Genomic DNA, 144,179 nt, shown 5'->3' with positions numbered 1-144,179 from the left:
CTTATCAAAAAAATAACTAAGAATGAGTTAGAAAATCAGTTACAAAAAATGCTGAATATCACAAAAAGCAAAATTGACTAAATGGAAAAAAGAGGGAAAAAATGGTTGTAAAAACTAGAATTGTTCAGATGGAAAAAGGGGTACAAAGTTTGGTAAAGAAAATAATTCCTTAAAAATTAGAATTAGGCAAGTGGAAGGTAATGACTCCATAGTAAATAAAAAAAATAAATAAATAAAGTGAAAAGAATGAAAAAGTAGAAAAAATATGAAAGACCTTATGGGAGAAAAACTGAATTGGAAAATAAATCAAGGAGAAATAATTTCTGAAAACCTTGATCAAAGAAAGAATCTAGACATCATATTTCAAGAAATTATGAAGAAAAAATCATTTTTATATTCTAGAATCAGAAGGTAAAATAAAAATAGAATCACTTTTTGAAAAATGTTAAGTCCAAACTTGCTCCCTGAAGGACTCAGGATCAGCCAGAGTCGGGATAAATTAAAGTCCTTGGTTTTTAGGAGGAGGAGTGAAAGAAGCAGGCAAACTGCCAGTTTTGCCAAAGATCTCTCCTCATTTCTGGAGTCCAGAATCTCTATCTTTCTCCTCCTTGTTCTGCTGCCAAATGAGGTCTGGCCAGTCTCACCCCATCCTCTAATCCTTGCCGAAGATTATCTGTATATACCAAACATTGAGTAAGCACAAAATAGAAGAGCCATTTATCCAGACTTAAGCTAATAGAGTCATCGTCTCTCAGCGAAAAGATAATTAGCTTTAAGTGCTTGGTTGTCTGATTCAAGCACACCTTTTCATAGTTTCAGCCCTTTACAGAAAAATATCCCAATGTGAAAATTCCCACATATTATAGCCAAAATTCAGAGTTCCTAGGTCAAAGGTAGCAAGAAAAAAAAAAAAAAAAACTCTTCAAATCCTGTAGAGCCATAATCAGGGTTCACAGAAGATTTATCAGCTATTATCTTAAGGTAATTGACAGCTTGCATTATGACAATCAGGAAGTCAAATTAAGGTTACAACCAAGAAAACATTCCTAGCAAAACTGAGCATAATTCTTCAAGGGGGAAATATCCAGTCAATAAAGGAAAGGTTTCTTTAAGAAAGAAAAGACCAGAGATAAATTGAAATTTTGATTTTTTTCAAATGCTCAAGAGAAGCATAAAAAGATAAACATGAAAAAGAAATAAGACTCATTAAGCCTAAACTGCTACATTACTATATAGGAAGATGATATAGGAAAATCCTAAGAGCTTTATCATTATTGGGGTAGTTATAAGGATTCTATATAAATAAAGGGCCCAGGTGTGAGCCAATTGTGTTGGAATGATGTAAACAGTTGGATGAGAAAGAAAGAAGACTACACTGGGAGGAGGAGGAAGAGGGAGGAAGTATGGGGAAAAGTCTTTCACATAAAAGAGGCACACAAGGAAGAAATTTAGAGTGGAGGGGAAAGGGGCTAATACTAAACTGGTTCGAAGACCAAAATAACATTGCTATGTTAGAGTCAAGTTAATGTGTCTGACTGACTGATCAGACCAATACAGGCTCAGAATGCTCTGCTGCAAGTCAGACATAAATAGTCCCTTTGGGGACTGTTTGGGGACAGTCCATGGAAAACATGGATCCTCTAACTTCGCACATCTCGTGTTTCTTCTGAGCTAATTCAGTTGTTTTGCTCATAGAGCACAACACCTTCTCTGATGAGAACGCACCATGCTGGGCAGTCCTTACCAGTGTCTCCCATGTCACATAATTAATTCTAAAGTTCTGAAGAGGGATCTTGAGAGTGTCCATATATTACTTTTTCTGACCACCTTGTGAGCATTGCTCTGTGTGAGTTTTTCATAAAACAGTCTTTCTGGCAAGTGTACATTTGTCACTCAGAAAATGTAGCCAGCCCAACAGAGCTGTGATCTCTGCAGTAGAATTTGAATGTTTGGCAGTTTAGTTCCAGAAAGGACTTCAGGGTCTGGTGTTTTTTCTTGTCAGATGATCTTCAGAAGCTTCCTGAGACAATTCAAATGGAAGTGATTCAGTTTCCTGGCATGGGCTGCACACTGTCCAGGTTTCACAATGGGTAATAGGATGTGGTCAGGGAAGACTAGCACTTCTGGGTGAGGGCTGCCAAGCCCCTAGAGAGCTACTTTTCACCTTTGGTGTCCACCTGATTAACCTAACTCTCACCTGTAGCTACAAGAAGCTATAGCATGCACAGCATATACAATTTGGTAAACTTTTGGCAGATAGGCTAAACCAAGCTGAAGGTAACCAAAGGGTCTCAAATTCTATGGTGAGTTAAGAAGTGTCTGTCCCAAGCAGGTGAAAATTTCTTCTGGTGGAATGGGTGGATGCAATTTGTTCTAATGCCCATGAAAACAGGTGAAGTGGGTGCTATGGAACTCTTAGAGTTTTATTAGACATCAAAAATGCCATGGTCATCCACTGAAACTTGATTCAGGTACTGAAACCTGCCACTGGACAGTGATGACTTTGGAAAATAGAATGAAGCCAACAACCTCTGGCAACTTTGCCTTACTTAAATCCAATTTATGCACAAATCAAGAGACATCACCATATACATAACACCTTGACAAAAACTGACTATGTATTAGGGCATAGCCTCTCAACCAAATGTAGAAGAGCAGAAATTTTAAATGCATCTCTTCCAGACTATTAATGCAATAGAAATTATATTTAATAAAGAGCCATGGAAGTATAGTTTAAAGGTTAATTAAAGGTTGGAACCAAGATGGCTAAGTAAAAGCAGGGATTCAGCTAGGTTTTCTCTCATATTCTCCTCCAAACCAGATTATACCACTTTGGAAGAACTGAAAACTTGCATCTGTAGAAATACCTCTTAAAAAACCCCAGCTGCACCAAACCCCTGAAACTTGGCAAAATGTCCACTCCATCCCTTCCGACTGTAATTATTTGTAAAAAACCCAAGTCCCAGGATTTGGTTCCAAGGCAAAGCTCAGGGGCAGAGAGGAGTATCTGATTTAAGTCAGAAAACAAAAGCACAGAAGACCTGAAGCCTGAGACATTATACCCTGGATCTCAGGACTAGAGCCTGTCTCTAATATAAGGTTAACAGCTAAGAAATAAGCAGCTGGGGGAAAAAAGTAAGCAAAAGAAAAAGAGCCCGACCATAGAGACTTACTATGTGATAGGGAAAATCTGGGTTCAAACTTAGAGTAACACAGTGAAGCTAAATCTTTTCTTTTACTTTCAAAAAAATGTAAAATAGTCAGATAAGCCTTCATAAAGAGATTGTGGAAGAACTTAAAAAGCGCTTTAAAAATAAAATGAGAGGTCAAGGAAAGAGTGGGAAAAAATGAGTAATAAAAAAAAAAAAAGAAAATTAAGAAAAATCAACTAAATGGAAAGAAAGATCCAAACACCACTTGTGGAAAAAAATAAGATTTTTTTTTCTGAAGCAATTGGAGTTATGACTTGCCCAGGATCACACAGCTAGGAAGTGTTAAATGCCTGAGATTAGTTGAACTCAGGTCCTCCTGACTTCAGGCCTGATGCTCTATCCACTAGTGCCACCTAGCTGCCCCAAGAAAATAAGATCTTTAAAATTATAATTGGATAAGGGGAAGTTAATGACTTTATAAGACACCAAGAATTTATGAAACAAAACCAAAAGAATGAAAGAATTGAAGAGAATGTGAAGCATTTCATTAAAAATAAACAAACAAACAAACCTGAGCTGGAAAACAGGTCAAGGAGAGACAATATAAGAATTGTGTAGGAGTACCTGAAAATTATGATATAAAAAACTCTAGAGACAAAAATTATTAAGGGAAATTGTCTTGAAATTTTAGATATAGAATGTAAAATATTAACTGAAAAAAATCCACTGATAACTGATTGAAAGTTATAACAAGATGAAAATTTTTTAAAAAAATAGCTCTAAGTTTGAGAGCTTCAAATTTAAGGAGAAAATACAATAACTAGAAAGAGACAATTTAACTGTTTTATAGTCAAGTACAGTAATTAATGAAAAGTATTTTTTATTTTTATATTTAATTTTTTATAGTAATAAAGAAACACACAAAGTTTGCCAGCTTCTACAGTAAAAGATCAAAGAGTAAGGAACATAATATCCCAAACAACAAAGTAGCTGTACTTGCCACTTACTCAGAAAAATTGAGTGTAATATTTCATAGGAAAAAAAAATTAATGATTTAAATTAGGAATTTCAGGTATTTTTAAGGAAAAGATCAGAACTGAACAGATAATTTGACCTATAAGATTCAGGAAAAACATAAGAAGCTACACATGAAACCCAATTATAAATGATTTAATAAGGTCAAACTGTATTTCTTTTATTAGAAAATATCTGTAACTCTTAAGTATGTTGTTATTACTAGGGCAGTTTGTAATATACACATAAAAGGCTTGGGGTGGAGTTGATTTTGATGGAATTAGCCTAAAAAATAAAGTTTTTTAGGGAGAGATAAAAAGGAGTAATTATCTCATACAAAGCATGAATGGAAGAATTTCTGTATTGGAGGGCAGACAGAGGTGGAAGTCTGATAATATTATTATCATCAGAACTGGATTAAAGAGGGAATACCAAATCGAGATGAATATAAAACAAGAGAAATAGGAGGGCAGGAGAAGAGAAGAATGGTGAGACTCTTAGAAGCATATACAGATAAAGAAATAGGAGAATAAGGGGAGAGAATAAGAATAGAACAAAATGAAAGGTGAGTAGATTAAGGAATAGGAAGGAAAGGAAGAGGATGTGAATTAGGGAGGCAGTGGTGAGAAATAAATTCGTCTTTTTGAGGAGGGATAGGGAAAAAAGAGAGGGAGAGAAGAATAAACTGGGAGGAAAAACACAAGCAGGGATGGTGGGAAACACAAGTAGTAAATTATAATTTTGAATGTGAATGGGATGAACTCAATAATAAAACAAAAATAGAGGAATAGATTCAAAATTAGATTCTAGCAATATGTTGATTATAAGAAATGCATTAAAATGCATATATACATAAAATAAAAATAAAGAGCTGGCACAGAATTTATGATGCTTCAGGTAAAACAAAAAAAGAGTAGCAATCATGATCTCAGACAAAGTTAAATGGATATTATGAAAGGTATCATAGAAAATGAAAGTGATATCAATACTAAACCTTATATTCACGAAATGCTATAGCATCCAGATTTTTAAAGGAAAAGCTAAATGAATTACAAGTGGAAATAGCAAAACTATAATAGATGTAATGTTCTCTTCTCTAAAGATAAAATGTTCTCCGGGAGCAGATTTCTTGGGAGGCTTCTGGAGGCAGCCTTAGTTTCAGTTCAGTTCAATAACCACCTCAAATGCAACCAGCTGTTAAAGTCCAGATCCTTTATTTTCTCTTTCTTTCACTTGGAGCTTGGCTAGCTTTCTGGAGGCCTTCGGGATCTTGGTTTCAGTGTTCTCCACGGGACAGCCTGCTACCTCTTGTCTATCTTTCTTCGTTCTGCCCAACTGAATCCTGGCTTCTCAATCTCCCTTAGTGCTCCAGTGGGCTTGTCCTTTTATATGCTCTTTTAGAGATGTGAACTCAAAGGCTGACTCCTCCTCCAAGAGTGGGATTGTGGGCTTCTGACTTGTGAATCTTGTAGAACTCCAATGAGTACTAAATACATTAGTGAATTAGAGAACTCTTAAGTGCCATGCTAAATTAAATAACTGACTTAGCACCTTGTAAGAATTCTAACAAATAGTGGGGGACTTCAAACTTCCCTTCTCAGGGGAAGTATCTAATTCTAACCAAAAATAAATAAATCAAAAAGATGAATAGATTCCCATAAGTTTTTGTTCAAATAGTGACTTTATATCCTAGAAGCTAAAGTCTTTGGGTTTATTAAATACTAGATTACTTTGATTATTTCTTGTTTACCTAATCTATTTCACATGTGCACATATTTTTTAGTGAGTACCAGATAGTTTTGATATGATAATAGGTACTTTATAATAAAGTCTGAGAAGTGAAATGACTAGGCCATCTTCCTTTGCAAGCTTTCTTTTTCACTGATTCCCTAGATATACTTGACCAGTTCTTCTTCAAGAAGGATTTTTTTATCTAGTTCTATAAAATAGTTTTTTGGTAGTTTGATATATCACTACATAAGTAAATTAATTTGCATAAAATTGTCATTTTATTTTATTAGATCAGTCTACTAATGAGCAATTGTTATTTTTCTAATTGTTTAGATGGTTATTCATATGAAAAGTGTTTTGTAAATGTGGTCATCTAGTTCCTAGATTTGTCTTGACAGGTACACTTTCAAATATTTTATATTGTTTACAATTATTTTGAATGGGATTTCTCTTTCCATCTTTTTGCTTCTAGGCTTTCTTAGCATGCTTAGGAATGCTGATGATTTATGGGAATTTATTTTATATTGTGAAACATTGCTAAAGTTGTTAGCAAATTTTATAGTTGATTCTCTAGGATTTTCTAAGTATATCATCATATCATCTGCAAAGAATGATATTTTTATTTTCTCATTGCCTATTTTTATTCCTTCATTTCCTTTTTCTTCTCTTATTGCTATAGCTTATATTTTTAAGCACAATATTAAATACTAGTGGTATAAAAAATATTCCCCTTATTCCTGTGCTTGCTAGTGTTAACAGAAATGGGTGTTGCATTTTGTCAAAAGCTTTTTCAACATCTACTGAGATAATTATATGATTTCTGTTTGCTTTGTTATCAATAGGACCAATTGTGCTGATAATTTTCCTGATACTAAACCAACCTTGCATTCCTAGTATAAATCCCATCTGGCCAAAGTATTTGGTCCCTGTAACACATTGCAGGAATATCCTTGCAAGTATTTTATTTAAAATATTTCCATTAATATTTATTAGGGAAATTAGTCTATAGTTTTTATTCTCTGTTTTGCTCTTCCTGGTTTATCAGCACCATATTTGTGTCATAAAGGGAATTTGGTAAGATTCTGTCTTAATTAAAAAAATACTTTATATATTATTGGAATAAATTGTTCATTAAAGGTTTGGTAGAATTCACTTGTGAACTCATCTGGCCTGGAGATATTTTCTTAAGGAATTCATTGATAGCATGTTCAGTTTCTATGATGTTATTTAGGTACCTTATTTCTCAAATCTGGGCAATTAGTATTTTTATAAATATCAATTTTGCTCATATTTTCAGATTTACTAGCATATAATTCCACAAAATATTTCCTAATGATTAATTTCTTCTTCACTGGTAGTTAATTTACCCTTTTCATTTTTGATACTGGATATTTAGTTTTCTTCTTCTTCTTCTTTTTTTAGTCACATTAACCAATGGTTTATCTATCTTATTGGTTGAGCCCTATTGAAGACTTTATATTTTCTCTTTTCATTTTACCTATTCATGCTTCTTTTGAGTCTCAAGATTGAAAATTTTAAAAAAATGACTCCTAATCTTCTCAATGAAAACTTGAAAACTTTCTGTTCCATTTCCATTTTCTGTTCCACTGAATCATTTTTTCCCTTGAAGACTATGCTCAGATTCACTAAGTAGGTGACTCTTGCTTATATTTCTAGCTCTGTTGCTTTCTGGAATATTGTGTTTGCAGCTGCTAAATTCAGTGCAATCCTGATAGTAGCTTTCTGACATTCAAGTTGTTTGTTTCTGGCTGTTTTGTATTATTTTTTCCTTGACCTGGTAGTTTTGGAATTTGGCTATAATAGTTCTTGAAGTTATTTTGTGATCTCTTTCTGGAAGTGATTGGTAGGTTCTTTCAATGTTTATTTTACCCTTTGGTTCTAATATTTCAAGATAGTTTTCTTAGATAATTTTTTGAAGTATAACCTCCAGGTCCTTGTTTTGATTGTGGCTTTCAGCTCTCCTGGATCTATTTTCTAATGAGTTAATTTTAGATTTTCTTTTATTTCTTAGATTTATAATTGATTTTTGATGTCTCTCATACTCATTTGCTTCTACTTGCTCAATTTTATTTTTAAATAGCATTTTATTTGTTTTCAATTACATGTAAAGAGAGTTTTAACATTCATCTTAATAAGATTTTTCTCCCTTCTTCCCTCTCCTCCCCCTTCCTAAAATAGCAAGCAATCTTATATAGATTATCCATGAACAATCATGTTAAACATATTTCCATAATAATCATGTTCTGAAAAAAAAGAAATAGACCAAAAGGTAAAATTATGAAAAAAATGACAACAATAAGCTTTAATCTGCATTTAGATTCCATAGTGGTTTTTTGTTGTTGTTGTTGTTTTCTAAGAATGTAACTAGCATTTTCTATTTCATAAGTTTTTTGAAATTGTCTTGGATTAGTGTATTGCTGAAAACAGGTAAGTCTTTCTTAGTTGATCGTCATGCATCAATTCTATTTTTTTTTAAATTGTTTTCTTCAGTGAGCTTTTGAGCCTCCTTTTCATTTGACTAATTCTACATTTTAAGAAGTTATTTTCTTTTATCAAAACTAAATTGACTCTTTTTTAATGATTATCTTGCATCACTCATTTCCCTTTGACATTTTCTTTCTATCTCTTTGATTTTTAAACTATTTAAAAAAATCTTCCAATAATGTTCTTTCTGGCCTTGAGACCAATTCCCTTTTTTTTTTTTTTTAGGGTAGGTGGGGCTTTGTCCTTTGGTGGTTTGACATTATTGTCCTCTTCTGAGTTTGTATCTTGATCTTTCTTTCCTGTTACCAAACAGGATCGGATCATTTTTATTGTATTTTTGCTCATTTTCCCCAGCCTTTTCCCAACTTTTCAATTTAAGCTTACTCCTGGGGGAAGAAAGGCCACTGTTCTAGCCTTCTTCTCTCTAGTGCTGCAGGTCCTTTCTGTTTCCCTAATTCTGCACTGATGGTACTGAGGTCCACAAAGGATCCTCTTCCTGGTGCCACACGGAGGTCTGGTGTTCTTAGCCCAGGTATGGCAGCTTTACATAGTACTATCCTGAGGCACATAATGTTTGCAGTGTTGCTCTGTCTCTTCACCTAAGGTTGTGATAAGGCATGTAGTGGGTCCTTGATCTGGTGTTGGCCCATGTGCTGAAACATGTGGAAGGGGCAGGCCATGGCTTAGGCACATGTGTCCAGCACTTACATCTGCCTGTTTTCCCAAAGCTATGCTAAGTATCCCACTATTGGCATCAGTCTGCTTTTACAGGACTGTAGCTCAGGATTTCTTGCTGACTTGGTGAGACAGGGTGTAGAGTATGGACTAGCTAGTGAGCCAGGGTCAGTGCAAGTCAGGATAAATTAAAGTCCTTGGTCCTTAGGGGGAGAAGTGAAGGAGGAAGACAAACTGTCACGAGGCTTGCCAAAGATCTCTCCTGGATCCTAGAGTTCTGAATCCAGCCTATCTCCTCCTTGTCCTGCTGCCAAGTGACTCTGACCCCTCTCTCAGCCCTCCAATCCTTGCCTATGATTATCTTAACACCAAATATTCAGCAAACATCCAAACATATGCTAATAGAATCATTGTCTTACATTGAATAATTAGCCTTAAGTGCTTAAGTGATTCAAGCATACCTTTTTGGAATTTCAGCCCTCTACATCTCCCACTTTCTTTTGTTTTAGAACACGGGTGATCATGTCCTCCCTGATTTCTCAGGAAGGGAGGTGAAAGTACTAAAAAGGAAATGATCACGTACTCCCTGACTTCTCAGGAAGGAAAATGAAAAACACCAAAGGGAAGTGTTAGCAGGTTTCTGGCCTGAAGGGTCTTACTAGAAAGAGGTATACACAAACCCATCAGCATGGAAGATATTACACAAGCACATAGCAATAAAGCATGGGCTAGCAGTGATGACTCTCCCCACAGCCAGTGCACAGTCAATGTGGCATAACAAACATGAATTGTATATGCAAGTAGTAATATAACAAACAATATGAATCAACATGGAATAGTAAAAGATTTCCAGAAATTTTAGAAGAAGGGTATATAAAAAATAATCACATATATGCCTCCTTCCACAACCAATTGATAGTCCAAAACCAATCTATTGCCCATTACTTCATGTATCAGGGAATCCAATGATCCCTGCAAGTTTTTGAAGTCTTGCAACAGTCTTATCATGTCTCAGAGAATCCAATGATTCCTTAGGGTTTCCAAGTCCTACAACAATCTTATCACGTCTCAGAGAATCAAATGATTCCTGAGTGTTTTAAAGTCCTAGAACAATCTTTTCATGTCTCAGGGATTCCAGTGATTCCTGAGAGGTTTTGAAGTCCTGCATCAGTCTCATTAACAATTTTTGCTATCCATGAATCAGTTGCCATAACTGCCATGTTCTTTGAGTGGTGGGCACAATCAGCAATGGAACCACCCAGTGTTTATTAGGTCTTCTCCTTTGTTTCAAGGGTCTGCTCCAGCTCTCTCCAATGGACAAGGCAAATGTGGCTCATTGGCACCCATCTGATTCCTTCTCCATCTGTAGAGATACAAGAAAACCCTCTTCCCCAAGGAGTTAGCTTATCTGGTCTCTTCCATTCACCACTTTCTGGATCTCCATACATCACCTGGCAATTATCTAAAGATAGTGGAGCTGCTCGCACTGGACACTGCTCTTCTGGTGGGTTATAAAACCTGTCTGCTGGAGCCAGTGCATCTTTGTCAAAAATTAAGAAGTTAATTGTATAAAGAGCTAAATTTAGAAGAGCTAAATTTAGAAATTCTCTAGGGTTACCTGTGGCTCCCCCTTTCTTTTGTTTTTGGAGGAGTGTCTTAATGTCTCTGTTTCTCCTCTCTACTATTGCCTGTCTTTGAGGATTAAAGGGTATGCCAGTGCTGCGTAAAATCTGATACTGTGCACAAAAATGTGCACAATGTGTAGAAGTATGTGCAAGTCCATTATCTGTTTTTATTGCTTGTGGCACACCTATAATTGCAAAAGCTTGTATAAGGAATTCAGTGACCACCCAGGCTGTCTCTTTTGCTGCTGGTATTGCAAACATAAATCCTGAAAAGGTGTTTACTACAACGTGGATAAAAGACAGACAATCAAAAGATTTATAATGTGTCACATCCATTTGTCATATTTCAGTGGGCCTCAAATCATGAGGGTTCTTCCCTGGAGGGAGTGTAGGAGCGTGGAAAAGAAAGCAAGCTGTACAGGCTTTTACTATGCTGTTAGCTTCCCATTTTGTTTTCCCAAATTGCAAACAGAAAGCTTGAGCAGCCTGGTGATATTTAGAATGAGATTCTTGGGCTGCCTGAAATAAAAGAGTATTGGGCAATATGGTTAGAAAGCTATTTGCCTTTGAATTACCACCAAAAATAGGACCTGGAAGTTCATTATGGACATGCAAGATATAAATCTTACCTGGATGCTTTCTCACTTGCGTTTGAAGTTCCTTAAAGAACTGATATGTATTGGAAGCTACAAATTTTATTTGGGCTGTGGCTTTGTACCACATCTACTGAATAGGCTGAATCAGATATTATATTTATATCTCCTGAATAATAAGAGTTAGAATGATTGTATACAATTCATTCTGCTGAGTGGATTGAAAAGGAGTTCTGACTACTCTTTATAGTTCAGTCATGAGAGTATACAGTACAAATGTTAGGTTTGCATGCATCTGTAAAGATAGTTGGTCCTTTAAGAGGATCTTTAGAAACCTTTTCTTCAAGAATCCATTGCCAATTATGTAATAGATTACCTTTAATAGAGACCCTTGTATAAAATTTGGAGCCACAGTGGAATGTTTTCACAGCATACATTAATTTGTGCATTGGTATAAAAGGTATGTATCCTGTCAGGACTTATCCCAGATAATTGTACTGTCCGCTTAACAGCCTTTAATAAAATTCTAGCCACAAACCCGGGGAAAGGAGTAAGGTTTTGTTCTGGTTGTGCTGGGAGGTTCACCCACTCTATCACACTATCTCTTTGATGAAGGACTGCTGTGGGTGCCTCTTTTGTAGCAAAAACTGATATTTCCAAGGGTTTTTGAGTGACTCTTCAACCACATTGGATAAAGTCAGTTCACTTGTCTCAAAGCCTCTTGAACTTCTTTTGTAAGCTGGCGTTGTGAGTTTAAAGCACTGTCTTCCCTTAAAATGTCATATAATGGTTGCAATAGGTAGTCAAGCCTAACACTGGACTCATCCACTGGATATCTCCTACCAATTTCTGAAAGTCATTTAAGTTGTTCAACTTCTCTGTTCTTAATGAAAGTTTTTGTACTGTAAGCACCTTAGGGTATACTTCATATCTTAAATATTGAAAAGGAGCATGTCTTTGAATTTTTTCTGGAACTATGTGCAATTTGTAGTTCCTTTGTGTTTCTATGTTCTTTTGTAGACATGCTTCTAACATTTGTTCCTCAGGTGCACATCCCAAAATATCATCCATGTAATATAATAACATTACTTTTGGAAATGCTTTTCTTACTGGAGTAAGAGCAGCAGCAACATACATTTGACACTTAGTAGGGCTATTTTTCATTCCCTGTGGCAAAATTATCCATTCATATCTTTTATAAGGCTCAGCTAAGTTAACTCTGGACACTGAAAAGGCAAATCTTTTCATATCTTCCTTATCTAGAGGGATAGAATAGAAACAATCCTTAATGTCTATAACCCAAAGAGGCCATTCTCTAGGCAATTAAGTAGGAGATGGAAATCCAGGCTGAAGTGTTCCTATAGTTTCCATATGTTCATTTACTTTTCTTAAATCAGTCAACATGCTCCATTTTCCAGATTTCTTTTTTACAACAAATACAGGGGAATTCCAAGGACTTAGAGAAGGTTGTAAGTGTCCTTGGACAAGTTGATCCAGTACTATATCTAATAAGGCCTGAATTTTATTGCTACCTAAGGGCCACTGTTCTATCCACAATGGTGTATCAGTTTTCATTGAATAGGAGCAGGTGAGAGTGTTGGCAGGCCTTCAACAGCAGCCCTGCCTAAAAATCCAAGTAATCATTTGTAATCCTAACTGTTGTAAGATGTCTCATCCTCACAGATTGATGGGGAATTTTTCAATATAAAAGGAATAAAAACTACTATTTTGCCTTTAAATGTCCATCTCAAGGGGGAAGCACTAACTTCAGCTGCTATTGATCCTCCTATGCCAGACCTGTAGGTGTCTGCCTTAATCTTTGGCCAGTGACTGGGCCAGTTGGCACCTCTAATGACTGTATGATCTGAACCTGTGTCTACCAATCCTTCTAATAGTATGCCATTTATATAGATAGTGAGCATAGGTCAGTAAGATGTAACTCTGCAGTCCAGTATATTCCTGGATTTTGTTGCTTGGAGTCAGAATCTGGGCAACTATCACCAGATTGCTTATTAGGATTCTGTATGAGTAAACCTGATGCTACTACTTCTCCTGGGTGATAAGTCACACATTGTCTCCCTATATTAGTGACTGGGATATTATCTACACATTCCTCAGTTTCCCACATCAGTGTATGGATGAACACTGTTTTATAGGTACTCTCAGGAGGTGAAATGGTCAAGCCTACTGTTCCTGCAGGCAAGGAATCCATAGGCGGGAGAGGAACATATTTCACCTCTCCAGGGGATATCTCAGTAGTCCCAGCTGCATACAACTCTATTCTCCCCAATTGTAACCCCTTTCTCCCAACAGTTTGCTTCTTGGCTGATTGGTCATCTCTGAGTACTGAACTTCTAAAGCCTCTCTAGGTGTAGCATCAGCTGGCATCATGCCTGAAGTATTTTTTGTCTTGGGCCCTGGGGCTGGGCCTCCCATCCTGTTCCCTGAAACAATCTACATTCTGATGCCCAATGAAAACCTCTGTTGCTTTTTAGACATGGGGTTTTAGGTCTTGTTCTCCCACCCTGTTTGCTCACTCTGTTTCTTGAGCTTTCATATGCCCTACTTTACCACATTGAAAGTATTGACGAATATCTCTGGAAGTCCCTTGACAAAAGGGACCCTGTCTTCCCTTGTTGGGATCTTGGGAAGTCTGCATTATAGTGTGGATATAAAAGGTATTTGTGCCCACTGTGGCACAGTGTCTTATGATCTCCTCTAAAGGAGCATCTTTGTGTAGTCCTAGTATAATTCTTTTACAAATTTCATTAGCATTTTCTTTCGCAAGCTGTCTTATCATAATTTCTGTTGCTGCATATTCACCAATAGTTTTTGTGACAGCTGTCTGCAGACATCCCACAAAATCAGCAAAGGGTTCATTTGGACCTTGTGCTATTTTCATGAAGGATTCTCCTCTGTCCTGTTCACCTGGAATAAAACCCCATGCTTTGATAGCAGCAGAAGCAGTTTGCTCATATGTTGCTATGGGGTAATTAATCTTTACTAAAGAGTCTGCATAAGGACCTAAACCTGTTAGTTGGTCACAGATGATTGGTGTATTAACTCCAGTTTGCCTATTTCATTGGGCTTGTATCCTACAGAGTTCACTATATTCAGAAAGCCACAAGAAGTTTTGTTCAGGTTCTAAGCATGTCCTTGCTATAGATTTCCAGTCACAAGGGGTTAAAACTTTATAAGCCAAATTCTGTAATAACATCTTAACACAAGATGATGTAGACCCATAAAGAGTATAAGCCTTTTTCAGATCTTTGATAATTTTTAAATTAAAAGGAGTGTATTTTCTTTCTTGACCGAAGAGTTAAGCTTCACAGGATACATTTCTATTCTCAAATTAGCTGTATTCTGCCCTTCCTCTTTGGCTTCAAGTAGTGCTTTTTGCAAATAAGTGATAGGAGGGGGTCATTGCTGGTGCTGGTGATATCACTTCCCTTCCCACTTCTCCTTCTCCCTCCCATGTATATATAGAATGTTTCCTTAGAAATTGAATCAGAACCTTTATCATTATAATATTCACATAGGTGATCTCCTACTAGTTTTCAATTATCTGCCTCTATGTCTTCTTCCTTGTAGAACCAAGGGGACGTGCATTCTAATGTATCCAAGAGTCCATCAATCTGCTCCCGAGTTACAAGCAAACCTTGTCTCTTTATTACTCTGAGCATGCTTTCTGTAAAGCTCCTTTGGGGTAAGGGTGGGGATGGGGTAGAATTTTTTCCTAATATCTGCCCCATTTCAGCTAGAAAACAAAGGTTAGCAGTTTAGTTCTTAACAAAGTAAGTTCCCTGTTTGTCTATTAAAATACTTACCCTATTTTCTGGTCACAGAGACTTCTTCAGTGAAATTAGGGTCCTTGGTCCGAGTTGGATGCCAATTGTAAAGTACGGCCTAGTTTCCTGGAAACCTCAGGGTCAGCTAGAGTCAGGATAAATTAAAGTCATTGGTCCTTAGGGGAAGAAGTGAAGGAGGTAGACAAAATGGCACCGAGGCTTGCCAAAGATCTTGCTTGGAGTCCTGAATCCAGCCTCTCTCCTCTTTGTCCTGCTGTCAAGTGACTCTTTGTCCCCTCTCTCTCAGCCCTCCAATCCTTGCCTATGATTATCTTAACACCAAACATTCAGGAAACACCCAACTGTGAGAAAAGCCATTTATCCAAACATATACTTATAGAGTCATTGTCTCACATTGAATAGGTAATTAGCCTTAAGTGCTTAGTTGTCTGATTCAAGCATACCTTTTTGCAGTTTCAGCCCTTTACAACAGGGCGTGGTCTGGTTTGCCTGGATGCTTTTTGCTTTGGATGATGTTCCCATTTTACCCAAGAAATAGATCTTTTAAAACAATTCTCCAAGTTCCTTGAGCTAAAATATTATTTTACCCCATCTTTTTCTGATTTTGACATTCTGGGTTTCATTTTAGGGTGTTATTTTTTTAAAGTGAATATGAGAGAGTTCACATGATTTCCTACTTAGTCTGCCATTTTGGCTCCCAGAGGTAACATATCATTTTAAAATAAATATCTCATTGCTTTTGTACAATGGGCAGCCCAATCCAGGTCATTCACTTTGTTCAAATGTCCAGAGAACTCACAAATAAATGCTGATTTTGTAGGCTTGATCTCCCACCTCCCAGACTCCCAAAAACACAGAGCAGGAGTAACTAAATAAAAATTTCTTTATGATGTCATGTCTGAGCAATGCAATGCCAAAGGTCCCCAGAGGAACGAGAGTGCCTCTCCATTACTTGGCTCAGAAGGGTCTCTTTCCCCTTCAAATTTCATCCTCAGAAATTAGAGCCCACAGAGTTACAGCATAAAGAAAATCTTTCTTAGCTGGGACCTAAGTAAGCATCTCTGCAGGCTGAACTTCAAGGGTTTTTTTTTTTTTTTTTTTTTGATCAGGTGATTTTTTTTTTTCCATGTTAAGAATCAATCTCAGAGACCTATTTCCTGGTACTTTTTCCTCTTCCAGGGTTATAAACTCTGCAGGCACCTAGGAATTAGGGTGTCAAAAATGAGTCATTTCAAATGGCCTTTATGGCAGATGGGGGAATCACGGTAGGTAAGCTCTTTCCTCAAGCTCCCTTCCCCCTGTCAGGGGACAGCTTCACAGGCCTGGCAGAAAAGCAGAGGACAGACAATGACTGGAGATGTAAGAGTGTGAAACAGGACAGCTGTTAGGAAGATATAGTTCCCTGAGCTGGACATCAAAGTCTACATGCACATTGAACCTCATAGGCAGTTCATATGTTGTCCAATGTGAGAGCCCTGGCATCTTGCCTAAATTGGAGGAATACACATGGCAAATCCCACCCCAGCTTTGGGAACAGAGGGACTTGTACATTTTCTTGCAATAAATCAATAGGTTCAAGCATACCTTTTTGCAGTTTCAGCCCTTTTTCAACAGGGCTTGGTCTGGTTTGCCTGGATGCTTTTTGCTTTAGATGATGTTCCCATTTTACCCAAGAAATAGATCTTTTTAAACAATTCTCCAAGTTCCTTGGGCTAAAAGATTATTTTATCCCATCTTTTTCTGATTTTGACATTCTGGGCTTAACATTTGTTAAGCACCTACTATGTGCAAGCAGCATTATTGCTTCTTATCATTCACCTTTTATAAAATATTAAAATACATTTGGAAGGACATGAGTGATAAAATTAAGATGTGGAGGTTTGGGGTATTCTAAGGAAGAACAGGTCTGAGTAGGGGCTGATGTTGGGGAGGAAAGTGGGCTTCTCAGGTCAGGCAGAAATTTACTTGAGGTTGATGAGCTTAATTAATTTTTCTTAGCTGGATATAGTCCCATCTAAAATGAAGTATCAAGAGTGAGTACCACAAATTCAGAGGACTGGGCCAATCATCTCATCAGCTTTGTTCTTCAGGGACTGGTCCCTGAATGAGGAAATAGAACAAACATCAATCTTAATTTAGTAATTAATTATTATTATAATAGAAAAATAATCACTACTTTTATCCTGACCCCTTTGATTCTTTTGAGAGACAAAATCTTCTCAATGAATTCCTGACATAGTAAGTGCTTCAGTGTTTCATGAAGGATTTTTAACTATGGAACATAAGGTGGAAAACAGTGGGAGAAGAGGGAGAGAGACTGATCTAAATTAATGCTGACATAAATCACTGTGGCAACATCCTTTCCAAAGCAGACCTTACAAGATAAAAGGCATATAGGAAAAAAGTAAATAATAAAAAAACAAAATTATCCATTTCATCTGTCTATCATATCTTAAAACTCAGATATCTTATCTCATTCAGTTCTTATTCCTCAGGCTCCCTAGAGAGTTTCTCCTCTTTGGCATGCTGGAATGGGAATAAGATCTATTGCAAAATAGACTTTTAATATAATTTTTAGTTGGTTTTGTCAATAATTAGGTCAAAGAATGAGAGCTCAAATTTTATGTTTCTACTATCAGAACATCAAATTAGGAACTTTCCAAACCAGAGAATTTGCTTTGTAGGTATGCAAATTTTCATGTTGATATATTTAAGAAATTCAAATAGAAACTGAAAAATCTGAAAATTCTGAGTCCAATTTTTATATTTGACATATATAATATTCTAATCTTAAAATTGTCTTTTAAAAATTTTTCATCAAAATTCATATATTTACTCTAGCTATTTCTTTATTTTCTTTTAGTTATTCATATGCTGCTAAGGAACAAATAATGGAACTTTAATTATATGAAGATGACTTCTCATGTACAATTGAATTTTCTTAAAAGTTGCCATATTAAGTATAATTGTAGCAAAAGGTATTGAAAAGGAATATATACATTTATTGAGTAAATTATTTCAAAATACTGCATATCAAATAATGTGTTTACAATAAAACATTTTCAATTACTCTCCATGTTCAAATAAAAAACTGGGTAAAGTAGGGTAAGGTAGGGTAAAGTAGGCAAGGAAGAAAAGTTACAATATTGACTTTATTAAACAACAATAATATCCTGGTTTTATGACTTTTTACATCATTGTATGATTATTCCCATAATATTGTGAGATATAAAGAGGCAGATGAGAAGGCCTAAAATCCTTATCTACTTAGTGGGAGTCATCATTCTGGGAAGATGGCAGAGTAGCTCAGAAAAGTCCAATTTTTTCAGATTTCTCCCACAAATAAAACAAAATTGCAAATCACAGTTAACTTAAATTGATGGAAAACAAGAGTTGGGACAGAAAAGTAATCTTTCTGGGACAACTGGATAAAATCCGAAGACCTGAACTCAGGATGAAGGTTTGGCAGTTTTGTGTAAATACCTCCAGGCTAGCTCCCCTGAAACAAACGGGTCACACTGGGGCTAGCTACATTCAGCAATAACTTCAGCCCCAACCACAGGAACTTCTACCTCCTAAACAATGGGGAGTTGGAGAAGACTGATGGACGCTCTGCTGAGAAAGAATGCCAGACCCAGCTGTGTTACTGTGTTACTCCCTTGACCAGGAGGAATCAGAACATGCCTATCAAGTGCAAAAGCAGTGGAGCGGGGTATCTACTGGTTGCTGGTTGCAGGCACTTTTACAGAAGAAAGGAGTTCTTGGTTTTGGGATCCAGATGCGAGGGGAGAACTGATGTGAAGCCAGAGGCACCATTCCCTTTTTACCCCAGGACTACAGGTTATTCTACTAACCAGCTCTTATTTAAAAAAAAAAAAAAAGCGTGCAGAGGGAAAAAAAAAAAACAGTTATAGAAAATTATTCTGGGAGTAGGGAGATGACTTTTTTCATTAATTTACCTACCAAAATTATAACCTGTTGTGTGACTAGCAGAAATTTTGGTATTATCTACAAGATCAATTTCATATTCTCCCCAAAGGGAGACAGAATCTGTACTGTCTACTTTTAGGTCCAGAAGAAGTTTGTGTACTGGTCCTTGAATGAGGAAATATAAAGGAAAACTTTACTCCTAATTTAATAATTGGTTATTAACACATTATAAAAATCATGACTTCTCTCAGCTCCCATCTAAATTTCCCTACTACAGTTAGTCCAGGGGGCCACCATGCTCCTGGTCTCCCTGCCTCACACTCTAGATGTCATCCTCAAATTCTCATTCTCTCTCACCTCCACAACCAATCTGTTGTTTACCTGGAGATTCCATCTTTGCAACATTTCTGGAATATGTCCCCTTCTCTCCTTTGATCCTGCCCATCACCATGGTGTAAGCTGTCAAGTTTTGCCTGAACTATTGCAGTATGGCTGAACAAGATATTCCTGCTCTGTGCTTGGGATCTTTTTATGTACCCATTCCTACAGTGCTCTCCCCTACTACCTCTGACTCTCCTGGCTGCTGTGGCTTCTTTGTACTCTAAGCACTGAGCACAGTGCATAGCACATAGGTGGGGTTTAATAAATGGTTGCTGACTGATTAAAATAAGAAAATAAACATGCTTAAGTTTTTATGCTAAATTCATGATGATATATGACCTTGCATTCTTGTTCATTTATTTTTACTTTTTCTGGAACTTTGAAAAATACACAATACCAAAACACCCTGTTAATGTTTTGTTTGCTCCAACATTTTCTCTGGATTCATTCCAGGTTCAGAGAAGAAAATAAGGGGAAAAAAGAACAAAAGATTTTCAATTGTGATTCTGAATGATGCTTTTATCAAAATAATTCAAAACTTTAAAATTTGCAATAACACAACCTAGAATAAAGTTGTGGTGAGAATGCAAAGTGTTTCTCAGTGAATGTTTTTGTGGGAGGACAAATAGAAATAGGATAGTTTTTCCAGTACCCTATGTGTGTCTATGTGTGTCTGTATATGTGTATATACTGTGTTTTTCAATATGTAGAGCTATCCTTTTCTAAATGTTGACAACAACTTAAAGAATTTAAAGCACTTCTGAGAACATTATCATACACAAATTTGAGGAAAATTCATGTCTGGATTTCATAAGGGAAAATGGATTATTTTCCAATCAAATTCATGTGATAGCTGATTGGTAGCAAAGTCAATGAATACCAATAAATGCTAAAATTTATATCAACATGCCATAAATAAAGGTGAATATATTTTATATACCTGCTGTTATAAACTTCTCCTTTTGTTCTTTTTTTCCCTGTTTTTATAATATGTTTCTGGAAAAATCTGAAATTTAAAGTGACTAAACAATTTATTTTAGTGCACCTTTTCAGGTCTATGTAAAATATAATCAAGCCATATAATAGACCTTAGATCTAAGAGTCTGACAAGACTCAAGAAAAACAAGCTAAAACAGGAAAGCTGATAGGGTAAAGCTGTTTTTGCATTATAGGATCAGGGGATTGGGATTGGGATTTGATGGATAGGAGAAAGAATGAACAGGATGGGAGATAGAGGCAAAGAGGGGGAAGAAAAAGAGAGAGCCAGACAGAGGGAGGGCATCATTAAGGGAAAGGAAGGGAAGGAAGGAGGCAAAAAGAGGCAGAGAGAAAGAGAGAAAATAGGAATATCTAAGAAACACTTTAAGACTGTATGACTGTAATAAAAAAAAGGAAAAGTGGTTAAGGTTGCACAAGTGCCCAAACCATCAAAAACAAATAGGGAGAAAATAGTTTTATTCAGTAAGAATTGTGTTATTAATAGATAACTTACTGCAAGAATGAAAATATTGTGCTGCCTTTATCTTTTTGTTCTTGTATAGCATTATGTATTGTGGCTTCTTTTATTGAGCTTAGGAGTAAGAATAATTTCATGAGTAAAACAGTAAAATCATCCTAATAGTATTTGCAAGAAACAATAAGCCACTTAGAGCTGGAGTCTACCATGGAAAAACACAGAGCAGGAAAAGCCATATCCCTTCAGTGGGAGAGAGGAGAACTGAAGTCTCAGAACTAACTAGCTGAATATTCTTCTCTGAGACTTTTCTTCAATACACAATAAGGTGGGGATGGAAGCTAAACAACATGGCCTACAATGATCTCACAAATATTATTTGTTTATGATCAGTCTTTCAGGCAATATTTGCCCTGGTCAGGAGCAGTTTAACATCAAGAAAGCAAGATTTGGATAATCAAAACAGTGAAATTTAAACACTTTAATCTGTTTGTTAGTGTCGTTAAAATGAAGCAAAGCAAAAAGTAGCCTCAAAAAGCTAGCCAAGAAGGTGCATCATTTATATTTGTACTGTTGCTTATCCATCCATATCTGCTATAGTGTCCTTCTGGAGGTCCCTGTTCAGGCACTAAAATGTAGTGTCTAGACTAACTCTCTGAAAAATCTCAGGACCAGCCTTGGTCTTAGTGGAGGAGTGAAAGAGGCAGGAGAGCCACCAGGATGGTCAAAGATGAATTGTGTCATTTCTAGTTCTCTCAGTCCTTAAATACCACAGTATAATTACATCATTACAACACACTAATTATGTGCAAATTAGAGAACCATTACATCTCCACAGCACACTGAGCAAATGCTAACTATAAGCACCCTGCTATGTAAATGCCTCTTACTGTAAGAATCCCTTGCTTCAAGTAGGACACAGGTAGTCATCCCCTTCTTGATTTCTCAGGAAAGGTGAGAACACCAAAGGGAGGTGGGGAGTCAAACCAGACATTGTCATCAGGTTTCTTCTGGCCTGAAGGGTTCCCCCACTATTTGTGGTCCTCTACATTTGCTCTTTTAGGTACTAGGCTTCTAAACCCAGGCTCGGTTGCCCAGATGATTAATCTCTCAGAGAAAACTGAGTGGTTCTCCAAGAATGTGTTGGAAATGACAATACCAAGCAAGAGGGTAGCTTTAAGTAACATCACTTGGAATAGAATCTCTTTCATAAAATGCCTTCTATCCAGGTTGTCTATCCAAATAATGGATATTATTTTTTTTATACAAATACATGTGTGTCCCAAGTGACAGTCATCTAAAAAAGGCATCCTTTTTGGGGACCAAGCTTTACATATATCCAGATGGCCTAATGGATAGAGTACCACTGATGTTGGACTCAATGTTCTCTAAATTCAAATTCAGCCTCAGACACTTCACTGACTGTTATGCCGAGTGACTCTTGTTCCTTCTTTCAGGCTGTTTCCATTTTTATAAAATTGGAATAAGAATAGTGCCAATCATATTAGAATTATTTTGGGAATCTAGGGAAGACAACTCATACAATGCATTTAGTTAACCTTATGGCTCTATATAAAATATTATCTGTTATTATTTTGTGAAAGTTTTATGTTACTCTCTCTCTAAAAGGACTGATTTTCAATTATTAATTATCAAAAAATCTTGGGGGGGTTTTCTACCTCAGGTTATCATTAGTTTCTAACTTAGGTTGTGTTTCCCCCATTGAATTAAAATCAGTTTAGCATACAATTAAAACAACTGCTCTGCCTGGTGTGCCAGGCAAGGAAAGATAACTGAGGAGAAAGCCATTGCCCCCAAATACCTTATCTTGACTTGAGTATGAATAACATTTTATTGTATTTATGACAATATCTGCTTGATTTATCCTGTGAAGACATGAGTACTCAGTTGTAGCAGAGTACCCTTGTTGCCACAAGAACATGGAATTTAAAGGTGACAATCTCTAGAGAAAAATTTGTGGGTATTTTTTTGAAGGAGGGAGAGCAGTTAGGCTTAGAAAGGGATAGAAAGAATCGTATTATACTAATTCTATTATTAGTTGCAGTGAAGAGCTCTCTTGGTGTGGGACTAGAGTAGCATTAGAAGTTCCAATTCATAGATTGTGCTTGCTGAATATTCCCAAACCAAAGATTATGATTAGTTAGTTATAGACAAGCTCCTCAAAATGTGTCATTTTAAAAACATTCTCTAGAGAATGTTTTTGTTGGTAAAAAACTATTTCTTTAAAATTGGATTGAATCTCACAGTTCTCTAATATGAAAACAGCAAGAACAAAAATTAACTCCCTATTCTCATCAGACAACCTGATTTCAATAATTTCATTAATTTCTTAAAATATCTTGCCTAGAATAGCTAATAAAACATTAATAATGAAATTCAGGCTTTAAAAGAAAATGCAAATATGACATTTTTGAAAATGACTTCTCCTACTCATTTTCACATCAGGCAAATCTTTGAAGGAGAATCCAGTTGATGATGGAAGAGACAGATTGAGTATCTCTAAAAATAATTTTCACTTTCTGAACATATCTCATGTCATAAGCGATGTCTTTCCATTTGAAATGTTAAAAAAAATTTTGAGAGTAGTGATATCAAACTGGAGGTTTTAAAAATTCCAAGAAGTTATGAATGTGAAGTAGGCTAATAAGATCTACTAATCCTAAATAAGGATAGAAATAATGAAAAAGAATGTGATGTCAGATTTGAAAGTGCTAAGAACTTTGGTTTGTATGGGACAGTGAACCTTATCCAAATTAAAATCACAGACTCTCAAAGTAAAAAGCAATAAAGGATTTATTACAATTTCACAAGAAAGGGCAATTAAAAACCAACAAGGGGTTGGTAGAGGAGTGCAAAGTGCAAACTGCAAAATCCAGGATTTTTATGGACCCTAATGCAAAAGTCTCCACCGCCTCTCTCTGACCTTTTCTCCCATTGGGTGGGCAGTTCTAATTTACCCCAAGCACAGAAACAGAGAATGCAAGTCAATAGCACACTCTTTACCATATTAGGTACTTATATGCTAATGAAAAAGTGTGAGGAGGAGAAAACAGAAGGGAAATGTATATTTATCTAGGATAATTGAACACCTGCAGCTTTTAGTTATATAGCTCAACTTAATATTGCAAAATCACAAATCACAATTAGGGCATAGGTCAAAGTTACATTTTTTATGAGGGATCTTCACTACGTTTATTCCATTCAATTCCTCCTCTTATTAATAATCTTTGAATACTGGAACTGCAAATTCCAAAAGTGTTGTCTGGGTCAGCAATCCTTGCTTCCTAAGGTCTAAAAGGGATGAGGACACTGCCAATATATAATTCCTTAAAAACTTATACTTTGTTTCAAAAAAGGCTCTTGTCTTTCTCCTCCTAAATAAAATAAAACAATCTCACATGGGGAAAATCCCAGATCAATTCTGGGAACAGTTTTAATTCTTTAACAAAGCAATAGACAAACATTTGATCCAAGGCTATTTAGTCTCTAACATCAATTTAGTAATACATTTCTTAAGAAGCTGATTCATATGAGCAGGACCAGGAGATCATTATATACTTTAACAACGATACTATATGATGATCAATTCTTATGGACGTGGCCATCTCCAGCAATGAGATGAACCAAATCAGCTCCAATGGAGCAGTAATGAACTGAACCAGCTACACCCAGTGAAAGAACTCTCGGAGATGACTAAGAACCATTACATAGAATTTCCAATCCCTCTATTTTTCTCTGCTTGCATTTTTGATTTCCTTCTCAGGCTAATTGTACACTATTTCAAAGTCCAATTCTTTTTGTACAGCAAAATAACTGTTAGGACATGTATGCTTAGATTGTATTTAATTTATACTTTAACATACTTAACATGTATTGGTCAACCTGCCATCAGAGGGAGGGATTGAGGGGAAGGAGGAACAAAAGGTTTGGCAATTGTCAATGCTGAAAAATTACCCATTCATATAACTTGTAAATAAAAAGCTATAGTAAAAAAAAAAAAAAGAAGCTGATTCATTCTTTTCACTTTTCTTGATGAGAGAAGATGCTCAGGTGTATGAAATTACTACTTAATTTGTAATCCCTCTCCATTATTTCTTATAAAAATTAAAAGTAAAGTATGCTCCATTATCAGAATCTTTAGTCTCTACCAACACATATTTAGGTACAATTTGTCCCTATTCCATTAACGCCTCTTAGGGCAGCAGAGCTCAGGGGAAAGCATTCACTCATTCTATCAAATGGTCCACTATAATCAGTAAATACCCCAGTTTTTCCAGTTTTCACTACTGTCATTTCAGTAAAACCTAACTTGAATATTCTTGATCCAGGATCCCTCCCTCCAGAAGGACACCTCCTCAGTGCCTTCTTATTTATCTTTAGACATTTGCAATTACACATATTCCTAAATGCCAAATTTTCTTACTTTTACTTCCTTTTTAAAGGGAAAAAGCACGATAAACCTTAAGATTCAGAATATCTCAATAACTTTGGACCAAATTTCACAAAATTTATGCCACATATCTAGTAGGGTTGACAAAATGTTAAAGCACAGCTCATACAATTTTTACAGATTACCCAATATGCAATTTAGAAAACAACATGGTCTAATTAGGAGATACAAACATGTGACCTCTTTAAGTAAGTTATCAGAGAATTTTGTTTTTAATACTCAGATGTATATATGTATGCATGTATTTATCTATTTATTTACTTATTCATTCATTTATTTATTTGCTGAGGCAATTGTGGTTGTGACTTGCCCAGGGTCACATAGCTAGGAAGTGTTAAGTGTCTGAAGATGGATTTGAACTCGGGTCCTCTTGACTTTAGGGCCAGTACTCTATCCACTGAGCCATCTAGCTGCCCCTAGTCCCCCATTTTTTTTCCTTCAAATCAAATAAAGATTTAAACTTCTAGTGGCAATACTTCAATGTTAATATATATACATTTCTAAAATCTTATACCAGAATAAACAAGTTTACAATTTTAACATGCACTAGTTAAAAGTAATTATCTTATATAATTTCAGAATCAGAATTCCAATTTAAGTACACACAGCTCCAAAATTTAAGGTGGAAGAAAACCGGTCTTTCAAGTTCATCCATCTATAAAGGAAGGGAACACACAAGAAAGGCTTTAAGAGAGTGGCAGACTTTAATACTTTGGAGAAGAGGGCTGAATGGAAGAGGGATCATAAAGGGGTGTGTTTTAAATGCAGAAAACCAGGCTATTTCAAATGGGACTGTCGAGCTGCAGCTCAGGAGATATAGAAAGGATATTGTCCTTGGACCCCTTATCCAAAATGTAGATGCATTAGATGCATGGGACACTGGGCATCTGAATGTCAAAGTTCAGGAAACAGGGTCAGGGACCCAAACAGGGTTCCACAAACCAATTGACCCTGGGGAATGATTGCTCAGGTCTCCAACATCAATATGGAATGTAGGAACAAATACATCACTTGGGTGGCAAAGGAACCCTCACTATAATTTTCCTTCGCAGTGATGGATTTTATACACTGCCCCACCCCCACCATAGGCAATGTGAGGTTCTGATTCAAAAAATATCCCAATGGTGATAGCCTAAGGATTTTAACTTTTTCACCCCCTACTCAACTGTTCCTTGGCTATTCCAGCAATTCAGCTTTGTGATCATACCTCATCGATCCTCACTCTATAACACTGATGATGATGCATATATAGAAAGGGGACAGACAATGATGATGCATATATAGAAAGGGGACAATTTGTTGCTCAAGGTATAATTTTTCCTATTAAGTTACAAGCTCAATTAGAGGATAAAAGCTTGCCAATGCTCCTGCCAACTTACTCTAACACTGAGGCTATTGCTGACACTTATTTCACAGAGGCCATACAAGAAAGTAGGCCCATTACCACAATACAACTTGGGAATATAGTTTAGGAGGGACTCATTGATACAGGTGCTGACAGGGCTGTCATATCTGCTGATCAATGGCCTCCGTTGCAGCCTATCACAGATGCAAAGGTCAAGATACCAAGGATAGGTGACACACAGGACACCAAAATATCATTGAATTGGAAAAAAAGAAGGGAAAACAGGACATATTAAGCCATTTAGTTCAATGGCTGCATGTGAATTTATGGGGTCATGGTATATTGCAGGATTTGGGTATTATCACAATGGATTTCTAGAAGGGGTCATTGCACAAGTTGCAGCTCTTACCACCCCAAAATATTATGGAAATCCAACAGCCCTGTATGGGTGGAACAATGACCCCTCTGTATTAAAAAGATAACCACCTTAAAAGAAATAGCAGAAGAGCAAATGAAATTAGGTCATATAGAAGAGACCCAGATCCAATTGAATTCTCCAATTTTTGTTCTTAAAAAGTAATCAGGAAAATGGAGAATATTAACTGATCTGAGACAAGTTAACAATGTGTTGGAAGATATGGACCTCTTACAGTCAGGCCTGCCTTCCCTCAATATGATTTCCAGACATTGGCCTTTATGGATACTAGATATTAAAGACTGTTTTTACTCATCTTTGCACCCTGAGGATCAGAAGTATTTTGCTTTTGCTGTTCCCACTTTCAGGAGCCTGATCATAGATATCAGTGGATAATGCTGTCCCAAGGAATGCATAACAGCACCATTTGTCAGTGGTATGTTGCTAAGACCATAAAGGAAGTGAGACAAAAATGATCCTTATGTGTTGTATTATATGGATGATATTCTTTGCAGCAATCCTGCCTCTGATATATTATAACAAAAACTGAAGATTATGACAGAAACCTTATATGCTTTGGTGTTTAGAATAGCCCAAGATAAGGTTCACAAAGTTGCCCCATATTAATATCTAGGATTTGAAGTGAGTCAAGACACTATAAAAGTGTGTAAAAGATACAAGAGATGAAACTAAATCAGATAAATACATTAAATGCTTTTCAAAAAATGATAGGGGGCAGCAAGGTGGCACAGTGATTTGAGCCCCAGTTCTGAAGTCAGGGGGACCTGAGTTCAAATCTGGCCTCAGACACTTAACACTTCTTAGCTTTGTGATCCTGGACAAGTCACTTAACCCCAATTGCCTCAGAAAAAGAAAAAAAAAGATAAGGGATATACAGTGGTTGAGGCCATGAACTTCTATTCCTAATACTCTCATGCAGCCCTTATATGAAATATTGAAAAGTGATCCTTGCCTGACCTCATCTAGACAATGGTCTCCAGAGGCCATAGCTAGCATTCAGGACATTACAAGAAGGTTACATGATGTTCAGACTGGAAGGCTATATTACTTGTCCTGGGACAACCACTACACCAAGGAGATAGTATTATTGAGTGGAAAAAAAAAAAAATATATATATATATATATAGTGGTGTGTGTGTGTGTGTGTGTGTGTGTGTGAAAAATTAACAAGACGATAGAACCCTACTTGGATGGTGTAAATGAGATTATTAGAAAAGTGCTGGTCTGCATTTTACAAATTTCTTAATCTATATGAAGTTCTTTGAAAACTGGCTTTGAATTAATCCAAAGCTTACCAAAATTGCCCCTGTAGCCAGTCCCAGTGTTTTCACAGATGCTACAGAAGATCATAAGGCAGCCATTTTATGCTCTGCCATGCAAATTAAGACTGTATATTCCACTTCTTATGCTTCCACTCAAAAAAAAAAAAACAAGTTGTATGCTATTATCCAGGCCCTTATGTTAGAACCTGCTATAAATATTATATTTGATAGCCAATATGCATGGGGATTGTACAAAGAATAAAATAAAAAGTCAGCATAAAAGAAGGACCATCAGAAACCACTAGACTAGTTTTTAAACTGGTTCAAAATATGATCTGACAACATGTTAATCCCTTTTTTATTACACATGAGAGATCTCATACTAATGGACAAAGATCCATATTCGAGGGTAATGGGGAAGTTGGTGCATCCCTAGAAGCATATACAGTCATTTCCCCATTAGAAAGAGCAAAAAAGACCCATGCTGATTATCATATTTTCATGAAGTCTCTTAGAAATATATAACATATAAAAAAGGAAGAAACAAGACAAATAGTGAAAAGATGCACTGCCTGTGTCCCTTATCAACCCTCACACCTTCAGAAAGGTATTAACCCATGAGGGGATAAACCTAATAATATTTGACAGATGGATGTTACACATTACAAGAAGTCCAGAATACATGTTACAGTGGATACTTATTTAGGATACTTATTTAATAAGTAGATACTTATTAGTGCCATGGCCACTTTATAGAGAGGAAAGGCCACCTCTCATGTTATCCGTCATCTGCATCAGTTTTTCAATAGCAGGTTTGCAAATAAACATAAAAAATTGACAGCGAACCATCCTATATATCCAAGACTGTTTAGCAGTTTCTTCTCAATCATGGCATACATCACATATTGGCATACCATATAACCCAGGTCAAGCCAAGCCATTGTGGAACATAAAAATCAGACTAAAAAAAGGTTCCTTCAAAAAAAAAAGGAAATCAGGGTGCCCCAAGTGACACAAGGGGATATAGACAAAATCATATATACTATAAATTATTTAAAATTTGACTCCCAAGAACTGAATCTGGCTATAAAATTTAGTATTTCAAAAAGCACAGCAGGACTTAATCAAGTCACTATACACAAATGCCCTCCATCAAAGACACAAAAGCCATGTGGAAAGGCCCAAATGGATGGGAAGGTCCCTATAGGGTATTAATGTGGGGACGAGGGTATGTTTGTATCTCAACAGGAGCAGCAGAACAGTGGGTTCCTTCAAGACATCTCGAGGTTGTCGCTAATACCTTGAAGACACAGCTATTTAAGAAATAGCAATCCTGATGAAAGAACAGCAAAAGAATTGCATCATGTTTGGTTTTTCTAAGTATTTTGAGTGTTAGCTTTGGAAATTGGAATTATGGGGAACTTTTCTTCTAGAAAACATTCTCTAATTTTTTTAGGTGATGATTTTTGAATTTACTATTTATCTGACAGATATCTAATATTCAATACTGCAAAAACTGAAATACCAAACTGTCCCCACAAGTACACTTCTTGTGGTTTCTTTGTTCCCTTGTACTGTATAGTCACCAAGGCTCACAATCCATTTGTCATGCACACTTTCTCATGATCTCTTGTCCTCCATCCCCTCCAGTAGATTTTGAAGATGTTTTGATTTTACTTTTGTAATATTCTTCCTATATGAACCCTCTTTTTTCTTTTAACATCTCCATAACCAAAATACAGGCCTTCATCACCTCAAATCTGGAATATTTCAATAGCTTTGTAGGAAGTCCCTCACCACTTCAGTGTATTTTCCACTTAGTATCAAAATGACCTCCTTAAAGGGCACAACTAATCAAGTTTACTTTGTTGACTCAATAAAGACCAGTGGAGATCTCTAACATCAAGAATTAATTATATAGCCTTGCATGACATTCAGAGTCATTGAAAATCTGAAAATTCTCTTTTTACCAAACACTTTTCAAGAAGACAAACATTTTCTATACCAGAAGATAGACACTATACCAAGTATAGACCTTGGTACCAAAGCTCTGGACCTAAATTTTCTTTAAGCTATTGATCCTGAGTTCATCTGACTAGATGGTCTATCATCCAAATACAGACATTTTTCCTGACTGTACACAATACCGGAAATTTTGATTCTTCATATCTAAGCAAAGTTTTCCTGTCTTCCTCCAATTTCAAGCTACAAAGACAGAGAGGAAGGCTTTCTTAAATTGGCTTTACATTTGCCTTTCCTTTTGTTATCTCCCATAATAGACTATGAATTCCTTGAGAACAGAGATATCTTGGGGCTTCCTGGACCAAGCACAGAGCATTGTTATTTGGTTAGTGGGGACACTTCATCAATGTTTATTGACTCACTGACTAACCTAGCTTTTCCATAGTTACTCAAACTCATTGTGAATCCACTTATACTCATTGAGGTCACAGATGACAAAATTGAAGTGATTCTCCATGTTTGCTTCTCAGTGTTTTGAGCAAACAAATGAAAAACTGATGGCTAAATTATTTTATTTCTGGAAGGAATTTTCTAATTTTATCTTCTCAGTTTCTACTTATAGACTTTTTTGATTTGATCTATTACTAAACTTTTATGTAAAGTAGAATTTATTGATGAGAAAGAAAAACAGGTTTCTAATTTATATAAAATTTCCTTTTTATTAATAATCTATTTATTATAATTAAATACCTGAGCTTTTTTCTTAGGCCATGTCAAAATCAAAGAACAGGATCTTCTCTGGCATTATTAGCCTTCAAATAAGACATCGTTTCCTCACAGTCAATCTTCTTTCAAGCAACAATTTACAGGTTATATTTCTATGGAATATTTCTTCCCATGGAAAGCCTCAATTTGTTTCTATGGAATATTTCTTTTCATGGAAAACCTCACTTTGTAAGAACCAGAGAGAACTTATGTTTTCAGGGACATTTGGATAACTTAGATCATGATATATCACGCATCAAGGAAAAAATAATTTCAATTTTTACTGGAAAGGGAATCAACGTTTTCAGACAAAGAAAACCATAAGAATTTAAAAAAAATTGTAGAGGGCCACAGATATTGGGGGAACTCTGCATGAGGTATAAGACCCTTCAGCCCAGAGGGAACCCGCTGACATGTCTCAGTTGGTCCCCCGTCTCCCATAAAGGCTCTCAGACTTCCTGAGAAGTCAGGGGGCAATGACAACCTATGTTGTAATTGAAACAGAATGATACCAAGTGGCAAAGGGTCATCTATATACAAGAGCAAATTGTTTATGTGGTCCCACATGGTAGTATATAGTTAGTGCATGTGCAGTGTGCTTTGATTATATAAGGGTATTAGGGTATATAAGGCTGAGAGAATTTGGAATAAATGGACTCCATCTTTGACTATACACCTGGGTCCTGCCTCTTCACTCCTCTTCTAAGACCAAGGACTTGGGCTGGTACTGGAATCCTCTAAAGAGCTAGTCTGGATGATACATGGTATTCAACATGGGGCCTTGGAAAGCAGGGCACAAAGCAGCTCGACTGACAAGATCAGTGGGAGTTCAGCTGAGGAGTCCCTGTGACCTATACTAGGTAAATATAAAGAGAGGCAAGTGGGAAAATTCAGTAAGGGCTAATCTAATTACTTTTCTTTTTCAGTCTATATGGGGCAAGTCCAAACAAAAGAACCTCCTTCTGGAGGGAAGTATGACTCATGCTTAGGTTAGTAGAGAAGCAAGGTTTGTTCGTAACTCAGAAGCAAATCATTGAGTTCTTAGATTCTCTGGAATGCAAGTCTCTGTGGTTCTTTAAGAAGAGAATTTGGAGCCAGATGTGTGGAAGGTAGTGGGAGAACAACTAACTGAATACAATGGGATAAAGATGGCCTTAGGAAATCCTACATATAAGAAAAAGAAAAGAAAGCTTTTAGTGTGGGGTATCAAACAAGGATGCATGAAGAGAAAAACAAGCAGAAGGTTGGTGCTGGTAGTCCTGGAGGGTACAGCAAGTAGGATAGAGCTAAGGAAGTCTTTTTTAGTATTTTGTTGATTTATATTGTTTGTTACTGTGCTGGGAAATTTGAGGGGCATGGTGCTTCTGGTGTCCCAGCCCATCTTCCCTTCTGCCTAAGCCCTCGCAGGGGTCTCCTCTGCTTCCAGATCCTCCTCCCTCAACTCTGCCTTCATGGGCAGGAAGAGAAGGAATGGGAGGGGCAGTGACACCGTCAGCCCCTCCAACACAGTTTTGTCTTCCTATGTCCCAAGGCAAGGCAAAAGAGATGAGACATTTTATAAGTTAGGATTATTATTAAGCCCTTTAGCTTTTTAGGCAGGATGCTGTGGAAAGCCTGCCAGCATTCTCACCTGTTCGCATTCAGTAGAAAACTAATACACTGGTGTGGGTGGAAGAATGGCCCTTAACCAGTGAAAAAATCCAGGTCTTATTAGATATAGTACAGGAACAACTTTATTAAGGGTACTTACAACTTTCTCTAAGTCCTTGGAATTCCCCTGTATTTGCTATAAAAAAGAAATCTGGAAAATGGAGCATGTTGACTGAGCTGAGAAAAGTAAATGAAAAATGGAATCTATGGAAAATCTTCAGCCTGGATTTCCATCTCTTATTCAATTGCCTAGAGAATGGCCTCTTTGTGCTATAGATATTAAGGATTGTTTCTATTCTATCAGTCTAGATAAGGAGGATATGAAAAGATTTGCCTTTTCAGTGCCCAGTGTTAATTTAGTTGAGTCTTATAAAAGATTTGAATAGACACTTTTGCCATAGGGATTTAAAAATAGCCCTACCGTATGTCAAATGTGGCTGCTGCTCTTACTCCAGTAATAAAAGCATTTCCAAAAGTTATGTTAGTATATTACATGGATGATATCTTGGGATGTGCACCTGAGGAGTATAGAAGCATGTCTACCAAAAAAATCAGAGAAACACTAAGGAACTATCAATTTTATATAGCCCCAGAAAAAATTTAAAGGCATGGTCATTTTCAGTATTTAGGATATGAAGTATATTACAAGGTATTTACAATACCAAAACTTTCTTTAAGAACAGAGAAGTTGAACACCTTAAATGACTTTCACAAGTTGACAGGAGATAGCCAATGGATACATCCAGTGTTAGGCTTAACCACTTAATTATTACAACCATTGTATGACATTTTAAGGGGAGACACTGCTTTAGATTCACCATGCTAGCTTACGAAAGAAACCCAAGAGGCTTTGAGAGAAGTTGAATTGGCTGTATCCAATGTGGTTGAAAGAGTCACTCAAAAACTCTTGGAAATATCAGTTTTTACTACAAAAGAGGCACCTACAGCAGTCCTTGATCAAGGAGACAGTGTGATCAAGTGGGCGAACCTCCCAGCACAACCAGACCAAAGCTTTGTTCCTTACCCAGTGCTTGTGGCTAAAATCTTATTAAAGGACATTAAACAGATAATACAATTATCTGGGATGGGATCTAAAAATATATGTGCATTTTATACCAATGCAAAAATTAATGTATGCTGTGAAACCGTCCCAGTGTGACAAATTTTATTGGCCATGGCTCCAAATTTTAAACACAGGTTCCTCTTAAAGATAACCTGGATATTTTATAATTGACCATGGATTTTTGAAGAAAACATTTTTTGGGTTCCTCTTCAAGGACTAACCATCTTTACAGATGCATCCAAACATAAAATTTCTGCTGTATACTCTTGTGACTTAACTATAAAGAGAGTAGTCAGAACCCCTTTTCAGTCCATTCAGAAGAATGAATTGTATGCAATCATTTTAGCTCTTACTTATTATGCAGGAGATGTAAGTATAATATCTGATTCAGCCTGTTCAGTAGGTATGGTATCAAGAATTGCCACAGCCCAAATAAAATTTGTTAAATTTGTAGCCTTTAATACATATCAATTTTTTAAGGAACTTCAGAGCAAGTGAGAAAACTTCCAGATAAGTATTACCTCTTGCATGTCTACTCTCATATGGGACTTCCAGGTCCTGTTTTTTATGGAAACTGAAAGGCAGATTGCCTTCTCACCATGCTAGCTGATACTCCTCTATTTCAGGCAGCCCAGGAATCTCATTCTAAAGAATCGGGCTGTTTGAGCTTTATGTCTGCAGTTTGAGATAACAAAAGAGGAAGCTAGGAGCAAGTAAAAGCCTGTACAGTTTGCTTTCCTCTCCATGCTCATATATCCCCCTAGGGAAGAACCCTTGTGGTTTGAGACCCGATTGGCAAATGGATGTGATCCATTATAAACCTTTTAGTTGTTTGTTTTTTTATCCATATCGTAGTGGACACCTTTTCAGGATTTACTTTTGCAGTTCTAGTGGCAAAAGAGATGGCCCAGGTGGTCATTAAATTCTTTATACAGATCTTTGCAGTTATTGGCATGTCACAAGCAATAAAAACAGATAATGGACCTACATATACTTCTAAACATTTCACACACTTTTGTGCATAGTATCAGATTTTACACACCACTGGCATACCCTTCAATCCTCAAGGACAGGCAATAGTAGAGAGGAGAAACAGAGACATCAAGATACTCCTCCAAAAACAAAAGGAGAAGCCACAGGTAACCCTAGAGAACTTCTAAATTTATGCTCTTTATACAATTAACTTCTTGATTTTTGACAAAGATACACTAGTGGGCTCTGGCAGACAGGTTTTATAACCCACCAGAAGGGCAGTGTCCAGTGTGAGCAGCTCCACTATCTTTAAATAATCACCACATGATGTGGAGAGATCCAGAAAGTGTTCACCAGATAGATTAACTGCTTGGGGGAGAGGGTTTGCTTGTATCTCTACAGATGGGGAAGGAATCAGATGGGTGTCTGTGAGCCATATTCATCTTGTCCATCAGAGAGAGATGGAGAAGACCCTTGAAACAAAGGAGAAGAACCAAGAAATACCAGGTGATTCTATCTCTGACTGCACCTATCACTGAAAGAGTCTGGCACTTAACTCTGTGTGTGTGGCAATTGACTAATAAACATCACCATGACCATAAAAATAATTTCTGATGAGACTGATACAGGACTTCAAAACCTGCGGAAATCATTGGATTTTTTGAGACATGAAGTGATGGACAATAGATTATTTTTGGACTATCTCTTGACAGCTGAAGGAGATGTATGTGTGGTTGTGAATTGATAGTTATTTTCTATATCTTCTTTCCAGGACTGATGGAAGTCTCTTACGGTATCTTGTTTATTCATATTGTGTGTTATATTACTATTTGCTTGTGTGATTCCTCCCATACTGATGACTTTAATCACTGATGTATGCCTGCTTCAATTAAAACAAAAGAAAGGGAGAGATGTAGAGGGCCACAAATAATGGGGGAACTCTGGGTGAGATGTAAGACCCTTCAGCCCAGAGGGAACCTCTTGAGAATATCTGATTCAGCTCCCCATCTCCCTTAAGGGATCTTGGTCTTACTGAGAAGTCAGATGGTCACAACCTGTGTTGTAATTAAAGCAATAAAATCATGGCAGAATCAAGGTGATGTTCTATTTTGAATTCTCAGTATTTGGGGCATATGACTAAGACATTTTGTTATCAGATTTAATTTTATATTTTTTCTTTTATGATCTTTTGATCTTTGGTGTACTTTAAAAAAATCTCATAAGTTTTTTTCCCTTTTTTCTCATTTTGTAATTAAAGCAGTGATACCGGGTGGCAAAGAATGATACCAGGTGGCAATCTACATACAATAGTAAGTTATTTATGTGGTCCTGCATAGCAGTATATAATAGTTAGCACATGTGCAGTGTGCTTTGGTTATATAAGGGTATTAAAGTATATAAGACTGAAACAATTTGGAATAAAAGGGACTTCATATTTGACAATCCATGTGAGTCCCACCTCTTCACTCCTCTTCTAAAACCAAGGACTCGGGCTGTACTGAGATCCACCAGAGAGGTAGTCAGGACACAACAAAAAACATTTTAAAATCTTATGTATATGTGCTAAGCATATAGCAAAATTATTAAAAGTTTTAAATCTGGACAAATATGATAAGTCCCAATACCCCCACAGTGGTCTCAATGAGCCCACTCCCAACAGATAATATGAGGCATTGCTGAAATCATAAAGCACCTTTTTTTGGGAGGGGGTAAAACAGTCAAGGAGTGTCAGTCCTGATTAGAAGACAGCAAAGATGGAGGTATGATATTTTTAGTATCACAAGGATTTTGACTTTTACCTTTTGAAAGGTGATATTGTGAATTTTTCTTGAAGACACCATTCTGGAATTTTTGATAGGGCTGCTTTTCTAATTTACCATCCATTGTCCTTCAAATAGTATATCTTCAATATTTTGAAAATTGAAATCTCACCACCATAAACTTTTTTCAGTTTTCTTTTACTGTTTAGTCATTCAATCTCACAAAATTCCACTTCCTTAAATACTCAGAACTTTCCCCTCTCCCTCTTCATCCAGTAAATACCAATGCCTATTTGTTTTCATTATGTTTGTAAAAGCTCCTTTCTTCACATTGGCAAGAACTTAAGGGAGGTCTCCTCTTCTGAAGCTTGGATTTTTTTCTGAAAAAAAAAAAAAAAACTGCTGGTTTTTCTACCTGCCACAAGTCTCCTTCCACTCCAATTCTTTTTCTGCTTTTTAATGATTCCCTGTTCAACTCCAAGACTTAATGCTCAAATATTTTTAGCATTGGAAACTTTTCAAAATATCTCTGTTTACCCCTTACACACACACACACACACACACACACACACACACACACACACCTTTCTAGGGTATCTGATCTTCCATAAGCCCAAGGATTTTTTGGCTATATTTTCTGGATCCAGGGGCATTGGAAACTTTGCTGTTCTTCAAACAAAACATTTATCTTTCAACAATAGGTATTTTCCCTGATTTTCTCCTCATTCCTGGTCTTCTCATCCTTCTCATTTCTATCTTCTCTGAAATCTTTCAAGTACAAGCTGAAAGCATATATTTTAGAAGCACTTCTAGAATCATTATTATTACTAATGTTTTTATCTATAAATTTCCTCAATTTTTGTTCTGTATGTAAATTGTTTATACATAATTGTTAGCATGTTGGCATGCCTACCAGACCATGAACTTCTTGAGAGCAGAGACTACCTTGGACCATCCTTCCAATTCTTGGCATATAGCATGTCGTTTTGCACAGAGAAGACGTTTCATCATTGTTTATTGACTCACTGACTAAACTGTGTTTTTCAAGTTACTCAAAGACATCTTGAATCCATTTACACATGATTAGGATAAAATCTTGGCAAAATCGAAATTATGTTCTATTTTGCATTCTCAGTATTTGGAGCATATGACTAAGACATTTTGTTATCAGATTTAATTTTATCTTTTTTCTGTTGTGATTTTTTGATCTTTGGTGTACTTAAAAAATAATCTTACCAGTTTTCCCCCTTTTTTTTCTCATTTTACCTAATATATTACCAAATTTAGATTTCAGATAGAATCTATTTCAGAGAAACAGCATCTGCTTCCTAATGCATTTGCAATGACACCTGATTCTTCTTCCTAGTCCCCATGATCATGATTATATTAATCTGTCTTTTAGAAATACACAGATTCTTTTTTTTATTTAATAGCCTTTTATTTACAGGTTATATGTATGGGTAACTTTACAGCATTAACAATTGCCAAACCTCTTGTTCCAATTTTTCACCTCTTACCCCCCCCCCTCCCCCAGATGGCAGGATGACCAGTAGATGTTAAATATATTAAAATATAAATTAGATACACAATAAGTATACATGACCAAACCGTTATTTTGCTGTACAAAAAGAATCAGACTCTGAAATATTGTACAATTAGCTTGTGAAGGAAATCAAAAATGCAGTTGGGCATAAATATAGGGATTGGGAATTCAATGTAATGGTTTTTAGTCATCACCCAGAGTTCTTTCTCTGGGCATAGCTGGTTCAGTTCATTACTGCTCCATTGGAAATGATTTGGTTGATCTCGTTGCTGAGGATGGCCTGATCCATCAGAACTGGTCATCATCTAGTATTGTTGTTGAAGTATATAATGATCTCCTGGTCCTGCTCATTTCACTCAGCATCAGTTCGTGTAAGTCTCTCCAGGCCTTTCTGAAATCATCCTGTTGGTCATTTCTTACAGAACAGTAATATTCCATAATTTTCATATACCACAATTTATTCAGCCATTCTCCAACTGATGGACATCCATTCAGTTTCCAGTTTCTAGCCACTACAAAAAGGGCTGCCACAAACATTCGTGCACATACAGGTCCCTTTCCCTTCTTTATAATCTCTTTGGGATATAATCCCAGTAGTAACACTGCTGGATCAAAGGGTATGCACAGTTTGATAACTTTTTGAGCATAGTTCCAAACTACTCTCCAAAATGGTTGGATTCGTTCACAACTCCACCAACAATGCATCAATGTCCCAGTTTTCCCACATCCCCTCCAACAATCATCATTATTTTTTCCTGTCATCTTAGCCAATCTGACAGGTGTGTAGTGGTATCTTAGAGTTGTCTTAATTTGCATTTCTCTGATTAATAATGACTTGGAGCATCTTTTCACATGACTAGAAATAGTTTCAATTTCTTCATCTGAGAATTGTCTGTTCATATCCTTTGACCATTTTTCAATTGGAGAATGGCTTGATTTTTTATAAATTAGAGTTAATTCTCTATATATTTTGGAAATGAGGCCTTTATCAGAACCTTTGACTGTAAAAATATTTTCCCAGTTTATTGCTTCCCTTCTAATCTTGTCTGCATTAGTTTTGTTTGTACAAAAACTTTTCAGTTTGGTATAGTCGAAATTTTCTATTTTGTGATCAGTAATGATCTCTAGTTCTTCTTTGATCATAAAGTCCTTCTCCTTCCACAGGTCTGAGAGGTAAACTATCCTGTATTCCTCTTATTTATTAATAATTTCATTCTTTATGCCTAGGTCATGAACCCATTTTGACCTTATCTTGGTGTACGGTGTTAAGTGTGGATCAATGCCTAGTTTCTGCCATATTAGTTTCCAATTTTCCCAGCAATTTTTATCAAACAGTAAGTTCTTATCCCAAAAGCTGGGGTCTTTGGGTTTGTCAAAGACTAGGTTGCTATAGTTGTTGACTGTTTTGTCCCTTGAACCTAACCTATTCCACTGATCAACTAATCTATTCCTTAGCCAATACCAAATGGTTTGGGTAACTGCTGCTCTATAATACAATTTTAGATCTGGTACAGCTAAGTCATCTTCATTTGATTTTTTTTTCATTAATTCCCTTGAAATTCTTGACCTTTTGTTTTTCCATATGAATTTTGTTGTTATTTTTTCTAGGTCATTAAAATAGTTTTTTGGGAGTCTGATTGGTATAGCGCTAAATAAATAGGTTAGTTTAGGTAATATTTTCATCTTTATTATATTTGCTCGCCCTATTCAAGAGCATTTAATATTTTTCCAATTGGTTAGATCAGACTTAATTTGTGTGAAAAGTGGTCTGTAATTTTGCTCATAAAGTTTCTGATTTTCCCTTGGCAGATAGATTCCTAAATATTTTATATTATCAGTAGTTATTTTAAATGGAATTTCTCTTTGTAACTCTGACTGTTGGATTTTGTTAGTGATATATAAGAATGCTGATGACTTATGTGAGTTTATTTTGTATCTTGCAACTTCACTAAAGGTGTGGATTATTTATCATAGCTTTTTAGTAGAATCGCTTTATTGGAGAGTTCATCCCATTCACATTTATGGTTAAAATTACTAATTCTGTATTTCCTGCCATCTTATTAGCCCCAGATTATGCTTTTCTTTTACTTGCCCCTCTAACCCTCTTTCCCAGTTTTAAACTTATGTGCCCCACTTGTATCATGCTGCTTATCCTTTTTAGGATCCCTCCCTCCCCCCTTTGAATTTCCTCCTCTTTCTTGTACCCTTCCCCATTTTACTCTTTTCCTTTACTCTTTTCCTCTCCCCCTTTTTAATGAGGTGAGAGATTTTCTGTAAAACAAGTATGCCAATTATTTTCTCTTTGAGCCAACTCTGATGAGAGTAAGATTCACACAATGTTCCTCCCCCTCTCTAAATTCTCTGAGATATGTTTCCTTTGCCTCTTTATGTGATGTAGTTTCCCTCTTTTTATCCTCCTTTTCCCCCTTTTCTGACTTTATCCCTTTTCCATTTCTACTTCCCTGTTTCATGTTACATCAGTAAAATCAAATTATACATGTGGTCTTTATGTATATCCACAACAGAAATACTGTGCCCAAGAGTTCCTTTTACCTTTTTCTGCTTCTTTTGAGTCCTATGGTTGGAGATAAATTTTTTTGTTTAGATCTGGTTTTTTCCTTAGAAACAAATAGAATTCATCTGTTTCATTGAATGTCCATCTTCTTCCATGGAAGAAAATGCTCAGCTTAGCTAGGTAGTTTATTCTTGGCTGAATTCCAAGTTCTTTTGCTCAGAATATCAGATTCCAGGCCCCTCGATCCTTTAATATGGAAGCAGCCAGATCTTGAGTGATCCTTATTGTGGCACCTCAGTACTTGAATTGTTTTTTTCCTGAATGCACAGGCATATAGTTTTTCCTTAGTCTGATAGTCTGAAATTTGGCCACAATATTCCTTGGAATTTTTATTTTAGGGTCTTTTTCAGAAGGTGTACAATGAATTCTTTCAATGCCTATTTTACTTTCTGATTCTATTATATGTGGGAAGTTCTCTTTGATGATTTCCTGTAAAATAATATCTAGGCTCTTTTTTTCATCATAATTTTTGGGAAGTCCAATAATCCCCAGATTATCTCTCCTAAATCCATTTTCCAGGTCTGTTGTTTTTCCAAGTAGATATTTAACGTTTTTTTCCTAATTTTTTCATTTCTTTGGTTTTGCTTGACTGATTCTTGATGTCTCAGTGAATCATTCATTTTTATTTGTTCAGTTTTGATTTTTAATGAGTTATTTTCTTCATTAGCTTTTTTTTAAAACTTATTTTTGTATATGTCCAATTGAGTTTTTAAATGAGTTGTTTTGCTCTATGGAACTTTTTTCCATTTCACTAATTTTTTTTTTCAGTGAGTTATTTTCTTTTTCCAATTCATAATTCCTACTTTCTTAGGAATTCTTTATCTTTTCCAATTCACAAATCCTACTTTCCTGGGACTTCTTTACCTTTTCCAATTCACAAATTCTGTTTCCCTGAACTTCCTGGGAATTCTTTACCTTTTCCAATTCACATTTTAGGAAGTTGTTACTCTCTTGCATAGCTTGTCTTTCCTTTCCACATTTTTCTTCTAGCTCTCTTTTAAGATTATTAATATACGCTTCTAGGAAAGTGTTATGTGATGGGGGTCAGATAACATTCCCCTTTGGGATATTGTCTGGAGACTATTTGCCATTAGTCTCCTTGGGGTTGAAACTGCTCTCTTTCTGTATAGAAGCTATCGATCATCTTTTTGATTTTTTTTACTCGTTTTTTAAAGCCTGTAGGATCTGCCTTCAGGGCAAGAAAATTACCAGCTTCCTCTGAAGAGCAGGGAGAGGTGTATGGACAGTAGCTGTCCTGCAAATGGGCTGCAACGAGCATCTGGGAAAATGTTCCCCACAAGTGATTCACACCTGGTTAGCACAAGCTGAGCTGTGGAAGTGCCCAGTGAAGAACCTTGCTGTGCGGGTTAGCAACTGCCCTGGGGCTAGAGGCTGAACAGTGAAAGTGGCACTACCCTAGGCCAAAGCCTGCTGTGGGGCTGTGGGTATTAGCAGCTGACCAGCAAATAGCCCTGCATGAATCAGAAGTATCTCTGCCCAGGGAAGCGCAGTCACACTCCAGAAGTTCTATTGCCCCAGGCTGAACCCCCCACTGTGCAGATTAGAGGCTGCCCCGGGCTGTGCCTCCCTGCCATGCATATTTGTGACTGCTCTGAGTAAGCCCATGATGCAGAATGCAGCTGCACAACTGTGCTGTGATCTGTGCTGAGTCACTCACTTCCAGTTTTGAGTGGGTATAGCCAGATCTTGTTAGGTTCTGGAATTTTTTAAGAGTACCCTCTACCTTTGCCTTTAATTTCTCTGCTGGTCTGCTGTTTTGCAAGCAGAGCAGAGCAATCAGCCTATGGCAGAGTTGTCTCTGTTGTTTTTCTAACCATAGAGGCTACCCCTGCCAGATCTGCACAATATGCTAGCCTCTAATTCTATCCCAACCTGTGCTGATCTGTTTCCGGCCCCTCAGGATAAACCTTTTCTGGAGAACTTCCAGATTATCTTCAGCTGGTAAGTTGTTGTATTTCCAATCTTCATGAATTTTATCAGTCAAATGCTATTTTTGAGGCTGAAATTAATAATTTGTTGTGAGGGTATGAGAGGAGGTTAGAAAATTGCATGTTCCTTCTCTGCCCTCTTGGCTCCGCCCTTTGGTATATAATTCTAATGGAATACTATTGTACCATAAGAAATGATGAGCAATTATTTTCCAAAATATCTGGAAAGACTTATTATCAATTAATGCAGTCTAAAGTGAGAAAACATGGAATAGTCTATAACTGTGTTGCATGATTTAGGTATTCTAAATAATACAGTGATCAAAACAGTTTTGAAGGACTTATGATGAAAAATGCTCTCTATCTTCAGAGAAAGAATTGATGGAGTCTGAATGTGGATCAAAGAATACTTTTACAATTTTCCTGATTTTTCTTGTTTTTTTTTTTTGGCTGTTTTCTTTTACAACATGGCTAATATGAAAATGTTTTTTCCATGACTGTGGATTTATAACATCAAATTGTTTGTCTTCTCAATTAAGGAGAGGGCAGAAGAAAATTTCAAACTCAAAAATTTAAAATATATGTATTAAAAAGTTTTAATATATAATTAAAAAAATACTAGGTAGAGAAACAGTGTCATAAATATGAGCCTTGCCCATGTAAACAAACACACACACACATACACATTTATATACATATTTAAGGGCCCCAGAGACCACCTAAGGGCCCCTAACTCAAAGTTCCTTTGTGAACTAACTTGGGCCTTCTGACATACTGTTGCAACACCCCAGGGAAAAAGGAAATCTACAGCAATCTCTTTTTGTGCACCCTGGCTCCATGTCTGCTGACTATTCCTTTAAACTTACTACATACTTCATTCTGAAGCAAACATTGAATCATACCCTGATTTCCTATATAGACTACCTGTCAGCTAGCTTGGCTGCCCTCCAAAAATACCCATTTAAAGGTTTTCCATCTTGCAGCTATTTGCCATAACTCACTTGGACCATCCTCTAAGTCTAGGTCTCTTTATTTTTATGCTCATAAAATCTTATAAGAGAATTTCCTTGGATTTTTTCAGATTCTCTCTGAATCATTTCTAGGACACATTAATACATATACCATATTACACAAATGCATGTTTAGCAATGTATGTGTGTGTGTGTGTGTGTGTGTTTGCGTGATACTGTGTTTGTGTGTTTTGTGTATTTTATTCTGCTCCCAGGGCAATTCACTTAAAGTCCCTAGGCAAGAACAATAAAAACTTTTATTACTCAATCCATCATTTAACTTTTCTGTATTTCAACTTACTTATCAGTAAAATGAAATTATTGGACTAAAAGAGAATGGTTAATTTGAAGACAATTATCCTCTTTGTTTTGTTTGTTTTTTATTTCTATAGTTGTATTTCGGTATAACACATTTCCCTTGTAATTCTTTGTATTTTACTTTGTACATGTAAGAATATTATTCTTGGGAGGGTGTATAACTCCACCAACTCCACCAAATTCCCAGAGAGGTTGATGGCATCAAAAAGTAAACAATCTCCAGACTTATGTACCTCTCAGATTTCTCTAAGCTCTAAATTTCATGATCAAAGATGCTATCATTATTCTGATGTGATATGAATATTAACTGTGCATCATTTTTGCATACTACTTTTTCTCTACTTAGATACATCTATGATAAATGAGTCTACCTGACAAAGTGATCAACCCCAGCTTCTACTTCTTCTATAATGAAATAGAGAGTAAGGAACATAAATTGAAAGATTGTTTATAATTCCACTGGAAATAGACTGAATATCCATCAAAAGAGAAATCATAGCTTCTGCAAAGTTGTAAGAAGCATCTTCAAAGAAGTGCAAGATTACATAGGAAACAAACAATATGAAATAAAGTGAGAAATAAAAAAGAAATTTATAATATTGCCTATTTCTTCCCTTTCAGTAGAGTCCCTGACTTCAGTAGAGTTCCTCTGAGAGGCTGTCCTGAGGACATGGGCATTGCTACAGCAAGCTCTTCTGGCTCCCATGATCCTCCCCATGTATAAGAGCAATTGAGGAAAGCTGAAAAAGTCAAGGTTTTTTATATAGGAGAATAGCCAAGTGAAGGAAATGAGTTGGACCTGTCTGACTGCTTTTAGCTCTTGTATAATAAGCAGAGAGAGATAAATGGATATTAATGACATTTTGTGACACTTAGGACTTTTACCTGGCAGAGTTTGGAAGGGTTAGGAACATGTTAAAAATTGTGAATAGTGTAACCTAGTTTTTGGTAAACTCAAAAACATTTGTTGTAAAAGTAAAGATTATTTTAAACTTAAACTTAAAAAGTTCTGCAGCAGCTAGGCATAGGTTGATATCATCTTTTTAATAGGAGAACATAGACCTGCAAATATCAATGGAGATATATTAAGGGATCTGAGTCCCATGAATAAAAAAAGCAATGGAACTCTAGTTGAAAGAAAGCATTATGAATTTTTAAAAAATTTTGACAAGGGGTTTGCAGAATAAGAGATTCATGATACAAAAAATGTTTAAAAACCCCTAGTGTAGGAGAAAAAGGGATCAGAACAACAATGAATTGGAGCCATGGATAGTAGGGACGATATGTTTTAAAATTCAGCAAAGGACATTGAGATGTAGCATTCAGACAGATAAGAGAACCTGAAAAGTACAAGGTCAAAAAAAAAGTTAGAGAAAAGAAGATAACCCAGAGGAGATGGTGACCTTCAATGTCAGCCAGGATTGCTGGCTGATATAGTAACCAGCTCAACTGAAAGCTCTCAGAATCCAGGGGATGGGTGGGGGGATCCACAAAAATGAAAACTAATAAGGTTTTGGACTCAGAGCTTTGTGGAACTAGGTTATACAGGAACTGAACTAAGCAGTGAAAATGATCTCATTTCTCTCTCATCCCCAGAGACTGAGGTGCTAAGATAATGTCCAAAAGGAGTTGGAGGGATTTTTGGTGTGTTTGGCATTGGAAATATTACTCTGCACAAACACATCTAAGTAACGGAAGAAAACAGGGGTCTAAGGGGAACCTGAAATTGATGAAGGAAATATTGATGGGCTTGAGCCAAAGGCAGATACGTGACATCCCCAAATTCAACCACTTTAAGAGGTTCAGTAAAACCACAGGGGAAAATGTAATCCATTGACTAAAGGTAGAAGGAGTCAGAAAATCATTGTTATAATTAGATTGCATCTTCACTGAAAGCTAGAAAGGTCCTCTGAGGACATTTAGTTAATAGCTTAAGTTTACAAATGAGCAAACACTCTAACAGGGGAACTTATTTGTTTCCAAGATTAAAAAGTTAATAGGCTTTGATACTCTATCTTTCTTACATTTAAGTACTAGGACTGTACTGCACTCAGAAGGATTTGGGTACAGTGTTGTTATCTTCCTCCATCTTGGAGAAAATGCTGTATAATGTTGCCATTAGTTTTTTGAGTTTGCTTCCTCAAATCTATCCGGGTGATAGGAGATTTAGGGTTTTGGTTTTGGTTTGGTTTTCTAGCTTGAGGAAACCCAACTGGCAGAAGCTTAAGCAAAAGACAGATATGAGACAATCCTTCTGCCATAAGGACCCAGGAGACTGACCTGAGAAAATAGGATTAAAATGTTCTCTATTTGAGGGAAAGGGACCCACATGTGCAAAAATATTTGTGGCAGCCCTTTTTGTAGTGGCAAGAAACTGGAAACTGAGTGGGTGCCCACCAATTGGAGAATGGCTGAATAAATTGTGGCATATGAATGTTATAGAATATTATTGTTCTGTAAGAAATGACTAGCAAAATTATTTCAGAGAGGCCTGGAGAGACTTATATGAATCGATGGTAAGTGAAATGAGCAGAACCAGGAGATCATTGTACATGGCAACCACAAGACTATATGACAATCAATTCTGATAGATGTGGCTCTCTTCCACAATGAAAGGATTCAAACCAGTTCCACTTGTGCAGTGATGAAGAGAGCCATCAACAACCAGAGAGAACCATGAGAACTGAGTATGGAACACAACATAGCATTCTAACTCTCTGTTATTTGCTTTCATTTTGTTTTCTTTCTCAATTTTTATTTTCCTTCCTTCTTGATCTGATTTTTCCTGTGCAGCAAGATAACTGTATAAATATGTGTACATATATTGGATTTAACATGTATTTCAACATATTTAACATGTATTGGACTACCTGGCAGCTAGGGGAGGAGGTAAGGGGAAGGAGGGGAAAATTTGGGACCAGAGGTTTTGCAAAATTCAGTGTTGGAATTACCCATGCATATGCTTTTTAAACAAAAAAAAAATTGGGGATCAAAGGTTTTGTAAGAGTCAGTGTTGGAAAAATTACCCATGCATATGCTTTGTAAACAAAAAAATATATAAAGAAAAAAAATGTTTCCTCTTTGACCAATAGGAATGGGGACTGGAGAATCATTATTACTACAATTAGTTGATACATTAAACTAGAAGAGTCCTAAGAGAACATTTAGTGAATCTCTCTGCATTTTACTTATACAAGCATTTTGAATTAGAGTCCTCTTTTCTTGCTCTATTTTTTAAAAAAATTTCAATTTTGTGCAATGGAAGGTTGGCCTAGACCAGAACTAAAACTCTGTTATAAAGCAGTAGTCATCAATACCATTTGGTACTGACTAAAAAATGGAGTAGAGAATCCAACTCTGGGATAAAAACTCACTCTTTGACCAAAGTTGCTAGGAAAAGGGGAAAATAGTATGGTTGAAATTAGGCATTGACTAAGGCCTAATAACCTAAACTAAGGTCAAAATGGGTTCATGATTTAAACATAAAGGCCTAAATTGGAGCTAATTAGGAGAACAAGGAATAGTCTACCTCTCAGATCTAAAGTCATACAAAATATTTTCACATATACTTCAATTTGCCCTCAGAATGCATCAGCTCCCTCTGTGGATACCATTTTTCAGCATGAATTCTTTGAAGCTGTGATGGATCAATATATTAGTCAGGGTTACTATGTTTTTTCATAGTCTTTACTAATATTGCTGTTACCGTATAAATTGTTCCTTGGTTCTTCTCACTTCACTTGGTATAAGTTAAAATAAATCTTAAGTAATTCTTAAAATATTTACTGCATCATTTCTTATACTATGATAGTTTTATGTTATGATATTTAACAATATATATGCTCTAATTTGTTTGACATTTCCCAGTTGTTGGGTTTCTTCTCATATTCCAATTTTTTTGAGAGAGAGGGAAAGAGAGAAAGAGAGAGAGAGACAGAGACAGAGACAGAGACAGAGACAGAGACAGACAGAGAGATAGAGAAAGAAAGGGAGGGAGGGAGAGAAGGAAGGAGGGAGAAGGAGAGGGAGAGAGACAGGGACAGGGGAGATAAGGAGAGGGAGAGGGAGGGAAAGGGAAAAGGAGAGGGAGAGAAGGAGAAAGGAGAGGAAGGGAGAGGAGGAGAGGAGACAGGAGAAGAGGGGAGAAGAGAGGGGAAAGAAAAGGGGAGAGGAAAGGGGATAGGACACAGAGTGGAGGAAGCATAAATGGAGGGAGGGAGAGGGAGAGAAAGAGAGGGAGAAGAGCTGCTATAAATATCTTTTGAAATCTATGTTTTGTTTTGTTTTGTTTATTTCTGATCTTCACACTCTATAAACCAAGGAGAAGTATTTATGAGGAAGACACAGTTTTAAAGCCCATTGACTATAATTGCAAATTCTTGTCCAGAATGCTTAAGACTAGTTTAAAGCACCAAGAATGCATTAGTATTTCAATATTCTTACATCATCTATGAAATGTCATTTATTTTGTCTGTCATTTTAGCATCTTAGTATTTCTTAGTTCTTTTAATTTGATTTTCTCTTAATTATTAGTAAATAGAACATGTCTTCTTATGATTCCTGGTAACTGATTTTTTCCAGAAAACTAGTCATTCATGTTTTCAAATAAAAAAATTCATTTATGTTAAAAGTATAGAATAGCAAATTTAAAAATTCTAAAGTTTGACAACTCAAGAGTTGTCCTGAACCAATCAAGTCTTTATTGAGGAGCACTCCTAAAATCTAATGCTTTACATTATTTGCATCCTAATGATAGGGGAGTGAAACTGTGTTTAATCTGTAAAATTAAATCTCTAAAATTCTGTCCTTTTCGATCTGAAAAAAAAGAGATCCAAGTTGTCTAGAGAGGGGACCCATCCTCCCAGGACGAGAAAAGCAACATCATTCAAGGGCAAATCAAGCTCCTATTGATCTTTTGGAAAGTCACAGTCTCAGGCAATTGAGAAATCTTGATCTGATTATCGAACCTCCCCCATAAAATAGGTCTTCTGGAAACTATTCTTTGTAGATTTTCTCCATTGAGAAAATTTTCCCTGCTAAGGGAAAGCAACCTCCGATGTTTGCAACAGCCTTTGGGGTTACCAAATTCTTTTGTTTCCCCAACCTGTCTCTCAGCAGAAGGAATCTCACTCATTCACCCACCTCATCACTAAAACATCTACTTTTATTTATCTTTATGGGAGCAGGAGTGGACAGAGTTATTAAGAAGTATCATTCCTGATGGAAGCAGAGAGAAAACAATTATATAGTGTTTGGTTTTTCCAAATATTTTGAGAGTTACCTTTGGAAGATGGAAATTAACAGAAGCCTTTATTCCAGAAACTATTCTTTAATTTTTTATAGATGATACTTGTTAGTGTTTGTAACACTACTCTACATAATAGTAGTATGTAAAATATACATACTTTTAAAATATTCAATATCATCCAAACTGAAATATCGACCTGTTCCCCCAAGTACACTCCACAGGGTTCCTTACATCCTTTGCACTATTTAGTCATTGAGGCTCCCCACTTGCTTGGCAGGCAGACCTTCTCATCACCACTTACCCTCCAGCCCCATCCAGTAACTTGCAAAGGTGTCCTGACATTCTTCCTCTATGAACTCTTTTTCTCTTCTGACATCTCCCCAACCATAATGCAGGTCTTCATCAGTTTAAGTTGGCAATATTTCTTCTTCTTATTATTATTATTCCAACTATTTATTTACAAGATATATGCATGGATAATTTTTCAGTATTGACAATTGCAAAACCTTTTGTTCCAATTTTTTCCCTCCTTTCCCCTACCCTCTCCCCCATTTGAGGGATAGAACTTCTATCAAAAATGACTACTCAGAGACTTCTCAAAGTAAAAAGCAGAAAAGTTGTTGTTTATTAATAGATTCTAATGAGAATGAGCAGTTCCATCATGAAGAGGGGAAGAGAAAAAGCTCACGGTAGAAGGGCTAAAGAATTAGGAAAGATATATAGTTTTTATAGGTTTGGTTACAAAGGATTACATCATAGGTTGGGGAGCATTAAGAAAATAGGTGCCCTCTCCCCTTAATTGAATGTTAGACATGGGTGCCAAACAGACCTTCAAAATTTAGATTACTAAGCTAACAGGATTCAACTAATAGTCTAAATATTGGTAACATTGAATAGTGATAAATGTCATCATTTCAGGTTAAGTAAATATATCTAAAATTTAAGTAAATATTGGCTAACACACAACATACTTATGCAGGTCACAGAGACATAGAAATAATGAAAAATAAAATACAGAAAAAGAATTTAAACATTCCTGGAAATTCTTCACCTTATCTCTCCATTCCATATACCCATATGGCAGGTAGACCAATACATATTAAATATGTTAAAGTATATATTAGATACAATATATGCATACATGTCCATACAGTTATTTTGCTCTGCAAGAAGAATTGAACTTTGAAATAATGTACAATTAACATGGAAAGGAAATCAAAAATGCAGAGGGACAAAAATAGAGCGATTGGTAATTCTATGGGTGGTTCACACTCGTTTCCCAGAGTTCTTTCGATGGGTGTAGCTGATTCTATTCATTACTGCACTATTGGAACTGATTTGGTTCATTCATTGTTGAAGAGGGCCATGCCCATCAGAATTGATCATCTTATAATATTGTTGTTGAAGTATATGATGATCTCTTGGTCCTGCTCATTTCATCATTTCACTCAGCATCAGTTCATGTAAGTCTTTCCAGGCCTTTCTGAAATCATTCTGATAAGGTTTAGACTTAGAGAACCAAAATGCAATTAGGGTTTCTGATTGTCAGGGAGTTAAATGATAAGGTCTAGTGGCAGGTTTGGGGTTCAGGGAACCAAATGGAGAGCTGTGGCTCCCCTAAAACCCTTTGGGATTTGGTGCAAGGGTAGGGAGTTTTGGGGATTCCCTTTTGGCGTCACAGAGGTTCTCTGTAAAAGAATTTAAGACCCGAAAACCTAGATTGATAAAAGAGGTTTATTATGAGGATTGGAAGTAAGGTTAGAAATCCTGACAGAGAGGCATAGTCTGGTTAGGGAAATAGGTAAGGGTAAAGAGAGGATGGCACTGGAAAGAATATTCCAGTGGACAGAGGCCCTTGGCATCCCAAGCATGGCATAGCATGGCATGTTTGGAACCTCTGCAAAGAGAGAGTTTTAGTTTGGTTCTTTTATAGTGGAAGCTTTAGCTGAAGGGAACTGATGGGTGGAGTCCCAAGTTGGCCCATCACTGGGTTTCAGCTTGAGCTGGAATTTGAATTGAATTAGATAAATTTCAGGACTGAGCTGACTCCACCCAGATAACAAGGATGAAACTGCCCCTTGGGGCAGAGTCCTTCACTGAGGCAGAGTTGAAGGAGATTTTTTCCTTTAAGGATTTTTAGAGTTTTGGCATCCCCTCTTCAATCCTGCTGGTCATTTCTTACAGAACAATAATATTCCATAACATTCATATACTACAATTTATTCAGTCATTCTCTGACTGATGGGCATCCACTCAGTTTCCAGTTTCTGGCCACTACAAAGAGGGCTGCCACAAACATTCTTGAACATATATGTCCCTTTCCCTCCTTTAAGATCTCTTTGTGCTATAAGCCCAATAGTAACACTGCTAGATCAAAGGTATGCAGTTTGATAACTTTTTGAGCATAGTTCCAAATCGCTCTCCAGAATAAACCAGCAATATTTCAAGAGCTCATTGATTGTAGCAAGCCACCCCACCACTTCATTGTATTCTCCATTCAGTGTCAAAATGACCTTCCTAAAGGGCACAGCTCCTCAAGACTACCCTGAGTCAATAAACATTGATGTCAATTTTTTTGACAAAAAGAAAAAAGTCTCAAGAAAGGTCATTGAAGATCTCCAACACCAAGGATCACTTGTACCTCCTTGTATGGCATTCAAAGCTGTTGAATCTGATCCCTCCTTCACTAGGACACTTCTCGAAATGATTTGCACTTTCCACTTCCTGTGACACTGATGAGGTCTGTAGTAGTTAGAGAGTTGTGGAAATCCCTTTTTAGTCAGAGGCACAAGTTCTTTGTGAAAGAATTCACTAACCCAAAGAGTTTTAGATAGCAAAAATGGAAGTTTATTGTTAGATAGGAAGCCAGTTTTGCTAAGAGACTGATTTCTTTAGTGGCAAAGTCATATTAGGGAAATGGAGGCTGGCACTGAGAAGAGAATGTCTTCTCAATGGGCAGGGTTCTGGCCACTATGCCAAAGAGGCAGAGCAAACTGCTTTGGACCTTCTTCAAAGAATTCATTTAGAAATTGGCCTATAAAAAGGAATCTTGAGGCTCAGATTTCAGATTGAAAAGAAAACCAAAGCTAGATATGGTTATCAATATCCACCCCAGGTCTCCCAAAAGAATTTGAATAGGTGTAGAGGCTGAAACATATGCTTAACATATGCTTAAATCAGACAACAGAACACTAAAGGACAATTTCCTATTTGATGCGAGATAATGATTCTATTAGCATATATTTGGATAAATGGCAAGTTGGTGCTTGCTGAATGTTTGGTGTTAAGATAATCATAGACAAGGATTGGAAAGTGGAGGGAGGGAGGCAGAGGCACTTGGCAGCAGGACGAAGAAGAGAGAGGCTGGTGATTCTGGACTCCAGAATCCAGGATTTTGCTTATCTGCCTCCTTCATTTCTAAGGACCAAGGACTTTAATTTATCCTGATTCTGGCTGACCCCAAGGTTTCCAGGGAAGTAGTCCATACTATACAATTGGCACCCAACAAGAAGCAAGGACCCTAATTTCACTGAAGAAGTCCCTGTGACCAGGAAATAGGATGAGTATTTTAATAAGATAAACAGGGAACTTATTTTGTTAAGAGCTAAACTAGTAACTTTTATTTTCTAGCTGAAATGGGGCAGGTAATAGGAAAAATTCTACCCCACCCCCACCCCAAGGGAGCTCAACAGAAAGCTTGCTCAGAGTAATAAAGAGAAAAGGTTTGCTTGTAATTTGGGAGCAGATTGATGGACTGACTCGTGGATACATTAGAATGCATGTCCCCTTGGTTCTTCAAGGAAGAAGACATAGAGGCAGATAATTGGAAACTAGTAGGAGATCACTTATGTGAATATTATAGTGATAAAGTTTCTGATTCATTTTCTAAGGAAACATTCTATATATACAACAGAATACAATTGGCCTTAAAGAATCCCGCAAGTTCTAGAAAAAAGAAAAGTTTTAAGAAAAGCCACATAAGGAAGTGTGAGAAGAAAGAGGAAGAGAAAGGAGATATTAATGGAAATCTTGCTGGAGGGCATGGGGAGTTAAATAAACTTGAAGGGTGTAGTGATTCTCACTCTCACAGCTCAGCTTCAACTCCCCTTACAACCCAGCAGGCTATTGATCCTTTCCCATCAACTTCACCTTCCTGGGTGGAGGAAGAAGGAGTGGGAAGGGAAGTGATATCACTAGCACCTCCCCCCGCCCCCAGCAATCACCCCCTCCTATGACTCGATTGCAAAAGGCACTACTTAAAGCCAAAGAGAAAGGGCAGGATACAGCTGATTTGAGAATAGAAATATATCCTGTGATTAAACAGCTTAACTCTTCAGGTCAAGAAAAGAGAAGATACACTCCTTTTAATCTAGAAATTATCAAAAGACCTAAAAAAATTTTTGTATTCTTTATGGGGCTACATCTTATTTTAAGATGTTATTAAAGAATTTGGCTTATGAAATTTTTACCCCTTGTGACTGGAAATCAATAGCAAGGACATGCTTAGAACCTGGACGAAACTAGTTGTGACTTTCTGAATATAGTGAACTCTATAGGATACAAGCCCAACAGAATAGGCAAACTGGAGTTAATACACCAATAATCTGTGATCAACTAACAGTTGTAGGTTATTATGCAGACATTTCAGCACAAATTAATTACCCCATAGCAGTATATGAGTAAATTGCTTCTGCTGCTATCAAAGCATGGGGCTTTATCCCAGGTAAACAGGAGAAAGGAGAAGCCTTCACAAAAATAGCACAAGGTCCAAATGAACTTTTTGCTGATTTTGTGGGACGTCTGCAGACAGCTGTCATATGAACTACTGGTGAATATGCAGCAACAGATATGATAAGGTAACTTGCTAAAGAAAATGCTAATGAGGTTTGTAAAAGAATTATACTAGGACTACACAAGGATGCTCCTTTAGAGGACATCATAAGACTCTGGGCCACAGTGGGCACAAATACCTTTTATATCCAGGCTATGATGCAGACTTCCCAAGATCCAAACATGAGAAGACAAGGTCCCTTTTGGCAAGGGACGTCCAGAGAGACTCATCAAAGCTTTCTTTTTTTTTTTAATTTTTTTTTATTTTATTATAGTAACTTTTTATTGACAGGATCCATGCCAGGGTAATTTTTTTACAACATTATCCCTTGCACTCACTTCTGTTCTGATTTTTCCCTCCCACCTCTCCATCCTCCCTAGATGGCAAGCAGTCCTATTTATGTTGAATATGTCCTAGTATATTCCTAGATACAATGTATGTGTGCAGATCCAAACAGTTTTCTTGTTACATAGGAGAATTGGATTCAGAAGGTAGAAATAACCCAGGAAGAAAAACAAAATGCAAACAGTTTATATTGATTTCCAGTGTTTTTTCTTTGGGTGTAGCTGCTTCTGTCCATCACTGATCAATTGAAACTGAATTAGGTCTCTTGTCAAAGAAATCCACTTCCATCAGATTCATCTTCATACAGTAGCGTTGTTGACGTATATAATGATCTCTTGGTTCTGTTCATTTCACTTAGCATCAGTTCTATTTAATTTCCTCCAAGCTTTCTCTGTATTCATCTTGCTGGTCATTTCTTACAGAACAATAATATTCCTATAACATTCTATATACCACAATTCTACTCCAACCATTCTCCAATTGATGGGCATCCACTCAGTTTCCAGCTTCTAGCCACTACAAGCAAACAGGGCTGCTACAAACATTTTGGCAATCTGGTCCTTTCCTTCTTTAGTATCTCCTAGGTATAAGCTCCAGTAGAAACACTGCTGGATCAAAGGGTATGCACAGTTTGATAACTTTTGGGCATAATTCAGATTGCTGTCCAGAATGGTTGATTTGTTCACAGCTCCACCAACAATGTATCAGTGTCCCAGTTTTCCTCTCATCCCTCCAACACTCATCATTATTTTTCCTGTCATCTTAGCCAATCTGACAGGTGTGTAGTGGTATCTCAGTGTTGTCTTAATTTGCATTTCTCTGATTAATAATGATTTGGAACATTCTTTCATATGAGTGGTAATGATTTCAGTTTCATCATCTGAAAATTGTCTGTTCATATCCTTTGACCATTTATCAATTGGAGAATGGCTTGGTTTCTTATAAATTAGAGTCAGCTTCTCTATATATTTTGGAAATGAGGCCTTTATCAGAACCTTTAACTGTGAAGATGTTTTCCCAGTTGTTGCTTCCTTCTAATCTTGTTTACATTAGTTTTGTTTATACAGAAGCTTTTAATTTGATGTAATCAAAATTTTCTATTTTGTGATCAATAATGGTCTCTAGTTCGTCTTTAGTCACAAATTTCTTCCTCTTCCACAAGTCTGAGAGATAAACTATCCTATGTTCCTCCAATTTGTTTATAATCTCGTTCTTTATGTCTAAATTATGGACCCATTTTGATCTTATCTTGGTATATGGTGTTAAGTGTGGGTCCATGCCTAATTTCTGCCATACTAATTTCCAGTTATCCCAACAGTTTTTGTCAAATAATGAGTTCTTATCCCAAAAGTGAGGATCTTTGGGTTTGTCAAATACTAAATTGCTATAGTTGACTATTCTGTCTTGTGAACCTAACCTGTTCCACTGATCAACTAATCTATTTCTTAGCCAATACCAAATGATTTTGAGTGACTGCTGCTTTTTATAATATAGTTTTAGATCAGGTACAGCTAGCACCTTCATTTGATTTTTTTCATTAATTCTTTTGAGATTCTTGACCTTTTATTATTCCATATGAATTTTGTTGTTATTTTTTCTAGATCTATTAAAATATTTTTTCTTGAAGTCTGATTGGTATATGCACTAAATAAATAGATTAGTTTAGGGAGTATTGTCATCTTTATTATATTCGCTTGACCTATCCAGGAGCACTTGATATTTTTCCAATTGTTTAAGTCTGACTTTATTTGTGTGGAAAGTTTTTTGTAATTTAGCTCATACAATTCCTGACTTTCCTTTGGTAGATAGATTCCCAAATATTTTATGCTCGACAGTTATTCTGAATGGAATTTCTCTTTGTATCTCTTGCTGTTGGATTTTGTTGGTGATGTATAAAATGCTGAGGATTTATGGGGATTTATTTTATAACCTGCAACTTGCTAAAGTTATGGATTATTTCTAATAGCTTTTTCGTAGAATCCCTAGGGTTCTCTAAGTATACCATCATATCATCTGCAAAGAGTGATAGTTTGGTTTCCTCACTGCCTATTCTGATTCCTTTAATCTCTTTTTCGACTCTTATTGCCAAGGCTAGTGTTTCTAATACAATACTGAATAATAATGGTGATAGTGGGCAACCTTGCTTCACTCCAGATTTTACTGGGAAAGATTCCAGTTTTTCCCCATTGCATATGATGCTTACTGATGGTTTTAAATATATCCTCCTGACTATTTTAAGAAAAAGTCCGTTTATTCCTATACTCTCAAGCGTTTTATTAGGAATGGATGTTGGATTTTATCAAATGCTTTTTCTGCATCTATTGAGATGATCATATGGTTTTTGTTAGTTTGCTTATTGATATAGTCAATTATGCTAATAGTTTTCCTAATATTGAACCAGCCCTGCATTCCTGGTATAAATCCTACTTGATCATAGTGTATTATCCTGGGGATGATTTTCTGTAATCTTTTTGCTAATATTTTATTTACGATTTTAGCATCGATATTCATTAGAGAGAGTTGGTCTATAATTTTCTTTCTCTGTTTTCAGCCTACCTGGTTTAGGTATCAGTACCATGTCTGTCAGTAAAAGGAGTTGGTGAGGACTCCTTCAGTCCCTATTTTTTCAAATAGTTTATATAGCATTAGGGGTTAATTGTTCTTAAATGTTTGGTAGAATTACATGTAAATCCATTCTGGTCCTGGGGATTTTTTCTTAGGGAGTTGGTTAATAGCTTGTTCTATTTCTTTTTCTAAGATGGGACTGTTTAGGATATTTACTTCTTCCTCTGTTAATCTGGGCAAGCTATATTTTTGAAGGTATTCTTCCATTTCATTTAAGTTGTCGAATTTATTGCCATAAAGTTGGGCAAAATAATTCCTAATTATTGCTCTAATTTCCTCTTCATTTGTGGCGAGTTCTCCCTTTTCATTTTTAAGACTAACAATTTGATTTTCCTTTCCTTTTTTAATCTAGATTTACTAAGTGGTTTGTCTATTTTGTTGGTTTTTTCATAGAACCAACTCTTAGTTTTATTAATTAATTCAATAGTTTTTTACTTTCAATTTTATTGATCTCTCCTTTTATTTTTAGAATTTCAAGTTTAGTGTTTGAGTGGGGTTTTTAATTTGTTTTTTTCTAGCATTTTTAGTTGCAAGCCAATTCGTTGACCTTCTCTTTCTCTACTTTTATGCAAGTAAGCCCTAGAGATATGAAATTTCCCTTATTACCACTTTGGCTGCATCCACACATTTTGATATGATGTTCATTATTGTTCTTTTTTGGGTGAAGTATTAATTATGTCTATGATTTGCTGTTTCACTCAATCATTCGTTAGTATGAGATTATTTAGTTTCCAATTATTTTTTGGTCTACTTTCCCCTGCCTTTTTGTTGAGTGTAATTTTTATTGCATTGTGGTCTGAATGATGCATTCACTATTTCTGCCTTATCTGCATTTGAGTTTGAGGTTTTTATGTCCTAATATATGGTCTATTTTTGTATAGGTTCCATGAACTGCTGAAAAGAAAGTGTACTCCTTTCTGTCTCCATTTCGTTTTCTCCAGAGGTCTATCATATCTAACTTTTCTTGTATTCTATTTACCTCTTTGACTTCTTTTCTTATTTATTTTTGTGATTTGATTTATCTAATTCTGAGAGTGCAAGTGTTGAGATCTTCCACTATTATAGTTTTGCTATCTATTTCTTCTTGCAGCTCTCTTTAATTTCTTTTAAGAATTTAGATGCTACACCACTTGGTGCATATATGTTTAATATTGATATTGCTTCATTATTTATGCTACCCTTTTAGTCAAGATATAGTGCCTTTCTTATCTCTTTAATTAGATCAATTTTGTTTTTAGCTTGATTCTGAGATCAGGATGGCTACCTGCTTTTTTTACTACCTGAAGCATAGTAGATTTTGCTCCATCCTTTTACCTTTATTCTGCATGTATCTCCTGTTCAGGTGTGTTTCTGTAAACAACATATTGTAGGATTCTTGGCTTTAATCCATTCTGCTAATTGCTTCTCTTTATGGGGGAGTTTACCCTGTTCACATTTATGATTAAAATTACCAATTTGTATTATTTGCACATCTTGTTAACCTCTTATTTATGTTTTTCTCCTTCTTTCCCCTTACCCCTTCTTCCTAGTATTAAACTTGTGAGAGTCACTTGTTTCTCACAGCCCTCCCTTTTTAGTATCCCTCCTCCCACCTTAGAGTTCCTCCTATTTACTCCTTTCCTTCTCAGTTTCTGTATTCCTTCTGCTTAGCTTATTCTTCCTTTTTCACTTTTCCCTTCTCACTTTTCAATGAGATGGGAGAAGTTTCACCATATATTGAATATGTCTAAAATTTTTTCTTAAAGTCAATCTTATGACAGTAAAATACCCACTATATTCATCCCCTCCATTCTTTCTCCTCAGATATAATAGGTTTCCTTTGCCTCTTGTGAGATATAGTACCCCACTTTTCCTTTTTCTGATACAATGTCCTTCCCACCTCTAATTTCTAGAACAAGGTATACATGTATTTTTATATCTTTACAGCAGAAATATAGTTCCTCAAGATTTCTTTTACCTTTTTTAGGTTTTTCTTGAGTTCTATATTTGCAGATCAAACTTTTGTTAAGTTCTGGTTTTTTCACCAAAAATAGGTGAAATTCACTTATTTTGTTGAATGACCATCTTCTTCCCTGGAAAAAGATGCTCATTCTGGCTGGGTAAGTTATTTTTGGTTGCATACCGAGTTCCTTAGCCTTTTGGAATATCATATTCCAGGCCCTTTGATCTTTTAATGTGGATGCTGCTAGATCTTGGGTGATCCTTATTGTGGCTCCTTTATATTTGAATTGGGTTTTTCTAGCCGCTTGGAGTATTTTTTCCTTTGTTTGAGGGTTCTGGCATTTGGCCACTATATTTCTTGGTGTTTTGATTTTAGGATCCCTTTCAGTGGGTGATTGATGAATCTTTTCAATGTCTATTTTACCCTCTGTTTCTATGACTTCTGAGCAGTTCTTTGATAATTTCCTGGAAAATAGTGTCCAGGCTCTTTTTTTCATCGTATTTTTCTGGGAGTCCAATGATTCTCAGATTGTCTCTCCTAGACCTGTTTTCCAGGTCTGTTGTTTTCCCCAGAAGGTATTTCACATTTTTCTCCATTGTTTGGTTTTTTTTGGTCTTGCTTGACTGATTCTTCTTGTCATTTGTTCTATTCTTATTTTCAATGAAGTGTTTTCTTCATTCACTTTTTTTATATCTTTTTCTAATTGTCCAATTTGTTCTATGGAATGTTTTTTCATTTTGCCAATTTTATTCTTTAGAGAGCCATTTTCTGTTTCCAGTTCACTAATTATTTTTTCAAGGATTTGATTTCTTTTATCCACTTGTCTTTAAAATGAGTGGATGACTTCTCCAGACTTCTCTTGCCAAGCCTCCCTCTCCTTTTTCCATTTTTCTTCTAGTTCTCTTGTGAGAGCCTTTTAATTTCCTTCTATGAGATTCATCTAGCTGAGGAACAGATAATTCCTCCTGTGGGGATTCACCTGAAGATAATCTGTTTTTAGTCTCTCTCAGGGTTTAGAGTCTGCTCTCTGTCTGTATAAAAGCTGTCAATCGTTAAAGTCCTTTTAACTTTTTGCCTCATTTTGTCAGAGAAGAATCAGAGACAAACTAGCAAAGAAAAAAAAGGAAAAAGCCCCAAATGGAATCTGCTTTTTGAGGGAGGGGCTGGGTGGCGTTACCGAGCTTCCTCTACAGACTGAGGGGGCAGCAGCGAGGCACTAGCAGGACTGTGTTGGGCCTGCACTCTGAGACTCTGAGAGCGTGCTGAGACGCTGTGGGGGAGGGTTGGTCGGTCTCAAGGAACTCCATCTGTTTGGGGTTGTATTCTTCACCCCTCGGTGTTTTTAGCTTCTCTGCTGGGCTACTGACTTGCTGCCAGGGCAAAGTATCCAATCCTGTAGCGAAGCTCTCCCCTCAGAGATGGCTGAGATCACACCCCAACCCCCTCTGGTCTGCTCGGATGTGAGATGCCTGCCGGGCTTCACTGCTACTGCCCTCAGCCTGTGACCAATCTAAAACCGTCCTACCCTCAAGCAAAAACAGACCTTTCCTGGCGAATCTCAAGGATGTCTTCTCTTGGTAACTGATTGTGGGTTTTTTTTTCAGTCAGGCATTAATTCAGAGGCTTGTAATGAGATGGATTCTGAGAGAAAATGCGGAGCTTACATAGCTGTGTGCCTCCTCGCTGCCATCTTGGCCAGAAGTCCCCCATCAATGCTTTCAATGTGATAAAATAGGGCATCTGAAAGCTCAATGTTGGCATAGAGACAGAGTGAGAAAACAGGATGGGAGAACAAGACCCAATACCCCATGTCCAAAATGCAACAGAGGCTTCCTTTGGGCATCAGAATGTAGTCTGATTCAGGGAAATGGGATGAGGGGCCCAGCACACACACACACACACACACACACACAAACTTGTGGCATGATGGACGCTGATTCTACACACCCAGAGAGTCTTTAGAATTTTGATACTCAGGCATGACCAATCAGCCAAGGGAGAAAGGGATTATATAACCAATCAGCCAGGAAGCAACCTGATAGGAAAAAGGGATTACAATTGGGGAGAATAGAGTTGTATGCGGCTGGGACGACTGAGATATCCCCTGGAGAGATAAAATCTGTTCCTCTCAAGTCTATAGATCCTTTGCCTCCAGGCACAGTAGGCTTGACCATTTCATCTCCTGACAGTACTTACAAAACAATGTTCATCTATACACTGATGTGGGAAACTGGGGAATGTGTAGCCAATATCCCAGTCACTAATACAGGTAGACAATGTGTGACTTATCCACCAGGAGAAGTATTATCAGGTTTACTGATACAGACTCCAATCTGGTGATAGTTGCCCAGATTCTGACTCCAAGCAACAGAATCCAGGAATATTCTGGACTGCAGCAGTTACAGCTGACCAACCTATGCTTACTATCTATATAAATAGCATAGCATTAGAAGGATTGGTAGACACAGGTGCAGATCATACAGTCATTAGAGGAGCCAACTGGCCCAGTCACTGGTCAAAGATTAAGGCAGACTGCCTGGTATATATATATATATATATATATATATATATATATATATATATATATGGTGTAGAAGGATCAATAGCAGCTGAAGTTATACCCCTTTGAGATAAACATTTAAAGGCAAATCTAGTAGTTTTTATTCCTTTTATATTTAAAAATTCCCCATCAATCTGTGGGGCAGAAACATTTTACAACAATTAGGATTACAAATGAGTACTTTGGTTTTTTAGGCAGGGCTGCTGTTGAAGGCTGAAGGCCTGCCAACACTCTCACCTGTTCCTATTCAATAGAAAACTGATACACTACTGTGGATAGAACAGTGGCCCTTAGCTAGTGATAAAATTCAGGTCTTATTAGATATAGTACAAGAGCAACTTGACCAAGGACCCTTACAATCTTCTCTAAATCTTTGTAATTCTCTTGTATCTGTTGTAAGAAAGAAATCTGGAAACTGGAGGATGTTGACTGATTTAAGAAAAGTAAATGAACAGATGGAAACTATGGGAACTTTTCAGACTGAACTTCCATCTCTTACTCAATTGCCTAGAGAATGGCCTCTTTGGGTTATTGACATTAAGGATTGTTTCTATTCTCATCCCTTTAGATAAGGAGGATATGAAAAGATTTGCCTTTTTGGTGTCCAGCATTAACTTAGCTGATCTTTATAAAAGATATGAATAGACAGTTTTGCCACGGTGATTGAAAAATAGCCCTAGTATGTGTCAAATATATGTTGCTGCTGCTCTTACTCCAGTAAGAAAAGCATTTCCAAAAGTAATGCTATTACTTTACATGGATGATATCTTGGGATGTGCACCTGAGGAGCAAATGTTAGAAGAATATCTACAAAAGACCATAGAAACACTAAGGAACTTCAAATTGCATATAGCTCCAGAAAAAATTCAAAGACTTGCTCCTTTTCAATATTTAAGATATGAAGTATACCCTAAGGTGCTTACAGTACAACAACTTTCCTTAAGAACAGAGAAACTAAACACCTTAAATAACTTTGAGAAATTGATAGGAGATATCCAGTGGATGAGTCCAGTGTTAGGCTTGATTAGGCTTGACTACCCATCAGTTGCAACCATCATATGATATTTTAAGGGGAGACAGTGCTTTAAACTCACTACACCAGCTTAGAAAAGAAGCTCAAGAGGCTTTGAGAGAAGTTGAACTGGCTTTATGCAATGTGGTGAAAGAGTCACTCAAAAATTCTTGGAAATATCAGTTTTTGCTACAAAAGAGCCACCCACAGCAGTCCCAGTCCTTCATCAAGGAGACAGTGTGATAGAGTGGTGAACCTTCCATCATAACCAGAACAAAGCCTTATTCCTTACTCAGTGCTTGTCACTAGAATTTTATTAAAGGCCATTAAATGAGCAGTACAATTATCGGGGATAAGACCTGACAAGATACATACCTTTTATACCAATGCATAAATTAATCTATGCTTTGAAACCATCTCAGAGAGGCAAATTTTATTAGTCACCGCTCCAAATTTTACAGATTGGTCTTCTTTAAAGATAACCTGGCTATTACATAATTGTCAATGGATTCTTGAAGAAAAGGTTTCTAAAGTTCCTCTTAAAGGACCAACTATCTTTACAGATGCATCCAAACATAAGATTTGTGCTATATACTGTTATGAGCCAGAACTTGAAACAAGGTGCTAATTCCACTGACTTAGATAGATACAATAGTTTTCTAATTTAGTATGGAACAGTTCTCTAGTTCAGTACATGTACTTCGTACTTACTACAGTTCTACAAGATTCACACCTTTAATAGAGCATATATGAGTTAGAGGCCTCAATCAGGATTCAGTTGGGGAGATTCAGAAGCCAGAGAAGGCTATTGGGAAGAACTAGTGAAGACCAGAGAAGTGGTGGCAGTCCTCCTGCCTCCCCCACAGAAACCAAAACACATTCAGGAGGACCTCAAGAAGCTGGCAGAATCAGAGAAGACAAAGGACTGATGGCAGGAGCAGAAGCTCATGGAACCAAGGAGAGAGATAGGCCTCCAGAAAAACTAGCCGAGCCCCAAGTGAAGGAGACAAGACTTTGAAGGAGACAGTAAAAGATTTGGACTTTAACTCCTGGCTGCATTTGTGGTGATTACTGAACTTAAATGAAGGCTGCTCCCAGAAGCCCCCAAGAAACCTGCTCCCAGAGAACATTACATTTTAGAGAAGAATATAACAGTATATTTTCATGACATAACTATAAAGAAAATAGAACTCCTTTTCAGTCCACTCAGCAGAATGAATTGCATGCAATCATTCTAGCTCTTACTTATTATTCAGGAGATATAAATATAATATCTGATTCAGCCTATTCAGTAGGTGTGATATAAAGAATTTCCATAGCCCAAATAAAATGTGTAGCTTATAATATATATCAGCTCTTTAAGGAACTTCAAGCAAGTGAGAAAGCATCCAGGTAAGATTTATATCTTGCATGCCCACTCTCATAATAAATTTCCAGGTCCTATTTTTGGTGGTAATTCAAAGGCAAATAGTTTTCTAACCATATTACCCAATACTGCTTTATTTCAGGCAGCCCAAGAATCTCATTCTAAATATCACCAGGCTGCTCAAGCTTTCTGTTTGCAATTTGGGAAAACAAAAGAGGAAGCTAACAGCACAGTAAAAGCCTGTACAGCTTGCTTTCTTTTCCACGCTCCTACACTCCCTCCAGGGAAGAACCCTCATGGTTTGAGGTCCAATGAAATATGGCAAATGGATGTGATGCATTATAAATCTTTTGGTCATTTGTCTTTTATCCATGTTGTGGTAGACACCTTTTCAGGATTTACTTTTGCAATGCCAGCCAAAGAGACAGCCCAAGTGGTCACTGAATTCCTTATACACGAATTTGCAATTATGGATGTGCCCCAAGCAATAAAAACAGATAATGGACCTGCATATACTTCTAAACATTTTGCACACTTTTGTGCACAGTATCAGATTTTACACACCACTGGCATACCCTTTAATCCTCAAGGATAGGCAATAATAGAGAGGATAAACAGAGACATTAAGATGCTCCTCCAAAAACAAAAGAAAGGGAGAGAAAGGAAAAGAACTCTAGAGAACTTCTAAATTTAGTTCTTTATACAATTCACTTCTTGATTTTTGACAAAGATGCACTGGCTCTGGCAGACAGGTTTTACAACCCACTGGAAGGACAGTGTCCATTGCAAGCAGCTCCACTATCATTAGATAATTGCCAGGTGATGTGTGGAGATCCAGAAAGTGGTGAATGGAAGGGACCAGATAAGCTAATTGCTTGGGGGAGAGGGTTTGCTTGTATCTCTACAGATGGAGAAGGAATCAATGGATGCCAACGAGCTGTATTCACCTTGTCCATCAGAGAGAGACAGAGCAAAGCCTTGAAATGAAGAAGAAAACCCAAAAAATATCAGGTGGTTCCATCACTGATTGTGCCCACCTTTGAAAGAATATGGCAGTTATGTCAACTGATTCATGGATAGCAAAAATTTTTAATGATACTGATGCAGGACTTCAAAACCTTCAGGAATCATTAGAATGCCTGAGACATGATAAGATTGTTGCATGACTTCAAAAACTTGCAGGGATCACTGGATTCCCTGACACGTGAAATAATAGACAATAGATTGGTTTTGGATTATCTCTTGATGGCTGAAAGAGGTGTATGTGTGATTGTTATTTACATAACCTCCTTCTAGGACTTTTGGAAATCTTTTACAACACCATGTTGATTCATATTGTTTGTTACATCACTATTTATATGTACAATTCATGTTTGTTAAACCACATTGAGCCTGCACCAGCTGTGGGGAGAGTAATCATTGCTAGCCTGTGCTTTATTGCTATGTGCTTGTGTAATACCCTCCATGTAATACCCATGTGTATACCTGTTTCAAGTAAGACACCAGCCCAGAAACCTGCTAACAATATCTGGGTTGACTCCCCATTTCCCTTTCATTTTTTTCATCTCTCTTCCTAAGAAATCAGGGAGTGACATGATCACCTCCTTTTCATTTCCTTTCCTGAGAAGTCAGGGATGGCGTGACTACCTTTGTTCTAAAACAAAAGAAAGTGGGAGGTGTAGAGGGCTGAAACTCCAAAAAGGTTTCCTTGAATCAGAAAACTGAGCACTTAAGGCTAATTACCTATTTGATGTGAGATAATTACTCTATTAGGATATATTTGGACAAATGGTTCTTCTCACTGTTGGGTGCTTGTTGAATGTTTGGTGTTACAATAATCATAGGCAAGGATTGGAGGGCAGAGAAAGAGAGGCCAGAGTCACTTGGTGGCAGAACAAGGAGGAGGGAGATTGGTGACTCTGGACTCCAGAATCCAGGATTTTGCTTGTCTGCCTCCTTCATTTCTCCCCCTAAAGACCAAGGACTTTAATTTATCTGACTGGCTTACCACAAGGCCATCCAGGGAGCTAGCCTGTACTACACAAATAGGGATCTGGCTATCAGGCTATCAAAGAGCCAGCCAGAAGGATATGTTCTCATAGATACTTAGAGTCTGGGGGTGAGGAATCAAAGGGGACAGAGTTTCAGAGTCTTAATTTTACAGATCAAAAGGGAACAGAGTTTCAGAGTGATGATTTTAAAGGATTTTAAAGTTTCAGACCCCCTTGAACACCAAAACTTTTTACCTAAATTTTCTTTTAATTCACTGATCCTGAGCTGACACAAAATGGTAGCTGAGCTGAGTGGATGGATAGCCAAGAGTGGTAAGGAGCTTGATAGTGAACACATGGGTCTTCAGACCAGGTATTCACTAGGGAGTTAACAAGTCAAGGAATTGTGTGAGCAAGTATAATAAAGGCTTTAAGTTTGCACATGGCTGTTCTTGGGTGTGCTATCGGTTATTAAACTATGATTCAAGAAATCATAACCAGAGATCTCTGAGGGCCTCAGAGGAGGCGAGCTAGGTAGAATTAGTTGACATGTGCAAAGGTCAGTGGCCAGAGATATCTAATGCCCTGGGAATTAGAAGAGACTGGCAATGTGAAATATGTAATGCTACAGCTTTCACAGATGAAGTGATTTCTCAGGGTTAAATAATGAAACGATATTTTACATGTACCAAATGTCTGAAATGCTCTAATTCCTCAAATCTGACCAAAGTTTTCCTGGCTTGCTCCAATTCCAACCAAAAAAAAAAAGACATTTTAGAGAAGATTTTCTTAAATTGATTTTTCATTTGCCTGTGTCATTGTTGATTACTTTGCCTATACTCCTTCATATTATTTTAATTTATATATATATGTATATGATTATTTATATATATTTGTTAGCAAATTAATTCCCAACATAGACTAAATTTCCTGAGAATACAGATTGTCTTAGAAAAAATCTTCTTGGTCTGAGCACAAAGTCTAGTACCATGGCCAGTGGGGACACTTCATCAATGTTTATTGTCTCAGTGACTAACCTATTCTTTACATGGTTAGTCAAATTCTACATGATTCCACTTATAGGATGTGTTATATGGAATATTTTTCTTATGGAAAGTCTCAGTTACTCAGAACCAGTTAGAGAGAAATTTTATTTTCAGATATAGTTGAATGACATATCATGACATGATCAACCAAAGAGAAAGCTAGTTGAAATTTGCTTTCAAAAGTGAATCAGTGCCTTCAAAGAAAGAGAATATTGTGCCACAGTTCTTTTTTATTGTCCTGACTCAGTTTCCCTAATTGTCCTGACTAATTTTCCCTAAATTGTCCTGCCTCGATTTCCCTGAATTGTTCTACCTCAGTTCCTAATTGTTCTGCTCAGTCTTGCAAATCCATCCCTCTCTCCTAATCATGATGATCCAGATAAGGAGAAAGACCTTCTATCTTAGACATTTTCAAAATGACCAGTGCCTCTCCCCAATCTGTTATCCCAAATTATCAAAATGTCCTGTGCCTCCCCCTCCCCCCTTCAGAACTGGATTGATAGTCTGTTCCTGCTCTCAGCGCTCTGACTCTGCCCCTGCCTCAGTCTACTCCTATAGCTGAGCCACATATATAAAATGTCATTGAGAATTCACATTGGTCCTGGATTCTTGGAGATGATAGTCTCAAACCATAGATCCATTTGGTCCCAGTAAATATTTCCCTTTCAAGTAAAATATTAAAAACTCTCTAATCTCTATCTTGCCTCAGTTTCTCTGGCATTTCAAGACCTATAAGAATTTGAAACTTTAAAAGACAATTAAAAAAAAAACTTTATGTATATGTGATAAGCATATAGCAAACACCTTGAAAGAAAGTTTTGAATCTGGACAACTCTTGACAAGTACCACAATCAGGTCCAGTGATCCTTACTCCCCATAGCTAATATGAGGTGTTGCTACATCATAAAGCATCTGTTTTAAAAGTCAACAGAACAGCTAAATGGAGTCAATCCTGACCATAGGACAGTGAAAAAAAGGAGGTGGTGTATTGTTGGTGTTTCAAAGATTTTTATTTTTCACATTAGGAAATTGATATTGTGCTGAATTTTCCTCTAAGACACCATTCTGGAATTTTTGGTAGGTGCTGCTTTTCTAATTTACCATTCATTGTCTCACAAATATTACCATTCAATATTCCAACACTGAAGCCCCTTAAACCACCCTCCAATTCTTTACTTCTACTTTGTTTTCTTTTACTATTTAGCTATCACAGCTATCAAAATACTTTTCTTCCTTTTATACTCAGTACTTCTTTCCCCCTCCATCCAATAAGTACCAATATCTATCCTTCAAGACCAGGATTAAACCAAAAACAATCTGATTCTACTTGGCCACCAAAAGATCCTGATTCAAGCCCCATTTGGTCATTGTTTGGGTCCCCATTGACTCAGATTGAATGCAAATAACTTTATTTCTGCTTTGGCCAGAAACCTTGAAGGTTTTCCCCTCCCAGATTCATTTATTCAGTTGTTTATTTAGCATGTTTTTTGGGGGGAGAAGAGGGGCTAAGTGTTGGAGCAGATTCTTTGCCTCAAATGCTACCTAGGCTTGATTCACTGAATGGTTTACCTGTCAAACAGAGACCAGTTTGAAGACCTTAGCTTACAAAGGTCAAGGTCTCCCTTTGCATTCAGGGCAATTTTGGGGCGTCTTGATCTATATCTAATTGCTGGACCCAGAAGGCTCTGGAAGGGAAAGTGAGGCAGGTGACCTTGCCCAGCCCTCCTTCACTCAAATACATTTCATTTGCATGGCACAGCATCACCTCTTGATGTCATGGTCCTCTTCAAGAACGAAGGACAAATAACAAAGCAACAACTTTGACAGAAATCTCTCTCCTCTTCCCGCACTGGCCAGGCCTAAGAGATCTGCCTCTTTTGAAAGCATGGATTTTATTCTTCAGTGCCTGCTGATTTTTCTACTTGTCACCAGTTTTTCCATGTTTTCTCCAATCAATTGGAAAACAGATCCTCCAGAAGGGTATTCTCAAGTTTTTCCTTGTATCCACTGAAGCCTGATTCCCTATCCAACTCCAAGGTTAATTCTCAATCATTTTAGCATTGAAAGCTTTTAAACATATTTCCATTTCCCCTCCCTCTCCCCTAACACACATATTTTCTAGGCTTCCTCCAGAATTTTTGGTCCCCCATTAAGCCTAAGACCTTACTGTCTGTATCTTCTTGGGAGCCAATCTCTTTGGGCTTTTTTCTTTTCATTAAAAAAAAAAAAAATTCACCTTCCAATAAGAGGCAGTCTGCCCCCTGGTTTTTTTTTCTCCTCATTCCTGGTATTCTCTCCTCATTTCTGTCTTCAGGTTTCCTTCTTCAAGTACAAGTTTCAAAGCACTTTTTTTCCCTAGAAGAACCACTTGTAGAATCCTTATTATAACCAATGTCTTTCATCAATTTCTTGCTTGTATGTAAATTGTTTATATAGCATTGTTAGCATGTAGTCATCCCTGATAGACTGAAAGTTCCTTGAGAGACAAAATTGTCTTAGATGATCTTTACCCCTTAGCACTGTGCTTTGTCTAGGGAAGATACTTCATCAATGTTTATTAACTCACTAATTAACCTATCATTTTTAAAGTTTCTCAAATTCATTATGAATTTACTTACACATGTTGGAGTTAGATTACAGTTGAGAGAATTGAGATGGTATCCCATGTGCAAGATTGACATCTAAGATATTTCATTTGGGGGAGGAATTTGTACTTTTATCTTGTCCCTATTTTGATATTTTATTATTTTAAAAAAATCCTACAACGTTTTTTTTTCCTTTTTTTCTCATTTTCCTAATGCATTACTAAGCTTAGATTTCATATAGAATGTATTTATGAGAAATATTATCTACTTTCTAATGCATTTGCAGTAACATTGGAACTTTCCTTCTATTCCATATAACTACAGAAAGCTATCTTTTAGAAATATGCAGGTTTTTTTCTAGCATTATTAACTTTTATATTAAGCATCATTATTTTCCTACAGGTCTGTTTTTCTTCCTAGCAATAAGTTACCAGACATTTTTCTTTAGACGATTTTTCTCAAGGAAAACCTCAGTTCCTCAGAATCATTCTGAAAGGATTTAATGTTCAGGCACACTTGGAGGACTTAAATCATGGCATAAGATCATAAAAGAGAAAGTTACACTTTCAATTTCATTGGAAAGGGAATCAGTGCTTTTAAACTATAGGAGTTAGACAAATTTAATGTTGTAACAAAAGTAAAAACCTTTTATCTATGTGATTAGCATATATAGCAAAAAATTTAAAAGAAAAATTTGAATCTGGACATCTCTGATGGGTGCCATACCACAATCAGGGCTTCATTGAGTGCCACACCCAACAGCTAATATGAGGTCTTGCTGATGTCATAAAGCTTTTGTTTTGGGAATAGACAAAGTTAAATGGTGTCAGTCCAGATGAGAGGACAGGATTAGGATATGTAGTATTTTCGAAACTGAAATTCTTAAATATTCACCCAGCAATCACCTTTCATACATGTTTATAGACTGACTGGACTATTATTTCCATATTGTTTGAACTCGCTCTATGAATTCTAAATGCTCTGGGTAAAATCAGTTGACAGAACTGAATTTTCTCAGTTCACTAATCATCCCTCCCAATATTAATTATAAAGTACTGTTGAGCATTGAAAAAAAAACTTTCTTTATCCCAATCACCACCACCCATATACATTTTTCAGGTTTCTTACACCCTAACTCTCCAGTCCATCCATGAGCCTTTGTCACTCACATGTTTTGTTATGCAGTAATACTGAACTATGGTCCTGTTCCTCAAAGATGACACTCTTCTCTACTTACATATCTATCTTGCTGATTTCAAAATCTAGCTAAAGGAACCTCTCACACTTTCCTCCTGTTGATCAACTTCAAATTTATTATACATATAGCTGGTTTGTACAGAAAATTTTGCATATTGTATTCCCCATTAATCTTGGAGCACTTTTATTGCAGCATTGTCATTGACCTTCCTTCCTGGCATCAGCAACTTAGTACAGTGCTGGACAAATTGGTATGCACTTATTGAGTATGTGTTGATTGATAGACTACTAGTTTTCTTTTGTATCTCATAACCTTAATGAAACTAATTTCTTCAGTTAAGTTCTTTGCTGATTTGTATACAATTTTCTATGTATACAATAATATTGTCCACAAAGGGTTCAGAGTTTTTCCTCTCTACTTTGCCTAATATTTTAAAATATTTTCTTTTACCCCTGATATTACTATCTTTTATAGAATTATGTAAATAATTCTATAAATAGATAGACTAGACAAGCTAAATAGACTTCACCATTGAATTCTCTTGCATTAATTCTCTAAGCTTCTTACCTTATTTTATGTTACATTTGCCAATTATTATTTAAATAATATTTCATCAGATGAAAGAAAAAAATGCCTTTTACTCTGCAAATTTATTTTTCAAAGTTATCATGTATGAGTGTTGTGTTTTGTCAAAGATTTTTATATTATTGAGTTCGCTGTGTCACTTGCATGTTTGTGTTTTTAATATTTTATTTTGTAAACTTTTGCAATCCATACCAATTACATATCCAAGTTAATCATATTCAAGGCTATAGATTTTTTTCCTCCTCAGAATTTAATCTAATTTATATGAAGCAATATAAATACTATTAGTGTATAGCTCACTTACTTTGGTTTATCATTTTTAAAGTTAGTGGGAAGAACTTTATTTGTCACATAAAAAATTCATCTGCAGAAGATGAGACTGTTCTTTTTGGAACAGGAGTATTCATCTTTGGTATATTCTCTATAGATGATCAGTTCTCTTTTCTGAATTTAAGTTAATTTCAAAACTTTATTTGTTATTAGATGTTATTATGGTATTTTGTAGGTAATCTGGCCCTTTTTTGTTTTCACCTTTCCTGGCATAAACCTGTGTAAGAATTTTTTTATGGATTCTAGCATTCCCTTTCCTATTACTTAGTCAATTTTACATTGTATTTTAGATAATGTTAATTTGCTTTTCCATATTTATTGGATTTGAAAATCAATATTTGACAATTTTGACATATTGAAAAATCAGCTTTCCATTTTGTTTCTCAACTTTGGAAACATCTTATTTTCAAAATTTTCTGTCATTTCTAATCACAAACTTTAGTGTGCTGTGCTTTGCTACCCTCTATTGGTATTCCATTTTTTTATTGTACTGTCCACTTAATACTCATCTGCTGTTTTATCAGTCCCAGTCCATGATTTTAGCAAATATTTTTCACTGAGAATTCCAATTATTTCCTTTCTGAAGTTTTGGTATGGGATTTATCACCTTTATTTTTCACATTTTTATTATTTGTTTATCTGACATATTGTTTAAGTCTCTTCTGCTTTATTATTTAATGATTAGTCTCTGTTTTAATGTTTTAATAGCTCTCTGAATTATTACTTTTGTTTTGCTATGGCATTTTAATGGAAGTTATGTTAGAAATTACAGAATGTAGTCCACCAAAAGCAAAGCCTTTAGTTCATGCTAAAACACAAGGTAATGGTTAATTGGTGTGGAATACATATATGCAAGTATTAGATATATGAGATTTGAGTAAGTATAGAGAAGTTAGCAGATTCATCCTTGTCTTATGTCCTGTTCCTATAATGCTTTAATAACTAAATATTGGAAAGAAAAAGTGAAAAAAAACAGAGATAAAGACATTGTTGGTGAAATTATTATGGCTAGAAACAACCATAGATACCTATGCCCTCATCTAAACCTCCTCATTTGACAAATGGTCTTACTGAACCTCACATTGTGTCATACTGAACCTCACATTGTGTCACTGAAGTCACAAAGTTTCATCTCAAAATATATGGAGAAATTCTTAAGTATCTGTCATCCTTTCATAGATTAAATAATTATTCTACAGGGTCATCTTCCTCAAAGAACATTTATATTATAGATGTTGCTTCAAGATGTTTTTCACAATTTGGACCATTATACTGAAGATAAAATAATGTCACTGAGCAATACAAGCTTTCCAAGATTGCACATTCCTTCCTTTGTTCAGGGTTCTTCTGTCTCTGCTTTGGATGTTTCCTTTTCTGGTCCCCTTTTATGTGGATTGCAACAACTACCTGCCTTCCTCAATTAACTGCAGATAGGAATCCAGAAACATAATCTCAAAAATTTTTTAGAATTTCGTAGTGAATAAATTAGGAATATATATATCCTACCACTTATTCTCTAAAATAGCCCTGATATGAGTGTGATAAACAAATTCAAAAGGGTAGGACCAAAGCCAATGAAAGGAATTAGCAGTTCATTGAATGAGTTTCTTCTTTTTTAAGATAAGACAGTAGAAGTAAGTGAATGAATGATGGTCCTGGGAGCACTTTGATCAGGATTCCCCCAAGCTCTCTGAATTCTTATGTTCATTTCATCCATCAGTGCTGCTTCAGAAAAGTTGTTTCAGATTCATAGCAGAGGAGACTCAAAAAACTTACAGCAACATTTTTCGTGTTGGTCTGTTTGGTTTCACCACAGAAGGTAGGAAGGAGAAGGACCTAGTTTCTCCCTAAGTACTCCTGAGAAAAAGGAAGGGGCTGTCAGACAGAAAAAGAGGATATACGGATCAGTCTAAGAATAGCTTAGGAGGGAACAGATAATTAATTTGGATGGGTAGTATAACGGCATTGTTATAAAACACGGCCAGATCAGGAAACTCCCTCTACAAATGGGGTGTGGGGCATGTTCTCCACCAAAATATTTTGATCGATACCTAGCATACAGTGTTTCAGGAATGTATTCAATGGCAAACTTATGTTAAATGGCAAATATTCTTGTTGGAGTTAGAAATGATGTTCACTGTCCTTCAGGACTCAAATGGACCCTTCTTCACTTGCTGTGTGATTCTAGGCAACTAGCTGAACTGCTCCGATTCAGTTATCTCAGGATTCCAATAAGAGTGTGTCATGTTTGATGGATCCAATCTCGAAATTCCATGTACCTCCAGGAGATCCTATAAATTCTGCATTCTTCTAAAAATCTGAAGTTGTCCCCACTCTATGATGGAGCAATGACTGATTACAGAAAAAAAATTCATTGGATGCTGTACTGTGCTTTTTTTTTACCCCCTTTTTAATGATAAAGAACTTCTTAAGCTATCTCTGCATTGTGAGTATGTGTGGTGTGCTCACACACACACACACACACACACACACACATTTGTCTATGTATGAAAACAGCAATTCAATTTCTCACATGTAAAGGACACCAGGAACAAGAGAATATGGAGAATCATATGATAAGGGGATGCCAGGTGGTGCAGTGATTAGAGCAGCAGCTTTGAAGTCAGGAGGACCTGAGTTCAAATCTGACCTTAGACACTTAACATTTCCTAGCTTTGTGACCGTGGGCAAGTCATTTAACCCTAATTGCCTCAGGGAAAAGAAAAAGAAAAGGAGAATCATGATATATATAGGAAGAAAAAGTGACAGTTACTTTGGAGAGAAAAAATTGTGAATTTGATTACTTTTCAAGGGCCTTTCAATAGATAATGCAAGGTCATTATAAAATGAGTTCTTTTCTCATGTAATTTCATAATAAGAATTTCTCTGTCTGTCTCTGCCTTTGTCTCTGTCTTTTCATATGTGTATATATATATATTTCTTATGTGTATTTATATTTACGTATATATATGCATATATATTTCTACTTTCATTTCAAGGAAGGTCTGTGAAAAGTACCTCTACAAATGATGGAAATGGAATCAACTGCTTTCCTGAATAAAGAGAATGGTGAGTTAATTAAAATGACATTGACATTTATAGATTTTATATATATATGGTCATTGGAACAAAGCTGAAACTCAGTCATAATTGATTCTGATCAATAGCAGTATAATCTAGAAATATTTTAATAGTCATTTCTCCAAATTAATAATAAGAAGAAGAATTAGTTCCCCAGAGATGAACCTTTGACAAAAACAATTAGTAAACTGAAATGTCCAAAGACCATTCTTGGCCATACTGAGATAATCTAACTGAATTGCTGAAAGAAAAGTTGCTGCTATTCAATCCCTGATCCAAACCAGTGTCTAAAAAACCCAGCCTCAGAGGTTCCTTTTCTGAATGACCTTCACTTCTGATAGGCAATGGAATCCCAGGGGACTGAAAATAATTATATTAAATGACGATCTATATTAAGTAAGTTAATTACAGATTAACCATGTAAAATGTTACTTATAGCACCTAAACTATAGGCTGCTTGAGGCCCAGGAGCCTGGGTATTTTTCTCTAATTCCTAATTTCTCTAATCTCCAAAGCAATCATCTTGAACATCTTAGATGTCTGTTACCTTTTAAATTGAGAATTGAGAATTATTGACCTTATATTTAGGCTAACTGACAAATAATCCTTTTGTGTTCATGGGTGATTTTCTCCGATAAGTAACACCATTACAAGGCATCAGTGCAAGAAAATTGCAGTGAAATATTTCTCCACTAATGCAACCCCTTAGTCAACCCCTTAGAAGCCAGTTACCATAGGGAATTATTGCCTGACAAATCTTAATGCTTTAAATGATTTGGAATTCATGGTAAGCTTTCTGTCATACATTTTATTGGAGTTGAAAGGCAGCTAGATGGCCCAGTGAATAGACCAGTAGCCTTAGAGACGGAAAGACTCTTCAGGAGGTCAAATCCAGCTTCAGACACTTTCTAGTTGTGTTGATCCTGTGCAAAAGCACTTTAATCAGATTGGCTAAAGTTCCTTCTCTGTTGAAAAGACCTGGAAAAAATAAATGAAAAGCATTCCAGTATCTTTGGGAAGAAAATTACAAATTGGATAATGACTGAAAAAAACTAAACAGCAATAACAGATTAAGAAAACATTTACAGGGGCAGCTAGGTGGTGCAGTGGATAGAGCCCCAGCCCTGATGTCAGGAGGACCTGCGTTCAAATCTGACTCCAGACACTTAACACTTCATAGCTGTGTGATCCTGGGCAAGTCTTAACCCCAACTACCTCAGCAAAAAAGAAAACATGCGCAGATTTTACAGAATTACTGTTATTTACAGCATTCTAGGAATAGAACATGACTCCTTGAAGACAATTTTAACTTATTAATAAATATCAACCCCAAAGGACTGACATAAAAAGTGTTAGGTTTCAACACCTTTTAAAATTTTTTTTTATTTATTTGTTTAACACACATTACTTCATGACTCATGTTGTGAGAAAAAATAGAGTAAAAGCAAAAAACATGGGAGAGAGGAAAAAAAACAGAAAAAAGAAGTGAACATAGCATGTGTTGATTTGGATTCAGTCTTTTTCTGGACACAGATGACATTTTCTGTCCAAAATCTATTGGGATTGCTTTGAAGTACTGAATCATTGAGAAGAAAAGAACCAAATCTTTCATAGTTAAGCATCACACATTCTTGCTGTTACTGTGTACAATGTATTTCATGGAAAATTCTCCAGTCTTTCTAAAATCAGATTGTTCATCATTTTTATAAATAGAATTCAACACCCTTTTCACATTGTGAATTGTCTACAATTGACTTACAGTTATTATAATTAATGAATTTTCTTTTCCTGTTAATTGTTATCATCTGTTAGGTAGGGATATAAGCATTGGGAATTTCCACTGTGGAAAAATCTTTAATTTAATCCTTTGCTAACAATTCAAAAATGGATATTAGGAAATTGACTGATAGATCATTATTTAGAAAAAAAATGTACGAAGTTACACTTAAACCTTTTATTATTGCAGAAGATAGAAAAGCTGGTTCAACCATATTTGGAAAAAACAAAAAGAAAAAAGCTGAAGAAATAACACTCCTTGTTCATGAAAGCACAAAAGAAACATACACATGGTGAGCTTCTATTGGAATCCTCTAAATTGATTAGAATTAACTTTGTCTTGAGGCCCAATATACAGATTGCATTTGACCATTTAAAACAGATTATATACTTATTCAAAAAACTCAAATAAAACAATAATCACAAAATACAAAGAAAAACATTGTCTTGAAATAAGAGATGAGCAGAAAGGTGCCATCTCTACCTAGAGTATGTTTATAGTCATAAAAATATCATGGCATTTTTAACAAAAGGGTGTTTTTTTTTTTTTTTTACAAAATTTCACTACGCTGACAAATATTATGCCCAAAAAGATCACATATTGAGGTACTCTCATGTATCTAATGCCTGTTTCCTATGTCTGTGTTTAAGAAATTCTTCTAGGTTGCAAGAAACAAAATCATTATTTTTACTATTTAGGCTGCAAGATTGAAATCCAATGAAACAACAACAAAGAAAATCAAGCATTGAAATTGATGCTTGAAAGAGATGTTCCATTTTCAGAGAATTGAGGTCCTGAATAACCTCATTCAGGTTATTCCACCACCTACCTGCCCCTAAACAATGGTTTTTTAAAAGGTCTTTTGCTAAAATTGGGCCTATCTGTCTTTTAAAAAATGAAGACTTACATTTCATGTTTTTGTTTTCTTTCAAGGGATTCTCCAGTGGGCCAGTTATCTTCCAAAGTGGAACAAGAGTCATCTGACAGTGGTGGTGAGTTTTTTCACTTACTCTTATATTTGCTGATTTCATGATATAGCAATCATTAGAGGATTGTTGAGATTCAACCCTCTTTCAGTGAAATGCATTCCTAAATGCAATTAGGAGCTCCATTTACAAAAGAGCACTCTTTTTATCCCAATTAAATTACAAGGAGCATCTAGGTGGCACAGTGGATAGAGCAACAGCCCTGAAGTCAGGAGGGACTTGAGTTCAAATCTGGCTTTAGACATTTAACACTTCAAAGGTGTGTGATCCTGGGCAAGTCACTTAACCCCAATTGCCTCAGCAGAAAAAAAAGAAAGGAAAACCAATTAATTTACAATATAGGAATAATCAACAGCAACAATCTATTCAATATAATATCCCAAATCTTTGTCACTCTCAAAATCGTAAAACCTCTCTTTTTAGCTTACACAAGACTTTTACTACTTAGTTTTTTCCTACTACACATACCTTATAAACCCCTCCCTACTGAGCAAAATTATCAACACCCGAGTTTCCATTCCTCCTCACCCCCTCTTTTTTTGCAAGAACTTAGTGCTTAAGGTTATACTAACTCCTGTCCGATTACATTACAGATTGAGTGGACTTTTTTGGATTATTTAAATCATTTATTAAGATGATGATTATTATTTAATAACTTTTTAAAAGCATGTTTTTTGCTTAATGGGAAAGACTGTATCCTTCATCTTTTCTTACTTATACCCATGAAGAATAGATGTTTTATTTATATTTCCCAAAATGACCTTAGTTAAAAAAAATAGCACTTCAGGTCCAAATAGCTACCATAGAAAGTTTTAGATTCCAGTGCCATTTTACTTTTTGGAATATTGAAGCAGTTAACTTATTAGTCCTTTCAGTTGATCATCCATGTTTTAGGGAATTAAGAGTTCTAAAAACTTGTATCTATATCACAGTTATATTACATTACATTAAAAACCTATTGCCTTAAAAAATTGTCTGATACTTGTGGAGGAGGAATAAATTTGTGACCAAAGAAGAGACCATTATTGATCACAAAACAGAAAATTTTGATTACATCAAATTAAAAAGCCTTTGTACAAACAAAACTAATGCAAACAAGATTAGAAGGGAAGCAACAAACTGGGAAAACATCTTCACAGTTAAAGGTTCTGATAAAGGTCTCATTTCCAAAATATATAGAGAATGGACTCTAATAAGAAATCAAGCCATTCTCCAATTGATAAGTGGTCAAAGGATATGAAGAGACAATTTTCAGATGATGAAATTGAAACTATTTCCACTTATATGAAAGTGTTCCAAATCACTATTGATAAGAGAAATGCAAATTAAGACAATTCTGAGATACCACTACATACCTGTCAGATTGGCTAAGATGACAGGAAAAAATAATGACGAATGTTGGAGGGGATGTGGGAAAACTGGGACACTGATGCATTGTTGATGAAGTTGTGAATGAATCCAACCATTCTGAAGAGCAATATGGAATTATCCCCAAAAAGTTATCAAACTGTGCATACCCTTTGATCTAGCAGTGTTACTATTGGGCTTATACCCCAAAGAGATACTGAAGAAGGGAAAGGGACCTGTATGTGCCAAAATGTTTGTGGCAGCCCTGTTTGTAGTGTCTAGAAACTGGAAAATGAATGGATGCCCATCAATTGGAGAATGGTTGGATAAATTGAGGTATATGAATGTTATGGAATATTATTGTTCTGTAAGAAATGACCAGCAGGATGAATACAGAGAGGTTTGGAGAGACTTACATGAACTGATGCTAAGTGAAATGAGCAGAACCAGGAAATCATTATATACTTCAACAACAATACTGTATGAGGATGTATTCTGATGGAAGTGGATTTCTTTGACAAAGAGATCTAACTCAGTTTAAATTGATCAATGAAGGACAGAAGCAGCTACACCCAAAGAAGGAACACTGGGAAATGAATGTAAACTGGTTGCATTTTGTTTTTCTTCCCGGTTATTTTTACCTTCTGAATCCAATTCTCCCTGTGCAACAAGAGAACTGTTTGGTTCTGCACACATATATTGTATCTAGGATATGCTGTGACATATTTAAGTATATATAAGTACAGGACTGCTTGCCATCTGGGGGAGAGAGGGGGTACAAGGAGGGAGGGGGAAAATCGGAACAGAAGTGAGTGTAAGGGATAATGTTGTAAAAAATTATCCTGGCATGGGTTCTGTCAATAAAAAGTTATTTAAAAAATTGCCTGATGTTCTTTTTGATTAGCATTTAACTGCTTTGTGGGTAAACCTTGAAATTATTTGTACTTAACAGATGAAGGGGGTCTGTGGTTTACAGCTTCTGTTACCAGTGAATACTGCAATTTGAATAAACCAAATTTCAGAAGAAATCCTGATGGAGAAATAACAGATGACGAAAAAACGTGAGTTTCCTTTCTTGCCCCAAACTTTGAGTATTAGCTCTGTGGTGAGAGCCTAAAAATGTTTGAATACATCAATTTTTACAAAGGAAAATTATCTCTTGCAAAAATCTATGAACCTTCAAAAACTTGTCTCCAAGTGACTCCTGTTTAAAATTTAGGGGGCACTGCTACACAAGCATCATTGACATATATTACCTTATATTACTTGCATCATTTTCTTTTTTTAAAAAGGTATGTATTTATTTTTGCATGACTTCTGGGGTTAAGTGACAAGGGTCACATAGCTACTTAGTGTTAAGTATAAGCGACTAGATTTATACTCAGGTCCTCCTGATTTTAGGATTTGATGCTGTGTTCACTATACCATCTAGCTGCCTCATTGTTTTTATTCTTAAAGTTTTCCTACATTCTGTATTTTGTATATTGACTGAGTAAAAGTTTTATGATACTTTCAGTTGCTCCAGAGGATCTGATTTTTCTGGGTAAAATTGGATCTATGGGTCCTAAGGGTTGAATGGGACTTTATATGTCACTGACTCCAGTGACTGAGTCAACTGGGACTTAGAAGTTGAGGCTTAATTATTCTCCTGACACACAGCACACAATTAACAAGTAGATTGACCAGAGGAGACCAATTTCTACCTTCCAAAGCATTATCTTACAACACAGTACCCAAGTATTTTAGCTGAAGGAAATCCTACATAATAATTCAAGTATTCAAATCTATAATGATTTACAAATTGCCACAGAAACACTATCAAAGCACTTAATGAGTTCCTTCAAGGAAAGTAAATTTGTTTTTCTTTTTCTTTTTCTTTTTTTAAAATTATACCTTTTTATTTACAAGATATATGCATGGGTAATTTTTCAGTATTGACAATTGCAAAGCCTTTTGTTCTAATTTTTCCACTCATTCTTACCCACTCCTCCAGATGGCAGGTAGACCAATACATGTTAAATGTTAAAGTGTATGTTAAATACAATGTATGTATACATGTCTATACAGTTATTTTGCTACACAAGAAGAATCAGACTTTGAAATAATGTACAATTAACTTATGAAGGAAATAAAAAATCCAGGCAGACAAAAATAGAGATTTTGGGAGTTCTATGTAGTGGTTCACACAAATTTTCCAGAGTTCTTTCTCTGGGTGTAGCTGGTTCTATTCATCACTGCACTATTGGAACTGATTTGGTTCATGTCATGGTTGAAGAGAGCCATGTCCATCAGAATTGATCATCTTATAGTATTGTTGTTGAAGTTATATAATGATCTCCTGGTCTTGCTCATTTCACTCAGCATTAGTTCATGTAAGTCTCTCCAGGCCTTTCTGAAATCAATCCTGCTGGTCATTTCTTACAGAAAAATATTCCGTAACATTCATATACCACAATTTATTCAGCCATTCTCCAATCGATGGGCATCCACTCAGTTTCTAGTTTCTGGCCACTACAAACAGGGCTGCCACAAACATTTTTGCACATACAGGTCCCTTTTCCTTCTTTAAGATCTCTTTGGGATATAAGCCCAGTAGTAACACAGCTGGATCAAAGGATACGTATAGTTTGATAACTTTTTGAGTATAGTTCCAAATTGCTCTCCAGAATGGCTGGATGTATTCACAATTCCACCAACAATATATCAGTGTCCCAGTTTTCTCACATCCCCTCCAACATTCTGCGTTATCATTCCCTGTCTCTCTAGCCAATCTGACAGGTATGTAATGGTACCTCAGAGTTGTCTTAATTTGACAACTCTGATTAATAATGACTTGGAGAATCTTTTCATATGGCTAGAAATAGTTTCAATTTCTTCATCTGAAAATTGTCTGTTCATATTTTTTGACTATTTATCAACTGGAGAATGGCTTGATTTCTTATAAATTAAGAGTCAATTCTCTATATATTTTGGAAATGAGGCCTGATAAAGGCCTCTGATAAAGAGGTTCTGATAAAGAACCTTTACTGTAAAAATATTTTTCCAGTTTATTGTTTCCTTTCTAATCTTGTCTGCATTAGTTTTGTTTGTACATAAGCTTTTCAATTTGATATAATCAAAATTTTCTATTTTGTGATCAATAATTTCTAGTTCTTTGGTCACAAATCCTTTCTCCTCCACAAGTCTGAGAGATAAACAAACTATCCAATGTTCCTCTAATTTATTTGTGATCTCGTAATTTATGCCTAAATCATGGACCCATTTTGATCTTATCTTGGTGTACAGTGTTAAGTGTGGGTCCATGCCTAGTTTCTGCCATACTAATTTCCAATTTTCCCAGTAATTTTGGTCAAATAGTGAATTCTTATCCCAAAAGCTGGGGTCTTTGGATTTGTCAAACCCTGGATTATTATAAAGTCAATGACTATTTTGTCCTTTGAACCTACCCTATTCCACTGAGTAACTAGTCTATTTCTTAGCCAACACCAAATGGTTTTGGTAACTGCTGCTTTATAATATAATTTTAGATCTGGTATACAGCTAAGCCACTTTCATTTGATTATTTTTTCATTAGTTCCCTTGAAATTATTGACTTTTTGTTTTTCCACATGAACTTTGTTTTTATTTTTTTTCCAAGTCATTAAAATAGTTTTTTGGGAGTCTGATTGGCATAGCACTAAATAAATAGATTAGTTTAGGTGGTGTGGTGTTCTCTTCTTTTCTCAAAATATTATCGTTCTCTAGGAGGAGGTTTCTCGGGGGGCTTCTGGGAGCAGCCTTAGTTTCAGTTCCAAGTAATAATCACCTCAAATGCAGCCAGGAGTTAAAGTACAATTTTTTTATTGTTTCTTCCAAAATAGCCCAGGTTAGCTTTCTTTGAGACCTATCTCTGTCCTTGGTTCTGATACCTCTTACTGCTAGTCTTTTGTCTCTTCCAGTTTCAGCTTCAGCTCTCTCTCTGAATCTCCAGTTCTCAATCTCCTGACTGAATTCTGGCTCTGTCAATCTCCTGAACTGACTCCTCCACTGACTCCTCGCTGAGGCTCCAAGAGCTTCTTTATATATGATCTCTTAAAGATGTGAACCCAAAGGTTGACTCCTCCTCCACAAGAGGGATTGTGGGTGGTGTAACTTGTGAATCTCCTGGACGTGTGAACTCTAATGTGTGAGCTAATGTGTGAACTCTCAAAGGTGTAAACTTAAGCATTGTTTCTATTAATTCCAGTGAGTTAACACTTTGTAAGAATTCCAACAAGGTAGCACTGTCATCTTTATTTTATTTGCTCGCCCTGTCCAAGAGCACTTAATATTTTTTCCAATTGGTTAGATCTGACTTAATTTGTGTGGAAAGGGTTTTGTAGTTTTTCTCATATAATTCTGGATTTTCTCTTGACAGATAGGTTCCCAAATATTTTATACTATTGGCAGTTACTTTAAATGGAATTTCTCTTTGTAACTCTGTTGGATTTTGTTAGTGGTATATAAGAATGGTAATGACTTATGTGGGTTTATTTTGTATCCTGCAACTTTGCTAAAGGTGTGGATTATTTCTAATAGCTTTTTAGTAGAATCTCTGGGGTTCTCTAAGTACATGATCATCTGCAAAGAGTGATATTTTGGTTTCCTCATTATCTACTCTAATTCCTTTAATCTTTCTCAACTCTTATTGCCGAAGGTAGCATTTCTAATAAAATATTGAATAGTAATGGTGATAATGGGCAACCTTGTTTCACTCCTGTTTTGTTATTGGGAATGGTTCCAGTTTATCCCATTACATATGATGCTTACTGATGGTTTTAAGTAGAAGCTACTGATTATTTTAAGAAAAAGTCCATTTATTCCTATACTCTCAAGTGTTTTTAATAGGAATGGATGTTGGATTTTATCTAATGCTTTTTCTGCATCTATTGAGGTGATCATAAGGTTTTTGTTAATTTAGTTATTAATATGGCCAATTATACTAATAGTTTTCCTAATATTGAACCAGCCCTACATTCCTGGTATAAATCCTACTTGGTCATGGTATATTATCCTGGGAATGATTTTCTGTAGTCTTTTTGCTAATATTTTATTTAAGATTTTAGCATCAATGTTCATTAGGGAGATTGGTGGTCTATAATTTTCTTTCTCTGTTTTCATCTTACCTGGTTTAGGATCAGTACCATGTCTGTGTCATAAAAGGAAATTGGTAGGACTCCTTCATTCCCTATTTTTTCAAATAGTTTATATAGCATTGGGATTGATTGTTTGATAAATGTTTGGTAGAATTCACATGTAAATCCATCTGGTCCTGGGGATTTTTTTCTTAGGGAGATGATTAATAGCTTGTTCTATTTCTTTTTCTGAAATGGGACTATTTAAGCAGTTTACTTTCTCCTACCTCCTTCTGGGAAGCCTATATTTTTGAAGGTAATCATCCATTTCACTTAAGTTTATCAAATTTATTGGCATAAAGTTGGGCAAAGTACCTCATTATTATTCTAATTTCCTCTTCATTGGTGGAAAGTTCTCCCTTTTCATTTTTTAAGACTAACAATTTGATTTTCCTTTTTTCTTTTTCTAATTAGATTTACCAAAGGTTTATCTATTTTATTGGTTTTTTCATAAAACCAACTCTTTGTTTTATTTATTAATTCAATAGTTTTTTTTTACTTTCAATATTATTAATTTCTCCTTTTAATTTTAGAATTTCAAGTTTAGTATTTGATTGGGGGTTTTTAATTTGGTCTTTTTCTAGCTTTTTAAGTTGCGAGCCCATTTCATTGATCTTCCCTTTCTCTATTTTATTCAAGTAAGCCTATAAAGATATAAAATTTTCCCTTATTACTGCTTTTGCTGCATCCCACAAATTTTGGTATGATGTCTCATCCTTGTCATTTTCTTGGGTGAAATTATAAATTGTGTCTATGATTTGCTGTTTCACCCAATCATTCTTAAGGAAGAGATTTAGTTTTCAATTATTACTTTTTAGTCTATTTACCCCCTAGTTTTTTATTGAATGTAGTTTTTAATGCACTGTGGTCTGAAGAGAATGCATTTATTATTTCTGCCTTCCTGCATTTAATTTTGAGGTCTTTCTGTCCTGATATATGCTCAATTTTTGTATAGATTCTATGAACTGCTGAGAAGAAAGTATACTCCTCTCAGTCTCCATTCAATTTTCTCCAAACATCTATCATACCTAATTTTTCTAATATTCTATTTACCTCTTTAATTTCTTTCTTATTTGTTTTGTGGTTTGATTTATCTAATTCTGAGAATGCAAGGTTGAGATCTCCCACTATTATACTTTTGCTGTCTATTTCTTCTTGCAACTCTCTTAATTTCTCCTTTAGGAAGTTAGATGATGTACCACTTAGTGCATACAGGTTTCGTGTTGTTATTGATTCATTGTCTATGCTACCCGTTAGCAAAATATCGTTTCCTTCCTTCTCTTTTAATTAGATCAATTTTTGCTTTTGCTTGATCTTAGATTAGGATGGCTACTCCTGCTTTTTTCTAACTTCACCTGCAGCATACTATGTTCTGCTCCATCCTTTACCTTTACTCTGTATATATCACCCTGCTGTAAATATGTTTCCTATAAACAACATATTGTAGGGTTCTGGCTTTTGATCCAGTCTGCTATCCACCTCTGTTTTATGGGAGAGTTCAACCCATTCACATTTATGGTTAAAATGACCAATTCTGTATTTCCTGTCATCTTATTATCCCCAGATTATGCTTTTCTTTTTCTTATCCCCTTTTCCCCCTTACCCAGTATTAAACTTATGGTCATCACTTGCCTCATGTAGCTCTCCTTCTTTAGAATCCCTTCCCCTTTTGAATCTCTTCCCCTTTCTTGTGCCTTTCCCTTATTACTCTTTTCCTTTTCCCCTTTCCTCTCCAACTTTTTAATGAGGTGAGAGAAGTGTTCTCTGTAAAACAGATATGTCAATTATTTTCTCTTTGAGCCAATTCTGATGAGAGTGAGATTCACACAATGTTCCTCCCCCTCTCTAAATTCCCTCAGATATGATAGGTTTCCTTTGCTTCTTTGTGGGATGTAGTTTCCCTCTTTTTATTTCCCCTCTTCCCTTTTTCTGATATTATCCCCTTTTCATTTTTACTTCCCTTTTTGTTATATCAGTAAAATCAAATTATACATTAACTCTTTATGTATATCCATAATAGAAATACAATTCTCAAGAGTTCTTTTTTACCTTCTCTTTCTCCTTCTCTTGGGTCATATATTTGGAGGTCAATTTTTTTTTTGTTTAGCTCTGTTTTTTTCATTAGAAATAAATGGAATTCACTTATTTCATTAACTGTTCATCTTCTTCCCTGGAAGAAAATGCTCAGCTTAGATGGGTAGTTTATTTCTGGCTGCATTCCAAGTTCTTTTGCCTTTAGGAATATCAGATTCTAGGCCCTTTGATCTTTTGATGTGGAAACACCTAGATCTTGAGTGATCCTTCTTGTGGCTCCTTGATATTTGAATTTTTTTTCTGGCTGTTTGTAATATTTTTTCCTTAGTCTGATGGTTCTGAAATTTACCCACAATATTCCTTGGAGTTTTTATTTTAGGGTCTTTTTCAGAAGGTGTTCAGTGAACTCTTTCAATGCCTATTTTACCGTCTGATTCTATTACATCTATCTGGGCAGTTGTTTTTGATGATTTTTTGTAAAATAGTATCTAGGCTCTTTTTTTTATCATAATTTTCAGAAAGTCCAATAATTCTCAGATTATCTCTCCTAGATCTATTTTCCAGATCTGTTGTTTTTCCAAGTAGATATTTGACATTTTTTTCTATGTTTTCATTTTTTTGGTTTTGCTTGACTGATTTTTGATGTTTCAATGAATCATTTATTTCTGTTTGTTCAATTCTGATTTTTAATGTGTTATTTTCTTCATTAGCTTTTTTTTCTTTTACTTCTTTTTGTATATGTCCAATTGAGTTTTTAAATGATTTTTGCTCTATGAATTTTTTGTCCATTTCACTAATTTTTTTTAACTGAAGTATTTTCTTTTTCCAATTCACAAATCCTACTTTCCTGGGATTTCTTTATCTTTTCCAGTTCACAGATTCTGTTTCCCTGGGAGTTCTTTACCTTTTCCAGTTCACATTTCAGGAAGTTGTTTTCTTTTTCCACTTTATCAAAATTTTCTTTAAGTGAGTTATAAGCGTTTTCTGTACTTTCTTACATAACTTTTCTTTCTTTTTCCCATTTTTTAGCTCTCTTTTAAGATTTTTTATAATTTCTTCTAGGAGAGCCTTGTGTGATGGGGATCAGGTTACATCCCCCTTTGGGATTTTTTTCTGGAGATTGTCTGCTATTAGTCTCCTTGGGTTTGAAAACCTATTTTCTTTCTGTATAGAAGCTATCGCTGGTCCATTTGACTTTTTTACTCATTTTTTAAAAGCCCTTATTGTCTCCCTTCAGGGCAAGGAGGTTACCAGCTTCCTCTTCAGAGCAGGGATAGATATATGGACAGTAGCTGTCCTGCAAACTAGCTGGTAAGATTGGTGGATTTGCAGAAGCGCCCTGGGAAAAATCTTGCACTAGAAGTGTCTCTGCCCCTGGTAGCAGGAACAGAGCTGTGGAAGTGCCCTGTGAAGAGCCCCTGCTGTGCAGATTAGCAACTGCCCTGCGGCTAGAGACTAAGCAAAGAAAGTGTCACTGCCTTAGACAGAATCCCCCACTGTGGGGATTAGAAGTTGTCCTGGGAAGAGCCCTACACTGGATGTGGAAGTGTCTGCCCTGGGGAGCCCGGTAGCACTGCAGAAGTTCTATTGCCCCAGGCAGAGTTTCCTGCTGTGCAGATTAGAAGCTGCCCTGGGCAGAGCCCCTCTGATATGTAAATGTGTGACTGTCTTGGGCAAAAGCGCTGTGCTGCAGAATGTGGCTGGACAGCTGTGCTGTGGTCTGTGCTCAGTCACTCACTTCTGGTTTGGGTGGGTATGGCCAGATTCTGTTAGATGCTAACATTTTTTGGAGTACCCACTACCTTTGGCTTAACTTCTCTGCTGATCTACTGCTTTGCAACCAAAGCAGAGCAGCCAACTTGTGGTAGAATCCTCCCTGTAAATTTTCCAGCCATGGAAACCGCTCCTGCCTTGGTCTGCTCGGTATGTTAGTCTTTGGTTCTATCTCCCTGCTTGCACTGGCCTACTTCACCCCTTCAGGACAAACCTTTTTATACTTCCAATCTTCATGAATTTTACCAGTCAAGCACTATTTTTGAGGCTGAATTAGGTAATTAGTAGTGAGAGTATGTGTATCTTCTCTGCCATCTTGGCTCCATCCCCAGTAAGTTTGTTTTTCACTGAGCTTGCTTTTTCAATGGGATCACTGAGAAAATAAAATTGTATGGTGGCAAAAGTGTCTGCCAGAAGGAGATCTACACTTTACTATCTCTGCAATTGAGATAACACTTTATTTTGGCTCATTTCTCTTGGATGACACACACCATTTCTCTGTTACTGTTCCTGTCCTTTTAGTTCTTTCTCTTCCCCATTTAGGCTCATCAATCCAGGTTTTAAGGTTCTGCAGATACAATACACTTCAGACACTCTTATATAGTAGAGAATTTTCAAAAAGGACACTACAACTTAAATGAGGCTTATAAACTGTTTACAATTTTAGACTGTTTGATCACTGATCCATGTAGACATTATGGAATTGCAGATTTCTCTTTATTTGTCAAATTATGTTTTTATAATTGACTTCCATTACTTATTTAGCTCATTATTCAGATTATATTCTTTGGTCCCAGAAAGATTGCTTGTCTCATTATTAGAGTCCATTTTAAGAAGATAAGGAAAAGACAATTCTGATCCTTAATATAGGATTGATCACTTAATGCTTCATTCAATTTCTCTGATGTCCAGAATCAAATAAAGCATTGGGATTTAGTAATATCTTCTCAACTCCAGATACATAATCCAAATTTTCATCATCATTTGGAGACATTGCAGTAGTATTCCATGAAAACTTATTCAGCATGCGACTGTCTCTTTGTCTATCTCCCTGCCTTATTTCTGTACTTCCTCTCACCCAAATCCTCTCCCTCACCTCCATCCCCCACTATGCCAAACTGCACCTGTGAGGTGTCAATTGCTTCTCAATAGTACAGAAAACTTACTGGACAGATATGCGAAGATAGATTTTCTCTATAAAGTTAGCTACAAGATACAAATAAATAGTGGTGGACAAGCTGAAATACACAGAACCAAAAATTCAAGAAAAGGATCAGCACAATAAAAAGAAAGCTTTTTTCAAACCAAGGAAGGAGAAGGGAGTGAATAGAGTCCTGGGAAAGGCAGGCCCCAGGATACTGATCAGTGTACCACTAAGTCCATTTCAATCCTTTGGTCACTCCATTCATCAAGCTAGCTCAGGAAAACTGTTTGAAAAGCACAGGAGAAAGTAGGAGGTGTGTTCCAAAGGAGGAGGGGGGGGGAACAAACATTTCCTCAAGCTTGTCTATAGGATATAGGATTTCCTATCCTATCACTACCAGGGAGTTCTCAATTGGAAATAACTTCTGAGAAGAGGTTGTAGGTTCTGATGAAGCATCCATCCTAGAAAGAGAAAGGACTTGACTGGAATAGAAAAGGACCAAAATGAGTGACCTGAAACAGCCCATCAAGAAGAAAAATTTACTAAATAATATCATATGTTCTCTCTTTTCCCAAAATAGCTGTATTGTTTTTTGTTAAGTGCTTAGTATAGTAGAGAAAAGATAATCAAAAGAAAAGTTCTTATAACAAATAACATTTTGTGTATTTGTCATTATTGAAAACAAGTACTTAATATATAAATGATTTTCCATTCCAGGAAAGAAAGAGACAACAGAATGGAAGATGACAAATTAGGTAAGGCCATTTATGAAATTATTTTATATAATGGTGGTTTTAATAAAATTCTTTACTTATGTATGCCTTTTATGACATATTTTATTTGGAGCAATGGTGATAATGAAAACATTTTGCCTAATGAAATTCTTGCCTAATATAAGGCTAATATTCAAAAAGCTTTTAAAATGATAGTTTGAAGACTACCCTTGTTTTCAATAAAAAGCAATCACAAATAAACTCAATTTTGTAAACATATTTTATATTTGAATGTGAAAATAGGAGGACAGTCCATTCAAAGGAATTTCCAGTGGCTACCTAAGTTTATACCAGGAGAACACATGCAAAATTCTAAAAGGAGATTTGCTGTACCATCCAGAATCCATCCCAGTGCCCCATAATTCCAGCACCATAGCTTCCTTTGTCAACTTTACTTTCCTTATTTCACATTATCCAAGGCAATTGGAAATCCTAATAATTGGGTGCCATATGTAGGGACTGAGTAGTTTGTTGACAAAAGTAAATGTCATCATTTCTTCCACAATACAAGTAAATCCTCTACTTATTAGAGAACCTTGGCTATGTCCATAATTATGTTGAATTCCTTAGCCTTTCTGACCAAAAGGTGCCTTATGCAAACTATTTACAGTTGATGTCACAGAAAGTTTAAGATTCCACCTCCCTGTACATAGGGAATTTCTTAGAATTGACTTTCTCCCTATGCTCAAAAGCCAATAAGAGAATTATTGTTAGGTAGTGGGGATACTTTTTAATAAGACAAAGTAGCAGGATATCAGTGTATGGGACTACCATCATAGAACATTTAAATCAAATATCAGAGAATTAAAATATTTCTGATTTTTTTTTTCTAAATGAGAATGTGACTTTCGTTTGAACTCTTTCTTGTAGACTTTATTGGAAGTGATGTCAATATCCCTCGAAGAATGATAGAAAACAACATGGGCCAGTCATGGAAAACACTCATGGGACATCAAACTGAAGGGTGAGCATAGATGCATAAAAATTAGTGCAAAGGGTAAAAGACTATTTGGACAATATTTGTACAGAAGTGTGAACATCACTTTAATGGAAATGAAATCTGAATATAAATGACACTGTATAAAATATTTAAATGTTGGAAGCAATATATATGTGTTCATTATGTATGAATATGTACATAAAACATATATATATATATATATATATATATATCCATATATATACACATAAGAACAAACATTACTGAGATGAGCTTAATTCCTTTTCAAGAGGTCCTCCAGTAGTGACAGGCTTTAATGAGAATAAAGGTCCTTATCTTGAATAAGATTACTATTGATTTGTCTTTTAATGCTAGAATTTACATTGAGATATATTTACTTTCTATTCTAGGAAATCAGCCTTTGAGTTGTCTGTGAAGAAAAGTATGGCAGAAAACACACCCACCCTACTTTCTCTTACTTTGGGTATGTTTCTTAAACTTCTTTTTATACATCATACCTTTTCTAATGTTATAGTCACTTAAGCAATGAAGATTTGACCATATTTGAAGAGAACAGATAGTTGCCAGCATTGGTTCAAATTAGGAAAAGCTTTTTAAATTTTAAAGCTTTAGGATATCTCTTTGTTATTTAGTCAATATTTAATCCTATTTAGAATGATACTGGTGAATATTCAACAAAACAATCCCTGTACTGGAACATGCAATTTGGGCACACTTTGCCAGATAATGAAAATTCCTTTCCACTGCTCATGGAGACATGTTGTTATGTTGTATCTAGTCTTCCACTAGTGTTCCAGTCTACCTGTTTTGAGATCCCTTTGGCAATTTCCCTTTCCATAGGAAATGATGTTTTAGGGAATCCTCATCCTCAATAATAATCTGTTAATATAACATAAATTAGGGAAATGGATGTTAATCACCCAGAATCAACTAGCATTCTAACAGTAGAATAGTAGATATTTGAGGACAAAGGGTAGACTGTGCACCCTTACTTATCTTTGATTGTTTAGTATCTATGAACACAACTGTTTCTATTGTTTATAAAGTACTAACACAGAAAATTTTCTATTTCAACTCCTTGTTACGTTGGAAATTGCTCGTAATTCACACTTAGGATAATTAATGTGTGAGCCTTCTTATTGGGTTGGTCTTTTAGTTGAGGGTCATCTCTGTTAGATTTCCCAATTTAGAAAACTCTTTACTTAATTCATCTGCTTCATAAAACTATAGAAGATATCAACTCTAGTATTTCATTTTTCTCTACCACCAATCTCTTTATCATTGCAGATGAGATTGAAATAGATCTAAATATCAATGAAAAATATGAACACAAAAAAGACAAAGGTATAGATAAAGTCATTACTCAGGAAAGTGCAAAGGAAGAATATGATCGGTGAGCTTTCTTTTTTAATCCTCTAAATTTATTAGAATGTACTTTGTACTAAAGTCGAAGAGATGTAAACGTCAGACCATTTCAAAGTTTATAGACTCATTTTGAAAAAAAAATCAAAATAAAACAATCACGAAGACATAAAATCCCAATGGTAGAATATCTCTATAAATATATTGGTAATACAGTAGAGGTCATTGCTATAATAATAATAATAATAATTACACTTTAGCACCTATCCTATTTCAGTATTTTTTTTTAATTCTTTTAAATGAACTTGATCATTTTTCAATTTCTCTTGTCAGGCTCTCCACTAAAATTAAATATTTGAATCAACATATTTCCAAAATACTCCAAAGTATTAAAGAATATATTACATAGGGGCAGCTAGGTGGCACAGTGGATAGAACACCAGCCCTTGAAATCAGGAGGATCTGAGTTCAAATTTGGCCTCAGACACTTAACACTTCTTATCTGTGTGACCCTGGGCAAGTCACTTAACCTCAATTGTCTCAACAAAAAACAAAAAAAGGATATATAACATAACTATGTAGCTCATTGAAGTGTTTCAGCCCAATAAGTCTTGAGATTTTGAAACTTAGGAAATGATTGGTTTAAAATCTTTTTCCTGAACCACTATTTAATCCAAGTACCTGTTGACCATAGAGAAAACAATCTTTTTTTCTATAGTTGTAATATTAAACCTCAGGAAATATCTGTTATATGAAAGCATTTCTCATATAAATCCAACATATCGATAAACATTTATATACTTTAGACTATGAGGACTCTGAGAAGCTGCAAAACACAAAAGAAATCCATTTCTTTAAACTAAGTGTATTTCTATTTCTTTTTTAAAATAGCCTTTTATTTACAAATTATATGGGTAATTTTATTACAGCATTGATAATTATCAAACCTTTTGTTCCAATTTTTCCCCTCCTTCCCCTTACCCCCTCCCCTAGATGGCAGGATGACCAATAGATGTTAAATATATTAAAGTATAAATTAGATACACAATAAATGTGTATTTCTATTTCAAGAAACATTTCTGAGTTTATTCAAAGACACTAAAATATGCTTCCAGTTAGCTCTTTAGTTTACAAAGCTGAAATAAAAAGGAACAAATTGCCATTACTAAACTTTATATTTTAAAGGAGAGATTCTTTTTTTTTTCTCTTTTCTAATCTGGGATTGAACTGACTTTAGCCAAATTCCCTTGGTTGTCATTGCAGAACTGTTCCTGGATTGTCCCTTCTCTCTTCTTCTTAAGTCTTTTCCTCTTTCAACTCAGGCTCTTGGCTTTATGTTCCTTTCATGAACTCTGTGTTCAGAAGATATTAAAGACTTCTTGGGCCCAAGACACACTTTAAATTAGAGGGAGTTATTCCACAGTGTTTTATCCCACACATTTATAATCTATTGGCAGCCCCATGCTTTTCCTCATCATAAGTACCATTGTATGCAAGAAGAAATCAGTATCACTGAAGTGGACCTTAGGTTCCTGGGGAAGTGGGAAGCAGGAAGATTCCCACACTGATCCATCTGTCCTCTGGCAAGGGAATTGCTTGGCAGATAGGAAAAATGCCTAAAAAATCACTAGAGGCAGCCAGGTCTCAAAATTTTTTTTAAAGAGGATAGGGATAGCGATAGATCAAGTTTGAATGCATTGATTGAAGGAACTCTCCCATAGAAGGAAACTAATCCCATTTCCCCAGTGCAATTGAGAACCTCCTCGCCAAAATGTTTTCATACCTATCGAGTCCACCCAGAGCTGCAGTGGCTTAGTCCATATTCAAGCAGCAAATACACATGTTAAGCTCAGAAATGCACTCTGCTCTTCCTCACTAAGATGTCAACTCTTCTCTGAATCACTTTTCACTTCTCTGGATTCAGTTTTCCCAGGAGGACAATATGGGTATAGTACTAGACAATGATCTCTTTGTTTCTGCACTTGTTTCCAGAACCATATCCTTCCCCTTCTGTATCTCTCAAAATTCAGACCTCTCTATACTCTGAGTTGGGACTTGACAGCAGGAAAACAATCCTCTTCATTAGTTCCTATGTTTTGTTTTCTGGAAATTCCTGGACTGATCATAACTTTACCAACTTCTTTGCATTTTAAAACTCCAGTTAGCTGGTCCAGATCCACAAACTCCTGCTTTAAATTCACAAATATAAAGAACCTCTCCAGGAGCAGGCTAGCCATATGAGATATGTACTATGAATGTGAATATTCTTGGAGACATGAACTGACTCTTCCAGAATAAAAAGGATTCCTTTTTCAGGGTCCTTGGAAATGTAAACAATGACTTTTTGAAAAGTTCTTTTGGGACTATATGCCATTTTAAAATAAAGATTTACGGTTCATGTTTTTGGTTCCTTTCAAGGAAATCCCCACTGGGTCAGAAACTGCGGGAAATGGAAGAAGAATCATCTGACAGTGGTGGTAGGTTTCTTCATATCTCCCTTATTTCAATGAAATACATTATGAACCAAAAGCAGCCTTAGAATGGCATGCAATCAAGAACTCCCTTCACAAAAGATCACTAACTAATCCTAGTTGTCTCCAATTTGGAATTATCAGCAGAAACGATCTATTCAATGCAATCTTCAAAGTCTACCTCACTCTCAACACTAGAGCCTTTCCAATTGATGTGAGGAGTTTACTACTCATTCCTTTCTTACATGCTACTCATACCTCATAAAACACTTCAATTGATCAACATTATCAACACCTGAGTTTCCATTCCCTTCAATCTTTTTGTTTTTCACAGCTCAAGGTTATGCTATCTCCTATTCAATTACATTATGGATTGAGTTGACTTTTGTAGATTATTTAGATAAATTGTTCTTTATTTCAATGAACAAGCAGAATGTTAGCTTCTTAATGACAAAGGTTGTGCCATTCTTCATCTTTCCTTATTTAGTCATCCCTAAGAGAGTAAATGTTTTATCTTTGTTTCCCAAAATGATTTTAGTTCAAAGACATAACACCAGGAGCTGACATAATAAGTTTTCAGTTTCAATGCCATTTTTACCTTCACAATATTGAAGCAGTTAACTTATTTCTCCTCTGAGTTGATTATACATGTTTTGGGGAGAAAAAGGGGTTCTGAAAATCTGTGTCTGTAACAGTGTCAGGAACTACATTGAAAGCCTATTGCTTTAGAAAATTATATGTCATTCTTTTTGATTATCTGTTTAACTGCTTTTTGGGTAGACAACAGAACTTTTTGTACTTATAGATGAAGGAGGACTATGGTTTATAGCTAGTCATACCAGCGAGGATGATTATTTAAATAAGCTGGTTCTCAGAAGAAATCCTGGTAGAAGAGCAACTGATGATGAGAAAAGGTGAGCTTCCATTCCTGCCCAAAACTTTATTAGAATTATCTTTATGGTGAGGACTTCAAAAGTGTCTGAATACATCCATTTTACAAAGGAAAAATATCTCTTGGAAAGAATATAGGAACCATCAAAAACATAACTCCAAGTGACTCCTGTTTAAAATTTTAGATAGCACTACTGCTACACAAATAGCATTGCTATATATTGCCTGTATCATGTTCTTCTTTTTTTTATATTTATTTATTTATTGCAAGGTCATTAGAATTAATTGAATTGCCCAGGATCACAAAGAAAATAAGTGTTAAATGTCTGATGCTGGATTTGAACTCAGGTTTTTTTTCACCCTTTAGAGAAACTTCAGAAACATTTCCCTGAAAAACTCATTCAGTATTTGATTGTTTCTGTTCTTCTCTGTCTCTCTGTCTCCCTGTCTCTCTGTCTCTCTCTGTCTCTCTCCCTCCACCCAACCCTTCAGTGCAAAATTATACTTGTATCTGCATCTATGAGACATCAAGTTGCTTCCCAATAGTATAAAAATCTTAATGGGCAGATCTGATAAGGCAGATTTCTCCAAAGTAGCTACAAGATATGAAATGGTAAACAAACTGAAGTACACAGAACCAAAATCCAAGAAAAGAATCTGCAGTACAATAAAGTAGATACTCTTTTTTCAAGCACAGGAAACAGAAAGGGACTGAATTGAATTAGGATCCTGGGAAAGGCAGACGTTAAGCCTGCAGAGGTCCTCAAACTACAGCCCACGGGCCAGATGCAGCAGCTGAGGACAGTTATCTCCCTCACTCAGGTCTATGAAGTTTCTTTATTTAAAGGCCCACAAAACAAAGTTTTTGTTTTTACTACAGTTCGCCCTCCAACAGTCTGAGGGACAGTGAACTGGCCCCCTATTTAAAAAGTTTGAGGACCCTGCAAGGTATTGGTCAGTGTTCCATCAAATCTCCCTTTCACTCCTCTGCTCACTACATTCATCAAAGCAGTTCAGGAAAACTCTTTGAAAAATATAGGAGAAGGATGAGGGTTTTTGAAGAAAGAGGAGGGCAACCCTACTTTTAACTCATTTCCCTATTTCCTCTGGCATGTCTGACCATAGCCAATAGGGAGAATAAGTATCAATTAGAAGTGACCTAAGGTAGTAGTTTGTAGATTCTGAGAAAGCAGAATTCTAAAAAAAAAGAGTTTGCAGGGAGGATAAAGGACCAAAATGAAAAGCTTCAAATAGCCTGTTGTGTGAAAGGAATGGATAATAGAAAGGGACCAATCTGTGATTGCATGGATATATGAGAAATCCTAGATAAGGAAAAATACTCTCTATCAAAGTAGTTTATGCATCGTCTTTCCAAAAGTGTCAGTTGCCTGGAGCACAAAGAGTGTAAGTGATCTCAGTGTTCAACCTACAAGTCTCTGTGTTAAGAGACATGAAGATATGAAGCAGAGATTGGGCCCTTGGGCCTGGGTGACATTGGGACAGCTGATTAATTTGAGTGAGCTTCCTTTCTGTTATCATTTTCATGAAGTTTAGTAGATTTGATGGGCCCTGTCTGACAGAGCAGAAAAAACAAAGCTCTTTTGTACTTTGAGAAGATTGTTCCTATCCTGCTTTAGGTTAGTAGAACTTCATAGCTTTGGCTCCACATTGTCAACTCCTTGCATTTTTTAAAATGCCCAATTGGATATGAATACTCTCAAAATTCTTTTAACATTTCAAATGGAAAGGACATCATCTTTGGCAGATTAGATGTATGAGAGATGCTTAGTGAAAAATTATTCTTAAAGTTATATGATCTGGTTCTTCCATAATCAACTGGATTCTCTTCCAAGGATTTTCTAGATATGAAGAATGAATATAAAAGAATAATTTTCTAAAACGTCATATTGGCATCTTCTTTTAAAACCTGGATTTCATTGTTGTTGTTTTTATTTGCTATTCTAGGCATGTTTCTTTAAGCTACAAACCAAAAGTTATTGAAGACAGCATGCCTAATGAAAATGGTAAGTTTCTTCACTTTTTTTTTATTTTTGCTGGTTTCATGTTGGAGGAAATTGTAATTCAACCCAATTTGAAACAGATTTTTTGCAACTACAGCCAAATCTAGAGAATGTTTTTTAAAATGATGTATTTTGAGGAGCTTTTCCTACAAATAGTCATAATCTTTGACTCAGAGATATTCAGCAAGTACAATCCAGACACTGGAACTTTGAAAGTTCACTCTAGGCCCAAAATAGGAGAGTCCTTCACTGAAGCTCATGCTGTAGTTACTGCTATACTATTTTTCCTGTACTTGTCTAACTTAACCTCCTACTTCTTCCCTACAAAACTTATTTATGTAGAGGTTGTCACATTTATCTTTCCTTTTTCTATTGGCAGCAAGAGTAACCAAGTGAGCTTTTGAGTTACTATATGCTCAGCTATAGGATAGATTACAAGTAGATTTTTTGTATAAATACTCAGGAAAATTGTTATTCAAGCATTGTACAAGTCAAAATAAACTACATGAGAGCATTGATCTATGTCCTTATTTCTTCCTTAGCACAGTAGTTGTTTTATATGTATGTTGAATTAATTTTAATTCAATAGGAAGAAATACAACTTGAGTTAGAAACCAATGACATGAAAAGGTTTTAGCTTTAGATTCCTTCTCAGAAATTGACTGCATTTCACTTATTACTCACCAGAGCTGGTAATCAATACTTTTGGAGAGGTAGAGTGGTATAAAAATTTCAAACAGTAATAACACCAATGTTTTATGTGAGAACTATAAGGTTTGGAAAGAGTTTTTATGAATTGTTTTCCCTAGATTCTCAAAATAATTCTACTGTGATTGATATTATTCTTTTTTTATTTATTTAAAACAATAAAAAATTGGAGACAGAAAAGGAAAACAAAACAAAATATTGTCATATGCCCATCAAAACATCAGAGATGATTCAAAATATGTAACAATTACTTTCCATTTCAAGAAAGCATATATAATAATAGAAGAGATCCTCTTTGCATTCTTTTGCTCTCTGCTTTTTTTCATCTGGCTGCATTTAAAGTTTGGTCACTGAAAAGTATCCCTTTTTTAGATGTGCCACTTGGGACACATATGTATTGGTATGTAAAAAGGGACAGAGTTTCTATCCTCCTTATTTGGATAGACAACCTGGAGAGAAGGCATTTTATGAAAGAGATTCCATTTCAAGTGCTATTTCTTAACTTGCCCTCTTGCTTAGTATTGTTAATTCCATTACATTCTTGAATTACCACTCAGTTTTCTCTGAGAGATTGATCAGCTGGGCAACTGAACCTGGGCTTAGAAGCCTAGTGCCTAAAAGAGTAAATATGAATCAATAAGCAATCATCCAAATACAAATGGTGTACCTCCTTGGCTAGTTTTTTGAGGGTACTTAAAGTTCTGCTTCATTTTAATGATACTGGCAAACTGAGATTAGACTGTTTAAAATTTTGTTAACTTGATTACTGTTTTGATTACCAAATTCTGCTTTTTTGGTGGTAAACTGCTCCTAGCCAGGGCAAAAATTGCCTGAAAGACTGATCACAAACAGGTAGTATTATTAAGATTGTCATAGTCTATATTGTTTAAATCACCTTCCAACTATATTTGTGTAGTGAAGAAAAGTCTCAGAGAAGAATACTCAGCTAGTTGGTAGTCTTCAGAGTTTTTCCTCCAAGTGGATGTTGTTTCTTGCAAATACTATTAGGATGATTTTAGTGAAATTATTCATGAAATTATTCTTACTCCTAGCCTCAATAAAAGGAACCAAAAGAAAGAATGTTATACAAGAACAAAAAGATAAAAGGAACATAATGTTTTCATTCTTGCAGTAAGTTCTATATATATTTATAACAAAAATTCTTATTGAATAAAACTATTCTCTCCCGCCTTGGTTTTGATGTGTTTGGCCCTTGTACAACCTTAACCACTTTTTTTGTTTGACAGTTACTCTTAGTCCTAAAGTGATTCTTAGGTGTTTATGCTTTCTGTCTCTCTTTGCCTCTTTTCCTCAACTTGTAATCCTCATCCCCTACCCTTATGGAGCACAAACATTTTTATCCTATCAGCTTTACTATCTTAAGCTTGTTTTTTTTTCCCCTGAGTCTAGTCAGGTTATTAGATCTAAAATTTATACATAGTTTGATTATATTTTACATAGACCTGAGAATGTGCACTAAACTAAATCCTATTAACTCACTCTGAATTTTAGATTTTTCCAGAGGAATTCTAAAAAACAAAAGGAGTACATAATCACAGATGTAAAAAGGTATAATTTTCTTTTTTATTTATGACACGTTAGTATAAATTTCAGAAATTGCTAGAATTCCTTAGCTCTTTTAGGCCACTAACCTTCACATGGATTTGTTGGATTGGACAATAAGCCATTCCTCCTTATGGAATCAGATTTGCTTCTTTCTCAGATCTCTGAGGAGATAAATGTTCCCAGAGGTGCTTTGTTTCTTGGAGTTGATGTCAACCTTCAGAGAAAAATAGGAGTAATAGGATGCTACCAGTTCCACATAATGAACATATATAGGACACAGATACACCTATAACCCCTCACATATACCCCAATTCCCCCAACTCTCTCACATAATCACTAATCATTCACACACATGCAATAACTTGAAAGCTATCCCGTTTCCCTCAAAAACATGTATTGAGAAAGATTTTGTGTTTTCACACAACTTCATCCTAGGCTGTGTTTTTGTCCTTCATTGAAAATTTTAAATTTTTGAACATTTTTGCAGGATGTTTTATATAAGTATCATTTAGCACCAATAATACAAAATCTTTTGTTCTCTTTTTCTCTTATTTTCTTCTCTGAACTAGGAATGAAGCCAGAGAAAATGGGTCTGCAAATAAAACACCAAGAGGCTGTTTTGGTATGGTGTGTTTTCCAAGGTGTTGGAGAAAGCAAAATAAATGAAATAGAAGGAAAGGCCATAGTCATCATCTTAAATTTAACATGAAAATTTAAACATTCTAACCAGTCAGTAACCATTTATTAAACCCCACCTATGTGCTGTGCACTATGCTCAGTGCTGAGAATACAAAGAAGCCAGAGGAGCCAGGAGAGGCAGAGGTAGCAGGGAGAGCATTATAGGATGGGTACATAAAAATGTCTCAAGCAGAGGGCAGGAATGTCTTGTTCAACCATACTGCAATAGTTCAGGCAAGACTTGACAGCTTGCATCATGTTTGGGGGGGTGGTCAGAGGAAAGAAGGGGGAATATTCCAGAAATGTTGCAAAGATAAAATCTCCAGATGTAAACAACAGATTGGTTGTGGAGGTGAGAGAGAACGAGAATTTGAGGATGACATTTAGAGTGTGAGCCAGGGAGACCAGAAGGATTGTTCACTAACCAGAACTGATTTCTCCTGTCAGGGGCATTCCCTTTTCTAAAAATATTAGGCATTTAGTATCTTGATTAGGTGTCTTTGGTTACTGAGAAAAAAACAATAACCATCAATTTACTAATTAATAAATCAATATCAAATCAATAAATCAAAATCACCAATCAATCAGACAGCCTACTTAGCAAACTAATTATATATATATATATATATATATATATATATATATATACATATCTACACACATATGTATATACATACATACACATACACACACACACACACACACACACACACACACACATATATATAGATATAGATAGAGAGAGAGAGGGTGTGTTTTTTTCTCTCCAAAAATAAGCAGTGGAGTTGAGGGGGGAGGTGGTGGAATGTATGCCATTTGAAAATGGTCTCCTGAAGTGGACTTAATGGTAATAAAAAGGAAAACCTGTGTACACAGTCTGGGGAGCCACCTGGGAAATTCAGGGTATTGGGGATTTAATTGCACAAACTTCAGTTTGCTTGCAGGGAACCACATGATGCTAGCAATGTCACTGGATTTCTTTCTTTCTTTTTTTTAAAATTTAATAGCCTTTTATTTACAGGTTATTTGTATGGGTAACTTTACAGCATTATCAATTGCCAAACTTCTTGTTCCAATTTTTCACCTCTTGCCCCCCACCCCTCCCCCAGATGGCAAGATGACCAGTAGATGTTAAATATATTAAAATATAAATTAGATACACAATAAGTATACATGACCAAACTCTTATTTTGCTGTACAAAAAGAATCAGACTCTGAAATATTGTACAATTAGCTTGTGAAGGAAATCAAAAATGCAGGTGGGCAAAAATATAGGGATTGGGAATTCAATGTAATGGTTTTTAGTCATCACCCAGAGTTCTTTCTCTGGTCGTAGCTGGTTCAGTTCATTACTGCTCCATTGGAAATGATTTGGTTGATCTCATTGCTGAGGATGGCCAGGGCCATCAGAACTGGTCATCATATAGTATTGTTGTTGAAGTATATAATGATCTCCTGGTCCTGCTCGTTTCACTCAGCATCAGTTCGTGTAAGTCTCTCCAGGCCTCTCTGAAATCATCCTGTTGGTCATTTCTTACAGAACAATAATATTCCATAATAATCATATACCACAATTTATTCAGCCATTCTCCAACTGATGGACATCCATTCAGTTTCCAGTTTTTAGCCACTACAAAAAGGGCTGCCACAAACATTCGTGCACATACAGGTCCCTTTCCCTTCTTTATAATCTCTTTGGGATATAATCCCAGTAGTAACACTGCTGGATCAAAGGGTATGCACAGTTTGATAACTTTTTGAGCATAGTTCCAAATTGCTCTCCAGAATGGTTGGATTTGTTCACAACTCCACCCACAATGCATCAATGTCCCAGTTTTCCCGCATCCCCTCCAACAATCATCATTATTTTTTCCTGTCATCTTAGCCAATCAATGTCACTGGATTTCTAACAGGAAATCTGGGCCATTGAGTGGTGAAAGTATCTCTCTCCAGTTACAGTCCTCTCTTTCAAATCTTTGGAGCTATACATTAGATAGCAGAGATGTTAAGAGAGAGCACCACCAAATGATGTGTAAGTTCACTTCCTGTTTCCTCAGTACCCATCTGTGAACTATTTAGGGAAAAGACTAACTAGCCAGATTTTAGAAATCTCTACTCTCTGAAGGTATTTTGTTTCCTACAATTTATTATATTGCAATTAAATCATCATATTTAAAACTGTAAAAAATGAGTTTTTCTCCTTTAAAGGCACTTTGATCAAGGTTTTTCTATATAGTATTTAATGCAAACTTGTCAGATTAAGCTATGTATGTAAGGATCTCTTTTAAGTAAAGTAAATACCAGAGTATTTTATTCTGAGTGGAAAAGAAATTGTCTTGAGCAGAGTCGGAAGCCTTAGTAGTAAGACAGGTTTTGTTTGGGGGAAGGTTGGCCTGTCTTTACCTCTAAGTTGCTAAAAGATCTCAGACCAAGCCACTATTAGAATTTAAATGGAACAACTAATCTTTCAAGTTATCAAGTAGTATTTTAACAAATGCTTAAGTGACTTAACTGAAGCTGAATATGGAAATAAATTAAGTCACAGCACTACCAAGTGATGGGTAACTTTACTTCCTGCTTCCTCAATATACCTAAAATCCACCTGTGAACTATTTAGGAAAAAAAAATTCCTAGCCAAATTTTAGAAATCTCTACTCTCTGATGGCATTCTGTTCCCTACTAAACTATTCACCACAATTGAATCAATGTGTTCAAAACTGTAAAAATAAAATTTTCTCCTTTAAAGGCTCACTTTGATCAAGGTTTTTCCATCATAGTCCTCAATGAAAACACTTTAGAATTTCAGCAATATATGTTTAAAATGTCTCTTACTAGTAACTTTTGTTAAAATTTTGAAGTACAACTCTCCACTTTGAATTATGTATTATTAATTGTATCCCAATACTGGGAAAAAAGGAAGAAAATATGATGGGATAGTTGTGGATCATTTAAGCATAGTGGGTAGCTTTTTGATCAGCTCTAAATTTGGGAACATGCTGACTAAGGTTTTCTCCTTCTCTGAGGATGTTGCTTCAGATGAGGTCAGGGTAGCAATTCCTAGTTTGAAAGAGACATGTGACAAATTCACAATGGCCATTCAATGGCCACAAGGTAGATTTATTTAGAAGAGGTTACAGACAAAAGGAAAGGTAAAATAGGCATCAGGAGTGATAAATATAAAATGGATTTTAGAGAGCAATAGGGTCACCAAGGGAAGGAGTTTGAAAGACTCTATTAAAAGGAAAATGCCATGAGGCCTGGATATGCCATTGATTGGCAAGTTAGATCCACAGGGAAGTTTATCAGACTAACCCCATTTAGCTACAGCAAGGAGAAAAGACTCCATTAAAAGGAAGACACTGTGAGGGAGAGAGAGAGAAAGAAAGAGAGAGAGCAAGCCACATATTGGGGTTAGTCCTGGAAAGGACTTAGCAAAGATCTTCAATGTGGGTACATCTTTTATAAGGGAAATGTGCAACCTTTGAGGTTTCTCAGGAGAGAAGGGGGCGGGGGTGGGGGCAAAGTCCAGGGAAAAATTTGGGAGCTCAGAGGAAGAAGCTATCAAAGAGGAGCCAGATGGAACATCTGGCAGATTAAATCCCAGACTTGCTTGAAGATAGCTAATCAATCTCTCAGAGATTGTTTAAAGATGCCCAGAGGTTTGAAGGATAGACAATGAAGGCTTATAAGGAGTTCTGTCCTTACAAATCATTATAAAAACATGTTGGAATCTTTACAAATTTGTTGCTGAAGTATATAATGATCTCCTGGTCCTGCCCGTTTCACTCAGCATCAGTTCGTGTAAGTCTCTCCAGGCCTTTCTGAAATCATCCTGTTGGTCATTTCTTACAGAGCAATAATATTCCATAATATTCATATACCACAATTTATTCAGCCATTCTCCAACTGATGGGCATCCATTCAGTTTCCAGTTTCTAGCCACTACAAAAAGGGCTGCCTTTGTTAAGCTTCTTAAAACTACCTTGCAAGTAAGGTTATTTTGCCTGAGGAAAACAGAGGAAGAAAAAAAAAGTTCACTGTTACTTTAAAAACTCTGGCAACAAACAGCCTGCTTTTGAGTTATCTAGAGTCAATTGGAATTGTGATTCTGAAACTGTAGGAAATAATTACTATTAACTGGTACATGCTAAATTTGTTTATTCTGGTTATAAGATCTTAGGAATTTGTTGGAATATTGAAACATTACTACTGGAAATTTAAATCTGTATTTGATTTGACTTTAATTTTAGAAAAATATTGTTAAAACTAAGTTTTGATAACTTACCTGAAGAGGTGTCATATGTTTATATCCCCTAATTAGATGAAGAATGTTGCTTTCTAAAATGTATATTGGGTAATTTCTAAAAATTATAAGCTATGCTTTAAAATTTTGTCAGCTCTGCTGGACATATGTATAAGTTTTATGAAATTTGATCCAAAGTTATTTAGGTATTAGATATATTGTGAATTTTAAAGTCAAAAAAGATGATTTTAGAAAAAAAGATCGATCTGCAAAAGCAATTGATAGTTTGAAATGGAACATTTAGTTAGAATATCACAAGATAAAGTATTGATTAAAAAAAACTTTTTAATTGGTGTGTAGGATAAGTTGGAAATGACTGTAAATTGTATGAAATTCCTATCCATTTTTGTGATAGGTTATGTTGTGTTTATTTAGCTATCATTTGTGAAAACTGTGAAATTGATAATTGAGTAGGGGTTATTGTCGTAATATCAAAACCTAAAATTGTTAGGGATTTGACTTGCTTAGTTGTTAGAGAGAAAAAAAGAGTGTGTTGGAGTCAGAGAAAGACAAGATGTGAGAGAAAGAGAGAGAGCTGGAATGTATTAGTTAGGGGGAAGACAGCATGTTAGAGAAAAGGAGAGGAGTAGGATGGGCAGAAGGGGGGCAAGTTCTTTAATGGAAAGAATTTGCCATTTGCCAGAAGCAAAGAAACACTGGCAGGCTAAATCCAAAAGAATAATTGGCACCCCAAAAGAGTCAGCTGTAAGGAGAAATGGAGTCAGAAAGCATAGTGGAGTTGGGAAAGATATCACCTGGAGTGGGGGAAAGGGGAAAGGGAAAGATTTATTGGCTTGGAAAGGTGAAAATTTAACTCACCCTGCTTCCCCCCCCCCCATTGGGTGTGACTACTTCTTAGAGGTAAGAGCACAAACTCCACTCACTAAAGTTCATCCCTCACTCCCTTTGCTAGTTAATTTTTTTTAAATATATTTTTTACTTTTATTGTTAAAGGGAATAGCTGACATTTACATGGTGTTAATAACTGATTGTTTTTATTTTCAAGTTTATGATTGTTTTTATTTTCAAGTTTATGGCAGCTTGAAAGCAAGGTCATTTTTGAGGTTTGTTGGAATTACAAGTTCTCTGGAAATGATAATTTCTATTGAGGTCTCCATCTGTCTTTAGCAAATTATTTAATATTTATTTAAGCTCATAATGGCCTCTTATTTAGTGAATATAATAACTAATATAATTTATCGCTTTCTTGACCTAGAGCAGAATTTTAACCTGATATCTCTGCACTAATTTTGTGTAAGTAGGTTATGCACAAGGGTTTGTAAGATTTTTTTTTGTTTTTATATAGACCTGAAACCCCTGATTGGTTAAACTTGCTATTGAGATGGAATCTCTTGGGATTGCAACTATTATTGTCTTGAGTTTTGAATTTGGATATGTTTGCCTGATGGATCATTAAGTCAGTAACCCACCATTCCAGAGAAATGCCCTAAGTTACTCAGAGGTATGCCTTCCTGGATCTGGACCTGGAGGGGGGGGCAACCTTAGCCTCTGCTAAGGTGGGATCCTTCTGACTCAGTTTCTTAGTTCTGTTTCTTTGCTTCCCACCTGATTATTTTTGTGTCTGGTTTTGAAGTGAAGTTGTTACTGCATCATTGACTGTCAGAGCTAAATCTCCTGTCATGATTATGTTCCCAAGCCTGAAGGATCAGTTTTGGTAAAAAATGATTTTGGCCCATTTTTCCTCATAGCAAATTGCTATTATCAGAGCAAATGGTCAATAGAGGTCATGAGCACAATTCAATTATGTAATAATCTTGCTGTTTTCAATCTGACCACATATAGTCATTATATCCTAAATGATTAAGGGAATGAGTATTTGGCTTAATCATCTATCACTTACTAGGTATTTGTGTCTGTGGGTATTAAGGTCCTTAAAGGTTTCCAAAATAATGTAAGAACAATTGATACAGTTGTCTGTGAGACTTAACTGATACTTTATGAGATTGCAGCTGTGACAAAAAAAATTTGACTTGTTTTGTGTGTCCTGTGACACAAAACATGTTTCATTACATGAAAAGCTGCTGGCCAATCTACCTTGACCTCTCTACATATTACAGCAATTTTTGTGGACCAGTCTTTCTAACTCAGACTATTCTAACATGTTTGTTAGATGTGTTTTTATTCTAAATTCAGTTATACTTGTATTGACCAGCTTCAGGGACCTGGATCAACTCATTGGATGCTTCAATCACTTCTAGCATATCACCCCCTCAAAATGGGATTCTGTAGGATGACCCAGCCCTGTGTCCATTCTCAGCAGGAATTAGTTTCAGAAGATGAGATCTTTGCCCTTTCCCCGTAATGGACTTTGGGCCCCACTGATTTGAGAGAAATTGGAAATGATGGTTTAATGGACACTGATTCTGAGTGGGTCTCCTGTTACAATGTATTTGGGACTTAGGGTGAAAAATCTGGGTAAATATTACTGAACAAGAGTTCACTAACAAGGGATTTAGAGTGAAAAATTTGGGTAAATGTTACTGAATAAGAAAGAGTTCACTAACAATTTGGTTTGATGTTTGTGTTCAATTAAATAATGCAGACACGTTCTATAATTTGACAATGTTACCTTCAGAATATATAATTAATTGAGGGGTCTTTGGATAGGTACCAGTATAGAAAAATTGGTAGTATTGGAATTAATTTTTATAGTACAACTACAGATGGGGCACATAGAGCCTTCCACAAGGCCCTGTAATCTAGCTATATTCCCTATCAAGAAGAATCAGGAAATGGAGGATGTTGACAGATTTAAGAAAAGTTAATTCAGCAATGGAAGCCATGGGTCTTTTACAACCAGATCACCTACAGAAATACCAAAAGGATGGTTTTTATGGATAATAGATTTAAAAGATTGTTTTTATACCATTCCTCTGCATCCCTCAGATTAAAGTATTTTGCATTCTCCTTGCTTTCTGTTTACCTGCAAAACTCCCATTAAAGAATCCATTGGAAAGTCCTCAAGTTATGAAAAATAGCTCCACGATTGGTTAGGAGAGCTTTGCAGCAATTTAAGGATATGTATAAACATACATGCATATCATATATTATATAGATGACATCATTTTTGTACACCCTAATGTCAATATTATGACATAAGTTTTTTCCAACTTGGAAATAAGTCTGAAGAGATGGGAAGTTATAATAGTGCCTGAGAAAGTACAAAAACATGCTCCTTATAATAGTATTTGGGAAAGTAGAAAAACATGCTCCCTATACTTATTTAGAATACATTTTTGGGCAATGAAGATATAAGATCACAAAAAGGTAAAAATTAGGAGACAGTCCTTAAAGACACTGAATGACTTGCAAAAACTACTGATTGATATAAATTGGATATGGCCATCATTGGGGATTCCCAATTATAAATTGACACATGTATTCAATACATTCAAAAGAGATCCTGACCTCAATTCCCCCGATAGCTATCTGCTGAGCCAAAGAAACAACTACAGAAGGTAGAAAATGAAATTCAACAGGCTTGAATTTACAAGGGAATCCTCACCAACCATATGAAATTTCTATGATTGCCATTCATATTTATCCCATGGGCATCATTCACCAGGGAGAGATGACTTCACTGAATGGTCAAAGTTTTTGTTTTTACTATAGTTCAGCCCTCCAACAGTCTAAGGGGCAGTGAACTGGCCCCCTATTTAAAAAAGTTTGAAGACCCCTGTTATACTAATACACAAATTAATATGTGCTGTGAAATCATCCCAGAGTGGCAAATTTTATTAGCTATGGCTCCAAATTTTACAACGGGTCTCCATTAAAGATAACCAGACTATTACATAATTGGCAATGGATTCTTGAAGAAAAGGTTTCTAATGTTCCTCTTAAAGGACCACCTATCTTTACAAATAGTTGCATCCAAACAAAATATTTGTGCTATATACTCTCATGATTTAACCATAAAAAGAGTAGTGAGAACTCCTTTTCAGTCCACTCAGCAGAATGAATCATTGCAATCATGCTCGCTCTTATTATCCAGGAGATATAAATATAATATCTGATTCGGCCTATTCAGTAGGTGTGGTATAAAGAATTGCCATAGCCCAAATAAAATTTGCATCTTCTAATATATGTCAGCTCTTTAAAGAACTTCAAGAGCAAGTGAGAAAGCATCCAGGCAAGATTTATATCTTGCATGTCCACTCACATAGTGGACTTCCAGGTCCTATTTTTGATGGAAATTCAAAGGCAGATAGCCTTTTAACTATGTTAGCCAGTACTCCTTTATTTCAGGAAGCCCAGAAATCTCATTCTAAATATCATCAAGCTGCTCGAGCTTTACGTTTACCATTTGGGATAACAAAAGAGGAAGCTAGGAGCATAGTAAAAAGCTGTACAGCTTGCCTTTCTTTCCAAGCTCCTATGTTACCTCCAGGGAAGAACCCTTGTGGTTTGAGACCCAATGAAATCTGGCTAATGGATGTGACCCATTATAAATCTTTTGGTTGTCTGTCTTTTATCCACGTTGTGGTAGATACCTTTTCAGGATTCACTTTTGCAATACCAACAGCAAAAGAGAGAGCCCAAGTGGTCACTGAATTCCTCACACAAGCATTTGCAATTATGGGTGTGCCACAAGAAATAAAAAGATAATGGACCTGCATATACTTCTAAACATTTTGCACACTTTTGTGCACAATATCAGATTTTACACATCACTGGCATACCCTTTAATCCTCAAGGTCAGGCAATCGTAGAGAGAAGAAACACAGACATTAAGACACTCCTCCAAAAACAAAAGAAAGGGGGAGCCACAGGTAACCCTAGAGAACTTCTAAATTTAGTTCACTATACCATTAATTTTTAAATTTTTGATAAAGATGCACTGGCTATGGCAGACAGATTTTATAACCCAACAGAAGGGCAGTGTCCAGTGCAAGCAGCTCCACTATCTTTAGATAATTGCCAGGTGATGTGGCGAGATCCAGAAAGTGGTGAATGGAAAGGACCAGATAGGTTAACTGCTTGAGGAAGAGGGTTTGCTTGTATTTCTACAGATGGAGAAGGAATCAGATGGCAGCCAATGAGCTGTATTTGCCTTGTCCATCAGAGAGAGACAGAAAAAGAAAAAAAACTCAAAACAAAGAAGAAGATCTAAGAAACATCTGACACTGAAAGAGCATGGATGATAATGAGACTGTTTCAGGACTTGAAAACCATCAGGAACCATTTGGATTCCTGAGATGAAAAATTGTTGATAAGAGACTATTGCAGGACTTGAAAACCATCAGGAGTCACTGGATTCCCTAACACAAGATAAGACTGTTGCAGGACTTGAAAACCAGCAGAAATCATTGGATTCCTTGAGATGAAAAATTGTTGATGAGACTACTGTAGTTCTTCAAAATTTGCAGGAATTATTGCAAGAATGTCCTTTGCAAATGGACAATAGATTTCTTTTGGACTATTTATAGGACTTATAGACACGTATAAATTCTCATGTTGATTCATGTTATTTGTTACATCACTAGCCTGTGTTATGTTACTATGTGCTTATGTAATTTATGTAATTTTGTGTAATACCTCCCATATTGATGGATTTATGTATACCTGCTTCAAGTGAGCCCCTTCAGAAAGCCACTAATCTGATTTGATTTCCCATTTCCTTTGGTGTTCTCATTTCCCTTCCTGAGAAGTCAGGGAGGGTATAACCATCTTCTTTTTATGGTGTTTTCACTCCTTTTATAAGCAGTCAGGGAAGATGTGATCAACTTCTTTTTTGGGGTTCTCACCTCCTTGAGAAGTTTCTAAATATATTTAGAATATTTTCCTTTTATGTTTTGTGTTTTTGTGATTATTGCATAATGTATCTGTAAAGTTGTTTAACATGCTCTATATATTATGTGTCTTGAAACACATCATTAGCATAAAGTTAATTCAATTTAGAGGGTTTCATGTCAAAACCTCACCATGTCTATTTTTCTTTTTTGCTGTTCCTAAGTAATGACTACATCTACTCCTTAGTCATTTTTTGTTGTTCATTTTTTCCAGATAATACTTAAACTAGCTTTTTCCTCTTCTGCAGTAATAAAGCTTTAAAATGTAGTCTAGAAAATCACTTAGAGAAAACTGAATTATCCGACAAAGCTTTTTTAAGTCAATTTCTGAATTTATACGGTGGGTGGATGAGTGGTCACTGAGAAGTCTTGACTCTAGATAACTGAAAGGTAAATTGTTAGAAGAGCTTTATTGTTGTTGTGTTGTTGTTGTTTTTAATAGCAGTGAACTGTTTTTCTGTTTTTGTAAATTTCCAAACTCTTACATCTGCTTTGAACATAGTGCAAATAGCTTACAATTTACACATTGGTTTAGTGGGCTTTAATTAGAGCTCCTTTAAAACTGCTTTTACTATCACATCTCAAATAACAAATTTCACTGAATCATCTATATTTCCTTTCACTCCCTCTTACCCTTCCTTCCAGTCAGGGAAGGAAGGAAGGAGGAAGAAAGAGAAAAGAGATTCTATGCACTATAACTTAGGCCTGGTGAGGGCTTAATTTAGTTGAATTTGCTGAATGTAATTTAAAAACACCCAAACATTAATTAACTTAACACTGCCTTTCTATGTTGGTCACATCTAAAATCCCATATAAAGTCATCAAACGTAAAGAAACTTTGTCCAATAAAGCAGTTAACATTCTTATAGCATTTGTTGTATGCTAAGAACTTTTGCAATTGTGATCTTCACAGCAACAATCATAACTAATTACCTTTCAAAATCAGAAAACTGGGCAGAGTTAAAATAATTTGCCATAAATCACATCATTACTACCTTTCTGTAACTGACAGGAGGAATGGTGGGTTTATGGGAAACAGAGGCCTTCTCCCCTCACACTGCCATGCTGGTGCTTCCAGAGGCACCCAGACTCCTGCCAAGCAATTTCTGGACAGAACCTGATAAAGGCTGGAAGAGCTGGGGCCAGGATTTCCCTTTGATTGTAGTTTCAGGTGTCAAGGCTTGGGAAATGCTGACCTTGCAGCCTGACTCCCACTCTATCCCCATTCCTCCAAGCCGGGGTGGGGAGATGTTTGGGCCAGGATGTGTGGGTTCTCTGCGGCTGTTGCTGCTTTCCCTGCAGTACTGCAGCATTCTCTTTTCTTATTCAGATCACAGATGAGAGAAGTTGGCAAGCAGAGAGATTTGGGCTATAAAGATCTTGTTAGCAATCCTTACAACAGATAGGCATCCAGGATTCTGGGGAGCAGAGCAGCCGAGTGACCAGGGTTGTAGAGAGGGTCCCCCCTTAATTCCATCCGGGCCCTATTCCAGAGGAATAGAAAGAGACTCCAGACAAGACAGAGGTGCTAGCAGAAAGTTGGCATTTTCCTCGTTGTTGTTGTGATTAGTTGCCAAATTCCTTAATGAGTTTCTCTCAAAACCTTGAGAATCTGCTGTGATTTTTGCTTTTCTATGATTTTAATTAGCAACCCATTTTTTTGCAGCCGCCAGTGAGGCCAGAACTGGGGTCCCTAGGAAAAAGTTAGGCTGTTTCCCTTGTTAAAATGGGAATGAGGGATGCTAAGAATCTTTCCAGGTAACAAAAGCAGCTCACAGAACAAACATGACATAGACATGTGCAGAGACACAGACACAGTCACCAAGAAAAAATGACATGAGAAAGACTATTTGAGCTTTACTATTTACTATTTGAGCCATGCAATTGAAAAATAAAATCTACTACTCAGCCAGTAACATTGTGCAAGCATAAACCATTATTTAAAACAATAGAGATCATTAATTTTAAAGAAATCTTTTAAGCAGCAGGGTGTCCAGGACTGGGGTTGTATCTTTAATATGTGTTAACCATATAAATGGCATATTTGCTTTCTGAAAAATATTGAGGCTCTTGAACAGTATGTGGTGCAGTGATAATTGTATATAACTAGTTCTTTGTGCAATTTATATTCAAATAGGGTGTGAAAAACATATTTAGTATTGGGTGGATATATATAAAGAGGCTAATTGTTTAATTGGTAGCATCTGTAGATGGTATATACAGCTGATCTTGCAGCTGATCCTCAGACTTGAAATAAAGTTAGAATCTCCTCTTAAAACTTTGAGTAATTTTATCAATTCATGTGTTTTCCAAATTCAAATAGAATTTAATCCAATTAATATCCCTCAACAATTTTAATAAATCACTCAAAGAAACTAAATTATCCCTCCTAATTTGTATTTTAAAATTGACCTAGAATCAGTGATAGGTTGCATCCAGAATGCTTCTTTACTTCCAAAATCTAAACCATCCTGAATTTTTTTTTTTAAATTTTGCTTGTTTGTTTTTCTTATGGAGTTCAGCTCCAGTGAAAAACTAGAGTGTGAATCTTAAATGAATATCCCAGGCCAGGCAGAAGATATGCTTTGTAATCTCTGTTCATTAAACAGAGAACCAAGGTTTATATACCTTTTAAGTGAGTGTGACATCACACTATCCATTAGACATTCAAGAGTCAATGCATAAAACATCCTTTGACATTTCACAGAATTGTAAATTCTGAATTATCAACACAGCATTTTAAATAGTAGAACTTATATAATTTATTTACCTCAAGTATAGCTTTAATTCATTGTTAAGGAGTAAATAGTATAATTAAAATACCTTGTTTCTGTCACATACATTCCTCATTAAGATTATCCTAAATACTTTTTAGAGAGGGCGGAGCCAAGAAGGTGGAGAAGGCACACACGACTTTCTGCACTCCTCTCATGCCCTCATGACCAACTATTAAATTCAGCCTCAAAAATAGCACGAATAGCGAAGCACAACAATTTACCAGCCAAACATAATCTGGAAGATCAACAGGAAAGGTTTATCCTGAGGGGCCAGGAACAGACCAGCACAGGCAGGGAGAGACTAGTGTCTGGAGCAGACCAGGGACAGGGGTGACCTCTGGGGCTAGAGACAATTCTCCCATAGGCTAACTGTTCTGCTTTAATAATAAAACAGTAAATTGGCAGAGAAATTAAAGCCAAAGGCAGAGGGTACTCTCTAATAAACGCCAGAACCTAACAAGATGTGGCTATAAGCACCCAAAACTTGGAAGTGACTGGGTCCAAACTGTAACACAGCCCTGCAGCCACATTCCACAGCACAGGGTTTTTGTAGGGGGCGGAGCAGTTACAAAGCTGCATGGCAAGGGGCATAGCCCAGGGCAGCCTCTAATCTGCACAGTGCGGGGCTTGCCCTGGGGCAATAGAACCTTTGCAGATGACCGTGCTTCCCTGGGCAGGGACACTTCCAAGATGTGTAGGACTATTCACTGGTCAGCGGCTAATAGCCACAGCCCCATGGCAGGCTTTGGCCTGGGTTAGTAACACTTTCACTAATGAGCAGGACCAGGAGATCATTATATACTTCAACAACAATACTATATGATGACCAGTTCTGATGGACCTGGCCATTCTCAGTAATGAGATCAACCAAATCATTTCCAATGGAGTAGTAATGAACTGAACCAGCTATGCCCAGAGAAAGAACTCTGGGAGATGACTAAAAACCATTACATTGAATTCCCAATTCCTATATTTATGCCCACCTGCATTTTTGATTTCCTTCACAAGCTAATTGTACAATATTTCAGAGTCTGATTCTTTTTGTACAGCAAAATAAGAGTTTGGTCAGATATATTTATTGTGTATCTAATTTATATTTAAATATATTTAACATCTACTGGTCATCCTGCCATCTGGGGGAGGGGATGGGGGGTAAGAGGTGAAAAATTGGAAAAAGAGGTTTGGCAATTGTTAATGCTGTAAAGTTACCCATACATATAACCTGTAAATAAAAGGCTATTAAATTAAAAAAATAAAAAAGTAACCCACAAAAAAAAAAAAAAAAAAAAAAAAAAAACACTTTCACTGCTCAGCTTCTAGCCCCAGGGAAGTCCTTAACTTACACAGCAGGGTGTTTTGCAGGTCACTTCCAAAGCTCCACAGTGCAGGCCTGAGTTATTCCTGGTGGAACTCTTTCCCAGAGCACTCCTGCACCACTATGGTCCATAGACCTATCCTTGTTCTGCAGAGAAAGCTGGTAATCTCCTGGTCCTGAAGGCAGATCCTACAGACTTTAAAAAAACTGATTAAAAAAATCAAAGGGACAATTAATTGTTTCTATATAGAAAGAGAGCAGGTTTTCCACCCCAAGGAGACAAATAGTAGATAGTCTCCAGACAATTGTTAGTCCCCAACACAAAAGGCTCTCCTAGAAGAGACTATTAAAAACCTTAAAAGAGAACTAGAAGAAAAATGGGAAAGGAAAGAGAAGCTATGCAAGAGAGAAATGTGAATTGGGAAAGGTAAAAAACTCCCAAGAAGTACAGGGCAACAGAATTTATGAATTGGAAAAGGTAAAGAAACCCCAGGAAAGCAGGATCTGTGAATTGCAAAAAGACAACAACTCACTTAAAAAAAAAAAATTAGTGAAATAGAAAAAAATTCCATAGAGCAAAACCACTCATTTAAAAACTCAATTGGACATATACAAAAAGAAGTAAAAAAAAGCTAATGAAGAAAATAACTCAACTAAAAATTAGAAATGAATAAATAGAAATGACTGGTTCATTGACACATCAAGAATCAGTCAAGCAAAACCAAAAAAATGAAAAATTAGGAAAAAACGTCCAGTATTTACTTGGGAAAACAACAGACCTGGAAAATAGATCTAGGAGAGATAACTTGGGGATCATTGGACTTCCCAAAAATTATGATGAAAAAAAGAGCCTAGATAATATTTTACATGAAAAAATCAACAAGAACTGCCCAGAAGTAATAGAACCAGAAGGTAAAATAAGCCTTGAAAGAATTCATCAAACACCTTCTGAAAAAGAACCTAAAATAAAAACTCAAGGAATATTGTGGCCAAATTTCAGAACTATCAGACTAAAAAAAAATATATTACAAGCAGCCAGGAAAAAACAATTAAAATACCGAGGTGCCACAATAAGGGTCATGCAAGAACTGACTGCCTGAACATTAAAGGATCGAAGGGCCTGGAATCTGATATTCTGAAAGGCAAAAGAACTTGGAATGCAGCCAAAAATAAACTACTCAGCTAAGCTGAGCATTTTGGATATTTAATGAAACAGAGGAATTTCATTTGTTTCTAAGGAAAAATACAGATCTAAACAAAAAATTTGATCTCCAACCATAGGACTCAAGAAAAGCAGAAAAAGGTAAAAGGAACTCTTGAGAACTGTTATTTCTGTTGTGGATATACATAAAAAACAAATGTATAATTTGATTTTACTGATGTAACATAAAAAAAGTAGAAATGGAAAGGAGATAGTGTCAGAAAAAAGGGAAAAAGGGAGATAAAAAGAGGGAAACTACATCCCACAATGAGGCAAAAGAAACCTATCATATCTGAGGGAACTAGAGAGGGGGAGGAACATTGTGTGAATCTTACTCTCATCAGAATTGTCTCAATGAGAAAATAATTAACATATTTGATTTACAAAGAGTCTAATCTCACCTCATTAAAAAGTGGGAGAGGAAAAGGGAAAAAGAATAATAAGGGAAGGGTACAAGAAAGAAGATATTCAAAGGGAGGAGGGACAGATCCTAAAGAGGGAGAGCTGCGTGACACAAGTGTGGTCCATAAGTTTAATACTAGGGAATGGGGTAAGGGGGGACGGGACAGAAAAAGAAAAGCATAATCTGGTGATATGATGGCAGGAAATACAGAATTAGTAATTTTAACTGTAAATGTCAATGGGATGCATTCTCCCATAAAGTGGAGGTGGATAGAAGACTGGATCAAAGTCAGAACCCTACAATATGTTGTTTACAAGAAACAAATTTAAAGCAGGGAGATACATACAGAGTAAAGGTAAAAGGCTGGAGCAGAATCTATTATGTTTCAGGTGAAGTAAAAAAAAGCAGGAATACCCATCCTTATCTCAGATCAAGCAAAAACAAAAATTGATCTAATTAAAAGATATAAGCAAGGAAACTATCTTGCCAAAGGGTACTATAGAAAATAAAGCAATATCAAAATTAAACATATATACATCAAGTGGTATAGCATCTAACTTCCTAAAGAAGTTAAGAGAGTGGCAAGAAGAAATATACAACAAAACTATAATAGTGGGAGATCTCAGTCTTGCACTCTTAGAATTAGATAAATCAAAACACAAAACAAATAAGATAGAAATTAAAGAGGTAAATAGAATATTAAAAAATTAGGTATGATAGATTTTTGGAGAAAACTGAATGGTGACAGGAGTATACTTTCTTCTCAGCAGCTCTCAGCAGTCAACAAAAATTGACCATATGTTAGGACATAAAGAACTCAAAATTAAATGCAGGAAGGCAGAAATAAGTAAATACTTATTTTTCAGATCATGATACAATAAAAACTACATTCAACAAAAAGTTAGGGGTAAATAGACCAAAAAGTAATTGGATACTAAATAATCTCATCTTAAAGAATGATTGGGTGAAACAGAAAATTATAGATACTATAATTTCACTTAAGATAATGACAACTATGAGACAGCATCCCAAAATTTGTGGGATGCAGCCAAAGTGGTAATAAGGGGACTTTTTATATCTTTAGAAGATTACTTGAATAAAATAAAGAAAAGATCAAGGAATTGGGCTTGCAACTTAAAAAGCTAGAAGAAGACCAAATTAAAAATCTCCAATCAAATAAATACTAAACTTGAAATGCTAAAATTAAAAGGAGAAATTAATATTGAAAGTAAAAAACTATTGAATTAATAAAGAAAAGTTGAAGAGTTGGTTTTATGAAAACAAAAACAATAAAATATCTATTTTAACCTTTGATAAACCTGATTAGAAAAAGAAAAGAGGAAAATCAAATTGTTGGTCATGAAAATGAAAAGGGAGAACTTTCCACCAATAAAGAGGAAATTAGAGCAATAATGAGTTACTTTGCCCAACTTTATGCCAATAAATTTTATAACTTAAGTAAAATGGATGACTACCTCCAAAAATATAGGCTTCCCAGATTAACAGAGGAAGTAAATTGCTTAAATAGTTCCATCTCAGAAAACAAAATACAACAAGTTATTAATCAACTCCCTAAGAAAAAATCCCCAGGACCAGGTGGATTTACATGTGAATTCTACGAAACATTTAAAGAACAATTAGCCCTAATGCTATATAAACTATTTGAAAAAATAGGGAATGAAGGAGTCCTACTAAATTTCTTTTATGACACAGACATGGTACTGATACATAAATCAGGTACATTGAAAACAGAGAAAATCTCCCTAATGAATATTGATGTTAAAATCTTAAACAAGATATTAGCAAAAAGACAACAGAAAATCATCCCCAGGAAAATACACCATGATCAAATAGGATTTATACCAGGAATGCAGGGCTGGTTCAATATTAGGAAAACTATTAGTATCATTGACTATATTAATAACCAAATTAACAAAAAACATATGATCATCTCAATAGATGCAGAAAAAGCATTTGATAAAATCCAACATCAATGCCTGTTAAAAACACTTGAGAGTATAGGAATAAATTGTCTTTTCCTTAAAATAATCAGTAGCATCTATTTTTTGCTGATAAAATATGTTGATAAAACTTATGATTTGAACATTAGTAGGCATCATATATAACGGGGATAAACTAGAACCATTCCCAATAAGATCAGGAGTGATACAAGGTTGCCCTTTATCACCATTACTATTCTATATTGTATTAGAAATGCTAGCTTTGGCAATAAGAGCTGAGAAAGAAAGGAATTAGAGTAGGTTATGAGGAAACCAAATTATCACTCTTTCCTGATGATATTATGGTATACTTAGAGAACCCCAGAGATTCTACTAAAAAGCTATTAGAAATAATCCACACTTTTATCAAAGTTGCAGGATACAAAATAAACCCACATAACTCATCAGCATTCTTATATATCACTAACAAAATCCAACAACAGTTAAAAGTTACAAAGAGAAATTCCATTTAAAGTAGCTACTGACAGTATAAAAGATTTAGGAATCTATCTGTCAAGGGAAAATCAGAATCTATATGAGCAAAACTACAAAACTCTTTCCACACAAATAGTCAGATTTAACCAATTGGAAAAAATATTAAATGTTCTTGGATTGGGCGAACAAATATAATAATGATAATACTACCTAAACTAATCTATTTAGCACTATACCAGACTCACAAAAAAGTATTTTAATGACCTAGAAAAATAACAAAAAAGTTAATATGGAAAAACAAAAGGTCAAGAATTTCAAGGGAATTAATGAAAAAATAAAATAAAATGAAGGTGGCCTAGCTGTATCAGATCTAATATTATAAAGCAGTGTGTTACCAAAAATCATTTGGTATTGCTTAAGAAATAAGACTAGTTGATCAGTGGAATAGGCTAAGTTTAAAGGACAAAACAGCCAATAACTTTGATAATCTAGTGTTTGAAAAACCGTAAAAGATCCCAGCTTTTGGGATAAGAACTCAATGTTTGACAAAAATTGCTGGGAAAATTGGAAATTGATATGGCAGAAACTAGGCATTGACCCACACTTAACACCGTACACCAAGATAAGGTCAAAATGGGTTTATGACCTGGGCATAAAGAATGAGATTATAAATGAATTGGAAGAGCATAGGATAGTTTACTTCTTAGATTTATGGAAGAGGAAGGAATTTATGACCAAAGAAGAACCAGAGATCATTATTGATCACAAAATAGAAAAATTTGATTATATCAAATTGAAAAGTTTTTGTACAAGCAAAACTAATTCAGACAAGATTAGAAGGGAAGCAGTAAGCTGGGAAAATATTTTTACACTCACAGGTTCTGATAAAGGCCTCATCTCCAAAATATATAGAGAATTGATGCTAATTTATAATAAATCAAGCCATTCCCCAAATAATAAATAGTCAAAGGATATGAATAGAAAATTCTCAGGTGAAGAATTTGAAATTATTTCTAGCCATATGAAAAAATGCTCCAAGTCATTAATCTGCGAAATGCAAATTAAGGCAACTCTAAAATATCATTACACACCTGTCAGATTGGCTAGAATGACAGGGAAAGATAATGCTGAATGTTGGAGGGGACGTGGGAAAACTGGGACACTGATAACATTGTTGGTGGAACTATGAATACATCCAGCCATTCTGGAGAGTAATTTGGAACAATGCTCAAAAAGATATACATACCCTTTGACCCAGTAGTGTTACTACTGGGCTTATATCCCAAAGAGATTTTAAAGAAGGAAAAGGAGCCTGAATGTACAAGAATGTTTGTGGCAGCCCTCTTTGTAGTGGCCAGAAATTGGAAACTAAGTAGATGCCCATCAATTAGAGAATGGTTGAATAAATTATGGTATATGAATGTTATGGGATATTATTGTTCTGTAAGAAATGACCAACAGGATGATTTCAGAAAGGCCTGGAAAGACTTACATGAACTGATGCTGAGTGAAATGAGCAGGACCAGAAGATCATTATATACTTCAATAACAATACTATAGGATGATCAATTCTGATGGACCTAGCCCTCTTCAACACTGAAAATGAACCAAATCAGTTCCAATAAAGCAATAATGAACTGAACCAGCTACACCCAGGGAAAGAACTCTGGGAGATGACTATGAATCACTAGATAGTATTCCCAATCCCTCTATTTTTGTCCACCTGCATTTTTGATTTCCTTCACAGGCTGATTGTACACTATTTCAAAGTCCAACTCTCTTTATACAGCAAATTAACAACTTGGACAGGTATACATATATTGTATTTCACTTAAACTTTAACTTTTAAGTAAAAAGCTATAAAAAAAAGATTATCTAAAATATATCTCCAGTATAGCTTACAATTCATTGTTAGGGAGATGGTAAGCCAATACTTTAACATGTTTACCCCAACAGAGAGCAGGTCTCATGTAATGGCCAGACTGGTCCCTTACAATTCGAGGATTTACTCAGTACTGGCCCTCTTACAATCCCATTGTTTTCATTATCTTTAATGTAATTGTTGATTGTCTAAATGATTCAGTTTTTGATTCAATCTCTTTTCAGAATCAGATTGTTTCTAAATAATTTTATTTTTGTTTCAAAGAACCTTTACTCAATATAATTTTGGTGATACTATCTTCTGGGAAAGGGTACATTTACTATTACTAAATATTAGTATTTCTTCTGCCTTGTTCATGAAATTTTTATATCATATGTTTAATTTTGGTGCAAGTGCCATGCAGACTTTAGAAAACAGGTATATTCCTTTCTTTTCACAGTTTTTATTCTTCAGAGGTGTATCCAATTGAACTGTTCTACAAGTTTGTTCATTTCCTTATTTTTTTTCTATTAATATGTGATCAGATTTCTTCACACACACTTTTTATGTCTTTATTTTCTCCTATTGACATCTCTTCACAAATATGAATATTAAAATTTTTATCTATGACAGATTGGAAGACCCTAATAGTATATTTTTGTTTTTTTCATGTTATAACTGTTACTTTAATTTAAATGTTCTGTAATTTCATGTATATCTATTCAGAATTGATATTTAATTCATTGTCCACAACAGCACTTCTTAATTTTTTTTACTTGCAACCCATTGTGGTCTGAGACATTTTTATGCAACCCTAGTTATATACATATATACTATATACAAATAAAACATTTATTTATAATAACTAAAAATTTCTTGCCCCCCCCCCCCATATTTAGTTACATGACCCATAGGAGTGGCCATCCACTGTTTTTTTGTTTTTGTTTTTGTTTTTGTTTTTGTTTTGGCCATCCACTGTTGAAGAAATTCTGTTCTGTTATAGCAAAATGAAATATTCTTCATTGACTCTTCTAATTATCTGTATTTTTTGTAAAGTAAAACTTTGTCTAAGATCATGACTGCCATCCCTGCACTTTTTTTGACTTCAGTTGAAGCATAGTAAGTTCTAGCACACCTCATTTTATCTCTTTCTCTTTCTTGTTCTTTTCTCCTTCACATAATTTTCCAAATAGTTTATATAGTATTAAAATTACTTGTTCTTTTAAGTGTTTGGTAGAATTTACTTGTAAATCCGTCTGCCTCTGGAGATTTTTCTCCAGGAGTTTATTGATGATTTGTTTAATTTCTTTTTCTAAAATGGGACTATTGAAGTATTTTATGTCTTCTTCTTTTTATCTGGGCAATTTATAATTTTGTAAATATTTATCCATTATATTTTTTTTCAGTTTATTTCAGATTTATATTATATTATATTCAGATTCAGTTTCGGATTATTTTGGCATACATTTGGGTAAATAGCTCCTAATTATTGCTTTAATTTCTTCTTTATTGGTGGTTAAGTTCTCCCTTTTCATTTGTGATGCTAGCCATTTGGTTTTTTCTTTTCTTTTTCTAATTAAATTAACCAAAGCTTCATCTATTTTGGTTTTTTTTTCCCATAAAGCCAATTCTTAGTTTTATTAGTTTTCTTACTTTGAATTTTATTTGAGAAATTTGATAAATCAATTTGATTTTCACAATTTCTAATTTGGTATTTATCTAGGGATTTTTAATTGGTGCTTTTTCTAACATTTTTACTTGCATACACAATTCATTGAACTTCTCTTTCTCTCTTTTATTTATGTAAACATCCAGACATAATTTCCCCTAAGAACTGCTTTGATTTAAAACCTTAAGTTTTGTTATGCTGTCTCATTATTGTCATTCTCTGGAATGACATTACTGTTCCTATGATTTATGGTTTGATTTATTCATTCTTTAGAATGAGATCAATTTCCAATTAATTTTTAGTGTATATTTGCATGGACCTATAGTACATGTAATTTTTATTGCCTCATGACATAAAAAGGATGTTTTTAATGTTTCTGCCTTTCTGCATTTTAATATATAGTTTTTATGTCCTACCTCACACATGATCAATTTTTCTGTGGTTGCCATATATTGCAAAGAATAAGGCACATTCCTTTCTATCCTCAGTTTTTTCCAAAGGTTTTTCATACCTAACTTTTCTAAAATTCTATTTGCCTCTTTAACCCCTTGTTTATTTTATGGTTAAGTTTATCTAGTTCTCCACTAGTCCCCTCCACTACTATAATTTTGCTACCCATTTTTTCTTGCAATGCAACTTCTCTAAAATTTTGGGTGCTATAATAGTTGGCACATGTGTGTGTGTATTATGGATATTATCTCATTATCTACCATAGTCTTTAGTAAGATGTAATTTCCTTCCTTAGCTTTTTCAATTAGCTCTTGTTGCTTTTGCCTAGTCTGAAATCAGGATCAATATCTGTGCTTTAAAAAAAAAAGTTTACTTCAGCTGAAGCATAAACTATTCCCTTCCAGCCTTTTACTTTTATTCTGCTTCAAATGTGTTTATTACAAACCACATATTGTAGAATTCTGGTTTGTTTCCTGTTTATGGGAGAGTTCATTCCCTTCATATTCAAAGTTACAATGACTAACTCTGTTATTTCCTGCCATCCTTTTTACCCCAAATTATACTTTTCTGATCCCCACCTTCTGTCAATCTGCCTTTTTTTTATCAGGCCCCTCATTTCTTAGCCCTTTCCCCTCCTACTTCCCTATAGGGTAAGGCAAATTTTGGCTCCAACCTAAGTATGTTATTCCCTCTTTGAGCCAAATCTGATGAGATTGAAGTTCAAAGGATACTCATTCTCCTCCCTTCTTTCTCTCCACTCTAATTGGTCTTTTGTGACTCTTCATATCATCTCTTTTACCCCATTTTACCTCCTTTTCCCCTTCTCCCAGTACAATCCTTTTTCCTTATCATCTGACTAGAAATAATTTCAAGTTCATGATCTGAAAATTATCTGTTGATATGCTTTGACCATATATCAGTTGGAGAATGGTTTGATTTCTTATAAATTAGAGTCAGTTCTCAAAAATTATCAAACTGTGCATACCCTTTGGTCCAGTAGTGTTACTACTGGGCTTGTCTCCCAAAGAGATCTTAAAGAAGGGAAAGAGACCTGTTTGTGCAAGAATGTTTGTGGCAGCTCTTTTCATACTGGCTAGGAACTGGAGATGGAATGGATTCCCATCAATTGGAGAATGTCTGAGTAAACTGTGGTATATGAATGTTATGGAATATTATGGTTCTATAAGAAATGACCAGCAGCATACTTTCAGAAAGGCCTGGAGAGACTTACATGAACTAATACTGAGTGAAATGAGAAGAACCAGATCATTATACACTTTTGCCACAATACTATATGATGATCAATTCTGATAGACGTAGCTCTCTTCAACAGTGAGAAGATGCAAATCAGTTCCGATTGATCTGTAATGAACAGAGCAGTCTACATCCAGAGAAAGCACACTGGGAAATGAGTATGAACCACAGCATAATATTTCTACTCTTTCTGTTGTTTGCTTGTACTTTTTTTTCTTCTCAGATTATCAGATTATTTTTACCCTCTTTCTAAATCTGATCTTTCTTGTGCAACAAGATAGCTGTGTGTGTCTCTGTGTGTGTGTGTGTGTGTATATATATATATATATATATATATATATATATATTTATATAATATATATATATATTTAACATGATTGGGATTACCTGTCATCTAGGGGAGGGAGTTGAGGGAAGGAGGGGAAAAGTTGAAACAGAAGTTTTTGCAAGGGTCAAAGTTGAAAAATATCCCATCCATATGCTTTGAATATAAAAAGCTATAATAAAAATATGAAAAAGACAAAAAAAGTTATCATTTTCCCAATTTTTCCTCTCTCACAAATACATCACAAGATAAAGATATATATATATATATATATATTTTTTTTTTTCCTTTTAAACACATCTTTCTTTAGTTCTTCTGGCATTTCTTCTTAGGCTTGTGTCCATTCTGCACTTTTATTTGAGGTTGTGCTTATGTTTTTAAATATTATTTTCTTCTGAGTTTGTGTTTTGAGTTTTAGATATTATGGTCAATTTGTTGTTTTTGTTAGCCCATTTTTATAATCTTTAATTATAATAATATTTCTTGAATATGGATCTTACACTAGAGTTCACCTCGGTTCACCTCTAGGAATGGGAATGTTATGCCACAGTTCTCAGTTTCCATAATTATCCTGACCCAGTCCTGACTCAGTTTCTCTTGTTTTTGGTTCTGCAAACCCTCCCCTCCCTCTTTATCAGAATATTTGATAAGGATAAAAGATCTTATGTTTTGGAATATCAGAATGCCTCTCCCCATCCCAAGCTTTTAGAATATCAGATACTGTCTTATCAAGATACCTCTCCCCATCTCAGGTTCCTCCCCCAATGCCTCCCCCCACCCAGTCAGAGTCCCGTTCCCACTCTCAGCACCCTGATTCCACCCTTGCCCCCGTCTACCCCAGAATCTGAGCCACGTATATACATGTCATTGAGAATTCTCATTATTGAGCCGCGGGACCAAACCATGGATCCATTTGATCCCAGTATGTCTAGCCATTAAATAAATTATTCAATACTCGCTAATCTCTTATCTTGCTCAGTTTCCCCAGCATTACAGGAATTGCAATGGGATGTCTGGCATAAGTTTCTGGATTTTTAAAAGTGTCCCTCTCCTGCTTTGACAGTTCATGGGGTTTTAAGTTTTCAAAGTGGTATGATCTTAGAAGACATCTGGTCGCCTTTCTCTTGCTCTGTTTTCTGGTCATTAAATAGGTATGAATCTGGCTCCATCATGACTGAGCCTGCTTTTGTCAATCCCAGTCATTTTCCCCTCTTTGCTCCTAGATGATGATCTATAACAGAATAATGGTAACTAGAGCTACCAGAAGACACCTGTTCTTGCTTCCAGTGCTAGGCTAGGTCTCTTAGAATCTTGTTTCTTATCAAATTCTTGTCCCTAGGTACTGAGCTGCTCCTCTTTGCACCTGCTGTCATCATGTTTGCTCTCCTGGGGGTCAAAGCCAATCCCCAGCCTACTGTCTGCAAACTTAGTTTTTCAGCCTAAGTTTCCTTGGGCTGGAAAAATTACTCACTGTACCTTTTTGTAAGCTTTTGTGGTCAGAATCCGATTGGCAAATTCCATAAAATTATTGTAGAACAGGGCTTTTAAATTTTTTTCCACTCATCATGCTTTTTACCTCCAAAAACTTTATGTGACTCTGGATATGTAGATATATGAAATGGGCATACAAATCAAATATTTACTGACTAAATTAAGAAGCAATTTATTTTAAAAATAAGTCTGTTTTATTCACATAATTTTACCATTAAGGATAAAAGCAAAATTTGCATGCTAATGAGATGAATTTTAATAATTGTTAATGCCAAGAATATCACTTTACTTTGTACAAAATGACTGACAAGTTCTGAAATAACTGAAAAGGTTTTGTCCTGATCCTGAGCCAAAATTCATTTAATGACTTTTATTTTGGGGAAACTCAAGTTTCAAATCTTTATCACTTGATAACATGGATAATTCTTTAGTAAACATTTATAGGTGGATGACTGATGCTTTTATTTCAATTATGGTTTATGAACCCAATTTGTTTACTTTTGTGACATTTTTTGGGTTTTTTAATAGTACCTTTCTATTTTCAAAATATAAGCAGAGAATTTTCAATATTCACTCCTGTAACATCTTTTGTTCCAAATTTTTCTCTCTCTTTTCAAATCCTCTCCACTAGACAGCAAGTAATCCAACATATATTAAACATATGCAATTCTTTTATATGCATTTCCACAGTTATCGTGCTGCATAAGAAAAATTAAATTAAAAAGGAAAAAAATGAGAAAAAAAAAGCAAATCACAATAGAATAAAGGTATACTTGAAGTTGGGATAAGTAGGAAAAGGATTATTTATTATTGAGTGACAGAATAAAAGATGTCATAGCATCATAAGAAAGGAATAAAAATGGATAGAATTGGAATTCATTTAATCTTGTTTGCTGCTTTTATTGTACATGGGATAATTTTAATCCCCTCATATAGAAATGTTAATGATTTATGAAGGTTTATTTTATATACTGTAATTTGTTAAAGTTGTTCATTTTGTCAAGCAGTTTTCTGTTGATTATATAGCATCATATTATCTGGCAAGTATTGTTTTATGGCCTATTCTAATTCCTGCATTTTCTAGTACAATATTGAATAGGAGTGATGATACTGGAATGTCTTTTTTCAACCCTGATAATATTGGGAAGGCTTCTACTAACTTTTCCCCCCTTCAAATGATGATTGATGGTTTCAGAGAGAGAATGTTCCTAAAATCCAGGTGTTATCTACAAGATCCATGGGCTTCCAACTTTTCACTTTCTCCCACAAGGGAGATACTGCCTAATTGTAGGCCCATGGAAAAATCATTTAAAAAATCCATTGAGATATTTGTAGTATTTAGAAAACCTTTTAAAGAGATATATTGCATTTTATCATGTTTAACATATATTGGGATTATTTGCCATCTAGGAGAGGGAGTGGGGGAAGTGGGGAAAAATGGATCACAGGGTTTTGCAAGGGTTAATGTTGAAAAATTATCTATGCATATCTTTTGAAAATAAAAAAATAATAAAAAGAGATCTACTGAAACTCAAGAATGGGGTTCCTGAATTCTTTCAACCATGCCAATAGATGATCTCTTATGTTGTCTATAAAGATCAACTCAAAGCAGTTTTTCAGATTAACTCATACTTCCCTCTTTCTGAAATAGTAATAAAGGCACCAAAATTTGGAAGAGCAAAGTAGTAGAAAGATATGCCTTATATTTATGTGAAGCAACTCTTGGGCTCAAACAAATATGACTAGGAAAAGCACAATTATACTAAGTGAGCAACTAGCTTTTGGGGGCTTGTGTCTTTAAAGGTTCAGAAGAAACAAGAGGAGTTGGGGACAGGACCTAAGAAGAAATACTGTATATTGAAATGTTGGGACTGTCTTAAATCAGTTTTCATCAAAAATCTGAGTTTTCATCAAAGATATCTCAAATATGCTAATCAGTCTAGTCTGGGAAAACTTGACTTCCCATTATAGTTGGCAAAAACCAGGATGGGTTCATTTTAGCAATTCCTGAGAATAAGTTGATGTAGCCTACAAGCTGGTCCAGAGTTCCCATCATGCCCCACTCTTTCAATTTGTTAAAGAAATATTTCACAAAGGGGGCAGGTGAGTCATCTCTAAACAGGAGGGGGTCTAGGAAACCAAAAGTGAAATTTTTAGAGGCCAATCCAGAGGTACTTGATAAATCTCCAGAAGCTAGAAGTGAAATACATTGTCATGTAAGGAGGGAGGGTTGCAGAAAGTCAGATCAAAGTCTGATAACTCTGGAAGGGTCCAAAGTGGCTAACTGATGCAGAAAAGCTGAGATCAGCATAGAATGAGTTTTGATCAGCTTTTCTCCCCCCAAAAACATAATGAGGCCCCAAATGCTTTGGGGTATGGGACACTGGTCCCATCTTTCAAAGCTGCTTCTTCCTGGGAAGGGGTGTAGGGCTGACCCCATCCTACAGGGTTTCAGTTTGGAGGGGTGGTGAGCTTGAGGGATCAGGAGCTGGTTGAAGAAGCATGCAGTGGGTTCTGAGTCTCAGCATCAAGATCTCTGATGCTGGTCCATACAGTGCCTAGAGCTGATCATTTGAAGGTGAATTGATCACCTTCTAGAAGAAACAAGTGTAACAAGCAGGGGGTAGGGCCAGTATCATTGAAAAGGGTTGGGCATTTGGCAGAGAAAATGACTGAGGCTGGTGGTCTCTAATTGGAGACATTTCTCTTGATGGGGCCTTTAGAAATGTTCAGGGAAAGCCCACCTTACAACCTATAGGTTGGCCAAAGGGTTATTCCCCATTTGTAGGAGTCCACAAGGTGGGCCAAGTGTTGCAAGCTGACCAGACACCTTCGGATTGGGCGGGTGAAGATGCTTAAATGATCAGGAAAAGGCGGGGACTCATGAAGGGTTGGGCCTTTTATTGCAGGTTCACATAGGGCATATATAGACAAGAGCCACAAGCCTAAGGGCAAAGTTCTTTGCTAATCTTTACCACATCATTACTCAGCACCCCTTCAAGCTTCAGGGCCCAGCCAGCATTCTGCAAAGACCAAGACTTGGGAGTCTTTATGCTGCACTGTTCTGCTGACCATCATCTCCCCCTTTCTCCTGCTGAAGCTTAAGATGATGCCATTGGCTTGAGAGGGACTGACTGAACTAATTAATAGGGCCACAGAGGAGGAATTATAACAAGAAATAGCATTACCACCAGTGGAATGATAGGACTGAGCTGTTGTCATAACCAAGGGAAAGGATTAAACTCTAATGGAATGCCATATATCAGCCATCTTCCCAGGCTAAGCCTTCTGTTGAAATGGGATCAATGCCATTAACAATTGTCCTCAAATCATCCATATCTAACCCTATACTAGAGTTTCTCCAGACACATTGTAATTGTCTCATTTGCTCCCAAGGAAATTCTGTCTTGTTGCAAGTCTATGATAATACACAGAAATCTTTCTATCTTTAATCACAATTCATAAAGGACCGATTTTTATGGCATCTTCATTCTCTATGGACAAAGTTACATCTTTCAAATTATTCAATAGATGGAAAAAATTGGAATTGATCTCATTTTGTGCTACTAGGACCTTGGTTACCTTATGTTGTAAGTCTTTTATGAATTTTGCCTGTTGTACCTTGGTTTTCATAGTGTGTACCAACATTCCTATGGATGTAGCAGATGTCATCATAGAAGCAAGCATAACTATCCCTAAAACTATACAGAAATTGCACCTTTTTCCCTATGTTGTATTACTAATGTTTTCTCATAAAGTATCTTCAGAGAATGTTCAGTTAGACTACCAGACGGTTGCTCACGTTACAGGGGTGAGAACAAATTGCAGTCATTGGACTATGAAAAACAACTTATTCCCCACTTTATTACCAATACATTGTGGGATAGTATAATTGATACAATTAACATTCCAAACATTGCCTCCTCCTGTTGTTGCATTTGGAATTTTACCCACTTTAAAGGAAAAATCATTAGTTAAGCAAGCACACATCTGTAGTATATGATTGCTGTGTATCAAACTGTGGTATTAGCATCATGTGAAACAAACATTTTGTAGAGCAGCCATCGGCTTCCACAGGCCTTTCTGGATCTGTCCTGTGGGGGAAATCCATATAGGTACCACTCAATGTCCAATACGATTGTAAATTCAAAGAGGAGAATGTGAAAAGGAGTGAATTTTATGTGTCTGTAATATTATTATTTGTGGAAGAACGTAAAGCAGTCCATAAATGTAGCCTTGCCCCCCCAAAAAATAGTCCAATGAGTTAGATAATCACAGATAGGAAAGGGAGATTTTAGGGAGACTGGATTCATTATGCCAGTTACCTTCTAGCTTAACTAGAGCATCTTTGTTGGTGAAAGTGATTTTTGGTCTCACCAGTTATCCTTATCCCCATGATGAGCCTCCAACTTTTGTTCATGTTTTCTAAGGGAGATAATAAGGAGATGTACAAAATATGGGGAGGAAGGGGTGCAAGAATATGCCAAAAAATTCATTATTACAGGATGTACAGAAGAGTTTGAACTAATTGCTCCGTCCAAGGCTTTCCCAAAAATATTTTGTTCTGTACCAAAGATATTGCCCCATATGATCACATTGAGTTTTTGATCTTCCCAAGTTATAACATGATGATTTAAGTACGTAAACTCAATGCTGAGTATCCAAAGTTGGTCCTATGAGGTTCAGCATAATGAATGTGACTAGCAGCTATTTAATTATACACCATCTCCTCCTTTGTCCATTTTGCTCTTTTTTCTTTGATGTTTTCTCATATATCAAACAATATGGTTTGAATTTCTTTATTGTCAGAGTTGGGTTGGGGGTTTCATGCAATGAATGTTCTATCATGGTAGGACCATACACTTATGTCCTCCTATGTCTTTTTAGAAATCATCCCCACTACGCAACAATTATTCCCTTATTCATTTCTGAGCATAAGGAGAAAATCAATTCTAGGCAATTCCCTATATACAGAGGAGTAGAAATCTAAAACTTTCTGTGACATCAATAGTAAATAGCCAATTTGGAAAAGGCACCTTTGTGATCAAAAAGGATCAGGAATTCTACAATATTATAGACATGGCTCATGTTCATGTATTTGGCTCATGCTCTTATTGTGGCACATATGATAACAGTTGCTCTTATCAACAGTTGACTGAATCCATATATATGGCATCCAAGTACAGGGATTTCTAGTTTTCATGAGCAATGTTGGTATGAGGAAAATAAAATTGATAAAGTGACTTCTAGTGCTGGAATAACGGAGCACTGGGATGTTTTCTGGATGGGTATAACAGGAAATCTCTGAGCCTTTGGCAAGTGTACTACTATTACAGCATTGGGTATCTACTTGAAAGTCCTGTGTATGGAGTCTTCTTTAATGTATTTGCACATGCCAATACAAATGTGTTTACGCAATGGAGACTATTCATGAATGTTTTTTATTTAAATACAAGGGTGGTCCCCTATCATTTTTTAAAACATTTTGAATATTAGCCTAATGGTGGGAAGAATTTCATAAAAGTGGTTGCCTCTTTACCATTGCTCCAAAGAAAACATACGTTCTATACAGAAACAACGAATTTTATTAAACTCAGCATTATTTAAAATAATTTCATGAATGCCCTTACCCAATTTGTGCTCTTCCTCATTATCTGTTTCTTCTCTGGAATAGAAAATCATTTCTTTAAGTCCTTATTTCAATAATGGCAAATACACAAGAATATTATCTGCTATAAAAAACTTTTTCTCATAATTTTCTTTTCTCCACTATAAGCAACTAGCACAAAACATAATACAATTATTTTGGGAAGAGAACATCTGATATTATTCATACATTCTTTTTCTTCTTCATGGGCTCTTTCAGGTTGCTCATTTCTATCCTTTTCTGCCCCAGCCAAGTCCTTTCTCTTCAGAGGATGCTACCTCTTTAGAACCTACAACCTCTTCTCAGAAGTCATTTCCAATTGAGATGAGAGGATGGGAAATCCTCCAGACAAGCTTGAGGAAATGTTTTCCTCCTCCTCCTTTGGAGCACCTCCTACTTTCTCCTGTGCTTTTCAAACAGTTTTCCTGAGCTGCCTTGATGAATGGAGTGACCAAAGAACTAAAGTGGATTTTGTGGTACCATTGATCAACATCCTAGGACCTGCCTTTCTCAGGATGCCCATTCCTTCCTTTCTCCTTCCTTCCTTCCTTTGAAAAAAGAATATTCTCTTTATTTACTGCTGATTCTTTTCTTTGATATGGTCCTGGGCACTTCAGCTAGTCTTACCCTATTGTTCTTGACATCCTATAGTTAGTTTTACAGAAATACTCTTCAGATTTTCCTTGTAAATTGCCCTGAGGGTTTGGTTCAGTGAAGAGAGGAAGACACACCTAGAGACAGTCACATCATGAATGAGTTTTTCAGGGAATATTACTAGAAATCTCCGAAAGTTGATGAGAATCTGGATGATGGCATGTGGAGCTGAGAAGACACCCCTCGATCATTGATTCCCCGTACCTCATTTGATACTGGTCACTAGAGATATTGAATGAAGCATTAACTTCCATATTTTCTTTTTTTATAACTGTAAACACACTCTTGGTAGAGATGAAACCTCACTGCTCATCAATCTTCTTCAAGAGCATGTTTTTCTTTGTATTATGTGATTATTGTTTTATTTTGAGCATTTTGAATAAGTATCAATATAAGCTGTTTTAAATGGTCACATGTAATATGAATATTGGGCCTCAAGATAAAGTTAATTCTAATCAATCTAGAAAATTCCAATAGAAACTCACCAAAAAAATTAAACTTTTTGTTTTCTCCACCACACATTATATCTGTCCTCCTCTGAAAAAATAAAATGTTTGAAAGTGACTTAGATAATCTATCAGTCAATTATTTAATAACAGTGTTCTCGTATTATAAACCAGGGTGTCTACTGGAAATTCTTGTGTATGGATTGTCCTCCTTTAATGTATTGGCACATTTCAGTATAACATATGTTTCCACAATGGAGTCTACTTACGATTGGTTTTTATTTGGATACCAGGAGTGGTTTTCAGACTTATCATTTTAAAACATTTTGGAACATTAGCCTAATGTTGAGAAGGATTAAATAATGCCAAGAGGTGATTGACTTTACAAAGAAAACATATGTCTTTAAAAGTCATTCAGAAGCAAAGAATTTAATTAAAATCACCATTATTTAAATAATTTCATAAATGATATTTGTCCTCCTTCCTCATTATTGTCTGTTTCTTCCGTGGAATGTAAAACATTTATTTGTTAAGTTCTTATTTCAATAATGAGAATTACACAAGAATATTATGTTATAAAAACTTTTCTCATATTTATCTTTTCTCCACTATGATATGCACCTAGCTGAACACAATACAATTATTGTGGGAAAAGACCATATGATGCTTTTTGTTAATTCTTTTTCTTCTTCATGGCTTCTTTCAGGTCAGTCATTTTGACCCTTTTCTGTCCCAGCCTAGTCCTTTCTCTTCATAGGATGCTACTTCTTTAGAATCTACAACCTCTTCTCAGAAGTCCTTTCCAATTGAGACCTCCCTGGCTGTGAGAGGATAGGAAACTCCAGATAAGCTTGAGCAAATGTTTGCCTCCTCCTCCTTTGGAGCACCTCCTACTTTCTCCTGTGCTTTTCAAACAGTTTTCCTGAGCTGCCTTGATGAATGGAGTGACCAAAGAACTAAAGTGGATTTTGTGGCACCACTGATGAACATCCTAGCACCTGCCTTTCCCAGGATGCTCATTCCTTCCTTTCTCCTTCTTCCTTCCTTTGAAAAAAGAACATTCTCTTTATTTACTGCTGATTCTTTTCTTTGATATGGTCCTGGGCACTTCAGCTAGTCTTACCCTATTGTCCTTGACATCCTATAGTTAGTTTTACAGAAATACTCTTCAGATTTTCCCTGTAAATTGCCATGAGGATTTTGGTTCAATGGAGAGTGGAATACACACCTAGAGACAGTCACATCCTGAATGAGTTTTTCAGGAAATATTACTAGAAATCTCCGAAAATTGATGAGGATTTGGATAATGGCATGTCGAGCTGAGAAGACACTACTCCTCGATCATTGATTCCCCCTACCTCATTTGATACTGGTCACCAGAGATATTGAATGAAGCATTAACTTCTATATTTTATTTTTTATAACTGTAAACACACTCTTGGTAGAGATGAAACCTCACTGCTCATCAATCTTCTTCAAGAGCATGTTTTTTTTTTTTGTATTATGCGATTATTATATTACAATAGAAACTCACCAAAAAAAAATAATGCTCCCTTTTTTCCCAGGATGAATATTGGCATATGTTGTCCTCTGAAAAAATAAAACATTTGAAAGTGACTTAGATTAGTATTTAGAGAAAAAATGAACTATCAGTCAATTTCCTAAGATGAAATTAGTTTTAGATTTTTCCATAGTGGAAATTCCCCATCCTTGTCCCCTACCCCATAGATGACAACTATCAATAGGAAAGGATAATATAAGAATATTTGGGTTGCCTGAAAGTTGTTTCAGTATTTCCAATGACTATATATATAAAATCTGTAAATGTTAATGTCATTTCAATAAACTCATCATACTGTAATTCTATAATTGTTGTTAGATGGATTTTTTTGAATGCGACCAGCCATTCCTTGAAATGAAAATAGAAATATATATATATATATATATATATATATATATATATACACATATATATGTTATAAATGATATATATTCACAAATATATACACCTATGAAATCATTTATATATAATATATATACACATATGAAGAGACAGATAAAGGCAGAGACAAACTAAACAATTGTTCTTATGAAATTAGATGAGAAAAGGACTCATTTTATAAGGATCTTACATTACCTATTGAAAGAGCCTTGAAAAATAATCAAATTCATAAATTTTTCACTCCACTGTTCTAAGTGTCCTTTACATTTGAGAAATTAAATTTCTGTTTTCATATAGACAAATGTGTGTGAGCATACCACATACACTCTCAATGCAGAGATAGCTTAAGAAGTTAATTAAAAAGGAAAAAAAACGGAAAAGCACAACACAATATCTAGTGAAATGCTTTTTTTTTTTTTTCTGGAATCAGTTATCACTCCATTGTATAACAAGAACAATTTTAGATTTTTAGAAATATGCAGAATGTATAGGATCTCTTAGAGCTGCATAGAATGTCAAAATGGGATCAAATCTGGCACTCTCATTGGAATCCTGAGAGAACTGAATCAGAGCAGTTCAGTTAGTTGCCCAGAATCACACAGCAAATAAAGAAGGGTCCATTTGAGTCCTGAGGACAGTGAACATCAATTCTAACTCCAAGAATATTTGCTGTTTAACATAAATTTGCCATTGAATACATTCCTGAAACGCTGTATACTAGGTATCTATCAAAATAATATGGTGGAGAAGATGCCCAACACCCCATTTGTAGAGGGAGTTTCCTGATCTGGCTGTGCCTTATAACAATAATGCAGGTATAAATTAATTATCTGTTCCCTCTTAAGCTGTTCTTAGACCAATCCGTATCTCCTCTTTTTCTAACATTTGTATCACATTCCCTTTTCTCAGAAGTACTTAAGGAAAAACTAGATGCTTCTCCCTCCTACCTTCTGTGGAGAAAACAAATAAACCAACAAAAAAAATTCTTCTGTCTGGTAGAAGTGCCTTGTGTCTCCTGATCTGCTCTGAATCAGAAGCTATTTCGCTGAAGCTGCAGTGATGGATGAAATGAACATAAGAATTCAGACAGCTTGGTGGAACCTGGATCAAAGTGCTACCATTTATTCACAGAAGTTAAGATCATTCACTTACTTCTACTGCCTTATCTTAAAAAAGAAGGAACTCATTCGATGAACTGCCGATTCTTTTCATTGGCTTTGCTCCTACCCTTTTGAACTTGTTTTCTACACTTATATCAGGGCTACTTTAGACAATAATTGGTAGGATATATATTCCCAATTTATTCACTACAAAATTCTGAAAAATGTTTGAGATTCTGTTTCTGGATTCCTATCTGCAGTTAATTGAGGAAGGCAGGTAGTTGTTGTAATCCACATAAAAGGGGACCAGAAAAGGAAATATCCAAAGTAGAGACAGAAGAACCCTGAACAAAGAAAGAAATGGGTAATCTTGGAAAGCTTGTATTGCTCAGTGACATTATTTTATCTTCAGCAAAATGGTCCAAATTGTGAAAAACATCTTGAAGTAAAATCTATAATATAAACATTCTTAGAGGAAGGTGATCTTGTAGGATGATTCTCTATCCTATGAAAGGAAGACAGATACTTAAGAAGTCCTCAACTTATTTTAAGATGAAGCTTTGGTCACTTCAGTGACATACTCTGATGTTCAGTAAGATCATCTGTCAAATGAGAAGGACTATATGAGCTCATAGGTATCTGTGATTGTTTCTAGTTCTAAGAACAAAATATCCAAATTACATAATACTAAATGAAGTTCTGAAATAAATTCAGAAAAGAGAACTGATCATCTATAGAGAATGTAACAAAGATGAACACTCCAATTTCAAAAAGACAGTCTCATCTTCTGCAGATGAATTTTTTATATGACAAATAAATTTCTTCCATCTAACTCTAGAAATGGTAAAATGAAAGTAAGTGAGCTATAGACTAATGATATTTATATTGCTCTCCATTTATTAGATTAAATTCTGGGGAGGAAAAGCTGTAGAGCAGTCAACCCCCCAAATCACTGCACATGATTTTAACTTGCATATGCAATTGCTATAGATTGCAAAATTTCACACAAGAAAATGTTAAAAGCAAACATCAAATAACACAGTAAACTTAATAAAATGAAGAATTTTTGAGAAAACAACACTTTTCTTGTATAATCTCTTGAAAAAATAAATTTGCAGAGTAAAAGACAGTTTTTCTTTCATGTGATAAAATAGTATTTATACAATTGATGGTAAATGTAACAAAGCAAGGATAGGGTAGTAAGTTAGGTGACAAATGTAAGAGAATGCAATGGTGATAGTCTATTTAGCTTTTCTAGTCTATTACATAATTCTATACAAGTTGGTAATATCAAGGGTAAAAGGAAATATTTTAAAATAGGCAAAATGGAGAGGCAAAAAATCTAAAGCTTTTGTGGGTAACATTATATTGTCTACTATAAAACTGTAGGCAAATCAGCAAAGAAGCTAATTAAAGGAATTCGTTTTTTAAGGTTATGTGATAAAAAGAAATCTAGTAAGTCTATCAAACAATTAACACATATTCAATAATGTCTACCAATTTGTCTAACACTGTACTAAGTTGCTGAGCCCAGGAAGGAAGGTCAATGACAATGCTGCAATAAAGGTGCCCAAGATTAATGTATGAAAAATTTTATGTACAAAACAAGCTATATGTGGGATAAATTTGAAGTTAATCAATAGGAGTAGAGTGTGGTAGGTTCCTTCAGCTAGATTTTGAAATCAGCAAGATAGATATGTAAGTAAAGAAGATAGTCATCTCTTAGTTTTATTTATTAGTTCAGTAGTGTTTTTTTGTACTTTCAGTATTATTAATTTCTCCTTTTAATTTTAGAATTTCAACTTTAGTATTTGATTGGGACTTTTAAGTTGCAAGCCCAATTAATTCATTGATCTTCTCTTTCACTATTTTTATTCAGGCAAGCCTCTAAGGATATAAAATTTCCTCTTATTACTGCTTTGGCTGTATCCCACAAGTTTTGGTATGATATTTCATCATTGTCATTATCTTGAGTGAAATTATTGTGTCTATAATTTGCTGTTTCACCCAATCATTCTTTAAGATGAGATTATTTAGTTTCAAATTACTTTTTGGTGTATTTACCCCTAACTTTTTGTTGAATGTAATTTTTATTGCATCATGATCTGAAAAGAAAGCATTTACTATTTCTCTATCTTCCTGCATTTAATTTTGAGGTGTTTATGTCCTAATACATGGTCAGTTTTTGTCTAGGTTCCATGAACTGCTGCGAAGAAAGTGTATTCCTTTGTCTCCATTCAGTTTTCTCCAAAGTCCTATCATACCTAATTTTTCTAATATTCTATTTACCTCTTTAATTTCTTTCTTATTTGTTTTGTGGTTTGATTTATCTAATTCTGAGAGTGCAAGGTTGAGATCTCCCACTATTACAGTTTTGCTGTCCATTTCTTTATACAACTCTCTTAACTTCTTCTTTAGATCCTATACCACTTGGTGCATGTATGTCTAGTATTGATATTGCTTCATTGTCTATGCTACCCTTTAGCAGGATATAGTTTCCTTCCTTATCTCTTTTAATTAGAATAATTTTTGCTTTTGCTTGATCTGAGATCAGGATGGTTGTTATCCCTGCTTTTTGCTTCACCTGAAGCATAATAGATTCTGTTCCAGCCTTTTATCTTTATTCTGTATGTATCTCCCTGTTTTAAATGTGTTTCCTGTAAACAACATATTGTAGGGTTCTGACTTTGATCCATTCTGCTATCTGCTTCCTCTTAATGGAGTTCATCCCATTCACATTTACAGTTAAAATTACCAATCCTGTATTTCCTGCCATCTTATTATCCCCAAATTATGCTTTTCTTTTTCTTGCCCCCTCCTAACCCTCTTTCCCAATTTTAAACTTAGGGGCCTCACTTGTATCACACTGTTCACCCTCTTTATACTCACTCTTTGTAGTGGCCAGAAACTGGAAACTGAGTGGATGCCCATTAATTGGAGAATGGCTGAATAAATTGTGGCATAATAAATATTATGGAATATTATTTTTCTGTAAGAAATGACTAACAGGATGATTTAAGAAAGACCTGGAGAGACTTACATGAAAACTGATGCTGAGTAAAATGAGCAGGACCAGGAGATCATACTTCAACAACAGTACTATATGATGATCAATTTTGATGGACCTGGCCATCTTCAGCAATAAGATGATGAACCAAATCAGTTCCAATGGAGCAGTAATGAACTGAACCAGCTACACCCAGTGAAAGAACTCTGGGAGATGACTAAGAACCATTACATTGAATTCCCAGTCCCTATATTTTTGCCCACCTGCATTTTGGATTTCCTTTACAGGCTAATTGTATAATATTTCAGAGTCTGATTGTTTTTGTACAGCAAAATAATGGCTTGGTCATGTATACTTAATGTGTATCTAATTTATACTTTAATATATTTAACAGCTACTGGTCATCCTGCCATCTAGGGCAGGGGAAAAATTGGAACAAAAGGTTTGGCAATTGTCAATACTGTAAAATTACCCATGCATATAACTTGTAAATAAAAAAACTCTTTAAAAAAATACATGTGGAAAGAAACATAATCATAGTGGAATTCACAAAAGGTCCAAAATTAATGATTGTGGACCCATGGGTGAAGGGAGAGAGGGGAAAAATCGGAACAGAAGTGAGTGCAAAAAATGGATGGCTGGGCTATGTCCCTGGCCCCAAGAATACAAAGAGGGCCTTGGGCCTCACAGCTCAGACCCTAAGCTCACAGAAACAGACAATTAGAAGCAAGCATAAGAAACAATAGGTTTAAAACAGTGACCTTTCCTTAAGAAAATAGACATGAATGCAAAATCCTTGAGGCACAAGGAATACAATTTGTAGAAACAAAGCTCCCACCCCCTTTTCCTATTCTTCCATTCCATTCCAGTTCTTCCATCATCTACAGTAAAACCCAAGGAATGGCCTTTATGCATAATATATTTAAAAGATTGTTTTTAAACCATTCCTCTGCATCCTTCAGATTATATTTTGCATTCTCCTTGCTGTTTATTAATTTACAAGAATCCCATAAAAGATTATATTGGAAAGTCTTTCCTCAAGGTATGAAAAATAGTCCCATGTGTCCAGAATAGGACAAAAATGCAAGAAATAATCCAAGAAAATTGTCCTTGAGTTATAGAACATGAGGAGAAATTAGAAATAGGAAAAAAAAAAACCAATCACCACTACAATGAGATTCTTTGTGAAAAACATAGGAATATTTTTTACAAATGTCAAAATCCCGAGATCCAAGAGAAAATGCTGCAAGAAACAAGAAGAGCAATTCAAATATGCAAAAGGTAAAATTCGAATTGTAATCAGACTTAACAGTAGTCACAATAAAAAACCACAGATCCTGGAATCATATGTATCTACCAACAATAAAAAGAATTAGGCCTCTGACCAAAAATATATCCAGCAAAGTTATATTGAATGAGATAAAATGGACATTCAATGAACTTGTAGACTTTCAGGATTTTTTCAGAACCAAACTCAAACTGAAAAGATAAAGAAAAGATAATCTAACATGTATAAGATTATCAAAGATCAATTAAAAGGAACTCAACCATCATTTTAAGGGGAGACAGTCATGCCTCCAGAGGCTCTAAGATTAAACTGGCTTTATCCAATGTGGTTGAAAGTCACTCAGAAAGTCTTGGAAATAGGTTTTGCTACAAAAAAGGCACCCACAACAGCCTTTCAAGGACACAGTGTGATAGTGGGTAAACCTCCCAGCACAACCAGACCAAAGCCTTACTTCTTACCCAGTGCTTGTGGTTAGATTTATTAAAGGCAAGAGAATAGTATAATTATCTGGGATAAGACCTGACAAGATATTCATCTTTTGTACCAATGCATAAGTAGATGTGTGTTGTGAAGCCATCCCAGAGTGGAAAAATTTATTGGCCACAGCTCCAAATTTTACACACAGGTCTCCATTAAAGATAACCTCGTTATTACATAATTGGCAATGGATTTTTGAAGATTTGTAAGGTTCTGCCTAAAGGACCAATTACTACAGATGCATCCAAAAAACATTTATGCTATATACACTGTTTAGCTTTAAAAAGAGTAATCAATTTTTCAGTCCACTCAGCAGAATGAATTGTATGTCATAATTTTAGCTCTTAATTATCCAGGAGATGTAAATATAATATCTGATTTGGCCCATTCAGTAGATGTGGTACAAAGAATTGCCAAAGCCCAAATAAAATTTGTAGCTTCTAATATATATCAGCTCTTTAAAGAATTTCAAGAGCAAGTGAGAAAGATTTATTATACTATTTATATCTTGCATGTCCAGTTTTGTGGCGGACTTTCAGGTCATATTTTTTATCAGGCTGTTGGACCTTTTGCATTTGCAAATTGGGATAAGCTAAGAACTGTACAGCTTGCCTTCCTTTCCAGGCTCCTATGCTCCTTCCAGGGGAAGAACCCTTGTGGTTTTGCGATCCAATGCTTTATGGCAAATGGATGTTACTCATGTTAAGAAACGAGCATCCATATAACTGTGGATACATGTTCTTAATTCCTCATGGCTTCACTCCAATCTGGAGAAGCAGTTAGGCATGTGATCAGCCATCTTTATCATATCATTCTTTTTCCATTGTAGGAGTTCCATATGCACAGATAATGGATTGCTTATACGTCTTCTGCCTGTAGGTCCTTCATTTGTCATTGCCCATTCCACTGGTATCCCATATAATCCCACTAGCCAATCCATTATTGGACAGACTATTCATACCCTCAAGATGCTCCCATTTAAATAAACAAGGGTTTGCTAGACTCTTTACTTGACTTAATGCAGGCTCGCTTAGATGCAGCAATATATACATAAAATTGCCTGCAATTTTCATATTCTTTGGACCTTACCCCAGCAATGTACCTCTAACACACATTAGTTAGTTGGCTAACTAATTGGCTAACTAACAGACTGGCCAACAAGGACAAGATCCCTTCCTCTACAGTGATGTGGAAGGGCTTAGATGGCATCTGGAAGGGCCTGTTTGGGTCAGGGTTTGCTCTTGTCGTTCCAGATGCAGACCCAACAGCAGAAGAGTAGATTCCAACCAGAAACATCCGTGACTTGGAGAACCAAGATGGAACAGACGTCACTGCCCTCAACCATGGTCCAGAAAGCATCACCAGCCCTTCAGATGCAGATGACAGCTGCATTAGATTGCCCTGGTTGATGTGCAAAACTGGACAATGGACATGGGTGCTTCTCCCATGGCTACCCACTATTCATATGTGGGTTGGTTAGAAGCTTTTTTTGCCTCTCAGTGACTGAGTGAGGCAGTGCTATATAACACATGACTTTTCTTGTATGCACCCCTCCTTGGTGCCTTTTACTAGATACCTAACATGACTTTCTTGAGTGGGTTAATTATCTTTTCTTGGTTTTGGTATCTGCTGGGCCTAGCTTCTCCTAGCTTTTGTTTGCCCTGTTTTTATACCCCTTGTAAAGTTAATAAGCAAGCTATTGTTGTCAAAGTTAGTTTGATGAGCTGGCCCACTAAACAAGGGGTGGGGAGGGAGTCCAGAGGCCTTGACGCCCGAGGCACTTGCATATGCTCTCTGCAGCCAGCAGCCACCACCTCTAGAGCAGGAATTCGGGTCACATGGAGAACACATGAGACATCTCCTTCCCTTATTGGTTGTGCGTGTCACCTCAGAGACCCTACTTAACCAATGGGGTCCAGGAAGTAGGAGGAGCTCACCAGGAGTTTGGAAGGAGTTCAGTGGTAGTGCAGGATGTGATTGCATAGAATAAGACTTGTGCTTGCAAGCCGCTGTGTCCAGGCATTCCGCAAGAACCATTGCTCAGTGAGGTACACTCGGAGGGAGGTTACGGTGGTACACTGATCACCATCCTAGGGCCTGTCTTTCCCAGGACTCTCAATCACTCCCTTCTCCTTCCTGCCTTTGGAAAACAGAGCATTCTATTTACTGCTGATTCATTTCTGGTTCTGGGCACTTCAGCTTTGTCCACTATTATACCTCACAACCTGTAGCTAATTTTAGAAAAATCTGCCTTTTCAAATTTTCCCTGTAAATTTTCTATACTATGAAAAGCAACTGATGTGCAGATAGTACTATTGCCCTGGGGTATTGGCTGGGGAGCTAGGGAGACACTTAGAGACAATCACATCCTGAATGTTTTTCAGAAAATATTAGTGGGATAAGGGTGATGAGAATCTGGATGATGGTATCTGGAGTTAAGGAGACACTACTAAGTCATCTGTTCCCACTACCTTACTTGAAACTGGTCACCAGAGAAATTAAATGAAGCGTTAAGTGCCATATTGATTTTTTATTACAGTGTAAACACTCTGGGTAGAGATGGCACCTCACTGCTCATGTCTCTTCAAGAGCAAGCTTTTCTTTTTATTTTGTGATTATTGTTTTGTTTTAAGTATTTTGAATAAGTATCAATTTAAGCTATTTTAAATGATCAAATGTAATATGAATATTGGGCCTCAGGAAAGAGTTAATTGTAATGAACAAATTCCAATAAAATTTCATCATGTATATGCTACTTTTGATCTTTTACAAATAATTACTCTGAATTCTTCATCTTTTTTCTTTTTCATATTTTTCAATATACTTTATCCAGCTTTCTCATTCCCTGCAATAATAAAACATTTAAGTGTGACTTAGATTCAATAATCTGTCAATTTCCTAAAGTCATCCATTTTTAAATTGTTAGGCAAAGGATGAAATTAATGAAAGATTTTTCCACAGTAGAAATTCCCCATGCTTGTACCCGTAGATAATATTATTAAGAAGAAAGAAAAACTCTTTAAGTACCCCAATTATATGTCAATTTTACATAATTCACAATATAAAAAAGGAGTTGAGTTCTATAAAAAATGCAGAAGCTGATTTCTGAAAGGCCTGAAAAAGTTTATATGAAATACATTGTACACAAGAGCAATAATGTGCGATGCTCAAGTATCAAACCGTTGGTTCTTTTCCTGAGTGGTTCAGTGATCCAAAGCAATCCCGATAGACTTTGTTTAGAAAATATTATCTGTATCCAGAAAAAGAACTAAGACGACTGAATGTAAATCAATCCATTCTATATTCACTTTTTTTCTGTATTTTTTTCTCTCCCATGCTTTTTCCCTTTTGCTCTGATTTTTCTCTCCCAATATGATTCATAAAGCAATGTGTGCATTAAATAAATTAAATAGAAATTTTAAAAAGTTATTGAAAACTAAACTTCTCTTTGGGGTTGATATTTATTAAGCCAAAATTGCCCTTAAGGAGTCATGTTCTATTCCTAGAATGCTATAAATAATAGTGCTTCTATAAAATCTGCAAATGTTTTCTTAATCTGTTATTGCTGTTTAATTTTTTCAGTCATTATCCAATTTCTAAGTTTCTTGGCAAAAATACTGGAATGCTTTTCAATTTCCTTTTCCAGGTCTTTTAACAGAGGAGGAACTTTAGCCAACCTGATGAAAGTGCCTTTGCCCAGGGTCAACACAACTAGAAAGTGTCTGAGGCTGGATTTGACCTTCTGAAGAGTCTGTCTCTAAGGCTACTGGTCTACTCACTGGGCCCTAGTTGCCTTTCAACTCCAATAAAATGTATGACAGAAAGTTTACCATGAATTCCAAATCATTTAAAGCACTAAGATTTGTCAGGCAATAATTCCCTATGGTAACTGGCTTCTAAGAGGTTGACTTTAAGTATTAGTGGAGGAATATTTCACTGCAATTTTCTTGCACTGATGCCTTGCAGTGGTGTTACTTACCAA

The 144,179-nt window shown here is 35.8% G+C and overlaps 1 protein-coding gene and 1 long non-coding RNA gene across 6 annotated transcripts; one reads left to right on the top strand and one right to left on the bottom strand.

The window, feature by feature from the left end:
• Positions 1-36,501: 36,501 nt before the first annotated feature.
• Positions 36,502-100,363, top strand: LOC116422351. 4 transcript variants are annotated; one of them, XM_031959447.1, is made up of 15 exons: positions 36,502-36,554; positions 74,613-74,682; positions 76,661-76,763; positions 77,405-77,463; positions 79,757-79,865; positions 89,626-89,663; positions 90,552-90,645; positions 91,032-91,105; positions 91,930-92,035; positions 94,423-94,481; positions 95,281-95,389; positions 97,332-97,390; positions 99,148-99,226; positions 99,608-99,664; positions 100,231-100,363. In XM_031959447.1, the coding sequence occupies exons 2-15, from the start codon at positions 74,640-74,642 to the stop codon at positions 100,325-100,327; spliced, it is 1,086 nt and encodes a 361-aa protein (XP_031815307.1). In that variant the 5' UTR covers positions 36,502-36,554; positions 74,613-74,639; the 3' UTR covers positions 100,328-100,363. The 4 variants fall into 4 exon arrangements, with proteins under 4 accessions (XP_031815307.1, XP_031815305.1, XP_031815308.1 ...); XM_031959445.1 differs by lacking the exon at positions 36,502-36,554 and adding an exon at positions 67,867-67,992; XM_031959446.1 differs by lacking the exon at positions 36,502-36,554 and adding an exon at positions 70,364-70,948.
• A 30,865-nt stretch (positions 100,364-131,228) lies between these two features.
• On the bottom strand, positions 131,229-142,328 carry LOC116422350. Of its 2 annotated transcripts, XR_004232950.1 has the most exons (3): positions 142,135-142,328; positions 133,918-133,973; positions 131,229-131,301 (listed from the first exon to the last, which is right to left on the bottom strand). It is a non-coding gene; the product is annotated as an uncharacterized LOC116422350 (long non-coding RNA). The 2 variants fall into 2 exon arrangements; XR_004232949.1 differs by lacking the exon at positions 131,229-131,301 and having other exon boundaries at positions 133,798-133,973.
• Between the last annotated feature and the right edge of the window lie 1,851 nt (positions 142,329-144,179).

The sequence above is a fragment of the Sarcophilus harrisii genome, chromosome 3 (genome assembly GCF_902635505.1).
Source record: "Sarcophilus harrisii chromosome 3, mSarHar1.11, whole genome shotgun sequence".
NCBI lineage: Eukaryota > Metazoa > Chordata > Mammalia > Dasyuromorphia > Dasyuridae > Sarcophilus > Sarcophilus harrisii.
This window is presented reverse-complemented; position numbering and strand designations above follow the sequence as displayed.

Bases quoted from the DNA above. Each gene is read 5' to 3' on its own strand.
- LOC116422351 (XM_031959447.1), top strand. From the start codon at position 74,640: ATGATGGAAATGGAATCAACTGCTTTCCTGAATAAAGAGAATG. The intron at 74,683-76,660 runs GTGAGTTAATTA...TTATTATTGCAG, and splicing joins TTTCCTGAATAAAGAGAATG to AAGATAGAAAAGCTGGTTCA. The intron at 91,106-91,929 runs GTATGTTTCTTA...TTATCATTGCAG, and splicing joins CCTACTTTCTCTTACTTTGG to ATGAGATTGAAATAGATCTA.